The 117,360-nt window shown below is 45.4% G+C and overlaps 7 protein-coding genes across 10 annotated transcripts; 5 read left to right on the top strand and 2 right to left on the bottom strand.

Moving 5' to 3' along the window:
* The first annotated feature begins 20,319 nt into the window (after positions 1–20,319).
* Positions 20,320–29,474, top strand: THUMPD3 (THUMP domain 3 tRNA guanosine methyltransferase). The gene is made up of 10 exons (XM_075183729.1): positions 20,320–20,431; positions 21,833–22,092; positions 22,861–22,938; positions 23,968–24,435; positions 25,073–25,203; positions 25,320–25,389; positions 25,709–25,824; positions 26,978–27,085; positions 27,349–27,472; positions 28,028–29,474. The coding sequence occupies exons 2-10, from the start codon at positions 21,859–21,861 to the stop codon at positions 28,223–28,225; spliced, it is 1,527 nt and encodes a 508-aa protein (XP_075039830.1). The 5' UTR covers positions 20,320–20,431; positions 21,833–21,858; the 3' UTR covers positions 28,226–29,474.
* A 3,678-nt stretch (positions 29,475–33,152) lies between these two features.
* Positions 33,153–39,135, top strand: VHL (von Hippel-Lindau tumor suppressor). Its single transcript, XM_075183728.1, has 4 exons — positions 33,153–33,431; positions 35,047–35,169; positions 35,891–36,135; positions 38,156–39,135. The coding sequence occupies exons 1-3, from the start codon at positions 33,239–33,241 to the stop codon at positions 36,088–36,090; spliced, it is 516 nt and encodes a 171-aa protein (XP_075039829.1). The 5' UTR covers positions 33,153–33,238; the 3' UTR covers positions 36,091–36,135; positions 38,156–39,135.
* A 6,163-nt stretch (positions 39,136–45,298) lies between these two features.
* IRAK2 (interleukin 1 receptor associated kinase 2) lies at positions 45,299–71,770 on the top strand. Its single transcript, XM_075184202.1, has 14 exons — positions 45,299–45,618; positions 46,244–46,394; positions 53,925–54,104; positions 54,231–54,341; positions 54,424–54,515; positions 55,384–55,572; positions 61,470–61,534; positions 62,507–62,618; positions 63,747–63,856; positions 65,002–65,194; positions 66,342–66,404; positions 66,669–66,878; positions 67,333–67,732; positions 70,831–71,770. The coding sequence occupies exons 2-14, from the start codon at positions 46,298–46,300 to the stop codon at positions 71,001–71,003; spliced, it is 1,995 nt and encodes a 664-aa protein (XP_075040303.1). The 5' UTR covers positions 45,299–45,618; positions 46,244–46,297; the 3' UTR covers positions 71,004–71,770.
* A 986-nt stretch (positions 71,771–72,756) lies between these two features.
* Positions 72,757–83,088, top strand: TATDN2 (TatD DNase domain containing 2). Of its 2 annotated transcripts, none has more exons than XM_075183727.1 (7): positions 72,757–72,875; positions 77,575–77,935; positions 78,712–79,134; positions 79,938–80,762; positions 81,090–81,217; positions 81,963–82,146; positions 82,725–83,088. In XM_075183727.1, the coding sequence occupies exons 2-7, from the start codon at positions 77,582–77,584 to the stop codon at positions 82,863–82,865; spliced, it is 2,055 nt and encodes a 684-aa protein (XP_075039828.1). In that variant the 5' UTR covers positions 72,757–72,875; positions 77,575–77,581; the 3' UTR covers positions 82,866–83,088. The 2 variants fall into 2 exon arrangements, with proteins under 2 accessions (XP_075039828.1, XP_075039827.1); XM_075183726.1 differs by lacking the exon at positions 72,757–72,875 and adding an exon at positions 73,821–74,413.
* A 1,430-nt stretch (positions 83,089–84,518) lies between these two features.
* GHRL (ghrelin and obestatin prepropeptide) lies at positions 84,519–93,886 on the bottom strand. 2 transcript variants are annotated; one of them, XM_075183725.1, is made up of 4 exons: positions 90,621–93,886; positions 85,996–86,109; positions 84,946–85,057; positions 84,519–84,649 (listed from the first exon to the last, which is right to left on the bottom strand). In XM_075183725.1, the coding sequence occupies exons 1-4, from the start codon at positions 90,732–90,734 to the stop codon at positions 84,630–84,632; spliced, it is 360 nt and encodes a 119-aa protein (XP_075039826.1). In that variant the 5' UTR covers positions 90,735–93,886; the 3' UTR covers positions 84,519–84,629. The 2 variants fall into 2 exon arrangements, with proteins under 2 accessions (XP_075039826.1, XP_075039825.1); XM_075183724.1 differs by lacking the exon at positions 84,519–84,649 and having other exon boundaries at positions 84,730–85,057.
* Positions 93,887–94,562: 676 nt separating this feature from the next.
* Positions 94,563–100,241, bottom strand: SEC13 (SEC13 homolog, nuclear pore and COPII component). The gene is made up of 9 exons (XM_075183740.1): positions 100,092–100,241; positions 99,719–99,763; positions 99,036–99,151; positions 98,693–98,844; positions 98,093–98,226; positions 97,787–97,920; positions 97,317–97,437; positions 97,091–97,237; positions 94,563–95,385 (listed from the first exon to the last, which is right to left on the bottom strand). The coding sequence occupies exons 1-9, from the start codon at positions 100,092–100,094 to the stop codon at positions 95,275–95,277; spliced, it is 963 nt and encodes a 320-aa protein (XP_075039841.1). The 5' UTR covers positions 100,095–100,241; the 3' UTR covers positions 94,563–95,274.
* Positions 100,242–102,732: 2,491 nt separating this feature from the next.
* Positions 102,733–116,933, top strand: LOC142099826 (cullin-associated NEDD8-dissociated protein 1-like). 2 transcript variants are annotated; one of them, XM_075183722.1, is made up of 14 exons: positions 102,733–102,969; positions 105,923–106,066; positions 107,339–107,493; positions 107,694–107,817; positions 107,906–108,162; positions 108,818–109,060; positions 109,494–109,786; positions 110,691–110,832; positions 110,934–112,427; positions 113,554–113,649; positions 114,200–114,369; positions 114,608–114,772; positions 116,113–116,220; positions 116,386–116,933. In XM_075183722.1, exons 1-14 carry the CDS (start codon positions 102,902–102,904, stop codon positions 116,611–116,613), a joined length of 3,687 nt encoding a protein of 1,228 aa, XP_075039823.1. In that variant the 5' UTR covers positions 102,733–102,901; the 3' UTR covers positions 116,614–116,933. The 2 variants fall into 2 exon arrangements, with proteins under 2 accessions (XP_075039823.1, XP_075039824.1); XM_075183723.1 differs by lacking the exon at positions 116,113–116,220.
* Positions 116,934–117,360: the final 427 nt, after the last annotated feature.

Genomic DNA, 117,360 nt, shown 5'->3' with positions numbered 1-117,360 from the left:
AATACAATCTCATCCACACTCACTGTAGTCTCACTGCATCCTCCCCAGTCACTGCGATCTCATCCTCACTCACTGTAGTGTCACTGCATCCTCCCCATTCACTGCAATCTCGCCCTCGCTCACTGTTGTATCACTGCATCCTCCCCATTCACTGCAATCTCACCCTCACTCGCTGTTGTGTCACTGCATCCTGTCCATTCACTGCAATCTCATCCACACTCACTGTAGTCTCGCTGCATCCTCCCCAGTCACTGCGATCTCATCCTCACTCACTGTGGTGTCACTGCATCCTCCCCAGTCGCTGCAATCTCACCCTCGCTCACTGTTGTGTCACTGCGTCCTCTCCATTCACTGCAATTTCATCCTCATTCACTGTAGTGTCACTGCATCCTCCCCAGTTGCTGCAATCTCACCCTCGCTCGCTGTTGTGTCACTGCATCCTCCCCATTCACTGCGATCTCACCCTCACTCACTGTTGTGCCGCTGCATCCTCTCCATTCGCTGCAATCTCATCCTCGCTCACTGTTGTGTCACTGCATCCTCCCCAGTCACTGCAATCTCATCCTCACTCACTGTAGTGTCACTGCATACTCCCCAGTCACTGCAATCTCATCCTCACTCACTGTAGTGTCACTGCATCCTCCCCAGTCACTGCAATCTCATCCTCACTCACTGTAGTGTCACTGCATACTCCCCAGTCACTGCAATCTAATCCTCGCTCACTGTTGTGTCACTGCATCCTCCCCAGTCGCTGCAATCTCACCCTCGCTCGCTGTTGTGTCACTGCATCCTCCCCAGTCAATGCAATCTCACCCTCACTCACTGTTGCGTCACTGCATCCTCCCCATACACTGAAATCTCACCCTCACTCACTGTAGTGTCACTGCATCCTCCCCATTCACTGCGATCTCACCCTCGCTCACTGTTGTGCCGCTGCATCCTCTCCATTCGCTACAATCTCATCCTCGCTCACTGTTGTGCCGCTGCATCCTCCCCAGTCGCTGCAATCTCACCCTCGCTCGCTGTTGTGTCACTGCATCCTCCCCATTCACTGCGATCTCACCCTCACTCACTGTTGTGCCGCTGCATCCTCCCCATTCGCTACAATCTCATCCTCACTCACTGTAGTGTCACTGCATCCTCCCCAGTCACTGCAATCTAATCCTCGCTCACTGTTGTGTCACTGCATCCTCCCCATTCACTGCGATCTCACCCTCACTCACTGTTGTGCCGCTGCATCCTCCCCATTCACTGCAATCTCATCCTCGCTCACTGTTGTGCCGCTGCATCCTCCCCATTCGCTACAATCTCATCCTCGCTCACTGTAGTGTCACTGCATACTCCCCAGTCACTGCAATCTAATCCTCGCTCACTGTTGTGTCACTGCATCCTCCCCAGTCGCTGCAATCTCACCCTTGCTCGCTGTTGTGTCACTGCATCATCCCCAGTCAATGCAATCTCGCCCTCACTCACTGTTGCGTCACTGCATCCTCCCCATACACTGCAATCTCACCCTCACTCACTGTTGTGTCACTGCATCCTCCCCAGTCGCTGCAATCTCATTCACGCTCACTGTAAAGTCACTGCATTCTCCCCAGTCGCTGCAATCTTCTCCTCGCTCACTGTTGTGTCACTGCATCCTCTTCATTCACTGCAATCTCATCCACACTCACTGTAGTGTCACTGCATCCTCTCCATTCGCTGCAATCTCATCCTCGCTCACTGTAGTGTCACTGCATCCTCCCCATTCGCTACAATCTCATCCTCGCTCACTGTAGTGTCACTGCATCCTCCCCAGTCAATGCAATCTCGCCCTCACTCACTGTTGCGTCACTGCATCCTCCCCATACACTGCAATCTCACCCTCACTCACTGTTGTGTCACTGCATACTCCCCAGTCACTGCAATCTAATCCTCACTCGCTGTTGTGTCACTGCATCCTCCCCAGTCGCTGCAATCTTATCCTCGCTCACTGTAGTGTCACAGCATCCTCTGCAGCCACTGCAATCTCATCAACGCTCACTGTTGTGCCACTGCATCCTCCCCAGTCGCTGCAATCTCATCCTCACTCACTGTAGTATCACTGCATCCTCCCCAGTCGCTGCAATGTCATCCTCACTCACTGTATGTTCACTGAAATCTCATCCTCACTCACTGTAGTGTCACTGCAATCTCATCCTCACTCACTGTGATATCACTGCATCCTCTACAATCACTGCAATCTCATCAGCACTCGCTGTAGTGTCACTGCATCCTCCCCATTCACTGCAATCTCACCCTCACGCACTGTAGTGTCACTGCATCCTCCCCATTCACTGCAATCTCATCCTCACTCACTGTGTTATCACTGCATCCTCCCCAGCCGCTTCAATCTCATCCTCACTCGCTGCAGTGTCACTGCAACCTCATACTCACTCACTGTGGTATCACTGCATCATCCACATTCACTGCAATCTCACCCTCACTCACTGTAGTAACACTACATCCTCCCCAGTCACTGCAATCTCATCCGCACTCACTGTAGTCTCGCTGCATCCTCCTTAGTCACTGCAATCTCATCCTCACTCACTGTAGTGTCACTGCATCCCCCCAGTCACTGCGATCTCATACTCGCTCACTGTAGTGTCACTGCATCCTCCCCAGTCGCTGCAATCTCATCTACGCTCACTGTAAAGTCACTGCATCCTCCCCAGTCACTGCAATCTCATCCTCACTCACTGTAGTGTCACTACAATCTCATCCTCACTCACTGTAGTGTCACTGCATCCTCCCCAGTCGCTGCAATCTCATCCTCACTCACTGTAGCGTCACTGCATCCTCCCCAGTCAATACAATCTAATACACACTTAGTGCAGTGTCGCTGCATCCTCCCCAGTCACTGCAATCTCATCCACACTTAATGTAGTGTCACTACATCCTCCCTAGCCAATGCAATATCACCCTTACTCACTGTAGTGTCACTGCATCCTCCCCAGTCACTGCGATCTCATCCTCACTCGCTGTAGTGTCACTGCATCCTCCCCATTCGCTACAATCTCACCCTCACGCACTGTTGTTCCACTGCATCCTCCACATTCACTGCAATCTCATCCTCACTCGCTGTAGTGTCACTGCATCCTCCACATTCACTGCAATCTCACCCACACTCACTGTAGTGTTACTGCATCCTCCCCAGTCACTGCAGTCTCACCCTCACTCACTGTAGTGTCACTGCATCCTCTACACTCACTGCAATCTCATCAACACTCACTGTAGTGTCACTGCATCCTCCACATTCACTGCAATATCACCCTCACTGTAGTGTCACTGCATCCTCCCCAGTTACTGCAATCTAATCCTCACTCACTGTAGTGTCACTGCATCCTCCCCAGTCACTGCAATCTAATCCTCACTCACTGTAGTGTCACTGCATCCTCCCCATTCACAGCAATCTCATCCTCACTCACTGTAGTGTCACTGCATCCTCCCCATTCACTACAATCTCATCCTCACTCACTGTAGTGTCACTGCGATCTCATCCTCACTCACTGTAGTGTCACTGCGATCTCATCCTCACTGCACACGTCACACTATCATGTAGACTCACATTATCATCATGTACGCATCTTTTTTGTGCATATAATCAGCACTGTTGCACTGGGCATGTTCACAAACAATACTAAGCGCTAGACCTCTATGTACAGACACATCTTACAATTACGACTTACTGCGATTAGAGAGGAGAGCCGAGTACACTTAAATGCGGCTGTGTCTCACCTGGACGCAGACACATATGTGACTGTCAGGAGGCCAATAACTTGTGTCTGCTGTAGGGCTGGTGCAAAATACACTGGGTCCCGAAAACTCTGGTGTAAACAGCGATTTAAGTGCTGTGATATAACAGTTGCGTGACGCGTTTCTCGGCTTCATTAGCTAATCAAGCCGGCTAATCAAGCCGAGAAACGCGTCAAGCAACTGTTATATCACAGCACTTAAATCGCTGTTTACACCAGAGTTTTCGGGACCCAGTGATCAATTAGCGTGGACACAATTGGAAATTAACACACTCCAAACGGGCCGCTGAATCATTATACCCAGCATGATTGCTCCGTAAACAGGACGTGCGGAATGGTCAGGAGGCGATCTAACACTGGGCTTAAGTGGAGACTGGAACGCTATGCAGGTGACAATATGTTATAACTGGCTTTTACACGCTCTATGAATATAAGTCCACACTGCAGTGTGTTAAAAACGGATAAGTTATATGACTTATAAATAAGCCTGAACAGACTATAACCTGGATAGTTATAACCAGTAAGGATTTGCATAATTATCCATTTGCTCCACGGCCTGGAGACACCTACAGGTTCCAAGTGGAACCAACATTATTCGGGACAGTGATTGTTTTGATGCAAATAACAATATTGTTAACACAATAACGATATTGCAGATTGCTAACAAGATCTCTTATTATAAGAGTGTGATCACAAATAGCTATTTGATGATCTTGGAGTCCACAACTCTGTATATCCATTTGTATATGATTATGCATACACTATGCTATGAATTTTAATAACCATAACTTTGTACTAGTCAATAAATGTATTATCAAGCGCCCATTATTTTTCTTATACCAGTTTGCTTAATATAGATTGGATACCTATTTGGTGCAGCGGATATATACATATATGGTTTTATAATAATACACTGATATCAATATTAGCGCCTGATTTGTATTTGTTTTTATGCATTTATGCAAAATACACGTTAATGACGGCAACTTGAACCTGGCGCACTTGTATTTGATATAGACCTGGACACGTCCTCAGGCGCCTCGGAATAATGAGCAAAAGGCGTCTTTTTACGTTTTTGTACACAAATTGCGTGAAACGCTACATCATCCTTTGTATTCTCATCCACACTCCTCTTCTAAACCTTACACACTGCGTTCTCATCCTCGGTCACTGTATTCTAGACCTCCAACACTGTGGGCCGGAGTCATTAAGGAAAGTAAGGCAAAAAAAGGAGTAAATGTTCTCCGGGACAAACCATGTTACAATACAAGGGGTGAAAATTAGTTTATTATTTTGCACATAAGTTAAATACTGGCGGTTTTTTTGCATGTAACACACAAACACTTGATAGCTTATTTATACACTGAAATTTAATGTTGATCTAGGACATGTCCTACCCCAACTATAAATCTGTCCCAACATTGCGGATTTCCCTTCGCACCCCTTAGGGTTGCAAAAGGAAATCTGCGATGTTGCTGTGCCCTATTGGCACTTTACGTGTGCGGCCGCGCATAACCGCGATCTGCCATCTTATTTGAATATGCCCCTCTGTGTGTGACACAGTTTTGTGTGTGGTCGGAATACAATCACTAGGCACTAGCATACCTCACCTTTGTCCAATTTCTGGGACTGTCCTGTTGTTCCAAATTTCAGAACTTTTGTCCAATTTTGGTGACACTGAGTGATGCCCCTTCAATGTCGGGTGTACCAGTGGCAGGTCTGCATGGCACTGAAAGGCTGTTTTTTTAGAAAGGGAACAGGTGGCATCTGACTGCCTTCGAAGCATTGGACACTCCCCCTTGGGCACGCCCTCAACGTGACACCGCAACGCACCCTTCTAGCGTAGGTACGCCCCTTTTCTCTTGCGCAGGATTACTGGAATGGGGTGTGGTCAAAGTTAATTAGAGGCGTGGTGACAGACTGAGAGTAGGGCCAATTTGTGTCCTAAATGTAATTTCTTAATAGTTATGAGGTATCCTTCAGGCCCCCATGATGCCTCTAACCTCCCAGTGTATTGATGGACTGGATTCTTTTGACTATTGATCAAGTTAACAAAATGGCTGCCGCCACTCTGTGTAGTTGACACGTCCACTTTAAATACCTGTAGCCTGAAACTCTTAGTGAAACGGTTAATCTTAAGTGTCTGAAGTTATATGCAGCATTAATGAGCTCTGAACTGTCCGCCATTGATACAGGCGGGGAAGGGGTTTTGTGTTGCAGTATAGTATTTTTGCACCAATATATAGCACAGGACACCAGTGACCAGATCAGTGCTTGTATGTGTGTACAAGGGGAGGCCGGGCCGCCGTCCATGATATTCTTGTGTGGTTTCCAGGGCTTTGCAGTCGCCTAAAGTGTCTGAGAGGAAAACGGCATTACAGCTGTGCCCAGACCTGTTTATTTTGGAGCCTAAAACTGCACAAAATTTCTCTGGCACATGTTGCGCGTAAAACAGAGTTCAGAGTCGAGCCAGTGAACGGGAACAGCTCAGGCCAGAGAATCTGCAGATGTTTCCTGGGGTTTGGGAGTTTAGGAGACCAGGGTTGAATTCAAGTGAGCGAAACAGTACAATTGGCTGTGTGCGGGCAACATTTACAAGGGCACAATAAAATGGTGGCACAATTCTGCACGCTGGTTGGGTTCTGGGTTTGTCTGTGTAAAAATCTAAAAACAAATAACAATAACGTGATACAGTTTAATTGCTGAGCTTGTCTTTATACGTATCATGCACCTGCAGTTTTCATTTCAAGCTCCCCACATTAAATTGGATGGCTAGGTGAAGTATTTGTCTGTAGAAGGTTTTGCTTCTCGGGGATGAACATCCATCCTGGCAATCAAAACAGTGGCATCCATTTTGAGTGTAGTGGATATCCGTGGTAACAAGCAAATGGTGACTGCAAGCCAGCTGCTCTTCCGAGACCATAGACCAGAAACAAAAAGCACCTCACGCCTCAGTGATGTCGCTAGTTCCTAGTGAATTTATAATCTGCATTCTGATATTGGAACAAAATGGCTGCCTGCAGTGTGTGTAGGCGATGGTGTACGTAAAGGCCTTGCTCTGTATCCAAACACCTACAGGCTGTGCAGTCTTAGTTTTCTACCATTGTTAAATACTTCTGTCTTTCTGTGGAGACCTCAGACACTCAGCGTTTATACAATGTCACCGTGGGTACTGTCTTCTACTACTTGTGGAGGCTTCACAATGCGAACAGGCCCACGGTTAGAGATTCACGCTCGGAAAGCCTGTAAGATTTCTAAATTACAGTAATATGTTCCATATCAGAAAATGAGTCTTGATCGGCCATGGTTTTTCCTCATTCAAGTGCCATTAAAAGTATAATTGCGTGTTGCAAAAAACGAAATGCTCTTAATATCAAAACAGTGCTCATTCTGTTTATATGCTGTTAGTGAATCTGGCACTTTGCCCCCCCCCCCCCTTCTGCCATTCAATGCTTCAATCAGCCAGCGCTGCAGTAATAACTCAGTGAAGCGACAGAGAAGAGGCTTGGGGTGAATGCTGATTTAATGGTTCAGGAGAAAACGGATGAAGAATGGATAGTGGAAAATTTCCAGGAGTCGACGGATACTTTTGCCAGTGATTTTTTGCGGGACTTCCCAGAGTTTCCTCTTAAAAAACATTCTACCTCAGCCTCCTACAGGGTTTTGTAAGTAACACTTCATCCCGGGACACCCATTGTGAGAGCATTACGTAATCTGTTTGAGGGTCATAGACCCCAACACGGGGTCCGAAGCCAGCTCTCTCTTTTGTTTACCAACCTCCACATCAGCCCTTCTCCTTTTCTCCGTGAAGTTTCCTTTCATTAAAACCTTTCAGTAACTCGGAGGGATGAAATGTTTTTGTGGTGTCTGCGCCCATTGGAGAACAGCAGGATTGTTATGTTGGAAGAAGCAAAAAATATATAAGTTACAAACGAAAAACATATATTTAAATCACAATGATCTCCGGCTTCTCACCGTCTTCCAACTGGATATCCCAGAATAGTTCTAATTCCTAATTGAAGGTCTCTGCTTAAAAGGGTCAAAACCTTCTATATGTTATCTGATACTTGAGGAGAGGGAAGGAAATCTATAAAAAAAACAATACAGATTACTTCCATGAAAAGTATTAGTAATCCTCTGCAACATTTTTATTAAATGTCGATTTCTATAACTTTCTGATATCCATATTGGAGAAAAATAAACTCTTGTAGCTGTTTAAAAACAAAACTCGTTCTGTGATTGTATCTGCTTCATTAATTCCACGAAAAAAGTGTCAATTTTCGAAACTCTTTTCCAAAGTGCTGCAAGAGTTTTCAAATCCTCTGTGCACTTTTACTGCCGCAGTTATAAGTGCCCAGAGTTATAATGGGACGAAAAAGAATTGCATATTAAATTATCAACGTTTATTTGTAAGGAGCCACAAACTCTACAGGTCCAGATACAAATTGCAACCAGTTTATAAAAACAGAACCAGTACCTACGAGATTGATGAAGGTGGTGCAGGTGTGTGGCGTTGGGTAGAGAGGGCCCTGGTCGTGAGAGCTGACAATCTAGAGCTGACAGTGGGAGCTGACGGAACTTGGAGTGGGGATCAGACTGGAATATGTTGCATCGAGCACGGAATTATGTCTGTGCTAGTTTATACTGTGGAGATTTTTTCAGTGTATGTAAGTACCAGTGTATGATAATGTACCCGTGCCATGCCCAGTGAATTTGCCCCCTTCTCCTCATTGAGATGCCTCCAGGGCTGAATAGGAGCCTGGGAAGCTGTGACTGGGGAGCACACAGCGTCTCTATTGTCTGTGCAGCAGCAGTAATTCAGAGTGGGCTCCCCCCTCCCCTTATAACGGAACAGTCAGAGGAATCAGGGTCCCATTGGAGGGGAGGGGGATAGGCCTCTGGCTGAGGATTCATTCAAGTGTTAGAAATGATGGATCCTTCAAATCCTCTTATTTCAGCAGCTGAGAACGCTGTGCTGGGCGGGATCTAGAAGACTCAGTGTTTTGCACTAAGGTCCATTGCAATTAGGTGTAAAATTTGCACTGAACCACGGTAACCAATCAGCGATTCATTTTTATCTGTCTTGTGAAAGTTAGAGAATGGAAGCGAGTTCCAATAAGGTTTAGTGCAAAGTAGGGACCAAAATGTATTGTTAGCAAATGAGACCTACTGTGTCACTTTGTCAAAAGTGCCCTAAAGTGAGGAGCAATAAGAGTCATTTATGTAAAATGCACAAAAAGCAGCTTTTAGAAGATGTGCTCCTATGTTTGTGCAAATGTTCCCATCTGTATATATTTAAATGAACTTCAAGGGATAAAGATGTAATGGGCATTTGCTGGTCTGCTACTGAGTCTCCATCCCCGTGCAAAATGACTAAATTTATGGGAAGTGTCTGCAATGAGGAGTCCTTTATTTTCAATGGGACATTAAAGCTGGGTACACACTCCAGAATTTTGCACCAACTTTTTATGCCGATCGATTTTACATGCGATCGATGGTCCGATCGCTCGGTCCATGGACTGCATACACACTAGCCTTGTTTTAGACGATAAAGGGAAGAGCGGACGTCCCTTTAGCGACTTTTTACAGCCATGTTGTCGTGAGCAATGACTGTAATTTTGTACACACTGAAGCAACATCGGTCGGAAGTTTCTACGCACTACACAACGGAAACGAGATTGGAACGACCAACCAAATGAGGGGACAATCTTCCATTTGGACAGACTTTCGACCATCGTGTCACTGCACACATTGACCCGACTTTTGAACGAGCGGTCGTATGTCGGCTGGTTGAGCCGATTATTGGACGAAAACCCTGTAGTGTGTACCTAGCTTTATTCCCCAAATAGGTGCCTATATAGGCAGGTGTCCCTTCCGTCAGATTGGAAGCAAAGGTCGGTCCTAAGAGAATTTTATCAGGGTTGAGAAAGCAGCACTCCAGGTTCATGTCAAAATTAATAAATACATATATATATATATATATATACACACACAGTATATATCAGTGCTCAGTGTCTCACAGTATGGAAACTGTTTATCAGTACTTCAAATGATAAAAATAAACTCCAAATAGCAAAGGACGTTCCGGCACATTGAGCCTCCTAGAGACCGTCACAGCTGACCTATATAAATCATTTCCATATGTTACAGATATGACGTAAGTTTGGGCACTAGTAGACCTGCAGCTTCTGTGTAAGCAGTTGGGGGAGTAAGGAGACACCAATTACCAATCTAACCCAGGCACGAGCCTGAGATTACTACAGATTACCGCTGTATCCTCTTTTATACCCAAGATAAGTTCCCAAATAAAACCTGTTTCAGCTAAATTTCAGTGTCTGTCATATGTCACTTAACGTCTACAAAACAAGCAGCTTAGCAGGATATACTTGTACAGGTCAAGTCAACTTTTTAGCCACCGAAGAGGTTAATAAAAAAAGAACCTGTAATCCACAACATTAAGCTGGAGGCAGCGTTTCCTTTTATACTCACAAGATTAATATTTCACTGCACGCAGCGTAGCTGTGAGGGCAGCATTGTGCTCTCTAGGATTTGTCCATGAAAGGGAATAGCAGTCGCAGTCTTTAATAGAAAACTTGGGGCTAGTATGCTCTGGATCTTAGTCTATGGATGAGGCTCAGCAGCCTTCCCCAGGCTCAGCTTCAGGATCAGGTGGGTCGTCTGTAGAGACAAAAAAAAGGAACATATTCACAGTTCAGTGACAGCTAATAAACATGGAGCCCCTCGCGCCAGCTTAAGCGTGAATGTTTAAAATGTATGTGACAATCCTAAACCAGCTAAGGATTACCCTCGGTGGCTATAAATCAGCGCATGAAAGAGTTGGGCTGGGGGCCCTCTTGGCCCTATGGAAGGGCTGCCTAGTTTACCATCGCTCAGAAAGCCTGCTGGTTTAATAGATGGGGGCATTGTTCATCGTCCTTAGGGTGGTGTCAGAGATTCTAAATGCTGCCTTTTATGTGTTAAAAATCACTTACTTGACGAGGGAGCTAATGGGATAATTTATTAAACTTACACACTGCAGTGATACAATAAATGACATTATTGCCTTGGCAGCTGAGCAACACTCTAGTGAAAGCTTTGCAGAGTAATCCTGATCGCTCTGTCCTCCTGAGCGCCCCCAGGGACCCGCCACATGGACGGACCTTGGAGTCTGAGCTTCTACATCCATTGCGTTTACGAAAAATAAAAATAAATATGTTTTGTAATTATTAATTTTTATTTATTTATTATTTATTATTTTATTTTAAACCTGTGGATAATTGAGCAAAATATTATATCAGGTTTAGCTGAAATGTCATTAATGATCTGTCCAACATGACTTTACTAAAAGTTCATGGGGTATATTTACTAAACTGCGGGTTTGAAAAAGTGGAGATGTTGCCTATAGCAACCAATCAGATTCTAGTTATCATTTATTTAGTGCACTCTACAAAATGACAGCTAGAATCTGATTGGTTGCTATAGGCAACATCTCCACTTTTTCAAACCCACAGTTTAGTAAATATACCCCCCATGTGTTTAATGCGTTTGATTGGTCAAATTGAGAATTATAAGCAGCCTCACAAACCTGCTGTATACCCTCCAGCGGTCCTGTTTTATAGCTGCTAATGAGGTAGAGTCCTGGTTATTTAAGGAGAGGTCAAATGGCAAAGAGCAAAGTGAGTCCAGTCCAGCACCCACCCAAGGATGACCCATTGTCTTCAGCCTTTATCATGGGCATATGTCAAGATTAAAACCTTACTTCATTGTTCTTTCCTGTTTCTTTGGGGCGAAGGGGGGGGGGGGGGCGCCACAAAAATGTTGTGCCCCCCCCCCCCTTGTCCCAAAGATCTTGCACCCTAGGCTGTAGCCTGGTCAGCCTATTGGATAAACAGACCCTGAGCTGTACCTTACCAGGCATCTACCCAAATTTTTGCCAAGGGGCCCGGTGATTCACTGCTCCACCCCTGGAGTGATCTAGTGATTTGGGATTGGTTTACGGATCAGTGGCACGGCTTGGGCAGACTGCAGGCTGGTCTAACATGTGCCAATGTTGAGAGACATGTGGAAGCTAAATACAGGTCTGAGTGCCCGGCGTGAAGGCCACGGAGCCACAGAAACGCTGCACAGTTTAGTGGATTAAACACAGTAGTATGACTACAACACCTGATATACGAGCTGTGAACCTGACACTAACAACCAGCAGTTGTGATGAGAGGAAAACAGATATTCTCACACATTATAGTAATTGGACAGTGATAGCTCTTCTAGTAATGTTTCCTCACTAATATTCCTCATGTTTCTTATTTCAGTCCAAAATTGTCAAATCTTCTATCCGCCTTCTGCCACTTAAAATATTTATAGAGTGGGAGATTGTTGTCCCTGCAGCCGGAACATTTAGGCCGAAATTTTCAAGGAGACCCCAACCTATATTGGCTGTCATTGAAAAGCCTGCACACACCCCTCCTGTGTAATGCTGGAGGACTCAATGACCTGGACCCTCTGTCCACTGAGTGTACAGAGCAGAAATTCCTGTGGACTGGTCAGTACTTCCTGGGGACGGGGCAGCAATTCCTGGGGACTGGTCAGTACTTCCTGTGGATGGGGCAGCAATTCCTGGGGACTGGTCAGTACTTTCTGGGGACGGGGCAGCAATTCCCGGGGACTAAGGAGCAATTCCTGGGACTGGATAGCAATTCTTAGGGAATGAACAGCAATTCCTGGGGACTGGACAGCAATTCCTGGGGACTGGATAGCAATTCCTGGGGACTGACCAGCAATTCCTGGGACTGGATAGCAATTCCTGGGGACTGGTCAGTACTTACTGGGGACGGGGCAGCAATTCCTGGGGAATGGACAGCAATTCCTGGGACTGGATAGCAATTCCTGGGGAATGGACAGCAATTCCTGGGACTGGATAGTAATTCCTGGGGAAGGGACAGCAATTCCTGGGACTGGATAGCAATTCCTGGGGAATGGACAGCAATTCCTGGGACTGGATAGCAATTCCTGGGGAATGGACAGCAATTCCTGGGACTGGATAGCAATTCCTGGGGAATGGACAGCAATTCCTGGGGACTGGACAGTACTTCCTGGGGACTGGGCGGCAATTTCTGGGGATTGGTGATAGCAATTGGGCAGGATTTGACGAAATGTCCTGATCTGCCGGGGGTCCAGGGGACCTACCTGGAATTTAGGAGTCTCACAGAAAGTACGTTATAAACAGAATTGGTCACTATGACTGTGTCTGACCTAAATCGTGAAGCTCGACCCCCGGCAACATTACCGCACCCATTAAATTCCTCCCCCTCCCAGCCAGTTGCCCGTTCCCTGGTCACGACATCCACCAAATACATTTTGATTTACTTTTTTATCTATCTTTAAAAGAGCGGTGATAGAGTGATAATGATATCAAGAGAATTTATGCTGCCTCTGTTCTATTCATTGTTAATCATTTTATTATTTTAATATATATGTAAAAATCTCTGTTGGCTGCAGGGTTTAATAAGAGAAATGTTCATTGCTAACGTCTAGCACACAGCCAGGGCAGCCATTTTGTGTTCCGAACAAATCTCAGCCTGTCAATGTATTAGTATCTAATGACACTACTAAGGCACTTGATGAACAAATGTGCCCCCATGACGTACCTTGCACTGGCGTGACCACAATAAAGATGGCTGCTTCACACTTTTATGAATGGAAGCCGCAGCGTGGGCAGTCATTCTGTCAGCCAAACAAATATTCACTAGGAATATTTATTGAAGCCACTAAACATACCCATACCTACCAAAATGTAAAAATGATTCATACCTCCTATCATTGGTCTGCCGTAATTTGGGACAAGCAGTGACACACACGCAAAAGGGAGGGGGGGGGGGGGTGCATGGCTCCCAACCGACCTGATATTGTCGGAACATCTCGTTTCATAGCCTACAAAAAGGGTGGGGCTTAACTAACAGCTGGTGGTTTTATTTAAATTCCATTTGTAGGCGGAGTTTGGACTGAATAGGGGAGGGGCTTATTTTATCCCACTTTTGTGATTCTAAATGTTGGGAGATATGGAGGTGGACTTGCAGAGTTGGACCATGATCACATCATGAGGAGGTGTGTCATGTACACCAGGGGTGCGCCTAGCGTTTCAGAATCAGTCGGCCACCCCCATTGTGGATAATAGTATTGATTACTTATGAATTGATAGACTTCCAATACCTCATACTTACCAACTTTTGAAAGTTGGCTTCTGGGAGCCTGTCGGGGGAGGTGGGCGTGATGGGGGCGGGGATCCAAAAATCTGCGTCATTTTGGACGCAATGACGTATTTCACAGCAGGGGGCGGGACCTTATTCTGCCCACTTCACTAGGAAGTCCGTGAGACTTTCGTGAAATGCGGGAGTCTCCCGGACATTCCGGGAGAGTTGGCAAATATGCAATACTTCCAAGGAAGGCGATTCACCGGGAGAGCGCAAACCTGCCACAAAGTGGATGGAGACACAAGGCATCACCCCGCCCCTACCAGTCAGTCTTTTTGCTGGATGATGGAACCGCCCCACCCACTTCATGTGAATTGTGTCAACAAGCCCCGCCCACTACCTCTTTTCCTACTACGCCTCCCAGAGGCAATATAGCTAAAGTAGGCAGGTCTGCGTCCAATGTGTATACACAACAAATACACTTTAATCACACTTTTAATTAGGAAATAATCTCTATATTTTATTTCATACCTACAATGTTTTGTTGTTTTGTTTGTTTTGTGGGGAAAACAATAACAGTTTAGACAATGCACTAGGGCCCTGCAGTCCTCAGCTGAGGTCAGGGGTCAAGCAAAATGGAGGTCATCGGCAGCTTTAATAGTCTCTTATTACAGTATAATGGCACAGCTAAGACAACAATGACAGTGGGAGAAAATACACATGATTTATAGTTAAGTCTAACATAGTTTTGGGGGAAATATTCCCTTTATCATAGTCTGCTTATAATGGGGGGATTGTATCTGACACTACACACTGGGAAGAACATCGAGTCCTTTAGTACTTATAACATTCTTTCCATAATCTGTGTCTCTTTACTCCCTGATGACGAGTGTGATCTTCTCGCTGTGACAAGCAGGATAATAGCGGCATTGTGGGTCCTGCTCATTACCACATTCCAGCTGGGTGGGCGGTTTTCCGTGACTCTGAACACAGCACGGGCCCCTGTCGTCCTACACATATGTCCGCCGTGCTCTTTATGTTACACGAGGGGGTAATTCACACCTTCTGGGTAATGACATTACCGTGGCTTCTAAACAGGTCACCATAAAGATATTACCACCCAGGGACGGAACAAGTGGTCCCAATAAACACACACTATTTATAAGTACACTGTGATACAAGCGCATTGTATTTCCTCCTATAACTGTTCATGGATTCCGGTGGTTTCCCCAGACGGGGCCCCTGGGGTATAATTCAGAACCCGCAAAGTGACTTCAGTCGCCATTTTAAATTGGCGGCAAATGGGGGGGGTGGGTGAGAGGAAGGACCAATCAGAAACCACAATCTCTGGGTTGATCAAGAGCTCTTTAATATTTCCAACATTGAAATGAACAGTAATGCCCAGTAATGTAAAACTCCACTGTACATATTAGTGTCACTGTGAGGAGCTCTGCAGTACATGTTCTCGCACTTGTAGGGCTGTCGGGATCTATGGAACAATGTTGTGATTTTCAGATACACGTTTTCATGGCATTGTTCTATATTTTCTTTTATTAATACTTAATAACTTTAATAGCTTTGATCATACTCGCTTGTTGTCAAACACACCGCGCGTGTTTCAGCTACGGGAAAGAAAAGCTAAACAGAATTATTTTTTTGGGCGGTACGGCAGCTTTAAACGGCTATCCCAATGCGGCTTCAGCGATCTGTTACCGCATCCTCCAATATCAGAATTTGAGACAGGGTCCTAAATTGTTAGGATACAACTGTGCCCCTCTATTTAGGTCACGTTAGCGCAGGTTCCTGCAGCCGCACATTTAATCTGTGGATCTTTTTGTGTCATCTGTGGTTTCTCCGTAGCTCACAAGACGTTATGACCTCTGCCTAAGGCATGTTTGGTGCAGCAATTATATGTTACTGTCATGGTAACACAGAGATGCTTCACAGACTAACAAACATGTCAGATCTCACCTGTTACTAACCTATACTGCCTTCAGTGTCTGTGCTTCCTAATGCATCTGTTCTCTCTAACTGAACAGACTACAGGGGCTGCATAAGAGCTGTTAGGGGTCCCCCAAATATAAGGAATAGTGAGTGAATAAAGGAAGGAGAACTTTCACAGCATTGACATAGGTGTCCTTACTTTAATACCATGCAACATTTTTTTTTAAAGGGACCACTAAATGGTAAATTAAGATATTTCCATCTTATTACTTTTGAAAGCACAATGCGCGATCTCTCCCTGCGCCCAGCGCAAAAGGTGCAAAGCTCCGAGGGTCTGGGTGTTCAGATCTCCCTCACTCCCTGAAGAGTCTGGCATTCTCCCTGATGCTGAGCCAGTACAAGACGTGATTGGCTTCGCCATCTGTGGCGTGATGACACAGTTCAGAAATTGTGTCCTATCTCCATGTATTGATGCCTATGGAGGTGGCCATTTTCATGGAGACCAAGATTTAATCAAAGACTGACAGGTAAGACAACATGACTTCAGTAATGGAGACAGAAATGTAAAAGACACTTCAGTCTCTAGAGATTCATTAGCTGCTTTTCTTTAACGCATAGTTGCCTACTCTCCCGGAATGTCCGGAAGACTCACGCATTTCTGGGAGACCTCCCGGGCTCCCGAGAGAGCAGGGCAACCTCCCGGTTCTCGTCCCCGCAATAGATAAGTGGCGGGGCGGGGCTTAATCACGCAAATATTCCACCATTTTAGCTCCGCCCCTGCTGTTATTGTCCAAAATTGTGACAATCGTTTAGGGGGTGGGGCCAAAATGATGTGATTAGCCAAGCCCCACCCCTGCATGCCCACCTCCCCCGGGATCCCCCTGAAGCCAACGAGGAAAAGTTGGCAAGTATGACCTATCTCTGTGGCAGTGGCGGATCCAGGGGGGGGGGACGATCACCCCCCCTAGCAGACACTTGCTGCCGATTGGCTGCACAGTATGTGCAGGTCCGTCCGGCCGTGACAGGCAGGGACAGTGTGCTGCCCGGCTGCTCTGACTGTGTTTAAAACACAATCAGAGCAGCCGGGCAGCACACTGTCCCTGCCTGTCACGGCTGGACGGACCTGCACATAGTGTGCAGCCGTCGGCAGCCTAAGATGTTAGAAAGGGGCGGGGCCTAAATCCCCCCCCCCCCCCTAAATCGCCCCGGGTACAGTAGTTTTCAAGATCCGCCCCTGCTCTGTGGTGGGAATAATGATGATAATTGACTCACTTCCTGCAGTGTATTACGTTGGGGCACAGACAGAAGTAATCAATGACCCATCCAGGCTGCTTTTCAATTGTAGTGTGAAGTGAAAATAACAGAGATATAAAGAGGACATTTATGAAAACTGCTCTACAGGTAACTGCAGACCTCATCAACGTTAGAATATATGAAATTGGGACACTCTGGTAGGAGGGCGTGGCCCACACAGTGATCCGCAGTGGGCGGGACCCTACAGTCCAGGCCAATCAGATGTTTGCTTTCATTTTGCACCACAATATCACACAGATCACGTTAAGTGAAAAGAGAAAATAAGTCTCTTTATTTTCACTGAATCTCCTCTCCTGCCTCTATGAGGGGCCTCGGACAGTATGTTTCCAGGAAATATTGACAGTACACAAATAACAGACTTCTCAGCAGAGCAATGGCAGCGCAGATCTGTACTCGGCGTGAAGGTCTTTTTTTTGCCAACATGGCTGCAACATGTTTCACAGCAGTGTTTCCAAAACACAATTGTGATTATTCCGAGCAGAACTAACCCAGACCCCAGATATCAGACACTCACAGAGGAGGTTTTTATCAGCTGAAACCACAAGAATGCAGCTCATTGTTAAAATCGGTTATTTGTATAGCGCCACCATATAACACAGCGATGTACAGAGGAAATTGGATCATTCACCTCAGTCCTTGCACCATTGGAGCTTACAATCTAAATTCTCTACTACACATACGGGTCCTGTGTGTCAGAACCCTGCCAGTATGTCTTTGGACTATTTTGGACGAAACCCAGGTAAATACAGTCAGAAAGTGCGACTCCACACAGATAGCGCCCTGGTCGGACTTGAACTCCTGTCCCCGGCGATGCGAGACAGCAATGCTGACCACTGTGCCACCATGATTACTAGCTGGCCAGGACGCAGTGGCATCATAAATAGCGTCTTCAGATGACAAAATGGCCATTTTTGTGTATAGCTGAGGTAGTTTTACTTTTTTTATGGGTTTAATAACCTAAAAATAACAGTAAACGTTTATCAATTAACATAATTAAATAAAATAATTTCTCACCATAGCCGCACCACAGTTTATACCGGCTCCCCGATCATGTGACCAGGACGGTGTGCGCCCACCTGATCACAACAGCCAATCAGCTCAGACCAGGACATCACTCTGCGTTTCCAGAAAGATCTTTGCTCTGCGCTGCTTCTGGCCTGAGAGCCCGATGACCGACAGGTGAGGAGGGGGCGGGGGAGGAGCTGGGAAAAATCCTCATGGGAGGAGCTTCAGTGATGTCACCGGGTCCTAGTGAACTGGATGGCTGCGTATGTTCAGGATACAAAATGACTTTAGCAAAGGAGGCGACGCTGTAATAATCTGTCATTATGCCCTTCTGCAAACTTCCCAAAATGTATCCAGAACAAAGTGGGACAAAATAAGCCCCGCCCCGACCTGTGCACACCACACCCCCAAATCTGCCCGCTTTCTGACATCTTGGAGGTATGCATTCCGCGTTTGAACAACCCATGCTTCCCGATTCTGTATTTCCCAGTGGTGCTGACTGCTGAGCACAAATCTTTTTCTTATATATAAAAAAAGGAGTCGGGTACATTTAGGGAGTAGATGTATCAAACCTTCTAAAAAGGAAAAGTGGAGGTATTGCATAGGCAAACCGAGGGGGGGGGGGGTTCCTAGTGCCTGGAAACCCCCCTCCAAGCCTGGGCCACTGTATAATTGAGGTGGCTGGTCCCTGCCCCCGCTTCACACAGCTCTGCTTGAAAAGGGAGAGCTGTGTGCACCTAACAGTAGTGCACGCAGCATTGCCCATGTATATTATGGGGATAGGAAGAGATGGAGAGCAGCCAAGCACTGTCTAATATTATAGCCACGCCCCCATGCATGCTGGTCACGCCCACTGGCGGTGTGGTGTGGAAACCCCCCTCTACAAATTCTGCGTTTGCCCCTGTGTTGCCCATAGCAACCAATCAGATTATGACAGTCTAGAAAATGAGAGCAAGAATCTGATTGGTTGCTATAGGCAACACCTCCTCTTTTCCATTTTAGGTTTGATAAATCTCTCCCTTAATCTTAATATCAACTAAAATCATGTCACAATCCTGTATGCAAAGATCTTTTAAATTCAGGGCTCTGTTTATAATTGTTGGTCGGGCCTGTGCCTAACACAGCGTTACATTTTCACACTAAGGGCATATTTGAAACTTTTTTTTTTATAAGATGATAATACAAACTTGTCAACTTTTTCTCATTGGCTTCAGGGGGATCCCGGGAGAGGTGGGCGTGTGCAGGGGCGGGACTTGATGAATCACATCATTTTTAGACCCGCCCCTAAACTATTGACACCAAGGGCTAAGATTCTGCGATATTTGTGTCATTAAGCCCCCCCGGTCACTTATCTATTGCGGGGGCGAGAGCCGGGAGGTTGCCCTGCTCTCCCAGGAGGTCTCACAGAAATGCGGGAGTCTCCCGGACATTCCGGGAGAGTAGGCAACTATGCGTTAAAGAAAAGCAGCTAATGAACCTCTAGAGACTGAAGTGTCTTTTACAATTCTGTCTCCATTACTGAAGTCATGTTGTCTTACCTGTCAGTCTTTGATTAAATCTTGGTCTCCATGAAAATGGCCACCTCCATAGGCATCAATACATGGACATAGGACACAATTTCTGAACTGTGTCATCATGTCACAGATGGCGAAGCCAACCTCGTCTTGTACTGGCTCAGCATCAGGGAGAATGCCAGACTCTTCAGGGGGTGAGGGAGATCACCCCTATTTCAGGGAGTCTCCCTGACATTCAGGGAGAGTTGGCAAGTATGGTATAGCTGCAAAAAGCAAAGCTTTGTCATATGCATAGTTTCGCAGTCCCCATATTAATATATAGAGGCTGCATTCAGAAACGTTAAAAGGGTTATGGCAGTAGAAATCTCTGATTTCTCCTGCGCTGAACCCTTAGTAAATAAGGCGATGGGCTCATCGCACCTTTGTAAATAGACCCCCTCTGTCTACTAGCTTATATCCACTTCCAGCAAAAACTCTTAACTAACTGTCACACAGAGACACCTAGCGGCCGCCCTGCGTCAGAGCAGGCGGCAAGTATAGGAATTCTGGGGAGCACGCAGCGCCATCTAGTGTTCACACATCGATAGTATCAGCGTTACAGATACCCAGCCCTAAAGCGGATCGCAGAATCATCGATGAGTGTCATGTCTGCCCCCTGGTGCGCACGCTGACTGACCAGCGCAATCCGCTCCTGGTAGGGAAATAACATTGTATTTCAGTCATATGAACTATCATTATATAGGATGTGAAGTTATCATGGGGAGGAGAGTGACTATAGTGTCATTACATGGTGTATGGGAGACATCTGCCAATGTGGCAGGAACAGTCTCAGGTTTTAGAACGTTGTCCCAGTTTTCTAATACTGACGTAACTGCACATTAACTAGTCCTCAGTGTCTGCGTGTTCTGTGCAGTGCTCACCATGCATTTCTTATTGTATTGGTTTTATAAATTAATATTGAGATGGGTGGATTTAAAATGCAAAAAAGTATAATGTTATTCAGTAACTTTGGTTGGATGGGGATTGTAGTGCTCCAGGGTCAGGTGATGGCTGGGCTTGGGGGTATCACTGGTCCATTAGAGGGATAGATTGAGCCGGTCATTGGGATAACTGTATTTTTTTGCCACTCTTAAAATGTTCCTCATAAACTGCGGAGCCTGGTCTCACTCCCCTCCCGAGCTAAAATGAGTGGTAAAATAATTGGTTCTTCCATTCATCATCATCATTTATTTATATAGCGCCACTAATTCCGCAGCGTGGTATACAGATAACTCGCTCACATCAGTCCCTGCCCCATTGGAGCTTACAGTCTAAATTCCCTAATATAGACACACACACACAGACAGAGATTAGGGTCAATTTTGATAGCAGCCAATTAACCTACTAGTATGTTTTTGGAGTGTGGGAGGAAACCGGAGCACCCGGAGGAAACCCACGCAAACACGTGGAGAACATACAAACTCCACAGATTTGCTTGATCGGTGCCTTTGATAATTCCTAAGTACTGGAAGTGGTTTGAAAGCAATGGCGGAACTACCATTGGTGCATCGGGGCCCATGGCGATAATGGGGTTCGTTGCACAGGGAATTAGCTCCCTGCATCGGGCCCATAGCTCGCTGGTTCCGCCTCTGTTTGAAAGGAAAATAAGAAAAGTAATTCATAGTAAAACAATTCTTTTTTTAAGTCTGTGACCATCCAGGGAGAGGAGCCCGTATTATTAATAGCTCCCAACATCACCTACTGCAGATTTCTCTGTCCACTTAGCCTTCCTTTGACAATCATCTCCATGAACCAGTTTTCGGTGCCTTCTCCTGTTTTATTGTCAGATTTGTTATAGCTTGTAACACTTGTTTAGCATGCCTGCTAATATGTTACTACAGACAGGTGTCTCTTTCTTTGATTAAATTATTTGTTTTACCTTATTACTGAGAGTAAGGCTACTGTGTGGCCCTTTTGAAGGTTAGAGGGCCACCCATGCGGTCCTTGGTCTAGAACCTGCTGATGAATATAACGTAGGAATATCGGTGCCAGACTTTCTGTCACTGTTCTTCATATGATATGTGTCCTCCATTTTATATTTGGTATTCTCATACAGATTAATTTAGCCTCTACGCTGCCAACATGTCTGAGATTGACGTGGTGGCAGACATCTTAACAGAGGCCACGCTGGATGACCATGTGCCCGGCGATGAGACGCCCTCTAAAAGTCCCCTGGTGACCATAGGAGCCACCGTGCCGACAGGGTTTGAATTCACAGCAGCAGCAGAAGTGGAGGAGAAGCTGGGATGTGGCTGCAAAATCAGCAAAGACCGGGGCAAAATCTACTTTGACATCAATGAGAATATCCTGGCAGAGGTGAGCGTAGGAAGGGGAACCCCGAACATGTTCTAAATGACAACTGAAATAAAAAAAAGTTTAATGTGTGAGAGTCAGCCATAGCATAACGTTCTCATAAAGCTGTGTTTAGATGTGAAGTGTGATGGAGTATTTCAGTCCTGCTCTGTCGGCAGCCATGAGGTTGGTGGGATAACAAGTTATTCACATTCAGATTTCTGGCCACGCCCATGTGGATGAGTCTTCCAATCCGTAGAGTAAACCTAAAAGTCTGCCAGCCAATAACTGATTTGTAGGTGTTCTGTAGTTTTTAAATTATCTCCTTCCCTTACCGCTATGGATTTTCGTGTTGGTTGGCTCTTATAACCGGGTGTGAAAAAAATTAATCCCAGTTTATTCCCAGGCATCCGCCAGGAAGGCTGCCAAGTACCATTAGTAGCACACGGAAGGGTGAAGAGAGGGGTCATTACCAGGATTCGGTATAAAACTTCTTTAATTGTTTAAATTTCGCCATTTCAGTCCCAATATCGGTGATGTCTGAGAATCGCCGCCATGTTTCACAGTTGCTTTAGTGAAGGGGATGGGACAGGTAACATCCTGGACAGACTTAGTTAATTCTAAACGCTTCAGTTTTATCAGATATTTATCTAATCTATATACAGACATTGATACAGTTTAATACTGTGTCGGTGATGTGGGAATCGGAGTCAGACCTCCGGGGATACAGCGAAGCTGGGTTTAGATGTGTCGGATTGTGATTAACATTAAATCCCTTTGTGTTTTACCCAGGTTCACCGTCTGAGGTCAGTGGATAATCTGTTTGTTGTGGTTCAAGAGTTCACAGACTTCCCATTTAAAGAAACAAAGGTCAGTCTGTGGAAGCGCGTCACATTCTGCCATCTTTACATATTCCTCTGACCTGCACCTTGTCTCATCTCTGGTAACCACATCTCACTCCTGCCTACAAGACTTCTCCCGTGCTGCTCCCCACTTACGGAATTCCCTACCACACTCAGTCAGACTTTCCCACAGCCTTCAAATCTTTAGATGCCCTTTGAAAACCCATCTCTTTTTTTAGAGGTGACCTTATCCCTGATAACACTATTCACACTAATGCACCCTCACAACTATCCCAATCTCCACTCTGAGCCACACTCGCTCCTCTTGTTTCAGCTGTGCCCTCTTCCACTTAGAACATAAGCTCTCTAATGAGCAGGGTCCTCCTTGTATGTCACTGTTTTATGTATGTCCTGTTTTATGTATGTCCCTGTCCTGTTTTCCCTGCTGTACGGCGCTGCGGAGCACTGTGGCGTCTTACAAATCTACGATAATAATAATAATAGCAGGCTTGCATCTGAATGAAAGCTTATGAACAGGGAGCCCTAGGGCACACACATACTTTGACCCTCAAGCTTTAACTTAATTAAGATGCCAGTTAAAACAAACCATGTTGTTGACAACCCGTAAGTCAAATACTGTAATAAAAAAAAATATGGTGCTTACTCCTAAAGTTCTGGGCTTGGAAGTCCCCAGGAAAATCTATATATGTACCCATATAAGATCAGGAGCAGATATGTTTATATCTACAGACTGAATTATACCTCTATTGCGCCACCATTTATTTCCTACACAATGGGCTCATTCTAACATCCAGTAACAGAGCATGAATTTTAGAACGAACCAGAATAGAATTTTCAGAGTTGACGGAATTTTGAATATGGAACCAACAGACACTAAATTACATCTGATGTCACCTAGGCCCCTCCCACTGATTATATGGAGATTGGGGGAGGGGTTGAGTGATTTCAGACAGGTATTATGGCTGTAATACATCCACACTATAAGTAAAGTACAATGTTGCTCCTATAAACTGATACCGCTCTCTGGTTTCTGTAGGAAGCTGCGCTCCAGGATTTCCAGGAGCTTGCTGCTAAGCTGTCCTGGGATAAAGCCCTGAGGATCTGGGAGCTAAACACCAACCTGAAGAAGAAGAAGAACAGGAGGAAGAAAGCCGGCAAGGAGAGGAAACAGCCGGTGGCATCTCCTGGTGCTGAGATACCGGAGGAGGACAGCGAGCAGCCGTTGGCGTCCCCTCCAGGCCAGGCGGAATCTGGGAGCGCAGAGAACCAGGCAGACGATAGACCAGAAATTTTATCGGTTCCATCACCTGACGCTGCGCCAGCCGCTGTCAGTGACGCAGAGAGTAGCGTCACTGATGCCGGTAACGTCTTGAGGTTCCGCGTCACCTGCAACCGCGCTGGGGACAAACACAGCTTCACATCCAATGACGCAGCCAGGGATTTCGGAGGAGCCGTTCAGGACCACTTCCAGTGGAAGGCCGATATGACTAACTTTGACGTTGAGGTATGTAAGAGCGGCCAGCCGCATAGTATACAGTCCTGTAAACTGAATACAGAGAAGCAAAACTCCATAGAATACATGTCTGCATTTATACACCTGGTAGATGTGTATTCTCTTGCCACCAGAGCTTGCGATCAGATATGAGGAGAACAGGTGAGATAACTTCACAGATCCTGGTAATATGAATCAGTTTAGCTTCCACAGTTAATGTTTACTCAAGATAAAGGGACGGACATCTCCATGACCTTTATAATGTAGCTACTAAACAAGGGCGCACAAAGTGATTCAGAAATCAGGAGTCGGACAATTCTTGCAGCCAGTGAGAAAGTTGAAAGGGAAATTATAAATTATTTTCAAGATTGGCCCAACCCTGTTCAACCATTTTTCTCTCACCGCTCATGTAAACCAATGTCTGAGCTGTCTGGCTCCGGCGTCTGAGACTTTTGCACCAATCCAGCCTCTTGCGGATTTGACTAACTCGGGAAGCTGGGACAGGATAGTCATGTGATCCAGAGATGCGTCACATGACTTCCTGCTTCAGTAAGGTCATTAGTTCCTACAAAATGGCTGCCGTACCGCATGCCACAATGACGTCCCCCCTCTTGTGCCTCGTCTTACTCTTGCCCTAATGTGTGCCCAGGTTCTCCTGAACATCAGTTTCAATGAAATGTTGGTGGGAATTGCGCTGACCGAGGAAAGTCTGCACCGCAGGAATATCACGCATTTCGGGCCCACGACTCTCCGGTCCACTTTGGCTTATGGGATGCTCAGGTGAGCTCAGTACCCCTCCTGTGGGTCTCTGTACCCCTTTAGTGAGTTTAATTTGCCTATTTTATCTGGTGGTGTCGTTATTCTGTTACCGCAGCCTTATCTTCTCTGTTCTCCAGGCTCTGCGACCTGGAGCCATCAGATGTTGTCATTGATCCAATGTGTGGAACCGGAGCCATCCCCATAGAGGTAACGTGGAGCTCAATCACCCTTTGCTAAATGAAATAACTGTTGTAAGAAAAACTGAGGAGAGTAGTAAACTATACACTACACACAGTGAGGGCCAGCATTGTGTAGCCTGAGTCCTGTCTATTCACGTAGAGCTAGATGAGATCATTCCAGTGATGTCACAAGTTCCTGGCGAAATGATTGGCTACGTTCTCAGGAATATTGATTCAGCTCACAAAATGGCGGCCTCCGCTGTGTGTGGGCAACAGGTCTCTAAAACCAAAACAAAAGCCACCCAGTTGGACTGAAGTAATACGGCCCTGTGTACTGTATCTTGCAGGGTGTGTCCGAGTGGACCCGCTGTTTCTTCATCGCTGGCGACAATAACATCAACGCCGTGAATAGAACCGCCAGCAACATCTCCTCCTTACTGAGGAAGCAGCAGAGCGCGGAGAGGTGACTGAGGAACGTTATCTGTTGTACGGAGAGCAGAATACCGGAGAGGAGGAGGTTGCTGTAGTCTAGGGGATTGGTAAAGCAGAGGGCAGAGTCCAGTATGACACCGAGGCAGCGGGTCTGGGAGATGGAGATTTGAGGGGAGGTGGTGGCTCCGAGATAGGGGGGGGGGTGAGCTCTGCTCTGGACATGTTGAGATTCAGGTAGTGTTGGGACATCTGTGTAGTTACATGAGAAGATAGTAGATAATGAGAGAGAGGTAGATTTAGGTGTCACCAGCATAGAGGTTGTACCTCAGGCCGAACGAGTGAAAGTTCACAAAGGGATCAGAGCCTTGTGCGAGTGGAGGGGAGGATGTGTCAGAGGTAGAGACACTGAAAAAGCAGTTTGATAGGTGGGAAATAAACCAGGAGATAATTGTTTCATTAAGGCCAATGGGGTGAAGAGGAAGAGGGTGAATAACAGTGTCAAAAGCAGCAGAGAGGTCCAGGAGGAGAAATGACCATTAGACTTTACAGTAAATAGATCACTGATCACTTCTGTCTGAGCAGTTTCAGTGGAATGTTGGGGGCAGAAGTCTGACTGCAGAGAGTGACGAATGGAGCGAGAGGAGAGAAAGTGAGACGGGTGTTTGTACAGTAATCGCTCAGGTAGTTTGGAGGTAAAGGGGAGGAGAGAAATAGGGCGGTAGTTGGAGAACGGCTGGATCGGGAGATGGTTCCTTTAGAATAGGTGAGATCAGCGCATGTTTAAAGGAGGATGGAAATGTACCAGTGGAGAGAGACAGGTTGAGGTTTGAGATAGATAGAAAGATAGATGGATATATTCTGAAATATTTTAAGAAATCTTGAAAGGCAAGAAAAACCTGTATTAGACCTTCCATTTCATCAGAGTGATACGATCATTTTACTTACAATATATCTGCCTCCTGTGTCAGTGGTTGGTGCACTTTCAGCGATTGTACTAAATATTCATCCTTTTCTTCTTTAAAGGTGCAAATCTGGGCTAAAAACATAGCGACCAATCAGCAATTGACTTTTATCTGTCTAGTGTAAGTTAGACAATGGATTTAGCGCAAGTTTGCACCTTTGAGCAGTTTTAGTAAATAAAACTCGGTGCTAGAATTGACTTTTCTCTTTCTACCTCTATACAGCGCCCACCAGGGGCTTCCGATAGATGCTGCACACTGGGACATATCTAGCCTGCCTTTGAGGAGTGGAAGTGTGGATGTTATAATTACAGACATGCCATTTGGGAAGAGGTGAGAGAGACAGGAGTTGTGCGTAGATAGAAGCACAGATCAAGGGGTAAATGTATCAAGCTGAGAGTTTTCCAGCGGGTTTGAAAAGTGGAGATGTTGCCTATAGCAACCAATCAGATTCTAGCTGTCATTTTTTAGAACTAAAATAAATGACAGCTAGAATCTGATTGGTTTTTCAAACCCAATGGAAAACTCTCAGCTTGATACATTTACCCCCTTCTCCATTCAGCTACCTCATCAACCGCTTTCTCTATTCCGCACAGAATTGGGTCAAGGAAGAAGAATTGGGACTTGTACCCGGCCTGCCTGCGAGAGATGAGCCGCGTGTGCCGAGCCAGTACGGGGAGAGCTGTTCTCCTCACTCATGATAGAAAATGCTTCATCAAGGTAAATTATTGGAATATTCTGTACAATATATTTATCTCTCTGCTCTAGAAAAGTATTTAACGCTGTTGGGTTCTATGTTATTTAATTAACTTGATTGTAATGTGAAACAATATTCCCCTCCCTCTGCCTGGTAGAGTTTTTAGCCGTTAGAGTGGCTAACATGCTAATGAGCGGCTAACATGCAAATTTCTCTATTGGGCTGAGCTTTGTCTCTGTCTCCTATCGGAGCTCCAGATCAATGAGGAGCTGTGACAGTGCTGAGGGTGAGTGTTTGGGAAAAATTGATAAACAGAGCACAGCCCCATTGGGTAATTAGCATACTGGGCATAATATATATTTTTCTCAGTTTCCAAAATACACCCCTCGAAGGGAGGGGTGTATTTTGGGAACTGGGCTGTTCGTGACAGCCTCCAGGTTCCTGTACCGTATCCAGCCCCTTTGTTCGGTGATGCACAACAGGACGGAAGGGTATTCTTCAAGGAATCCTCTGGTATATATTGCTAGTCTTGCAGATATGGAAATTTCCCAGCCAAACCTTGTATTATGTACTTCCAGGCCTTGGCGAAAGCTGGTCACCTGTGGAGAAAAATGCACACGGTCTGGGTGAATATAGGAGGACTTCATGCCGGCGTTTACCTGCTGAAACGAACCGCTCACGACTCGTCCAATGGCTCCGGGGAGAGGTTGGTGGAAAATCAGCCTGTGAGTCCTAGTTCACCGGTGAGTCCTAGTTCACCGGCCAAAGAAGCATAAGTTGGTCCCGATGGTCCTTCAACGAGAACCCTGGTTCAGCACTGAGATATCTCCAGATACTACTGTTACATGTTATAGAATGTTGGGTATTTAACCAAGAGACGGACAATCTTTAGCACTCAATCCCCCATGGTATAGGCTACTGTACGTGTCTGTAGTACAGGTATTAGGGTGGAAATGATAATTACATCTCATCATAATGGGCATTGGAAAATGGGTCCAGCACAATAGAAAGTATATGCTAGACGTAGACTTCTCTTTGTGTTCTGGCTGTGAGCAAACTTACAAAGTTTTGTATTGTTCCTCATTGCCTGTTTTCTGTCATTGTCCTGTTTCTCCAACATGGTCACACCCCTGTCGTCATACCCCACCGCTAACTGCCGTCACACCCCACCGCTGACCGCCGTCACACCCCACCGCTGACCGCCGTCACACCCCACCGCTGGCCGCCAGTCACACCCCACCGCTGGCCGCCAGTCACACCCCACCGCTGGCCGCCAGTCACACCCCACCGCTGGCCGCCAGTCACACCCCACCGCTGACCGCCAGTCACACCCCACCGCTGACCGCCAGTCACACCCCACCGCTGACCGCCAGTCACACCCCACCGCTGACCGCCGTCACACCCCACCGCTGACCGCCGTCACACCCCACCGCTGACCGCCGTCACACCCCACCGCTGACCGCCGGTCACACCCCACCGCTGACCGCCGTCACACCCCACCGCTGGCCGCCAGTCACACCCCACCGCTGGCCGCCAGTCACACCCCACCGCTAACTGCCGTCATACCCCACCGCTAACAGCCGTCACACCCCACCGCTGACCGCCGTCACACCCCACCGCTGACCGCCGTCACACCCCACCGCTGACCGCCGGTCACACCCCACCGCTGACCGCCGGTCACACCCCACCGCTGACCGCCGGTCACACCCCACCGCTGACCGCCGACATATCCCGTCCCCTAACTGTAAAATGTGATACCATAGAGGTTTGAGTGCCAAAGATTGTCCACCCTCTATATATTTCTGATATTGTGGGTACCGATCACTCGGACACCCCGTTTCTTTCTGACTATTGTGCACCTCAGTTTGTTATAAGAGTTTAATGGAAAGTTGTTTTATTTATGTTTAAACAGCCTATATATAGTGTAATTATATGTTTCTATAATCTACACGGCTGATTGCTTGAAATTATATATTCCTATTGTTTCTTACTTGGAATAAAGTTTCCCATGTGGTACAGTTTGAATTTTTTCTTCTTCACATCCTCCTTTACCAAGTGGTGCTATAAAGTCCTAAATTAAGTCTTATATTGCAGGATGATCACTGTCTACTGGCTACATATAGTTCTGGGTGGAGTTAGACAACAGAGGTGTCGGTGCCCCTCCCCATTGAACCTCCCACTTGCCTTGAGACAAGTCATACAGTAATATGGACAGAAGTGAGGATTGGGACCGTTAGTCATAGGGGACCCTGACGGATCTAGGGGAATCCACATTAAGTTAAAAAAAAATATGTTTTAATATATATAAACTCAATAAACTCCACCCAAACCTAAAAAGGTAAATTAATGATTTAATATGTCATACATGATGGATATCTGGGACAAAACCAGCAGGACAGGGGCACAGACCTTGGAATTGTGACTTTGTAAGACATATCAGCGCTTTACTGAATAAATGATAACCACAGCCAGGGGGAGGAAAATGGTGGTTACAAATGAATAAACGTGGATATAACCCAGTGGTGGATCCAGGTGGGGGGGGGGCATCGGGGCAGTTGCTCCCCCTAGCAGCACAAGTCCTTTAAATTTGGATCCAAGACGCCAATCAAAACGGGTGGAGAGGGTGGGGGCCAATCGCAGGTGGTGGGCGGGTTTTCCGGGGTCAGCCAATCAGAATGAAGGAGGGGCATCTAGGTCCGCCCCTGGTATTACGTTTAATGTACCAAAATAGTTATTAAACAATATGTGTGCTTTAACATTGGCTGCATCCGGAACATTTATATTGTGAACGGTACAGCCCAGGTCATAGGCCGCGCAGGTTCAGCTCACAATGGCCGCGTCTTATCGCCACCAGGGTCACTTGAAGCCGGGTTTGGGAGAATGACTATACCAAGCTTCCAGCACTTATTTCCACGTTCCTCCGCTCCTCTCCGGTTCACACCTACTGCCTGTAACGTAAAATATCTGGTGATTTACGGTCCCAGATGCTGTATCCCAGAGTATGGATGATAACCTGTCTGACAGCAGCCGATAAGCCTCCTTCATCCTCACCAGTAGGCGCCATTGATACCGCTGACTTGTGATATTTCCGCTACTTGCTCTGTTGGGCCATTCTGCTCCTGCTCTGTGGTGGATCCATGTTTTTGTGAGCTGCTTCTGGGATCTCTCCATTGAGTGCAAGTTACATGAAGGTGCAGTGGAAAGTGAAGACTCAGCATTGACTAAGATATAACTAAGTGACCGCTCCGATCAGGAATTCTGTCATAATTCATGTAACAACAACATGGCAGCCAGAAAAAGCATTCACGATAAACATCTGAGTAATAGATTATATAAGTAGGAGGAATAAGGATAGCAGCGAAGTTACAGGAAGACTGATGAGCAGCTGATCACATCAGGAACGGTGTGTGTATTCTTTAGAGATTATAGATACTGAGATAGCAGCGTTGGTTCTGGTAACTAAAACCGGGCAAGAGGACTCTTTTCTTAAAGATCACTCGCACTAAAACACAAGTTGCTGTATATCAAAGAGCTGCGATAACATTCACAAATATATTTAAGAATTTCAGAAGATTATCACAATTGAAGATTTTTTAGTAAGTGTTGGATTGGGGAGGAGGAGGGGGGTTCGATTTCCTCAGAGACACCCATCGGTTATCTTCCTATTTCTGCTGAGACTGCGGAATTATTCTGATGTTTGGAAGCATTCAAATGGTAGTAGACAGCTGCAGAGCGAACGAGGAATCTGATTGGATGCCAACAAAACTTGTCCAATCAGGAGAAGCCTTCACGACACTCCTACCTTCTGCTTTTGCTGTCTGGAAGTTGATACGATGATGTCTGTCAATGTGGACTGCGTTACACTTTATATATAGGGCTCCCAAAATTTTCATCTGAAAAACTGGGACACCCATGCAACCTGAAGTATGCACAGGCCGTAAAATCCACCACTTGCCTCCTTTTTGGTTCCAAATAAGGTATAACTGTTATAAGAATCTATTGCCACTTATCCCGTTAATCTGGGTTAACTAGGAATCTGAATTATGGGAAAATAAATTGCGTGAGTTAATGATTTTGGGTGTATAAAGGGAACTGTCGCTAAATATTATATGCTAATAATAAAATAAGTTTTTAACAGAATGTATTTAGCTTTTTTTTAAATTATATATAAATAGTTGGAGAAAATAACAATCTGCAAAAGTTTATGAATAAAAATCAGTTTCTTGAATTGTAGAATTGATTTTCAGGGAAATTTAACGTTGAAGTGAGCAACTTAATCCTGAATACTAGTTATTTTCTGGGTAAACAGATGTTCAAGGAAAGGTAAAAACTAGTGAAGTTTACTTTCCTCTACAACATAATAAAATATTACATTCCATTTTAGCCTCACCTTTCTAATTAAAACATTTTGTGTTTGAATAAACATATAATACAGTTGATTCGCTCTGAGACAGTGTTAAAATCGTAGCTATAAGTAACGATTGCCCAACAGATCAAGCAAACTCGTAATTAAGGAATATAGAATACATGTACGCTTCTAATGGTAGCACAAACATAAAATATTGCAAATCATGTTACACCACTACAATTAATGTCAGAAGTATTCTTTAAACAAGATAATGAGTCATTCCAGCAATGAAAATATGCCAACAGTCATTAACGGGGTATAATTAGAATTTAAACAAGAATCTGTGTTTGTAGATTGTAACTACTACAGATATAACCTCACAAACACATTCTGCGCCCCTCTAAACCTCATGTTTGGAGTCACTACACATTGGTTAATGATCTCTGATCCAGTAGCGTTATTTAAGGTGTTCCTATCGCCTACAAACAGTGGAGGTAACGGTTTTCTGGTTTGGACAAATATTCAAATTATCAGTTCACTAAAAACAAGTGACATCGCTGCGGCATGAGGTGCCTGGTGCCTCAGTGATGTGTATGGTGTCTAGTGCCTCAGCGATGTGTATGGTGCCTGGTGCCTCAGTCATGTGTATGGTGTCTAGTGCCTCAGTCATGTGTATGGTGTCTAGTGCCTCAGCGATGTGTATGGTGCCTGGTGCCTCAGCGATGTGTATGGTGCCTGGTGCCTCAGCGATGTGTATGGTGAATTGGTTGGCTGCATTCTTATAAATATTAAGCCCACAGTATGGCTACAATATGGTGACAGGTGACTGGAGGTCGGTGGTCTGTGTAAGTCGGGGAGAGGGGAAGAGGATGTAGCTAATTATTGTATCTTTATTTATTTAATCATCATCATAATGCACTGTGATTGCTGTGTTGTACAGTGTTTTAGTTATAGAATAAAACTTCCCTGTCAGGACCATAGAAGGTCTTTATAATGGTCCCTTAGTCTTCAATAAAGACACAATGAGGTCAGTGACCACACTAAGTGCTCTGCTGTCCCTGTAGTAATATGTCAGACACCATTACTCCTGACTGCACCAGGCCTAAATATCCCCAAGTGTTGTACTACAAGTTCCAGGATGCCCAGTGCATGCTGGGAGTTGTAGTGTGTGCTGTGACTCGCAGTGCATGCTGGGAGTTGTAGTGTGTGCTGTGACTCGCAGTGCATGCTGGGAGTGGTAGTGTCTGCTGTGACTCGCAGTGCATGCTGGGAGTGGTAGTGTCTGCTGTGACTCGCAGTGCATGCTGGGACTCGCAGTTAAGCAGTGATTCAGGCCTGAGCCCTTTCTCTGACGTCACACGCTGCGTGCGTGACGTGCTGTCATGGCGGCGGTTGCCTTGGTGACACGTCGGGGCCTAGTTCCCCCCAGCCAAGCCTCGGGATGCCGCAGGAGATTTCCCCGGCCAGCTCCGTCCCTCAGCTCCGATCCTTCAACAGCCGCCAGCCGGCCCACGCCGTGTTCTGTAACCGGAGCCCCCGCACCGTGCAGCCCATCTGGGTCAACTTCCAGGGGGCCCCGCAGCCTTACCCGGCCCTGCCCCCGGGCACCGGCCGCAGGATGACCACCTACCTGGGTGCGTGCTGCCTGGGAGGAGAGGGGTCATAGGAGGCCTTATTGTTTGTATTATGTTGTTATACGATTATGTACTACATACAGGAGCTATAATAACGTGTATTGTATGTGGTGTTTGTCTGTAACATGTATGTTGTATGCACCTGGGTGTCTCACTGTATGTAACATGTTGGTACGTACCTAGGTGTCTGTATGTAACATGTATGTACCTAGGTGTCTGTATGTAACATGTATGTACCTAGGTATCTGTATGTAACATGTATGTACCTAGGTATCTGTATGTAACATGTATGTACCTAGGTATCTGTATGTAACATGTATGTACCTAGGTGTCTGTATGTAACATGTATGTACCTAGGTGTCTGTATGTAACATGTATGTACCTAGGTGTCTGTATGTAACATGTATGTACCTAGGTGTCTGTATGTAACATGTATGTACCTAGGTGTCTGTATGTAACATGTATGTACCTAGGTGTCTGTATGTAACATGTATGTACCTAGGTGTCTGTATGTAACATGTATGTACCTAGGTGTTTGACTGTATGTAACATATGTTGTATGTACCTAGGTGTCTGTGTGTAACATGTATGTTGTATGTACCTAGGTGTCTGTAACTTGTATGTTGTATGTAACGTGTTTGTCTGTACCTAGGTGTCTGTAACATGTATGTTGTATGCACCTGGTTGTCTCACTGTGTGTAACATGTTGATACGTACCTAGGTGTCTGTATGTAACATGTATGCTGTATGCACCTGGGTGTCTTGCTGTTTGTAACATGTTTGTACGTACCTAGGTGTCTATGTAACATGTATGCTGTATGCACCTGGGTGTCTCGCTGTTTGTAACATGTTTGTACGTACCTAGGTGTCTGTATGTAGCATGTATGTTTCAGGATGTTTGACTGTATGTAATGTATGTTGTATGTACCTAGGTGTCTGTGTGTAACATGTATGTTGTATGTATATTGTTGTCTGACTGTGTGTAACGTATGTTGTATAATCCTGAGCTCCACCATTTATTTACTACTGTATTTATTTTGTTTGAATTTTTCAATTGGTGTTTCAGCTATTGCTATGCAGCCATGTAACATGTTAGCAGCGTGTGTCTGGAGTTACATGGCTGATATGTCGGTGACATGTTGCATTTGTCTGCTCATGTTGAATATTATATTTCTGGTCCCCCATGCAGTAGGTCTTGAGCAAGATCAGTATTAATTGTCTTAGAAATAGACATCTTACATGATAAAAATAAACATATTAAAAGAATCCAGAAGCTAAGTATTGGGTATTATGGATGCACATCTACATTCATTTTATCCAATGCTCAGCTCTCTTTTCTGCAGTCTGGTAATCTTTAATAGGTTTATTTTTATCATGTGGTTTTTATTCTGCAAATGTAAAGTGCTACAGGGAGAAAACTACATATATAGTGTTATATTTTTTTACATTTCATATACACGTTACATAACATACACATTGCTTACTACACAAATGGATGTATATTTTAATTATTTTCTGTGGCATTTCTAGTAACATGTTGCCTAAGATTTGAAAATGTGAAGGCTCCCCCGGTACTAAACTAGACTAAATAGGTTCATTTTGTTCTACCATGCAGGTCATATTTGGTTGTTTCGGGAAGTGGAGACCGATGTGGCTCTGACAGTAAACAAGAAGGAGATATATGTGCCTTCCCCTAATGAGAATGGGCAGCCAGCCCTTGTAAACATCTCTCTGCCAGGTACAGTTGTATTTACATTTGTACACAAAATGCTGCACGTCAGAGATTGAGTTGTGTGTCACCGGCCCTTGTCTTACAGAGGTACTGCACCTTCAGACGACTTTCATTCCCTGGTCTGTACACTCCTTTAACTTTTAATAAGTGCATTCCTTTATATTTTCATCGGTTTTCTGAGTGTTTCAGCCATGTCTCTATGTGAGCCGGGAGAAATTTGTATTTCCATTTCCTGTGATACAATACAGCTTTACCGGGGTTTCTGCATTGAATACAATTGTAGGGACATAAAAATAAACAGCTGTAATATCTGATAGTGATAAAACGCTGTAACCCTCATAGATTACCTACTTCCAGCTAAAATACCAAATGATCTGCTTGACCGCTGCTAAATATTAGGATCATATGAGATTCTAATACCTGGTGCTTAATGTATCTTCTGTTGGTTTTCTAAAATTGGCGATTTTTATTTATTTATTTATTTTATTTCTATTTATTTGTTTTATTTTAGCGGTTTTTTGTTTTTTTTGCCGGCAGGATTTAAAACAGCAATTTTATTAAAGACAAAACCCCAACGACAAAATCACAATAATATCCCCAAATGTGAGATACGCTATATATAAACATGTTCTTGATTCTTCATCAGGCTCATGTGACCCATTGGAGTTTAACAAAGTGAAATGTAATTTTTGTAATTAAACATAAAAAAAAAATGTCTCCTCAACAGTCTTCACCCTGAAAGATCGGTGCCTCCAGGTGATCAGGAGTCTCGTAAAGCCAGAAGATTACCGAAAACTGGAAATTGTGGCATCTCTGTACGAAGACCTTGAGAACCGACCAAACATTGCGAAAGACTTGCGCCGACTGGCGGTTGGTTTCTGGGAACAGACCAGAGCAGAAAACTCGGACGATGGACTGCGGAACTGAATACCGTGTAGCTTGGGGAAACTTCTTGAAGCCACAGATGTTTGAGTTGGTGGATTCTTATTCTTTATAGGTTATACTATCCCTGTTTCATCTCTAAAGGGCCAAGGGATAGTCTTGTGAATATCCACCCTTCAGCCCCAAATAGAATTTGAGGGTGTCAGATGGCAGAGAGACATTTGATATACGTCAATGGTAGCTTTTAAAGCATAGAGTTGGCATTCACACAAGAGCCTCATTGACTCTGAAAGGCGGACAGTAAAGCTGAGATAACGGAGGGTGGAGGAAAGTCTTAAAAAGGGGGTTAGGAGAGAAAAATAATATGTTTTTGTCTTTTAAAATTTTCATTGTTTGGTATCATCCAGTACTTGTATACAATAGTAAATGTAGTTATTCTGCTCTGTGTACTCTGCTAGTATTCACCAGCTCATATGATTTTTTATTTTTTTTTAATGAGTTCCGTGACACAATTCATTAGGAACGCCATTAGATATTGTAGCCGCGTCCTTATCCCTTGTTGATCTGTGGCTTCGCTAAGTTTAAATAAAGTTGTGGCGACTACATTAATAAATCATGGAATTGTGCTGCTCCTGTAAGCTGTACTGAAGCTTGTGCCCCCTTCTGCTCTTGGGTAGAATTATTTCTATTAATTTGAATGGCCATCCAATGTAGTTTAAGGCGTTTTAATGGTTTATACATTCTATCCTGCAACTTTTGCTTAAAAAAAAAAAAAACAGGAAGCCACAGACGGATAGTTATATAGTGGAAGGAGCAGGGCCCCCAGCAGCACAGAGTTTATCAGGAGATGAGTGATGTGTTAGTAAGGACAGGGCTACATGTGACAGAGACAGTGACATATGTGAGGAGGGGAATGGAGGCAGCAGGAAGCCACAGACTGAGAGTTATATAGTGGAAGGAGCAGGGTCCCCCAGCAGCACAGAGTTTATCAGGAGATGAGTGATGTGTTAGTAAGGACAGGGCTACATGTGACAGAGACAGTGACATATGTGAGGAGGGGAATGGAGGCAGCAGGAAGCCACAGACTGAGAGTTATATAGTGGAAGGAGCAGGGTCCCCCAGCAGCACAGTATATATCAGGAGATGAGTGATGTGTTAGTGAGGACAGGGCTGCATGTGACAGGGGCAGTGACATGATGTGAGGAGGGGAATGGAGGCAGCAGGAAGCCACAGGCTGAGAGTTATATAGTGGAAGGAGCAGGGTCCCCAGCAGCACAGAGTATATCAGGAGATGAGTGACGTGTTAGTGAGGACAGGGGTGCATGTGACAGGGGCAGTGAGATGATGTGAGGAGGGGAATGGAGGCAGCAGGAAGTCACAGCCTGAGCGTTATATAGTGGAAGGAGCAGGGTCCTCCAGCAGCACAGAGTAGTGAGGCAACTGTCAAAATGGTGCAGAAAGATTGAAATGCACCTTAGAGCATTTTAGTGTTGTATCCACAAAGCAAAACAAATAAACAGTTCTACTTTGAAAATACTAAGACTTTGGTGAAAAATAAATATTAACACAAGCCGACCAAGGGCTAAAACTGTTTTAAAATGGAAGTATATATCAGTTGTATGCATATAACAGATTACTGTCCATGTAAACGAAGAGGAACATTTCTAAGAATTAGTAACGGAGAATAGTAACCTACAGTCATCTGTTTAGTGTTATGGATGATTTGGACTTGGGACCCTGAATCAGGAACCAGGAGAGTTATGTAACCAGCAGATATAATTTGGTCGCTGCTTCCCCCATCCAGGAAAATAACATTTGGAACACACATACCTTCCCTGCACAGTGTTGTAGGAAATGGTTACTACAACGTAAAGCTATTGTAATATTTCACTGTAAATACCCCCCAAAAAACTCAGAAATTTGTATAGATATAGTGACAGAGCAAAATTATATAGATATATATATAGATTAGGTATATACCAATAACTTGACAAATGCAGCACCCAGGGGATATGCTATAGTAGCAATGTATAGTAAGGTCCATTTATAGAACATTTTCTTTTAAAAAGTTTTTTTTTTTTTTTTATTTGTTTTTTTTTCTTTATTTCAGTAACAATCCTGAGACATTTTCTCTTTCTCTGATCGAACGTCTATGACAAGTACTCAAACACTGATGACCCAAGGTCTCCTTTACCGTCATTTTAGTTAGGTGCAATATTTGCATTAAACCACTGCAAAGTGTAAGATAGACAATAAAAGTAAATATTCGATTGGTTGCTATGGTTTAATTTAAATGTACAGAGCTGTTGCTGCAGAAATTGAATCCACATACACCCAAAATGTCACACCCCTCTGAGATACAAAGTGTCCATCTGGAAGCCTGTCGTCAAAGTGCCGCTTCAAGGCCTGAGCTTGACTGTCGCCCAATGACACATATTTGTATCGTGTTTAGCTGCTGTAGATAATGTATGACTTGATGTATGATCAATTATGAATATGACATATTTTGAGACAAAAACTAAATATGTTTATTTCTGGCTTATTTCAACAGCAAATAACACTTCTTGTACCTTACTTGTACATGATTATGTTAGCAGCAGCCATCACTATATATCTGGGCCAATCGTTCTCTTATAGGGATCAGAGATAATCACTGCAAGCCCCAGGCCATGGTAGAAAGACAAGAAGAAAGGATTCACTTAAGTGTCACCCTTACCTTAGAGGTGACATTACCCCGATCCACTGGTCCCCCCCAAAAGAAAACTTGGTCAGTAATATTGTGAAGAACTGTGTCATATAAAAGTGAGCACTTTAAAAGGACGACGGCCAACATTTGTTTATCCTTTCCTATTTTGTAATGCTATATTTAGTTATTTCATGTAACACAAACATGGATATAGGGAGAAAAGAAAAAACTTATAACTGATATGTATTGTATAATTTGCACATGTTATATTTGTGTAAAAATGATATATGTCTAGGGCACAAAAATGTTTTAATATATTGTTTTACACTGAAGGGCTTCTGTGTCCAGTGTTACTGTATCTGTATATAACTTACAACTGTTTATATTAAAAACCTGATGCTGTTCGTTGTGCTTCCTGTGTCTTCCTTATACATAGAAGTGAACTGTTAATCTTTGTAATGATGCACAGCAATAAACGCTGATTTGCTGTATCCAACGGGAACCAATCAGAATCTCATTTTTATTTTCCTGGCACAGTTTAGAAAATGAAAGCAAGCCTCTAATTGGTGGTTAGAAGACAATGGGCACGTAGCCCTTGTTATGAAACAATCCTTCAGTTGTTCTTGGCAGCCTGTGATATTACGCAATAATCTCTGTTGTCGAGCTCACACTGGTGTGTTACACAAGTCTGCCTCCGTTTGCCTGTCGCACACACGGGTGGGAAATCTTTATGCTAACCACGGAATTTCCAGCGTCTGACATCACTTTACACATCCTGAGAAACCGTATTATGTGAGCATTCCAACAGCAGAAAGTTTAACTGAGGATACCGAGTCCACTAAAATTATGAAACCGGAAACGTGTGTAGTGCAGCACAACATGTCCAAACATATAGACATCCTAAATACCCAGCAGGTAGTACAGGTCTATAACGAGGCGGTCGTATTGGCAAGATTTAGCGGACCGAAACATTAAGGACATGGACTTACAAAATGACAATGTCTAACTTCGTGGTGTTTACCTTGCTGGGAGATCTAATAATGCGGCATATTTATTGATTAACGGGATTTTGTGGCCCCATTTATTGAAAGCCCGGGAACAGTGCTTTTGTGCCCTAATAAACGGAAAAAAGTGCGAAACGCAAAAAACGTGTACTAGGGTGCGGTTCTTGGCCCTCCTCAAAAAAAAAGGATAGGCCCTAGTCCCCGACCCCCGGATCCTAATGGACCCTTAGGGGGCAAGGGTCTTCAGACCCCATTCACCGAATGGCTAGGGAGGTCCCTTTCAGCCCTGGGATCCACCGAGGCTTCACCCAGGGTTTGACAACTGTCTCACCCCCGGAAGGATGAGCAAACAATGGGGTTCAGGGGGGCAGGAACCAAAAGGCCGCACAGCCCCCCCTAGATCTTAGGGGACACAGAGCCCAAAAGAAACTACCCCCACCCCTAAAAATCCGTGAAGCAATCAATGTGAAAGTGACAAACAAGAAGTGTCATAAATAAAAAAGTGGCGAGGGCTTACGGCCCCAGTCTCATGGCTGGGCTATTATAAAAAATTTCTCGCCCAGCCATAAGGCCGGGGGCAAAGAATAAAAGGCGGTGCGTATATTGAAAGTGGTATAACGTGCTTGGTGCCAACATAATCACATTATATCTATTTCAAGGTGCTGCTGACCTGTGCTTTTTTTGGCACCCCCGGATCGCCACTCCGGGGGCACATTAGTCCCGGGCTTTCAACGCAGCTCACCCGGCCCCTTGGCCCAGAGGACCAAGTGCAGCTCTGCCACAACTGCACTTGATCTTAGCCAAAAGGCCGAGACCTCTCCGGTCTCTATGGCAAAGTTGCTTTGCACACGCATGACCCTAGATCACACAATCGCAGAGACATACTTGCGATAGTGACCAGAGGGGACAGCAGGTTAGCTGTGGTGAGAGATCCAAAAGTCCTTCTACTGCAATGCTCTTCTAATAGGCTTCACTGGCTAATGCCATCTTCAGCTGCCGTTGGCTATTGCGGACAAGTTTAATTTGTTAAATCACACACAACCACAGTCCCCATAGAAACCTATGAGGACTAGTTTTGCATATGAGGTCAGTGGGAATGCAGCAGATAGATCCTTTAGTTATAAATAACTTTGAAACTTTGTTTTGCAGATTTTAGGCTAAAAATACTTTGTTAAATAGCCCCCAATGCTTCAAAATGACAATAGTTGTCTTTAAAGTGCCCACATCTTATTGAAAATGTATCTATAAGGAATGACAGTGTTTTTGTTTTGAACTCAGGTTCCCTAGTTTCAGTTTTAATAGCTTCCTTTACAGATACTATTCAACATTAAATACTCAAATTGACAAATGGGTGTCTTATGCTCAGTCTTAGTTGACTGGTGCTTTGGACAGTGCTGTTCAAGCTTTTAAAAAGTGAGATCCATAAACCGCTTAAGAAGGTATAAGAAACATTTCTTGTGAAATACTAGCAGCGCGGTTTTGTGCTAGATGTGTACAGAAATATGGCAGCCTGCAGTAATCGGCATCTGAATAATTTCCTAGTTTGCTACAGAAAGAAAAATCTGGACAACACAGATCACGCCCGTTACATAGTATCCAAGGACATCAAACACGAGTTTTCTGGGAATCTATGACCTGCAAACTTGATTTGTTCTAAAGAAATAGGATTGCCAGCTGACAACAGTTAGCCAGGGAGCCTCCCTCTACACGATGAAGGCACAGAGTCGACAGCATGCATGTTCCTGCCCGTGATCTGTTTACGGATGGCAATAGAGAAGGGAAAACCCAGGTTTGATAAAAATAAGTGGTAAACCCTTGTGCAGGAAAGAAGACATGCCACATAATATAACGTATGAAGATGCAAGGTAAATAATGATTATCGAAAACAATAAATGCAATAATAGCTGATGGACAGTAATGTTTCACAAAAGTCCGAGGACCAGCGGGCAGCATGCATAATTGCATGCTCGTTGCTGCCACCTCAGTAGAAGCTGCACCCGTAGTGAGTGACCCCTGGATTGGTTAGTATCAATACCAGCTTCCCTCATAGTGGTGACAGTCCAGGCCCTAATAGAGGAGGATCGCACAGGCTGGAAGTGTTTCCTACAGGTCCGAAACAACTGAGACTTCCTCCCCCACAGGAGCTGGACGGGCAAGGTGGACTGACGAGGCACCACACGCAGACTGGGCTTAGTATGCCACAATGGGCCAACTGGAAGAGTTTAGGGTGCCCTTGCAAGATGACATAGACTCCCCCTGAAGTCTGTATGCACCTCTAGCTGCAAGGGGCAAAGCTAATAGGCTAATTTATGTCATAGTTAAAGATATTAGATCTTGTCTCCACTGAGGCCAACGAAGCCAAGAATGGGTTGATGTCCCATGTGATGGAATATCTAAAATAGGTCGTGAGAGGTAGATACCGACCAGCAGGTGAAGATCCAGCTTGTTATCTGTTGAGAACTACTGGGGGAAGCGAGAATCCTTATAATTTAATCCTAGAAGATGCCAACCATGTCTTGTTTTTAGTAGCAAAGATTCTAGGGATAAATGTAGAAAGGGACGAGATGTGATTGGAGTTCTAGCCTTAGAATGGGGCTCACAGAAGCGTTAATCAAAGCCCTTGTTGGTGATGCTAACGCTAAATCTGTTACTAACCTATGTTGCCATCAGGCAACATAGGCATTGAGTAGTATCCTGGATCCACAGGGGTTTTGTGCAGCTGACCGATCAGGGGAAGCTCTGGCTGGTCAAGCAGAGAATACCAGATCTATTTGGGTTATCTGCTCAATCCTGATTTTGTGCAGGACCTTCAACAACAGGGCTGGTGGGGGAAAGGCCTAGGGATGCCTCAGATCCACTCATGAGATATCACATCCCTCTTCCACAATTCCTTCGTCCATACTTTGTAATCAAAGCGAGGGGTCTGTGCATGTAGGAAAGGATCGTGATAAGGTCCATCTTTGAACAAAGGTACCAACTATATTGTGAAAGATGGTGTTGGCGAGATAATTAATCTGCTAATTCGTTGAATATGTTGCAATCCCAGATCTCCAGTGCTTCCTTGCGTAGAGATATTGAACAAGTGCCCCCCATCCTGTGGATGTATGAACAGCTGAATGGAGACCTTGACCCCCCCTTGAACCTGCTAAAGCCTTTTTAAGTGCCCACAGATTTATTTCTGAGCTGATTCCTTGGCTGTCCAAATGCTTCTTACTGCTTCTTTCTTCATAGACACCTCCATAACCTACTAGAGACCCATCTACTGTTATGCTCATATAAGGAGGACCAAGGAACAGAGGATGTGGTGGAGGTCAGGGAAGACTAAGACAGTTCCTATCTTACCCATTGTGTCAGAGATATATTGTCTTGCCAAATATATCGGACTCAAATCAAAGACCCTAGGAGACTCTGGAGCAAAGCGTGCTGGGAAATTTGGTAGCCCTGTATGACTAATTGGTGAGGTTGTCTTACCCGATTAAGCCACCATAGCCATTAGAATCTCAGTATCACCTTAATAAGATGAGGCAGAAGTTCTCGTTACCTCCACAGACTGCCAGTCTACGGTGGATGGATATTCCTCCCCACAGGCCCATGACACGGGTCCCTTCATGGTGCCAGATTCGGGCAGAATAATTATGGGCAAGACTGGTATGTCTGGATAGGCTGCCGGCTATGGGCAATGCCAGGGGAAGTGGTAAATGAGCAGAGAGAAGATCAAGGTGGTGTGTAGACTTGATCTTTTACCACAGTTGGCCTTCGGGTGACCCTGAGCCGCCCGCTCTGTGCTCGCCAGCTCCCCCTGCCTCCAGCGTGTAGCTATCCGGGGGCTTGATACCTATCTCACCATCTGGGTGGCAAGCTGTCTGAGGAACAAAACAAATGTATTTGTGTTTAGTGCTAGTTTATTCCAGTTATATTTACCCATTTCTAATAGGTTTCATAGAAAAGGGGCGATTGCAATATTTTCAATAAGCAGAGTCTCTAGACTTAAAAAAAATAGATATGGGAACAGAATAATGCCAATAACTCTGGGACACCTCTGTACAGCAGGGCATACATTCATCCTTCATTGGTACTCACAAGTATCATTTATTCCCCACATCAACTCTATATCTAAATCATGTTACATACGTCTAAAGAACATTTCCAGAATACGCACATATCTCACACAAGACACAGCAAAAACATTAATTCATGCACTCATCATCTCCCGCATCAACTATTGCAATTCCCTCCTTACTGGTCTTCCCAAAATCAGACTTGAACCCCTACAATCTATTTTGCATGCAGCAGCTAGATTGATTTTCCTTGCAAATCGTTCTTCCTCTGCTGAGCCACTCTGTCAGTCTCTACATTGGCTGCCTGTATTTCAACGAATCCAATATAAAATTCTTCTACTAACATACAAGGCCATCAACAAATTTGCACCGCCATACATCTCCTCACTTGTCTCAAAATATCTCCCTGCTCGACACCTCTGTTCTGCACAAGATCTGCATCTCTCTTCCACTCTCATCACATCCTCCCATTCCTGGTTACAGGACTTTTTTCGGGCTGCACCCACTTTGTGGAATTCCCTCCCTCGCACAGTAAGACTTTCCTCTAGTCTTCAAGCCTTCAAGCGTTCTCTAAAAACCCACCTCTTCAGGCAAGCTTATAATATTCCTGAACCAGAATCTTAATCTCTCTAGATACCACCCTCTACACAGCTAACACAAGACAACAACCCTCTGACCAACATTGCAACACACACAGCCCACTAAATACTTTTACCTTTGCATTCTTGCTGGTCCATTGTGCAATATGATGTAGCACATACCCTTGTGTATCAAACTCCCATTGTTCCATAGATTGTAAGCTTGCAAGCAGGGTCCTCTTACCTCTCTGTCTGTATGTATTACCCAGTATTGTTTTATTAATGTTTGTTCCCAATTGTAAAGCGCTACGGAATTTGCTGGCGCTATATAAATAAATGATGATGATGATTGGTACAGTATACACGGTGATACTGTGTGGTTGTCGGTAATAGATTATGACAAGTACACCCTGCAAATAGAAGAAAAGAAGTGGTACTGTGCAGCTGTCAGATACTAAGACTCCCATCTAGAATACAGAGCAGGAACAGTAGTACTGTGCACTTGTCTATACAAACAGAACAGATAATAAGAGCTGCATAGGAATTGAATAGAAGTGGTACTGTGCAGCTGGCAGATACTAAGACTCCCATCTAGCATACAGAGCAGGAACGTAGTACTGTGCGTTTGTCTATAATAGATAATGACAGCTGCTTAAGGATTGTAGAGAAGTGGTACTGTGCAGAATCAGATGCTAAGCAGCATGCAGAGAACAGTAGAGGCATTATGTCATTTCAAAAACAACAAATATTTTCCAGAATAAATCTTCAGCTTTGCTTACAATGCGACAAGGACACAGGTCTAAGTTAACTTCTTCCTTCCCCAAGAGACCTGGGTGTATGCAGCTAGTTACTAATGCCCACGCTTAGCTGAGAATAACTGCATTGCTCTAGGTTACCTGTGCTGATATCACTGAGTATTTCCTGTATAACTGGTTGTGTGACACTCAGGTTGCTCCAGAAAAGGACGTAACAGCTTCTCCGCCTATGTCTGTACCCGTAGATTGCCAGCTCTTACGGGAAGCAGCTGGGGGGGGATCCCCGAGTGATCTGTGGCTGCAGGAACGACCCTAAAAAAAGTGATGCAAATCCTGTTACATAAACCTGGAACAGAGACGCAGCAGAGCGTTCCCCCAATCACTGGGAGCTGTGTGAGTGACAGGCTCAGGTTACACCCAGACATTCATCTTCCAGCTTTCAGTTCTCTCACACACAGTTCACCCAGCTAACAATCACACAGCAGCAGGAAGGTAACGTATTGTTGTAGTTCAGAGACTTGTGTCATTGTTCTGTGTAATGTTTGCTGCATATTGTGGAAGTGTGTCTAAGTCTATATATATATATATATATATATATATATATATATATATATATACATTAAGTGTATAATAACTTGTTCTTCACAGAGAACCATATTCATCTGTACTTATTTCTATCAAAGAGGAAATACGGAAAATAATACATTGTATTGTTTTGCTTAGTAAGCAGAGGGAGCAGAAGGGAATTATTACGTATTAGTAATTAAGAAATACAGTTTTTTTCACCATAAGGTCCAGCATCTTGGTTTAATCATTCTCTTTTTATTCCTAATATTATCCTTTATTTGTAAACAACCAATATATTATGCAGCGTTATACATCGAGGTGATCATGATATAAGTTACATAGAATGACATGAAACGATAGGGAAAGATGGCCCTAGCCCTATGAGCTTACAATCTAAAAGGTGCGGGGAACGCTAGACACATTAGGTAGCCGTGATACAATTGTAGCTGATGGGTTAAGTGGGTGTGGCTACTGTAAGCAGCGTTATCAGCCACCAATCATGAAGCAGCCATTGGCGACTGGCGTTTATCATTTATAATTCACTTCGCAGAATAACGGAGACCTGCAACCGTATCTGTGGCCGTAGATCCAGAAGAAGCCAAACATGACGAGTCCTCTGATCACTGACATCTCTCCCAGGGTGCTGGATGACTTCTGTCGCTGCGTTGACTCTCTGAACGACGTGGAGTGGCTGCGGTTTGGTGAGTTCTTTTCTTCCTTAACCGGTTTCTCACAATAAAACACATCCACTTCCAGTGTGAGGATTTGTTATTAGAAGCTTTGGTTCCTAACAATGTTGTTTTATTATTGGGGCTAATGGCACAGTTCTAATTCTGCATTTTGGGTGTAATTCTTAGTATATGGTTATATTTAGAAAACTCCATAGTGTCACGTCTATATGCCAGTATGCTCGGTAAGTATTGTGGTTACACAGTACTCCTTCTCTTGTGTTGTATTCTTGATGTATTTTTCACTATCTCATTGTGTTTTGGGTGTATGAATAGCACAGTTCCACTTCTTGATGCAATTCTCAGTATCTGTAGGATTGCTTAGGATCCAAACATTTTGAAACAAGTGCATAATACAGATTCACTGTTACATTAAAAGTGTCTCCTCTGATCTTTTCATGTTACCTATTACAATTATATTGAATACAGATTCCAGGCAAACAACAAATTGGATCCAGGAAAGTTTCATAAAACAAACAAGGGTGACGGGGAAGCACAGAGGGGAAAGGGAAGCACAGATGGACGGGGAAGTACAGAGAGATGGGTGAAGCACAGAGGGCTAGAGGAAGCACAGAGGGACGGGGGAAGCACAGAGGGACGGGGGAAGCACAGAGGGACGAGGGAAGCACAGAGGGACGAGGGAAGCACAGAGGGACGGGGGGAGCACAGAGGGAGGGGGGAAGCACAGAGGGACGGGGAAGCACAGAGGGACGGGGGAAGCACAGAGTGACGAGGGAAGCACAGAGGGACGGGGGGAGCACAGAGGGACGAGGGAAGCACAGAGGGACGGGGGGAGCACAGAGGGACGGCCGAAGCACAGAGGGACGGGGGAAGCACAGAGGGACGGGGGAAGCACAGAGGGACGAGGGAAGCACAGAGGGACGGGGGGAGCACAGAGGGACGGGGGAAGCACAGAGGGACGGGGGAAGCACAGAGGGACGAGGGAAGCACAGAGGGACGGGGGGAGCACAGAGGGACGAGGGAAGCACAGAGGGACGGGGGGAGCACAGAGGGACGGGGGAAGCACAGAGTGACAGGGGAAGCACAGAGGGACGGGGGAAGCACAGAGGGACGGGGGGAGCACAGAGGGACGGGGGAAGCACAGAGGGACGGGGGAAGCACAGAGGGACGGGGGAAGCACAGAGGGATGGGGGAAGCACAGAGGGACGGGGAAGTACAGAGAGATGGGTGAAGCACAGAGGGGTAGAGGAAGCACAGAGGGGTGAGGGAAGCACTGAGGAACGGGGGAAGTACAGAGGGACGAGGGAAGCACAGAGGGACGGGGGAAGCACAGAGGGACGGGGGGAGCACAGAAGAACGGGGGGAGCACAGAGGAACGAAGGAGCACAGAGGAACGGGGGGAGCACAGAGGAACGAGGGGAGCACAGAGGAACGGGGGGAGCACAGAGGGGCGAGGGAAACACAAAGGGATTGTGGAAGCACAGAGGGACGGGGGAAGCACAGAGGGACGGGGGAAGCACAGAGGGACGGGGGGAGCACAGAGTGGTGAGGGAAGCACAGAGGAAAGGGGGAAGCACAGAGGAAAGGGGGAAGCACAGAGGAAAGGGGGAAGCACAGAGGGACAGGTGAAGCACAGAATGATTGGGGGAGCACAGAGGAACGGGGGGAGCACAGAGGGGTGGGGGAAGCACAGAGGGGCGGGGGGAGCACAGAGGGGCGGGGGGAAGCACAGAGGGATGGGGGGAAGCACAGAGGGATGGGGGAGCACAGAGGGGTGAGGGAAGCACAGAGGGACAGGTGAAGCACAGAATGATTGGGGGAGCACAGAGGAATGGGGGGAGCACAGAGGGGCGGGGGAAGCACAGAGGAATGGGGGGAGCACAGAGGGACGGGGGAAGCACAGAGGGACGAGGGAAGCACAGAGGGACGGGGGGAGCACAGAGGGACGGGGGAAGCACAGAGGGACGGGGGAAGCACAGAGGGACGGGGGAAGCACAGAGGGAGGGGGGAAGCACAGAGGGACGGGGAAGCACAGAGGGACTGGGGAAGCACAGAGGGACGAGGGAAGCACAGAGGGACGGGGGGAGCACAGAGGGACGGGGGAAGCACAGAGGGACGGGGGAAGCACAGAGGGACGGGGGAGCACAGAGGGACGGGGGAAGCACAGAGGGATGGGGGAAGCACAGAGGGACGGGGAAGTACAGAGAGATGGGTGAAGCACAGAGGGGTAGAGGAAGCACAGAGGGGCGAGGGAAGCACTGAGGAATGGGGGAAGTACAGAGGGACGAGGGAAGCACAGAGGGACGGGGGAAGCACAGAGGGACGGGGGGAGCACAGAAGAACGGGGGGAGCACAGAGGAACGAAGGAGCACAGAGGAACGGGGGGAGCACAGAGGAACGAGGGGAGCACAGAGGAACGGGGGGAGCACAGAGGGGCGAGGGAAACACAAAGGGATTGTGGAAGCACAGAGGGACGGGGGAAGCACAGAGGGACGGGGGAAGCACAGAGGGACGGGGGGAGCACAGAGTGGTGAGGGAAGCACAGAGGAAAGGGGGAAGCACAGAGGAAAGGGGGAAGCACAGAGGGACAGGTGAAGCACAGAATGATTGGGGGAGCACAGAGGAACGGGGGGAGCACAGAGGGGCGAGGGAAGCACAGAGGGGCGGGGGGAGCACAGAGGGGCGGGGGGAAGCACAGAGGGATGGGGGGAAGCACAGAGGGGTGAGGGAAGCACAGAGGGACAGGTGAAGCACAGAATGATTGGGGGAGCACAGAGGAATGGGGGGAGCACAGAGGGGCGGGGAAAGCACAGAAGGACGGGGGAAGTACAGAGAGATGGGTGAAGCACAGAGGGATAGAGGAAGCACAGAGGGGCGAGGGAAGCACTGAGGAATGGGGGAAGTACAGAGGGACGAGGGAAGCACAGAGGGACGGGGGAAGCACAGAGGAACGGGGGGAGCACAGAGGAACGGGGGGAGCACAGAGGAACGAGGGGAGCACAGAGGAACGGGGGGAGCACAGAGGGGCGAGGGAAACACAAAGGGATGGGGGAAGCACAGAGGGATGGGGGAAGCACAGAGGGACGGGGGGAGCACAGAATGGTGAGGGAAGCACAGAGGAAAGGGGGAAGCACAGAGGGACAGGTGAAGCACAGAATGATTGGGGGAGCACAGAGGGGCAGGGGGAGCACAGAGGGGCGGGGGAAGCACAGAGGGGCGGGGGGAGCACAGAGGGGCGGGGGGAGCACATAGGGGCGGTGGGGAGCACAGAGGGATGGGGGAGCACAGAGGGGTGAGGGAAGCACAGAGGGACAGGTGAAGCACAGAATGATTGGGGGAGCACAGAGGAACGGGGGGAGCACAGAGGGGCGGGGGAAGCACAGAAGGACGGGGGAAGTACAGAGAGATGGGTGATGCACAGAGGGATAGAGGAAGCACAGAGGGGCGAGGGAAGCACTGAGGAATGGGGGAAGTACAGAGGGACGAGGGAAGCACAGAGGGACGGGGGAAGCACAGAGGAACGGGGGGAGCACAGAGGAACGGGGGGAGCACAGAGGGGCGAGGGAAACACAAAAGGATGGGGGAAGCACAGAGGGACGGGGGAAGCACAGAGGGACGGGGGAAGCACAGAGTGGTGAGGGAAGCACAGAGGGAGGGGGGGAGCACAGAGGAAAGGGGGAAGCACAGAGGAAAGGGGGAAGCACAGAGGGACAGGTAAAGCACAGAATGATTGGGGGAGCACAGAGGAACGGGTGGAGCACAGAGGGGCGGGGGAAGCACAGAGGGGCGGGGGAAGCACAGAGGGGCGAGGGAAGCACAGAGGGGCGGGGGAAGCACAGAGGGGCGGGGGAGCACAGAGGGGTGAGGGGAGCACAGAGGGGTGAGGGAAGCACAGAGGGACGGGGGAAGCACAGAGGGATGGGGGAGCACAGAGGGGTGAGGGAAGCACAGAGGGACAGGTGAAGCACAGAATGATTGGGGGAGCACAGAGGAACGGGGGAAGCACAGAGGGGTGAGTGAAGCACAGAGGGAGGGGGGGAGCACAGAGGGACAGGTGAAACACAGAATGATTGGGGGAGCACAGAGGACTGGGGGAAGCACAGAGGGATGGGGGAGCACAGAGGGGTGAGGGAAGCACAGAGGGACGAGGGAAGCAGTGAGGAATGGGGGGAGCACAGAGGGACGGGGGGAGCACAGAGGGACGAGGGAAGCAGTGAGGAATGGGGGGAGCACAGAGGGATGGGTGAAGCACAGAGGGGTGGGGGAAGCACAGAGGGGCGAGAGAAGCACAGAGGGATGGGGCAGCACAGAGGGGTGAGGGAAGCACAGAGGGAGGGGGGGGAGCACAGAGGAAAGGGGGAAGCACAGAATGATTGGGGGAGCACATAGGAACGGGGAAAGCACAGAGGGATGGGGGAGCACAGAGGGACGGGGGAGCACAGAGGGACGGGGGAGCACAGAGGGACGGGGAGCACAGAGGGGTGAGGGAAGCACAGAGGAACGGGGGAAGCACAGAGGGGTGAGGGAAGCACAGAGCAACGGGGGAAGCACAGAGGAACGGGGGAAGCACAGAGGGACGGGGGAAGCACAGAGGGACGGGGGAGCACAGAGGGGCGAGGGAAGCACAGAGGGGCGAGGGAAGCACAGAGGGATGGGGGAAGCACAGAGGGACGGGGGGAGCACAGAGGGACGAGAGAAGGACAGAGGGATGGAGGAAGCACATAGGGACGGGGGGAGCACAGAGGGACGGGGGGAGCACAGAGGGACGAGAGAAGCACAGAGGGGCGGGGAAAGCACAGAGGGGCGGGGAAAGCACAGAGGGACGGGGAGAGCACAGAGGGACGGGGGGAGCACAGAGGGACGGGGGAGCACAGAGGGACAGGTGAAGCACAGAATGATTGGGAGAGCACAGAGGGACGGGAGAGCACAATGGGGCGAGGGAAGCACAGAGGGGCGGGGGAAGCACAGAGGGATGGGGGGAGCACAAAGGGGCGGGAAAGCACAGAGGTTCGGGGGAAGCACAGAGGGACGGGGGAAGCACAGAGGGACGGGGGAAGCACAGAGGGACGGGGGGAGCACAGAGGGACGAGGGAAGCAGTGAGGAATGGGTGAAGCACAGAGTGGTGGGGGAATCTGGGTCTCTACTTTTGGGAAGGCCTCACCTGTGTCAAATCATCCCTACAAACGACTAACATGCTGGTAGCTTTGTTTTATGGCTGTAATTAGTCAATGTATATGGGAACATAGACTTCCAGCATCTATAAACATCATTAAGCCTTAGGCAAAGAGGAAGGAGTGCTAGATTACCTGCTTATTCAGTTTATTTTATACCTATTCCCAGGACTCTCTCCCCCCACCTGTCCCCCCTGTCCCCCCTCTCTATCATGGGTGATTCATGTTACACTAGGAGCGGCTGCATCTCAGAGCCAACAGTTACCTTTTTTTCCGGATGATGACGTTCATGTTGGTGAATTCGCTGGAAGCTGTATGTTCAGATTCTTCACTTCTTTAGATAAAATGCACAGGGCTATAATTACAGTAATCTTGTGCCCTAGGCATCAATGATGCTGATTTATTGTTAGGAGAAACTCCAGCTACTGGGCACAGAACTGCAACTGGGAAAACATTTTGTGTTTAGAGGGATACAAAACGCATAACTCAGTTTACCCAAACCCAGTCCTCAGGTCCCCTAACAGGCCATGTTTTCCATATCTCCTTGCTGGAGCACAGGTGTAGTCATTACTGACTGATACAATGTAACAGATCCACAGGTGGTAGAATTATGCCACTGATCACCTAGAAAACCTGCCCCGTTAGGACATCCAACACATGTATGTACATGTACATTCTGCCTGAAAAATCCTAACAGTCGGGATTATCAATCTCTATGGTAAACTCAGTGTCGGTACATATTCAGCTCAGACGAGATACAGTAAATAACAGAAATTGTGATAATGACTTAGTGTAACAATTGCTTATTTTAAGTAATAACTGATTATTCCTCAAGATCACATTGCTGATGACTGATAATAAGTGATTATATCTGTATTCCTGTATTGTAAACAAGAGGTAGATTGTTGTTAGCCTCTGGGTCCAATAAATTTGCTTGTCCATTAGGACACCTGTCTCCTAGCCCAGACATCACATCATATGGACAAACTGTAATTTAAAGGTATTAAGGCAAGAAGTGCATGAATTCCAAAGTAACATGGTTTATTATTAATTTATATTACATTGCGGATTCTAAGTGTTCCTCCCACCGCCAACCGAGCGGCCGTTTTATGATGGCGTACTTAACCATTTGCCCGCTTAGGTGACAGTGCAGCTTTAAATAGATTTTAGGTCACATTAATACAAGGTTGTTGTAAAGGGTTAAAGTATATTATTAATAGACATAATAGACCCATAGGGTAAATTTTGTTAATAAAGGTCATTGCCTGTTTTTATTCTTTGTTAGATACACCATCTAGAATGTATCTAACGCTAAATAGATCTCTGCACACAATTGGATGTATAGTGGTATATGGGTGCTTTGCAGCTTAACCCCTATAATATTTTGTCTGATCATTTCCGAAACCATCATTCATTTTTTTTTATATTCTTTATTGAAACATTTTTCACAGATATAAACAAAAGCCAGAGAGTAATAGTTTCAATTCACAATGGATCCATAAACAATATACACGAAACACACCTCAAAAATTTGTTTCTATAATCTGTGCAATAAGTTTACAACATTCACCTGCAGGTTAAACATCGGTCTTAGTACGTTGGGTTTGGGATTAGAATATTGGCCATAACTGCAACGAATTGTTATATACAACTGGGGGTAGCACCAAGATGTTTGTGGAAGCAGCGCATGAAACGCGTAGGGTAAGCAGGGCAGACTGGGACTTGCAGTTCCACAACAGCTGACGAACTACTGTTTCCCTAAAACTACAAAAAAAATTCTGGTAGAAAACATGATTATAACATTTTTATATGGTTTCATTCAATGGGTAATAATTGATATAGTCTACACACTATGTGAAAATTATAACCCAGGTACAATTAATGTAATCATTGCTGTCACACAAGGTTTGCTACATTGTTGTACATGGTTAGACAAATGCCAGGATCCAACTAACCAATGTGGTTAAATAAACTACTGCTGGCCCCTATATTTTGGGAGTCTGTTAATAAAAACTGATACACGATCTTCCAAGTTCCTTAAAATATGCTGCTTGTTTCTGAAGTTGTGTAACTGGTTCCTGCATTCTACACTGTTTTGTCCGCCGCTACCTGGGTGTACTTTATACAGGCTATAATAATAGGTAAAACAATGTGGGCAAATGACAGCAGCACAAATAAAGTTGTATCTGCTTGTATAAATCTTATGTATCCTTCTGTGTTTGGATGCTTTATTGACTTCTGTACTAGATATAACTTATTAATGCACATGGTTAAAGCAGAAATATGTCAAAGTATTTTTTTTTTCATACCTTTACTCGATTGATTGATTGATTTTGCCTTTCTTATATGAATCATTTGTTTTTAATTTAGCATCTTTTGTCATCAATGACCAAACGACTATACAGAGGTTCTGGATGAAGCGCAGAGTGGGGGACAGTGTGACCCGGGACGTACTGTGGAGTTGGGGACAGAAATTGGCCACGGTACAAGATTTGGAAGTGATCCTTAAGGACCTGGAGCTTTTTCGGGCTTTGGATATCCTCAGCCAGTGTAAGTGGACTCTTTGGGGATTTGACCCCCAAATGTTTACTTGTGTCATTACCGTATCAAATTTCTCTAAGGTCGGTGACTTAATACTTAATGAGGTGTGATACAGTTTGGGTGTTTCTCCTATAGGTTCCTATAGTTCTGGGAAGATCTCTCCGGCTGAAGAGAGGAGAGCGGCGAAATGCGCTGGGTCGGATGAGAAACAAAGAAATTGTCGCAATGCGACTGCAAAAATTTCAGGTAATACGTTTGTGATGGGATCTTACTGTATTGTGAATCAGCGGCGGCAGTGGTGGCTTTACCGTTAGTTTATTTATTGCAGCAACGGTGGTCGTGTCACTCCCATCACCTCCCCCTCCCCCAGCAGAACTACTGGAGTCCTTGCAGATAGATTCGGTGTCCAGCACAGACAAGGTAAATATGATTCCTTATGTTCTCCCTTTCAGCTGGTCTTGATTTCCAGTCCCCATTTTTTTGTTAATGATTCTGGAATTTTGTTCTTCGGCATTATCCCACTTTTCTCAATCCATAAATAAAGGTACTATCTGATTTTTTCTATCTTGCGTCACTTTAAATGTAGGATTCATCATCATCATCACCATTTATTTATATAGCGCCACTGATTCCGCAGCGCTGTACAGAGAACTCATTCACATCAGTCCCTGCCCCATTGGAGCTTACAGTCTAAATTGCCTAAAATACACAGAGAGAGAAAGAGACTATGGTCAGTTTTGATAGCAGTCAATTAACCTTCTAGTATATTTTTGGAGTGTGGGAGGAAACCAGAGCACCCGGAGGAAACCCACGCAAACACGGGGAGAACATACAAACTCCACACAGATAAGGCCATGGTCGGGAATTTAACTCATGACCCCAGTGCTGTAAGACAGAAGTGCTAACCACTGAGCCACCGTGCTGCCGATTTTATTATCCTATTATTTCCAGTATCGTACATTAATATAAAACAAATTAAAAACAGTAGTCATGTTTATATAATGTTATAATACACAAGTGATGCTAATATCTGTATACACAGTGACTTATGAAAACGTATATATTATAAGGAATATTGCGGATATTAGAATCAGCCTCAGACTTTTTGGCCTATGTTATATGGTCACAAAGCTCCTTGGTGACTTTTAATATCGTTATCCGTTACAGTAGGGAGTGCGCACACATTTTATAGCAGTTTTTGTTGCTGTAATAAATTATTATTATTATTATGAAAATAAAATGATAGACATCACAGATCAGATGCTAAATAAATTGTGTACGATAAAAGGTGCTGAGCATCCCGCAGCAGGAGATCAGCCTGACGCCGGGGGCGTCGTGTCAGCAATGGACGCCACAGCAACTGGACACAGCAACGGACAACTTCAGCGCTGACAGGAAAATACATAGCGGTCAGTTTGCTGACGTCTTCCTGGGGCGGAGAGCAGACAAAATATACGCAATAAAGCGGCTAAAGGGGGTAAATTGTTATTTTCACATTTTATTTGTGCATCCCCCAGCACTAGAGGCAGAGAGAGAGTCTGGTGGAGAGAGGTAGTGACGTACAGAGGTGAGGGGCAGCACTAGAGGCAGAGAGAGAGTCTGGTGGAGAGTGGTAGTGAGGTACAGAGGTGAGGGGCAGCACTAGAGGCAGAGAGAGAGTCTGGTGGAGAGTGGTAGTGAGGTACAGAGGTGAGGGGCAGCACTAGAGACAGAGAGAGAGTCTGGTGGAGAGAGGTAGTGAGGTACAGAGGTGAGGGGCAGCACTAGAGGCAGAGAGAGAGTCTGGTGGAGAGTGGTGGTGAGGGGCAGCACTGGAGACAGAGAGAGAGTCTGGTGGAGAGTGGTAGTGAGGTACAGAGGTGAGGGGCAGCTCTAGAGACAGAGAGTCTGGTGGAGAGTGGTAGTGAGGTACAGAGGTGAGGGGCAGCACTGGAGACAGAGAGAGAGTCTGGTGGAGAGAGGTAGTGACGTACAGAGGTGAGGGGCAGCACTAGAGGCAGAGAGAGAGTCTGGTGGAGAGTGGTAGTGAGGTACAGAGGTGAGGGGCAGCACTAGAGACAGAGAGAGAGTCTGGTGGAGAGAGGTAGTGACGTACAGAGGTGAGGGGCAGCACTAGAGACAGGGAGAGAGTCTGGTGGAGAGTGGTAGTGAGGTACAGAGGTGAGGGGCAGCACTAGAGACAGAGAGAGAGTCTGGTGGAGAGTGGTAGTGAGGTACAGAGGTGAGGGGCAGCACTAGAGACAGAGAGAGAGTCTGGTGGAGAGTGGTAATGAGGTACAGAGGTGAGGGGCAGCACTAGAGGCAGAGAGAGAGTCTGGTGGAGAGTGGTAGTGAGGTACAGAGGTGAGGGGCAGCACTAGAGACAGAGAGAGAGTCTGGTGGAGAGTGGTAGTGACGTACAGAGGTGAGGGGCAGCACTAGAGGCAGAGAGAGAGTCTGGTGGAGAGTGGTAGTGACGTACAGAGGTGAGGGGCAGCACTAGAGGCAGAGAGAGAGTCTGGTGGAGAGTGGTAGTGACGTACAGAGGTGAGGGGCAGCACTAGAGGCAGAGAGAGAGTCTGGTGGAGAGTGGTAGTGAGGTACAGAGGTGAGGGGCAGCACTAGAGACAGAGAGAGAGTCTGGTGGAGAGTGGTAGTGAGGTACAGAGGTGAGGGGCAGCTCTAGAGACAGAGAGTCTGGTGGAGAGTGGTAGTGAGGTACAGAGGTGAGGGGCAGCACTAGAGACAGAGAGAGAGTCTGGTGGAGAGTGGTAGTGAGGTACAGAGGTGAGGGGCAGCACTGGAGACAGAGAGAGAGTCTGGTGGAGAGAGGTAGTGAGGTACAGAGGTGAGGGGCAGCACTGGAGACAGAGAGAGAGTCTGGTGGAGAGTGGTGGTGAGGTACAGAGGTGAGGGGCAGCTCTAGAGACAGAGAGAGAGTCTGGTGGAGAGTGGTGGTGAGGTACAGAGGTGAGGGGCAGCACTGGAGACAGAGAGAGAGTCTGGTGGAGAGTGGTAGTGAGGTACAGAGGTGAGGGGCAGCTCTAGAGACAGAGAGTCTGGTGGAGAGTGGTAGTGAGGTACAGAGGTGAGGGGCAGCACTAGAGACAGAGAGAGAGTCTGATGGAGAGTGGTAGTGAGGTACAGAGGTGAGGGGCAGCTCTAGAGACAGAGAGAGAGTCTGGTGGAGAGTGGTAGTGAGGTACAGAGGTGAGGGGCAGCACTGGAGACAGACAGAGAGAGTCTGGTGGAGAGTGGTAGTGAGGTACAGAGGTGAGGGGCAGCACTAGAGGCAGAGAGAGAGTCTGGTGGAGAGAGGTAGTGAGGTACAGAGGTGAGGGGCAGCACTAGAGACAGAGAGAGAGTCTGGTGGAGAGTGGTAGTGACGTACAGAGGTGAGGGGCAGCACTAGAGGCAGAGAGAGAGTCTGGTGGAGAGTGGTAGTGAGGTACAGAGGTGAGGGGCAGCACTAGAGACAGAGAGAGAGTCTGGTGGAGAGTGGTAGTGAGGTACAGAGGTGAGGGGCAGCTCTAGAGACAGAGAGTCTGGTGGAGAGTGGTAGTGAGGTACAGAGGTGAGGGGCAGCACTAGAGACAGAGAGAGAGTCTGGTGGAGAGTGGTAGTGAGGTACAGAGGTGAGGGGCAGCACTGGAGACAGAGAGAGAGTCTGGTGGAGAGAGGTAGTGAGGTACAGAGGTGAGGGGCAGCACTGGAGACAGAGAGAGAGTCTGGTGGAGAGTGGTGGTGAGGTACAGAGGTGAGGGGCAGCTCTAGAGACAGAGAGAGAGTCTGGTGGAGAGTGGTAGTGAGGTACAGAGGTGAGGGGCAGCACTGGAGACAGAGAGAGAGTCTGGTGGAGAGTGGTAGTGAGGTACAGAGGTGAGGGGCAGCTCTAGAGACAGAGAGTCTGGTGGAGAGTGGTAGTGAGGTACAGAGGTGAGGGGCAGCACTAGAGACAGAGAGAGAGTCTGATGGAGAGTGGTAGTGACGTACAGAGGTGAGGGGCAGCTCTAGAGACAGAGAGAGAGTCTGGTGGAGAGTGGTAGTGAGGTACAGAGGTGAGGGGCAGCACTGGAGACAGACAGAGAGAGTCTGGTGGAGAGTGGTAGTGAGGTACAGAGGTGAGGGGCAGCACTAGAGGCAGAGAGAGAGTCTGGTGGAGAGAGGTAGTGAGGTACAGAGGTGAGGGGCAGCTCTAGAGACAGAGAGAGAGTCTGGTGGAGAGTGGTAGTGAGGTACAGAGGTGAGGGGCAGCTCTAGAGACAGAGAGAGAGTCTGGTGGAGAGTGGTAGTGAGGTACAGAGGTGAGGGGCAGCTCTAGAGACAGAGAGAGAGTCTGGTGGAGAGTGGTAGTGAGGTACAGAGGTGAGGGGCAGCACTGGAGACAGACAGAGAGAGTCTGGTGGAGAGTGGTAGTGAGGTACAGAGGTGAGGGGCAGCACTAGAGGCAGAGAGAGAGTCTGGTGGAGAGAGGTAGTGAGGTACAGAGGTGAGGGGCAGCACTAGAGACAGAGAGAGAGTCTGGTGGAGAGTAGTAGTGAGGTACAGAGGTGAGGGGCAGCACTAGAGACAGAGAGAGAGTCTGGTGGAGAGAGGTAGTGAGGTACAGAGGTGAGGGGCAGCACTAGAGACAGGGAGAGAGTCTGGTGGAGAACGGTAGTGAGGTACAGAGGTGAGGGGCAGCACTAGAGGCAGAGAGAGAGTCTGGTGGAGAGAGGTAGTGAGGTACAGAGGTGAGGGGCAGCACTAGAGGCAGAGAGAGAGTCTGGTGGAGAGTGGTAGTGAGGTACAGAGGTGAGGGGCAGCACTAGAGGCAGAGAGAGAGTCTGGTGGAGAGTGGTAGTGAGGTACAGAGGTGAGGGGCAGCACTAGAGGCAGAGAGAGAGTCTGGTGGAGAGTGGTAATGAGGTACAGAGGTGAGGGGCAGCTCTAGAGATAGAGAGAGAGTCTGGTGGAGAGTGGTAGTGAGGTACAGAGGTGAGGGGCAGCACTAGAGGCAGAGAGAGAGTCTGGTGGAGAGTGGTAGTGAGGTACAGAGGTGAGGGGCAGCTCTAGAGACAGAGAGAGAGTCTGGTGGAGAGAGGTAGTGACGTACAGAGGTGAGGGGCAGCACTGGAGACAGAGAGAGAGTCTGGTGGAGAGAGGTAGTGAGGTACAGAGGTGAGGGGCAGCTCTAGAGACAGAGAGAGAGTCTGGTGGAGAGAGGTAGTGAGGTACAGAGGTGAGGGGCAGCACTAGAGGCAGAGAGAGAGTCTGGTGGAGAGAGGTAGTGAGGTACAGAGGTGAGAGGCAGCACTAGAGACAGAGAGAGAGTCTGGTGGAGAGTGGTAGTGAGGTACAGAGGTGAGAGGCAGCACTAGAGACAGAGAGAGAGTCTGGTGGAGAGAGGTAGTGAGGTACAGAGGTGAGGGGCAGCACTAGAGACAGAGAGAGAGTCTGGTGGAGAGTGGTAGTGAGGTACAGAGGTGAGGGGCAGCACTAGAGACAGAGAGAGAGTCTGGTGGAGAGTGGTAATGAGGTACAGAGGTGAGGGGCAGCACTAGAGGCAGAGAGAGATTCTGGTGGAGAGAGGTAGTGAGGTACAGAGGTGAGGGGCAGCACTAGAGGCAGAGAGAGAGTCTGGTGGAGAGTGGTAATGAGGTACAGAGGTGAGGGGCAGCACTAGAGGCAGAGAGAGAGTCTGGTGGAGAGTGGTAGTGAGGTACAGAGGTGAGGGGCAGCACTAGAGACAGAGAGAGAGTCTGGTGGAGAGTGGTAGTGAGGTACAGAGGTGAGGGGCAGCACTGGAGACAGAGAGAGTCTGGTGGAGAGTGGTAGTGAGGTACAGAGGTGAGGGGCAGCACTGGAGACAGAGAGAGAGTCTGGTGGAGAGAGGTAGTGAGGTACAGAGGTGAGGGGCAGCTCTAGAGACAGAGAGAGAGTCTGGTGGAGAGAGGTAGTGAGGTACAGAGGTGAGGGGCAGCACTAGAGGCAGAGAGAGAGTCTGGTGGAGAGAGGTAGTGAGGTACAGAGGTGAGGGGCAGCACTAGAGACAGAGAGAGAGTCTGGTGGAGAGTGGTAGTGAGGTACAGAGGTGAGGGGCAGCACTAGAGACAGAGAGAGAGTCTGGTGGAGAGTGGTAGTGAGGTACAGAGGTGAGGGGCAGCACTAGAGACAGAGAGAGAGTCTGGTGGAGAGTGGTAATGAGGTACAGAGGTGAGGGGCAGCACTAGAGGCAGAGAGAGAGTCTGGTGGAGAGAGGTAGTGAGGTACAGAGGTGAGGGGCAGCACTAGAGGCAGAGAGAGAGTCTGGTGGAGAGTGGTAATGAGGTACAGAGGTGAGGGGCAGCACTGGAGGCAGAGAGAGAGTCTGGTGGAGAGTGGTAGTGAGGTACAGAGGTGAGGGGCAGCACTAGAGACAGAGAGAGAGTCTGGTGGAGAGTGGTAGTGAGGTACAGAGGTGAGGGGCAGCACTAGAGACAGAGAGAGAGTCTGGTGGAGAGTGGTAGTGAGGTACAGAGGTGAGGGGCAGCACTGGAGACAGAGAGAGTCTGGTGGAGAGTGGTAGTGAGGTACAGAGGTGAGGGGCAGCACTGGAGACAGAGAGAGTCTGGTGGAGAGTGGTAGTGAGGTACAGAGGTGAGGGGCAGCACTAGAGGCAGAGAGAGAGTCTGGTGGAGAGAGGTAGTGAGGTACAGAGGTGAGGGGCAGCACTAGAGACAGAGAGAGTGTCTGGTGGAGAGTGGTAGTGAGGTACAGAGGTGAGGGGCAGCACTAGAGACAGAGAGAGTGTCTGGTGGAGAGTGGTAGTGAGGTACAGAGGTGAGGGGCAGCACTAGAGACAGAGAGAGTGTCTGGTGGAGAGTGGTAGTGAGGTACAGAGGTGAGGGGCAGCACTGGAGACAGAGAGAGAGTCTGGTGGAGAGTGGTAGTGAGGTACAGATGTGAGGGGCAGCACTAGAGGCAGAGAGAGAGTCTGGTGGAGAGTGGTAGTGAGGTACAGAGGTGAGGGGCAGCACTGGAGACAGACAGAGAGTCTGGTGGAGAGAGGTAGTGAGGTACAGAGGTGAGGGGCAGCTCTAGAGACAGAGAGTCTGGTGGAGAGTGGTAGTGAGGTACAGAGGTGAGGGGCAGCACTGGAGACAGAGAGAGAGTCTGGTGGAGAGTGGTAGTGAGGTACAGAGGTGAGGGGCAGCACTAGAGACAGAGAGAGAGTCTGGTGGAGAGTGGTGGTGAGGTACAGAGGTGAGGGGCAGCACTAGAGGCAGAGAGAGAGTCTGGTGGAGAGTGGTAGTGAGGTACAGAGGACAGAGGGGCAGCACAGGAGACAATTAGAGAGTTTGACGAGTGTGTCTCTTGGACACACGTCAGGAGATTATGCTTAGCACTCAGAAATATTTGTGTTTTTCCCTTCAGATGGAGAGCGACCCGGCGGATAGGTTACATTCCTTCTTTCAAACAGAAGCACAAATAAGTTTTCGGTAAGAGCAGAAACTCATACATACCATAGGCCAGAATGTCACCTGCCTCTAATAGTTGTCAACTTGTTATCTGTGTTACTATTTAAACCATTGGTATGTTCAAATGTTTAAAGACATGTGATCCTGAAATACTACTTGTTGCTAAACATAGAAAACATTACTTATTTTGAAACCTGACGATACCAAAGGCTACCGACCATGTCAGACTCTAGACTTATTATACTCAGAGCGTTCTTTTGGGTTTAACAATTGGTTAATCTCATGGGGATATAGGTGTGTGACAGCCCATCAGTCTACGTGGACAATATTACAGAGGAGCTATTTGCTTATGAAGTAGTCCATTTCATTTAGCGGCAAAAGAAATATTACATTTTATGTGTGTTAGGCTCTTTTATACATATTTTTGTAGATTTACATACCCCTCCCGCCAACAGATGTTTTTTTTGTCAGGACAGTCCTGGTTTCCTAAAAACAAAACGGTCATGACATATCGGGTGGGTGAATTTGGGGTGTCCTAGGCACGGATATTTTGTCCTTGTTTTTTATTTAGCAATTTTAAGAGGTATAATTTTACACCAAGGGGTAAATGTATCAATCTGCGGGTTCTTCAACACCCGCGTGTTCAGCATCTTCTGCGATTAAATTTCAAGCGGCGCTGCATTGTAAAGGGAAGTTAACCCTTTACAATGCAGCGCCGCTTGAAATTTAATCGCGGAAGATGCTGAACACGCGGGTGTTGAAGAACCCGCATATTGATACATTTACCCCCAAGTTGTGTCTGTTTTTGTTGCATAAAACAATGCATGCTTTATTTAAATATAGTAATATGGTAAAGCCAATTATGGAGTCTGTTACTTTAGCGATATATATTTCTATGTGTAACAGACAGGACTAGAACCTCTCTGTAGTTTTTGACAGTATCTGTTTAATAGCAGGAGCCTTATAGCGAATGTCTTCCCATTTATGTTGCAGTTGTAACCACCCCAATCTTCTGCACCTGTTGGGATTCTGCGTGGAGAACGACCACTACTGCCTCATTAACCAATTCATGAAGAATGGAACTCTAGAGATTGCTTTACAGGAAGTAAGTTCACCCTTTGTCACAGCTTCATCATGAAGAGCAGGCTCCCCAAATAAAATTTGAGTGTAATTATTACCTTTTGCAAAGCAAGTACTTAAAGCTATGGGTAGGTACTTAGTACTGTCAATGGACTCTCCTCTTATCTACCCACCTGACCTGGATTCATCTCCAAGCGTAACAGCCCAGAGATTGTATGTAGATTCTGGTCAGTGGAAGGTTCTTTGAACGGACAGCTGCCAATATATCCAATCATGCATAGGTAATGCTACCGGTAATTGAATTAAGGATTGTTCATTCATAGAAAAAAATAAATTGTGAGTTGGCAGCTTGATGATTCACCGCTGGTCAGATTGTTGCCAGGTCAGAGAGTTATGTAAGTGATCTACCTATGGCATATTGTGGAAAATCTGACTTGTTCAGCATGAATGCAACACACGCAGTTGACCAAATTGCACCAATCCGGTAGCTCTCTGGCAGAACAATTGGATCATTAGATTATAATGTTTGGCATTTCCGCACTTCCAAGTAGAAGAATCGCCCCAGACGGGGTTTCTGAATCTGATCCAGTAGAATCAGATTTTTATTGTGTACAGCAATTGTTCTGGAGCCAATTACAGATACAGAATGATGGTTCGGTTCGGAAAACCACCTAAATTAACGAACCAAAATCATGTAGTGTGTGACCAGCTTTTGTATCCTGTTTCGGCAAATGTTTCCTAGCTTGGCATGCACTGTGCTTAGAACATAGCCAACATCGGGTGTCAGAGGGTGGATCGGTTTATCTCTGGTGTGTTGTTTTTTTATTTTATTTTTCCTTAAGTTTTTTGGGAGGGTATTGTCTAACAGTGGAGGACACCGAAAGAAGAGCTAAATTGTTCTCAAAATACTGAAGAATGAGCTCCATGTTCTGTAAAAATACTATACTCGTCCTTAAATTAAAAATAAATTAGGACATGTCCCCAATTTATTAAAGGTGTAGTAATTTTTTTACCTTGATGTGCGTTGGGCGAACCCTCTATGCGCTTCGGTGCAAAACTATTGCATTATAACTTATAAATAAGACACACTATAATTTATTCTGCTTATCCTTTAAAGAGCCATTTCCCATGTACTATGTTGTGTATTTTACAGGCTGCATCTGACATACTGAGCTGGGACAAGAGGCTCTCCATCGCTACAGGGCTCCTCCAAGCCGTTCATCACTTGCATGAAGCTGGGATATTTCATGGAAATATTAGGAGGTGTGAGACACTTAGCTAAACAAACATTTTCTTCTTCCCATATTATAGTATCACTGAGTCACCAAATAACCGCAGGTATCTGTATAACACGTCTAGAGACTTCCCTAACTCCAGTACATACAAACAAGCACGCGTCTGCTTTTCTAGCGGATGTTATTTCTGGTTTCAGTGTTCCTACATGTCGTATATTGGTTCCTCTTTCAGTTTTCCTGCAGCTTTCAACCCTTTGAGTGCCGAAGGATTGAGAAAGATTTTAAGGCAAATAAGTTTAAGGCTCATTCCTGTGAACGCGTTTCGCTTTGCACAGGGGATGACAGAGTAATTGCAACAACACCGTCCCCCTCTCTTGCTGGTAATCTGGGAGCATGAGGGAAAGTTTTACTTTTAAAAGACCACCATAGAATATAAGCTGAGAGTTTGTGGCCATTTAAAGCATAGCATAGTGAAAGCAACTAACAAGAACCTTTTTAGGAATATAGAAGAGCATGATCAATCTGTCCACTGTTCTTAAGTATGTCAGCTCACCCAGCCTGTTGCTTATTGCGGTGGGAATTTCCAGGTACTTGAAACCATTATACCCGGCTTATAATGACTCATTCTTCTGTGCAGCTTACACTTAACAAACAGAAGAGGTAAAGTCACTGTACCGTGTACAGATATTTATGTTATGTATACAGATCGCATTCACCTGTTCTCTTTTCTGCTTCACTGAACTGTGGAGTCTAAACACTCAATATTAAGTTTATAATCTCAAAGTGGAGAACCGCTCTGACATTTTTCAGAGGTCAAATCAACTTATTTCCACTACAGATCTGCGGATTTACAGTACACGGGTTGTGTACAGTAACGGTTGACGCGTGACAATGTGTGTTCACGGGGAGCCACAGGATAACTTACTAATAAATAAGAGATGTGTTTTTGTGGCTTGTTCCCGTGTGATCTCACATAAGGCGATGCTGGATTTACAAATTCAGGGAAAGTAAGGGGTACAAAGAGGGTGAGTCTAGAACATTTTCAATGGCAGAATCAGCAGGGGCTGGCTGGCAAATTTTAGCCCAGGGGTGGGGGGGCGTGTTATTACCGAACTGGGGGTAAATGAACCTTAGGAGACCTGTGGCTCATCCCTTATTCTCTTTTCCTTACAGTTCCAATGTGTTGCTGGACGAGGATTTCACTCCAAAGCTGGGACATTCTCGGCTTTGTTTGCGCTCAGACAGACCAGCGAGTTACACACAGATGAAAACCTACGATTTGCAGAGATACCAGCCCTACCTGTCAGACAGCTTCCTGCGCAGCGGTCAGCTGACCGCGCAGACCGACATCTTCTCTTCAGGCGTAGTGAGTAGGGGAGACGATGTCACTTTACAAAACATAGAAGTGTTTCCTAGATCAGACAAACACAGGAAGTGGGGACAGTGTGCCCATCACTGACACACAGCGGAGGCGGCCATTTTCTGGTCAGATATTCACGACTACGCAGCCAATGAACTCACTAGGACATGGCTGAGGCATTGGCAATGTTTTCTTGTCAATTGATGGTCTGAAAGCCCACAAAACCGCTGCCTCCACCTTCACTTTAACTCAGCGTCTTCTTAAATTGTAACCGTAGCCTAGGAACAGTGGTGGCAGCCATTTTGTGCACTCAGATGAGAAGGGAGCATATCTAATCACTAGGAACATGTGACATCACTGATAGGAGGAACAAACTGGTTTAGGCCACAAAATGGCTGCCTCCGCAGGACATATGAGTAAAAGTCATTTTTTATTGAATAAATGTGATGTAATCTATATTTACGACAAACTTAATCAATTAAAAGTCTTAATGCTCCACCTTAAAAAAGTTAAAAAATGTTTGAGGAACATAGAAAACTATGAAAAAGTTTATTTTTAAAAATACACATCAGCGTAAAAACTTTTATTTTTTTAAACAAAGAACAAAAGGGCTATTTTACATCCTTATCATTTTTTTATTAAACACGGTGTACACTTGTCATAGTCATTCTATCAGAGACATTTTAAACTTTTATCAAATACTCTGTATCAGATTAAATTTAATTACATATTTTAGCAGAATATATTTAAATAAAACGTTATCAGTTCTTGTAAAAGTCTACACTTCATATTATATCACCACATTTCACCTGGGAGACTTTCTCACGGACTTAACCATAGTTAAATGCCTGTTTTATATGAATTAATTAACAGTTAAGTTAATTCAGTCATAAAGTCCGTTCTAAATTCAGGAGCAGAAAAATATCTCCCAGGTCAGATTGACGTCTCTGCACACCGTACATAATTGCTGATATCATGGTTTATCTATAGATCCAAGTCATTAACTTAGGATGTGAAAGAGACTCACGCAGAAATATGGCACTGAACAGTTACCAACTTGTGTTTTATTTTTCCACAAAATTATTTTTAGTGCAGTTTGTTTCTGTCATACAATGCTAGATGAAACATGTCTGAAATTTACTTCGTTTCTTAGGTTCTAGCAGAAATCATGACAGGGCTGAAATCTTGTGACAAGAGCAGAGAACCAGCGTACCTGGTAAGAGCCCTGGGGCTAGATTTATTAAACTGCGGGTTTGAAATAGTGGAGATGTTACCTATAGCAACCAATCAGATTCCAGCTGTCATTTATTTAGTACATTCTACAAAACGAAAGCTAGAATCTGATTGGTTGCTCTAGGCAACATCTCCACTTTTTCAAACCCGCAGTTTAGTAAATATACCCCCTGGTCACAGTCTCCATTGTACATATTTTCCTTTTCTTGCGCACAAGACCTAACGTAAGTTTGTGTCTTCTATCCAGAAAGATATCATTCTGTTAGAGATGGAGCAGGCAAAAATCTGCAAGGAGTCGGAATGCAACAAGATGGTGACTGCGGAGTTTCTGTGTGCAAAGGAGATTAGCCTAAAACACGTTGATACAAAGCCTGGGAGACTGCCGAGAAACGCTGCATTTTATCTGGCTTCTGCCGTCTGCTTGTGTCTAACCAAAAAGAAGATTTTGTTATCAGAGGTAAAGCAGCTTCAACATACGTACTAGAAGGCATATTATACATATATTGCAGAGTATATTTACACTGTGAGACTTTTGGTCATAACTAAATCTTGTCATCCAATTGTCGAGAGGTATCTTCTGCAAACATTGCAGCAAAAGGTCTTTCTCTAGAAGTTGGCGATAGGGGGCACTGTAGGTGTTGCTATTAACCTCTGATTTATACCAGTGCTGCACAACTGGGACTCCAAGTTCAATGTGTCATTGTTTTGAGACCCCCCCAATGAAGTTGGTTACCAGTGGAAGGTATATCAGATTCTGGGGCCCCACTTGGGCTCCCGACTCACAGCTTGCCCACCTCTCCATATATAGTGGAAGAAGCCATTTTACGGGCTAAGAACGCGGCCTATGAATTCGCTAGGAACTAGTGTCATTGCCGATTCATGAAGATTAATACTTTAATATTCCACAACAGGTCTTAGCCACGATGGAGAACGCAGAGGATGCACTCAGAATTCCTATTAAAGAGCCCCAAGTGGAGATGAGCAGCCTGAATATTCCAGAGGAAAGTGATGAATCCTTATCTATTGGTAATACAGAAGGTGACGCTGTAGAGCTGCCTAGTAGCTCCTCTAAAGCCCGGCGTTCACTCGGCTGCAGCCCGATTCCCCGGCCATCGTATTGTGCCGCAGTTAATGAAGTCCCGAAAAGGAGCCCATGTGAACTAGATGAGTCTGGTAACTACCTGTTGTCCCCTGGAGGTGTTTGGTACGATCAAGGAACCGAGCCAACGTCTTCTCAGGCCTCATCGTCAACGGCTGGACATCAAGCGGGCTCGTGTATCACCCAGTTGCCAGTACAGAACAATGACTGTGGTAATTGCAGAGGGCTATGTAGAACACCTGGGGGTATATTTACTAAACTGCGGGTTTGAAAAAGTGGAGATGTTGCGTATAGCAACCAATCAGATTCTAGTTATCATTTATTTAGTACAGTCTACAAAATGACAGCTAGAATCTGATTGGTTGCTATAGGCAACATCTCCACTTTTTTTTCAAACCCGACAGCTTAGTAAATATACCCCCTGGTGTTCTGAATGATGGAGCAAAGTCACTTAATGGGCCGGTCTGTGCCAATGTTCAACTCATGGTTGTCAACAGACAGTAAATTTACTGACGCACAGTACAAAATGCACATTCTTCACTCGTTAATAAGGAGAACAGACAAAAATACATCACAGAAGTGTAAACACCAATGATTGTGTATGGCTATTAATCCCTTATTTACAGTCCCCCTGTTGTCGTATATTCTGCTTCTACTTTCAGCTCTAGACAGATTTTCACACAGTGTGATCATTATCATCATTCATTTATATAATGTATCAAGTTTTTATTTTAGCTGTTAGTATGGTCAAAATATTTTCAACATTTTTCAGTCTTTACATACATGGTAAACCGCTGTGGTGTGATTCACCAATCAAACGTTATGAACGAATATGTAACTTTTATATTTTATATTATACAGCCTGTAGGTGTCTGTTTTCATGGCTGCATTGCACAGGTCTAACTGTTGATTAAGTGCTTAATATAGACAGTGTCAGCAGTAGTAACATCAGCATTAAAAATCATACTAAGAAGTAGAACTGTGAAAATAAAAACAAATATATCTATATTTTCTACATACATTGAAAAATTCACTTATATTTTATACAACATAATTTTTAAAACAATTTCATGCAGTTTTCACCCATCAATATTTTGGGGTCAGATGAAAGTTTAGCTAAATAATAATAATAATCAGAATTAAAATATAATTTAAATAGCCACATTACTGCATTTGAAACTTCAATTCTCAGAATCAAAATTTATTTTTCTTCATCTGTAAAGTGGTCCCAGCTATGTAATCCAATGATTTTTGAGTAGATAGTAATATGGCCATCTGTATTTAAAAGACTACCAAATGAGCAGCTGTCATGATTGACTCTTTCTGTGTCTCCCTCTCTCTGTCTCTTTCACTTTTGATCTCTCTAAATGGAATCCCCTTCCCATCAGTTTCTGTTTGTTTCATTTACTGTATGGGAGGTTTATCCCATTGCCTCAGTTTAGTTCACTTTTTTGGTATGGTTTTTAACAATGTGTAAATTATGTATGCTCTACAGGAGTAATCAAACATCAACTTCATTATTTTTTTTCTCCACTATGAAACAGAGTACCCGGCTGATTTTTTTTTGTGGTAGTAATTTATCTCTTTTTTAAACACCCCCAAAAATGGGATCCCTAATATCAATTGAATCTAGTGTTAATTATATTAGTAAAATGTGCGTTTTTTGCCGTAACAAAAAACATGAGGCAGATTGTCACGAACAGCACTCACCCGAGTCTGCGTGACGCTTATGTGACACAGGGTTAACCAAACAACAACCACCTGGTCTGTCTAAAATGATTAAATCCTTCCCTATCTATGCCACACACTAGCTTTGCGATACTAATTACCACCACCAAGGTTTTTCGGACAAGAGCTGACACTCTTATTTAGGAAGCCTTTGGTTCTCCCTAGCATTAATCTAGCACTTTAATTTACTTTAATCAGAGTTCACATAAACCACAAGGTTTGCACAGTTTCAATTAGGTAGCGTCTGGACCAAACTGTCGCGTGAATTCGTAAGAACACAGAGACTAGAACTTATTAAGTGTAATTTAATATGGAAAATACATCCACAATGCTTAAGATAAAAAGATAATAAAAGACAGACAAATATAGTGCAATTGTTTCTTATAAAATAAAAAGGCTAAAACACAGAATTGATACCTCACTTAGAATCAAGGTTCTGTTGCTGGGAGAAGCAGGAAAAATGGGACCTCTTCAATATCGAATTGACTCCCTCAGAGTGAACCACAAGTTACATTTTCAATACAGTTTTAAAACCAAGCTACAGGGCCCACAGCCCCCCCCCCCTTCATGTGACCTTATTCAGCTTGAATCTGTCATTACCATACAACCCTGTCTCTGCAGTCGGCATGTCTGGGGGCCTCCCAAACATGTGTTAGATTTCATTGTCTTGCAAGAGATATCCTCAAAGGCTTTCACCTTTGCGTCCTGCCATAAATGGTATAAGGTGCTACTCTTATCTACCAGCCCCCTCTGGGTGGTTTAACATACACAAAACCCCTTGATCTAACAGCTTCTAAAAGAACCATGTCACACTAACTTATCAATGGATTCATTTGATACAACCTATTTACACTGCAGTTATGAATTATCACTTATAAATAACTGCAAGCTCTCTATGTTCATGACACAGATAAAGTAATTTGGGGCCTGATTCATTAAGAATCTTAACTTGAGAAACTTCTTATTTCAGTCTCCTGGACAAAACCATGTTACAATGCAAGGGGTGTAAATTAGCTACATGAAAAAACAGTCAGTATTTAACTTATGTGCAAAACAGAATACTAATTTGCACCCCTTGCATTGTAACATGGTAGCCGCGACTAGTAAATTATTTAATAAATTTAAAAAACAATATTTAATCAACTAATTGTCAGACAGTCGAGATATTTAGCATAAATAGTTGTTTTGAGATCCTCTCTTAACTAAAAAAAAGTAGTAGTTTCACAACACCTGGAGTGTCACAGGTTAGCCAACATTGGTATAGTATATGATATTAACGCTGGTAGGTGGAAATAAGTATTTAGTGCTTTGTTAAGGTGCAATAAAGCATTTTACGTGCACCGGCACCTGACACTCAGTGTGTGCAGCCATTTTGTGGGCTGAACCAGACCACGCAGTGGCGCTTCATGTATGCCGCCCTGTGCGTTTCAGTAATGTCCCTGGTTCCTAGTGACCGGATAGGCTGCATTCTCCCACAAAATGGCCGCCTCCACTGTGTGTGGGTGACCGATGTACTTTAACTTGGTTGGGTTCTACTACATTAGCTATTTTTTTGCGTCCAATATAACTTGGTGAGGATTAGTCTTTATGTTCCATTTGGTCCAATCTTATAGTAACTTATCTTTTTGTCTGACAGAAATCCGTGATCCATCTTGGGGAATAAAAGTTAACAAACCAAAAATGAAGTTGATGGAGGACATTGAGCTGTACGAGGAGGAGAAGGTGGACAGCTCCGTTTTCTTCAACTCTGATTGAGTTTAACCTGTCTATACACAGCGTAGGCAGCCATCTTGTGGGATGAACCAGTATTCAAGATTCGAGAGGCTCGGACAGTCCGCATATCGATTGTCGTATCGGTTTCATGAACCAGAACGAAAATTTGTTGGAATTTCTCAAAATGGCCAAACTTCAAACACAGAAGAGACCAAAGTTCGATTGTAAAAAAATAAATAAATACAAATAATTTTCCGTTAAACAATATTATTTAAAAAAATTACGAACCACAAATTCTGATTGGGATGTATTTAAATTTGAGGAAACCTATTTATGACCGTTGAATCGGTGAAATTAGACAATGTCAACTTGGTTCTAAATTATCGAGCAACACTACTCTCTTCTCTCTGGAAACTAGTGCCTCAAGCCTCACTAGATCCTGGGGAACTGATCCCTCACAAAATGGCTGCCTCCACTATGAGTAGGCGATTATTATACCATTAAATATTGACATTTTCTGGGAGCCCTCTTCCACTACCTCTGCAGACACTACCTCTAAGGAAATCAGCCAAGTCACTGGAACAGGTTGCTATATGTTCATTATACCTGAGGACTTCTCTTATTGTACCTGAACCACAAGCGGTGGGACAAGCTCCGCCATCAGTGCCATTTCCATCTCTGCCTCCACAGTGCACGGTTATATCTCTTGGACTTTCAACAGTAACTTTTTTTTTACTCTGACATAAATATTGGTTTTATAAATCATGTAATAATAAAATATAGTACAATGTGTACAAAGCTGTCCTTTATCTGCCTTGCCGTTTTGTAAATATGGTGGTGATATGCAACACACATGGGTGTTATGGAAGGGGCTCCTATCATTTTGAAATTATTATTTTTTGGGGGTGGGTGGCATTTGCTATATGAGGGGAAGGGTTGGCCACCCCTTTGATAGGACACAATCCCATAGAATAGCAACAAAGACAACTGTACTATACACACATTAAGTAAAATTGTCATCCCTGTCCATAGTGAGAGCTCCCCAGTGACATCCCGTAGACTTAATGAACAATGAACCAGTATTGCTCCAAGGAGAATGCTGCAGGGTGGTTAGTAAATATGGTGCAAAAGAAGTAATGTCTAAATGGCAACTTCCAGCTATTCTGACACCTCTATAAATGTACCTCAAAATATCAGTGACCTGTCCCCAGTAACACATCACCTACTGCGGGTACCCCTAACCCTCTGCACCCCTGGCTGCATGCACCCCGTCTCTCTGCACATCTGGCTGCCTGCACCTCTGCACCCCTTGTGTCTCTGCACATCTGAATCTCTGCACCAGTTATCTCTCTGACTCCTTGCACCTCTGCACCCCTTATCTCTTTGCACATGTGACTACCTGTCCTGTGCCCCTGGTTCCCTGCACCCCTTTTCTCTCTGTACACCTGACTCCATGCATCCCCTGTCTCTCTGCACATCTGTCTCTCTGCACACCTGACTCCCTGGTCTCTCTGTACACCTGACTCCATGCATCCCCTGTCTCTCTGCACATCTGTCTCTCTGCACACCTGACTCCCTGGTCTCTCTGTACACCTGACTCCATGCATCCCCTGTCTCTCTGCACATCTGTCTCTCTGCACATCTGTCTCTCTGCACCCTGCCAGGTGTCACCTGACCCACACTCTACCTAGGAACGTCCCACGTGATCTTCACTCTACGTCACCTGTATTACTAGCCAGTCAGAGCGCGGCGCCTCATCGACCAATAGAAGGACGAGGGAAGACGAAGACCCGCCCTCTCTCCAGTCAGCGCGCGGCACTGGGAGGTCCAGGTCCGGGATCCAGCCAATCAGAGCGGCCCGTGCTGGGGTACGGAAGCAGCGGCGGGAGAGCCCGGGAGCTGATGAGATCGGCAGTAAGTGCGGGGGGACCCGTCACCTCACCTCCCCAGGACCCTGGGATCTGTCCCTGCAGCACTGGGAGCCCCCCATGTGACCTGATCCCCTGCTGCCCCCATGTGACCTCTTATTGCCCCCCAGGTGCCCTCCTATTACCCCCCCAGGTCCCCTCTTATTACCCCTCCAGGTCCCCTCTTATTGCCCCCCAGGTCCCCTCCTATTACCCCCCCAGGTGCCCTCTTATTGCCCCCCAGGTGGCCTCTTATTACCCCCCCCAGGTACCCTCTTATTGCCCCCCCAGGTGCCCTCTTATTGCCCCCCAGGTGGCCTCTTATTACCCCCCCAGGTACCCTCTTATTACCCCCCCAGGTGCCCTCTTATTACCCCCCCAGGTGGCCTCTTATTGCCCCCCAGGTGGCCTCTTATTGCCCCCCAGGTGGCCTCTTATTGCCCCCCAGGTGGCCTCTTATTGCCCCCCAGGTGGCCTCTTATTGCCCCCCCCCCAGGTCCCCTCCTATTGCCCCCCAGGTCCCCTCCTATTGCCCCCCAGGTCCCCTCCTATTGCCCCCCAGGTCCCCTCCTATTACCCCACCCAGGTCCCCTCTTCCTGCCCCCCCTCCAGGTGCCCTCCTATTACCCCCCCTCCAGGTGCCCTCCTATTACCCCCCCCAGGTGCCTTCCTATTACCCCCCCAGGTCCCCTCCCATTACCCCCCCCCCCCCCCAGGTCCCCTCTTATTGCCCGGGTGCAGCATCTGGTGCATGAAATGAGGTTAAAGTTGATTTGACCATTAATACAAGAAGTGAGGCTGCTGCATGTGACCTGTATATTAATTATCACTTCTAGATTCAACACATGGAGAAACCTTCACCAAAACAGACAGTAAATCTCTGTACACTATTATTATTATTATTATTATTATTATTATTATTATCATTATCATTATCATCATCTATAACTCCAGACAGTGGGGGAAACAGGGACATGAAGCAGACAAGATAAATGCAGACATGGAAACAAAGGTTATGGAGGACCCTGCTCATTCTAAGTGGGAGCTAATACTATTAAGCCAGAAGTCATGTTAAAGGATAATTTAGGTGGAATATGTACAATAGGTTACTATACAGAGTACTCACCTGGAGCAGTGTTGGCAAAACCAGTGACTGACTCCTAGTTCCACCCAAAACAGCATTTGTACATTTAGGGGCCATTATTCTTTAAAGCTGCATTACCACCTATGTAGGATTTTTAGGTGGCCCCTGGGGCTCTCTGCATGCTTCTATTTTTCTTGATGCTCTTCTGGTTCTGCAACACGGATCTGGGATTTAAACCAACTTAAAATGGCGGAGATGGTAATGTGACGTCTGCTCAATCTCAGGCTGCAATCTCTTGATTGTGATTGGTCACTCCCCTCCCTCTCCGGTTTTACGGCTGGAGCTGAGAGAGAAATGTCACCCACACACAGTTGCGTCGGACATTTTTGAGGATGGGGCCCTATATTGGCAATGCAGCCTATCCGTTCACTGGAAACCAGTAGTGAGGACGCTGATTCCAAGTAAATTTATAGGCTAAATATTGTTTCAGCTCACAAAATAGCTGCTTCTGTAGTATTACTATTATTATTATAGTATATATAGCTCCAGTCAGCCACCGGAAATCACGGTGGCTCAGTGGGTAGCACTTCTGCCTCACAGCACTGGGGTCATGAGTTCAATTTCCGACCATGCCCTTATCTGTGAGGAGTTTGTATGTTCTCCCCGTGTTTGCGTGGGTTTCCTCTGGGTGCTCCGGTTTCCTCCCACACTCCAAAAACATACTGGTAAGTTAATTGGCTGCTAGCAAATTGACCCTAGTCTGTGTGTGTGTTCGGGAATTTAGACTGTAAGCCCCAATGGGGCAGGGACTGATGTGAATGAGTTCTCTGTACAGCGCTGCGGAATTAGTGGCGCTATATAAATAAATGGTATTAATAATAATATTACACAGTGCTGTACAGAGAATATGTAGCAGATGTCTTTATTTACAGACCGATTTTCTTAAGTGTCCTCCGTTTGCACTAAGACCACCTTTATTGTAGATTCTGCAGTGATGTTTACACTGCGGTTTAAACAATGATTTTTCTGAGTACACACAGTTGTTTCAGCAGTCGCAAGACATTATGACCCACACAGCCATTGCAGCTTATTAAAATTAAATTTGGCAACTGTCGCTTCAGCATTGAGGAGATGAGTAAGAATTTCAGGAACATATTTCTGTGCTATTTAGGGCTCATTCTCACGAGTTACTCTTTTCAGCTTCCCTGTATTCACCATAAGGACCTGGCAGGGATATGGTATATAGTCATTATTCACGTAGGTTTGTGTGATGCCTTTCTTAGGTGTGTGCTTTTCTGGCCCACCAAATTTAAATGTACAGGTTGGCTTATAGAAAAGAGCTGCTAATAGCATTCATTTATCATCATCATTTATTTATATAGCGCCACTAATTCCGCAGCGCTGTACAGAGAACTCACTCACATCAGTCCCTGCCCAATTGGAGCTTACAGTCTAAATTCCCCTAACACACACACAGACACTCGCACACAGACACAGAGGGAGACAGAGACTAGGGTAATTTTGATAGCAGCCAATTAACCTACCAGTATGTTTTTGGAGTGTGGGAGGAAACTGGAGCACCTGGAGAAAACCCATGCAAACACAGGGAGACCATGCAAACTCCACACAGATAAGGCCATGGTCGGGAATAAAACTCATGACCCCAGTGCTGTGAGGCAGAAGTGCTAACCACTGAGCCACTGTGCTGCCCATTTATATGTATATTCAAGTTTTAGGAATTTTTTAAACCTAAGATGTTTGGTATAAAGTTGTGGTTGTTGAGGTAGATTATTTCCTATAAGTAATCCCATTGATGGACACTGTGGCCTGTTAATTTAGCCACCATTTGCAGGAATTGCACACGACTGTACTGGAAATGCAAATATAATATCAAACATCATTACGGTAGGGAAACTTTTACATATGTTTGCAAAAGTTATTAATAGCTCTTTCTATCTACAGAGATTTATAGTTTATGTTTAGTGGTCCTTTAAGAATCAATTATCCTTAGGGGGGTATTCAATTGTTAGCATTAACGGGAAAAAACGAGCGCTCAAAAAAAATTAGCGTTAATACGGTAATTACTCGCGAAATTTCAGCTCGCAGCCCCTTGAGTGGCGAGCTGAAATTCCGCGAGTAAACTACCGTATTAATGCTTTTCGAGCGCAATATTACCGTATAAACGGTAATAATTTTTGAGCGCTCGTTTTTTCCCATTAACGCTAACAATTGAATACCCCCCTTAGAGTCTGACCCCACTTAGTAAAGGTTGTTTATAAAAGTATAAAGCACGCACCTCTAGTAGTGTTTATGCCATTTGTGCAAATTCCTCTGTTTACACATTGAGGTGCATAGATTTGTGGGCTCGTGTGGCAGTTTCTGCAAAGTTGCAAAATATTGCATCTTCTGATTGGATGGATCAGAGCACCCCTGGCTGTGCGTGGGCTAGGGGCGGGAATTTGTCTAGTTAATCACCTATCTATTCGAAAAATGAGATTTTTTTTTATTTTTTTTGCATGTTGTGATTATTTAAATGAGAATAAAGAGATGGAAAAGGTGTATTTAAGGGACGTCAAAATGACCGTCAGTGTTCTCCCCAGAAAATTTTGCCAGGTGGGGGCAGTTGTAATACTTTGTAATAATAATGAAAAATGTTGGCGGTTATTGCCCCTACCTGCCAGGACCGGTCAGACTGGTGGACAGTGGTCTAACACACACTGCTGGCTGCAGTGCTCACATAGTGCCTTGGGGACCAAGAGCCGGGTGAGCACCTGGGGAAAAAGGTGCTGGGGAGGACACTGACCTTAATTTATTTTATCTTGAAAAGCTAAATAGCAATGAGCCGACCTGCAGTCTATGTATTTTTGCATCAGAAAATTACAATTTAGCCTTGACCAAAGCACAACTCCAACATGTGTTCAGATGCATTTATTTGGCAGGGAACAGACACAGTACCTGCTGAAGGTGTTTTTATGTGCAGTGCCTTGTAGGAAGCCAAAATAATTTGGGTATAGCTGGTCCTTGAAATATGGTGAAACTACATAACCTTCTAATAGGCCATCCTGGAGGAACAAGGGATGTCCGTCTCCTACTCCTGGGTATCACTAAGATAATAAGTCCATACGATTATATCCAAGAAAAACATCTCTGAGTCTTTTGAGAATACTTCTCGGGAGGCATAGGCTGCAATGCAGCAAGATACACTCACTTCTTAGAGAATTAAGGGGTATATTTACTAAACTGCGGGTTTGAAAAAGTGGAGATGTTGCCTATAGCAACCAATCAGATTCTAGTTATAATTTATTTAGTACATTCTACACAATGACAGCTAGAATTTGATTGGTTGCTATAGGCAACATCTCCACTTTTTCAAACCCGCAGTTTAGTAAATATACCCCCTAAATGTTTGCTGGAAAGGAAATATTTTTTGGGGTATTAGAAATTCTTCTATATATTTTTTATTAATAACCACTTTCATGAATAGAGGGAAAGTGAGACCTGTTAAGTCAGTCCTGATCTAGATGTTTCCTCACGGCATAAGTTTCTATATACCTGTATTATTTTTCAGTCTATGTAAATCCATAACTCGCCATGTGTGATTTTATCTTATTTTTTCCTTCAGCGCCACCATGGCTGACCGGCGTGGGAGTAGTTCTCGGAAACATAAATGGTTGAGCCCAGCAGAAATGTCTCCAAACAAATACTTGAAAAGCAATGAGTCCAAACTGCCTCGAAGAGTCAGTCAGAGCAGAGATTATGACTCGGAGAGTCCCAGCCCACCGCGGGAGAGGCACGTGACACTATATCCTTATGAGAGTACCCCAAAACACAAGTCTGATCTCCATGCTGCTGACCGTTCCTCTGGGAGGACCAGAAGCAGAGGTAGGGACAGACCGCGGGTGCGGAGCCTCGACTCCCACGAGAGTTCCCGAGGGGTGTCGTCTGCAGATGTGGTGCCTGGAAAGTCTGCGGCATTAGGAGAGGTATAATTATCCGCTGATAAATTGGACATTATACAGTATAGACGATGAACGGACATTTATGAAAGATGCTGTAACATGTAGGAACCAATCAGATCCTTTCATTTTTCTGGTACGTTACATAACAAAGAAAACATCTTGGTATAGATTATAGCACCTTTTTGTGCAGTTTCCTGTGCAGCGTTCATAGGCGGCCAGTTTGTTTTCTCTATTCTTTTTGAAGGGGTAAATCAAACAAAATAAAAGGCGCACGTGTAATTCTAACTGAACGTTGAAACGTTAGACTAAAACAACATTTACATGATTCATCTTCATGATATTTGGGGTCCCGAATGTTAGGTTGGTGAGACCACAGCAGTCTAGGGAAGGCAGCAGCCAAATGCTCTGTAATCTTATGGAGAAAACCCTTAGAGAATGGGCCTAGGTTCCTATTTTTCATTTATTACAAATGTTTTATTTGTAAGTGAGATGTTCTCATTTGTTCCAGAGTCCCTTTTTGTAGAAACGTTCAGAGTTCGGAGTGAATTTGGAGCTGACGTCAGTAGGGATTGCAGTCTTGCCATCTTTTTATTTATTTATTTTTTCCTTAAGCCGTTATCTTTTCAGTAGAGAAGGTAACTTCAAGCAGAGTATCCGTTAATGGCTTTTGTTGCAAAAGTGCTTAATTGATAAAGGTATAAAAGTATATTGGCGCTGTTTACGGCGCGTTCGCATATTAATGTGGCCCATGTACAGATTTCTCAAATTGTTTCATAGATGACGTTGGAAATTATTTTCAGGACTATCCCCTGCAGAGAAATGACGATAGCAAAAAATGTAAGGATACGCCCAAATTACGGAGACGCGAAAGCCGCCCGCCGTGCGCCTTGTTCCAGAGAGCGGTCAGTGACATACTTGGCACTTCCTCCAGGGCCAGAAGGTCGCTGAACAGTGAAACGACGAGTCCGCAGGATGTAGAAGACAGGAAGGAGACGAGTCCACCGCGCCCGGAAGAGGCGGAACGATCATTCCCAAAATTCAAGCCGCATAGCTCTGAGAAAGACTCTCCGGGACAGAGGTCATCAGAGGAAAGAGATGATCACTTGGGGAGATCACCTCCTTCTAGACCAACGTTTACAGAGCTGCCGCCTGAGCAAGGACCTGATGTCCAATCCACCCAGCGTCTTGTGTTTTTATATGAAGATGATAAAGACTCGGACACAGTAAGTACCAGGATATAGATTGTTTAAAATTTATGTACAGTATATGTGGGAAAGAAAACGAAAACCCTTGTTTATTGATGGAGAGATCTTCTCGTTGTGTTTGCAAATCTTTGGGCAGATTTGATACCTGCATCTGTTAGTTTGTTTTTTTCATCTAGGAGAGGTACTAGTGAAGCTCATCCATTAGTTTTTAATATAGTGCAACATTTATGAGCATGTCTTGGTAGGCATATTCTTTACAGCCAATCGTATACAGTACAGACAGTCAATGAAAAATGTACCCCTTAATTGCATTGACTGCAGAGAAACTAATCCAAATATAACTGTTCTCCAGGGTGAAAACATAACAGAGGGCACAAATCTGCTCCACTTAGCACCAAGTCCTCGCTCTACTCTAATCATCTGCTTCACAAGTCGTCGTACTACTCTAATCTGCTTCACAAGTTATCGCACACTACTCTAATCTGCTCCACAAATTGTCATACTACTCTAATCTGCTCCATATTGCATCGCACACTACTGTAATCTGTTCCACAAGTCATCGCGTTACTCTAACATTGATCTAACCCATTAACCCGGCCAGCTTTGTACATCTGAGGTTTCTAGGGGATGAAGTTCCTTAATATAGTTTGGGGAAGAGAGGATTTAGGAATGGAGGACTCTCCTTTAGTAATAGGTAGACAATTGCATTATTCTTGATGTTTTGCTGCTGATATGTGCACCACGGAAGAGGAGTAAACGTCCTACATCATTTTCCCGTTTACTGTCAGGTGTGTAACCTCTTTGTCTTCCTGTTTGTGCAGGCAGATGTTCTGGAGAAGGATCCCTCTATTGGTAGCGACTTCTCTGACCTAGAAGACGTGGGGCCACTGGCCAGGTTTTCCCAGGACGATGTGGTGGAGCCTTGCTGCTCCGTTGAAGACCACCGTGGACCTTCGCCATCCAGTTATGTCATGTACCCGCGTCACTTGTACGGAAGTCCATGGCGTCATTACACAGATCTTTGGCCCGGGAGCCCCATGTACAGGCCGTCTGCGGAACAGGACACATGGCGGCAGGCAGCCTGCGACTCCAGCTTCATGTCTGAGCGTTCTGTAAATATATTGGACAACAGCAACCTGAACGCGTCCGGTGACGGCGAATGTGCCGTAGAGAAGACTCTCGAACAACCAGGTTCTCTTGACTCGCCATTGATCTCTGACCGTACAACCAAACCTTTAAGAAGGACGTTGCAGGTTATACCTTCTACTGACCCTCCCAAGTTCTCGGGCGACGGCTTTATAGACACACATTGCCATCTGGACATGCTCTTTTCAAGGCTGTCCCACAAAAGTTCCTTTGCAGAGCTTCGAAGACAATACACCACGACCTTCCCCAGGGAGTTTCAGGGCTGCATTACAGATTACTGTGACCCCCGGACATTGAGAACGCTTCCATGGCAGCAAGTTCTGAACGAGGACATGGTTTGGGGGGCATTTGGTTGTCACCCCCATTTTGCACAATATTATACGGACCAATTGCTTGAAGAAATGTTGAAGGCTCTGAGACACCCAAAAGCCATTGCCTTTGGAGAAATGGGTCTGGATTATTCCCATAAATGTTCCACTAAAATCCCAGATCAGCACATGGTGAGGAGAGACGCGAAGTATAGTGACAATATTTATTATTATTATTACGTGTGATCCATATTAACCAATCAGATTTCTGCTTTTGTTTTCTGTACTGAACAATGACAGAATCTGATTGGTTGCTATGGTCTCTAGTTGTTCTATATATGAGACGTAAACTGTTAAAACCAGTTAAACTGTTACCGATGATAATTGTAACCTAGTAAATGTGTTCTGTTGGACGAGGGGTTCCATTCACAAAAATGTTAGTTGAATCAGGGGTATGTTGGCCTTTAAACAGCAGAAGTATTGGGTACATTTTTATCGGATTTTATTTTTTTACGACAGGTTTTTGAGAAGCAGCTGAAGGTGGCGGTGGCTTTGGGGAAGCCTCTAGTGATTCACTGTCGGGATGCGGACGATGACTTGTTCGAGATCATGAAGAGATGGGTTCCCCGGGACTATAAGATACATCGGTGAGCAATGTGCAGTGTCTTCTCTTCTGCCTCCAATGTCATTGGGAATAGACTTCCTTCTTCCGTCCTGTCCTATGGAGATGTACCAGCAAAAGTGACCCAATCATTGGCCGGTGTGGGTTTAGAATTGCAGGTACTCTTGTGATAGATACATTGTGACAAGTTATAACTCTGTTGGAACCCGCTGATGGTCAGGTGACCTTGACCAGGAACTGTCGTCTAACTATAGAAGGTCACGGGTGAAATAACAGCGGATGAAGCCGCTAATCCGAATGTAGGGCCCAAATTCCAAGTGACTAGATCTGTGTCCAATTTGTATACAGACTTAATGCCCAAGTTGTACGGATCTGGTTGCTTGGGGGTCAGTCCAAATGGCCAGATGGCAAGAGCAATGCTTCTCCTATCAATCGCACTGACCAGATATTCCTTTCTCAATAAATATATATCACATTTTGATTGGTCAAGATGGTCACTTTGGTTAAACACCCTTAGTGGGGTGTCTGTGGATGTGGTGTGTGCTGTAGTTGAGTGGGGAGGTTTAGTAGACGATGATTTTGTCTTCAAAGTCTCTGACGTGAGTTGTGTTGTGTGCAGATAGTTTCCCCGTCTCTCTGGCCGTGGATTAGTTACTATCGCGTTTTACTTGCTGGTGATCTGTAGCTTATTTGTATTGGCGCTCAGACAATCCCAACACTTTTGTCTATATGGTTATAGATCTCTATTGACGTGTTTTGCCTCTTCTCAGACACTGCTTTACCGGCAGCTACGAAGAAATAGAACCATCTCTTAATGAGTTTCCAAACATGGCTGTGGGGTTCACTGCCGTCTTGACGTACACTTCCGCCGGGAAGGCGCGGGACGCCGTGACCCGGATCCCCTTGGAGAGGCTGATTGTAGAGACGGACGCCCCGTTTTTTGTGCCTAGACAGGTAATGAATAAAAAGAGATCACCTGCCAGACTGGATGCTTTGTTTGTCTATCAGCTCATACGTTATTTATTGTGTGATTATACAGTGTTCATGCAGACGTCACCCGATGGCGTTACACTCTTATCGGATTTTTTTTTAGGATGGTGTTACAGTATATACACAAATGTAGTGTAGCCCATAGCAACCAATCAACTGTTTCTTTTCATTGTCTGAACCACACATGGAAACTGACAAAATCTGATTGGCTGTTGTTGATTACCGCACAGATCACCATGTTTTTAGGCCTTCAAAAAGAACGTATGTAAGTATTGTAGATATAAGATTTATCACAGAACAGCAGCGATTTTTCCCTTTTTTTTTTTTCTTATGTTTGTTTTTTTCAGAATTTTCTTTCCAAATAAATAATCCCATATACATAGTTTCGTCAAAGTCAGCTTAATGCGGAGCTCTCGGAATTGTTTTGTTGTAGCAGGTTCCGTATGAAACGTATAGAATACACCGACCGATCCGGAATACAGACACATTACCGGCTTATTGTAATTGTAAATTTAGATATCTCTTCTTTTTCTTTTCTCCAGGTTCCTAGAAGTATCTGTAAGTTCGCCCACCCCGGTCTTGCCTTACACACCGTTCAGGAGATTGCCCGGCTGAGGAACTTACCCGTCAAAACCGTCTTGTCAAAGTTACGTGAAAACACCCACAGGATCTACAGTATATAAACGCCTGCTCACCCGACCGTCTTTATGTTTGTTTTATGTAATGTTTTCAGGTTGAGAAAAACTGAATTGTTGCCTTATTTTAATTAAAATGTCTTAATTTTCTCTGTGAACAGTCTGGGGTTTAGAACCACAGCAATCAGTGTTAATGTTTCCGTTTCTTAAAATCCACTTGTTTTAAATGTGTGTCTCGTCTATTAAAAGAAAAAATATTTTTGTTTTTAAATAGGTTTGATTAGTTTTTATTATACTGTATAAAAGTTATTGCTGCTTACAATTATTTACCACTACAGGGCGATGGTAACTGTGCTTTACAGTAGATTGTGCTCATGCTGTGGTCATTGTAAGTTGCAGATAGCATTGTATGGACTCCTTCAGTCTTACCACCTTGTGTATGTCTGCAATGCTGTAAAAGTAGGTGCAGATTGATTTTTCTGGAGGCAGTTCCAGAACCCGTGAGGCAGGCGTACGTCTATTAATGCACTAAGACCGTGTTTCCCAAACCCAGTCCTTGGGGCCCCCTAACAGTGCAGGTTTTCCAGGTGACCAGTGACATAATTCTACCACCTGTGGATCTGTTACATTGTATCAGTCAGTAATGATTACACCTGTGCTCCAGGAAGGAGATATGGAAAACATGCCCTGTTAGGCGTCCCTGAGGACTGGGTTTGGGTAACACTGCACTGAGAAGACTAATAGGCTCATTTTACAAACAGAACTGTTCTGTAACTCAGCGCGTTTGCTGGACACTTGTAAATACCCAAAGGCAGAGAAGATACAGAAGCTGTTTTAATTGCATAATGTTTGAAGACTGTTGGCGATTCCGCCTGATCCTCCTTCAATTACTGTCATTCTGTCGGAACACTCGGTATCTTGGCCGTAGGGAGGATTGTGACAGGATGGGCTTGTCCTGCCCCCATGTCTGTCAGTACGTATGAAGGTTCACTATCAGCTAGAAACCCATTGTCACCATTAGTTCTGCGTGGCCGTCCCCAGCTACTATCAGACTCTGGGGGTCAGCTACACTCCAGCATGGTGGTCCAGTTGTGTGGGAGTGTGACTACCGCTACCTGGAACCCCTTAAGCATCTGGGAAGTGTGTATAGCTGCTGCAGCACCTCTTTGCAGATTACTCTTCATTTTAAATACACCCACATGAACATGTACAGCACAGAACGCTGATCGCACAGTACAGTACATGTGCTCCTTCTTGAAACACATTAAAACAATTCTTGAAAAGGGATCCCATCCTCTGGTCCAATATGTCTTCTAATAGACCAGTGTTTCTCAGCTCCCGTCCTCAGGACCCCTAACAGTGCAGGCTTTCCAGGTGACAAGGGAAATAATTAGGATCACCTGTGGATCTGTTACAATGTATCAGTCAGTAATGAATACACCTGGGCTACAGCAAGGAGATATGGAAAACATGCACTGTTAGGCGTCCCTGAGGACTGGATTTGAGAAACACTTATAGACTGTCCCAGGGGTTTTCCACTTCTCTGTGGTGCATAGTGATGTAAAGCAGCTTTTTTGGGAGGGGGGAGGGGGGGTTCCTTGTTCTGCTAAAATATAATTGACATGGAGTTTTTTTTCTGTGACTAATTTACAAACTAACATGTTTACTCCTCAGATACCAGAAGATACAGTTTCTTGCTTGTAAACATTATTTTATTTCACAGTGATCTATGTAGGCGCAGAGACTGGCGGTACAGGGGGAAAGCGGCACCGGGGGGAGGGGCAGATTGTCGGCTTCATCTGTACTTTGTAGCTATTCAGCATTCTCAATATCTGGAAAGAGAAAAAGAGACGACGACATCTGAACCTGTCACCAAATCCTTTCTTCAGAGAGTATTAGAGCAGAAGTCACTTATTACATAGCTTTGGTTTGTTCTCTTTTATCTGCTACATTGGTAGTAAAATTACATATGTTGTTTCTTATATTATAATGGTATTATCTTCGCTTAGTAATAGAGGCCGTGCTGGACAATTGTCCTATCTAGGCTGTATCCTCTGCAGAAGACCTGGTGGGATAATGAAGAGTCGCACACAAACACATTCAGTTCTCCAGTGAATCATTGTTTTACCTTGAGATGATCCGAGAGAGAGGAATCCGATCACGGCGTCCTGGATGGCGGCTCTCTGCTCCTCGAATTGTTCCCGCGTCATTTTCAAATTAATGTCCAGGGGGATTTTAAACTGAAATGTAGAACATTTTAGCCACTTTTGTGGATTCAGTTAAGCTGGTTATACACAGGGAAGACGAGTTGACAGGTTGGTTGTTTTTGACTACATTGTCCTAACTTGTTCCTAATTTTGGAGCCAGAATGACAACGGTATAGCAGGTCATCTGATAACTGCAGTGGGTTTGTATTGTCAGCGGCTCTTTGTGATTCTGTTCAACCCGATAATCAGACAACTGGCTCTGTGCAGAGCAATGTGTGTAACCAAACTGGTGAAAAAATCAGGCTCTTGGACAGTGGTGCTGAATGGCTGAGACAATGCAATGACTACAGTCATTGTATTGTCCTAGAGTGCTGCAATACAGTCATTGCATTGTCCTGGTTAGAATGCTGTAGTACAGTCATTGCATTGTCCTGGTTAGAATGCTGCAGTACAGTCATTGCATTGTCCTAGTTAGAATGCTGCAGTACAGTCATTGTATTGTCCTAGTTAGAATGCTGCAGTACAATCAGTGCATTGTCCTAGTTAGAATGCTGCAGTACAGTCAGTGCATTGTCCTAGTTAGAATGCTGCAGTACAGTCATTGCATTGTCCTAGTTAGAATGCTGCAGTACAGTCATTGCATTGTCCTAGTTAGAATGCTGCAGTACAGTCATTGCATTGTCCTAGTTAGAATGCTGCAGTACAGTCATTGTATTGTCCTAGTTAGAATGCTGCAGTACAGTCATTGCATTGTTCTAGCTAGAGTGCTGCAGTACAGTCATTGCATTGTCCTAGTTAGAGTGCTATAGTACAGTCATTGCATTGTCCTAGTTAGAGTGCTGCAGTACAGTTATTGTATTGTCCTAGTTAGAATGCTGCAGTATAGTCATTGCATTGTTCTAGCTAGAGTGCTGCTGTAGTCATTGCATCCTGACATACAGGATATACTGAACATAACACAATATACAGACCCCAATCTCTCTCTGGTCTTCAGACAGCTCATCCGCTAGACTCTCCCAGGGGTCCTCTCCTACCTCTCTGCGGTTCATATTGTTGTAAAGCAGCTTTTTTGAGGGTTTCTTGCCCTGTTTAAATAGAACACATTAATATTTTTGTTTTGAGAGCAAATGTCATTTACAAAAAAATGTCAGAATTGCCTATAATTTATCTCTGTGCTTTAATATATTAAATGATCTATTTCCAATATATACCGATGTACAAACAATTCTACAATTTTATTGTTGAGGTAACTGTCCGAGGTTCAGAGAGCTGCGATACATCGTTGTCACTCGTCTCTGTGCTATAAGCCGGGGACTATCCAACAAGATAGGAGGCTCTCATGGATTTACTGCAAAAGTAGAACATTCATTCATTGAAGACAACACATGACATGAACTCACAAGTGATTGCTCTTTGTCTTGTGAATGACAAATATTTTCTGAATATTTACGTAATAAAGTTTTCAATGAAATTTTTTTTTTTTTTACATTGTTGCAAGATATACAGCAATTATTGTGTGTACGGACCTGTAGGGTTATTGCATGAAATTCCATCAGAATGAAAACTATTCATGTAAAAAAAAAATTAAACTATGTCTACTCTGTACTGAAAATAGAAAATGTATATTTATATGTTTTAAAAGAGACCTATCATGCAGCTTTGAAAAAAATATCTACCATTAACATTACAATGTACAGTTTATAACACAAACGCCATTATTGAGAAAAATCAGCTATAAAACTGCCCCCCCCCCCCCTCTACGTATACTTGCTGCTAGTGTAAGCGGAGATTCCTGTGACACGGAGCTCATGTGATCGTACACAGCCAATGTGCTGTAAGCTGGCAGCTGGATGATGTCAGGATGTTTCTCAGATGTGCACTGAGCATGCTCCTGCCAGTACATGGGAGGGTCACACTCTCAATAATACTCATGAATATTCATAGCTAGCTTCATGCAGACATGTAAAATAACTTCTATAGAAGAAACCATACAGATGTAACGTGTTGTCTGTGTCATGTGCAATTGTGTCCACTTATCTTACTGCCTTCATTCTAAAACTATCAAATTGAATTCACTTACATTGTCCAGACCGTCACTTCTAAATTTCCACGTCCACCACTGAATATTAGCAAATGCACTATTTCAGATGACTTACAGGCAGGTAAGCAATATAACAAATCAATGAGGAAGGCAAGTCAGATACTTGGTTACATAGGGAGAGGAATCAGTAGCAGAAAGAAAGAAGTAATAATGTCACTGTATAGGACATTGGTACGGCCTCATCTAGATACTGTGTTCAGTTCCGGAGGCCGTATCTCCAGAAGGATATAAATACATTAGAGACTGTACAAAGAAGGGCAACTAAAATGGTGCATGGTCAACAGCACAAAACTTACCTGGAGAGACTAAAAGATCTTAATATGTATAGTTTGGAGCAGAGAAGGGAACAGGGGACATGATAGAAACTTTCATATATATCAAGGGTTATAACAAGGTGCAGGAGGGGAACGTTCTACAAAGGAAGAGAAGTATTAGGACACGAGGACATGCACTGACACTGGGGGGAAGAGAAGTATTAGAACACAAGGACATGTACTGACACTGGGGGGAAGAGAAGTATTAGAACACAAGGACATGCACTGACACTGGGGGGAAGAGAAGTATTAGAACACGAGGACATGTACTGACACTGGGGGGGGAAGAGAAGTATTAGAACATGAGGACATGTACTGACACTGGGGGGAAGAGAAGTATTAGAACACGAGGACATGTACTGACACTGGGGGGAAGAGAAGTATTAGAACACGAGGACATGTACTGACACTGGGGGGGAAGAGAAGTATTAGAACACGAGGACATGTACTGACACTGGAGGTAAGAGAAGTATTAGGACACGAGGACATGCACTGACACTGGGGGGGAAGAGAAGTATTAGAACACAAGGACATGTACTGACACTGGGGGGAAGAGAAGTATTAGAACACGAGGACATGTACTGACACTGGGGGGGAAGAGAAGTATTAGAACATAAGGACATGTACTGACACTGGGGGGAAGAGAAGTATTAGAACACGAGGACATGCACTGACACTGGGGGGAAGAGAAGTATTAGAACACGAGGACATGTACTGACACTGGGGGAAGAGAAGTATTAGGACACGAGGACATGTACTGACACTGGGGGGAAGAGAAGTATTAGAACATGAGGACATGTACTGACACTGGAGGGAAGAGAAGTATTAGAACACAAGGACATGCACTGACACTGGGGGGAAGAGAAGTATTAGAACACGAGGACATGTACTGACACTGGGGGAAGAGAAGTATTAGGACACGAGGACATGTACTGACACTGGGGGGAAGAGAAGTATTAGGACACGAGGACATGTACTGACACTGGGGGAAGAGAAGTATTAGGACACGAGGACATGTACTGACACTGGGAGGAAGAGAAGTATTAGGACACGAGGACATGTACTGACACTGGGGGGGAAGAGAAGTATTAGGACACGAGGACATGTACTGACACTGGGGGAAGAGAAGTATTAGGACACGAGGACATGTACTGACACTGGGGGGAAGAGAAGTATTAGAACACGAGGACATGTACTGACACTGGGGGAAGAGAAGTATTAGGACACGAGGACATGTACTGACACTGGGGGGAAGAGAAGTATTAGGACACGAGGACATGTACTGACACTGGGGGAAGAGAAGTATTAGGACACGAGGACATGTACTGACACTGGGAGGAAGAGAAGTATTAGGACACGAGGACATGTACTGACACTGGGGGGGAAGAGAAGTATTAGGACACGAGGACATGTACTGACACTGGGGGGAAGAGAAGTATTAGAACACGAGGACATGTACTGACACTGGGGGGGAAGAGAAGTATTAGAACACGAGGACATGTACTGACACTGGGGGGAAGAGAAGTATTAGAACACGAGGACATGTACTGACACTGGGGGGAAGAGAAGTATTAGAACACGAGGACATGTACTGACACTGGGGGGAAGAAAAGTATTAGAACACGAGGACATGTACTGACACAGGGGGGAAGAGAAGTATTAGAACACGAGGACATGTACTGACACTGGGGGGAAGAGAAGTATTAGAACATGAGGACATGCACTGACACTGGGGGGAAGAGAAGTATTAGAACACGAGGACATGTACTGACACTGGGGGGAAGAGAAGTATTAGAACATGAGGACATGTACTGACACTGGGGGGAAGAGAAGTATTAGAACATGAGGACATGTACTGACACTGGGGGGAAGAGAAGTATTAGAACATGAGGACATGCACTGACACTGGGGGGAAGAGAAGTATTAGAACACGAGGACATGTACTGACACTGGGGGGAAGAGAAGTATTAGAACACGAGGACATGTACTGACACTGGGGGGAAGAGAAGTATTAGAACACGAGGACATGTACTGACACTGGGGGGAAGAGAAGTATTAGAACATGAGGACATGCACTGACACTGGGGGGAAGAGAAGTATTAGAACACGAGGACATGTACTGACACTGGGGGGAAGAGAAGTATTAGAACACGAGGACATGCACTGACACTGGGGGGGAGAGAAGTATTAGATCACGAGGACATGTACTGACACTGGGGGGAAGAGAAGTATTAGAACACGAGGACATGTACTGACACTGGGGGGAAGAGAAGTATTAGAACACGAGGACATGTACTGACACTGGGGGGGGGAAGAGAAGTATTAGAACACGAGGACATGTACTGACACTGGGGGGGAGAGAAGTATTAGAACACGAGGACATGCACTGACACTGGGGGGAAGAGAAGTATTAGAACACGAGGACATGTACTGACACTGGGGGGAAGAGAAGTATTAGAACACGAGGACATGTACTGACACTGGGGGGAAGAGAAGTATTAGAACATGAGGACATGTACTGACACTGGGGGGAAGAGAAGTATTAGAACATGAGGACATGTACTGACACTGGGGGGAAGAGAAGTATTAGAACACGAGGACATGTACTGACACTGGGGGGAAGAGATGTATTAGAACACGAGGACATGTACTGACACTGGGGGAAGAGAAGTATTAGGACACGAGGACATGTACTGACACTGGGGGGAAGAGAAGTATTAGGACACAAGGACATGTACTGACACTGGGGGGAAGAGAAGTATTAGAACACGAGGACATGTACTGACACTGGGGGGAAGAGAAGTATTAGAACATGAGGACATGTACTGACACTGGGGGGAAGAGAAGTATTAGAACATGAGGACATGTACTGACACTGGGGGGAAGAGAAGTATTAGAACATGAGGACATGTACTGACACTGGGGGGAAGAAGGGTCAGAGGAAATGTGAGGAAAAACTACTTCACAGAAAGGGTAGTGGATAAGTAGAATATTCTCCATCAGAGGTGGTAGAGGCTGATACAGTAGAGCAGTTTAAACATGCTTGGGATAGACATAAGGATCAAATAGTGTTGAAGTTACCATAGGTTAATAAAACAACGAGCAGACTAGATGGGCCAAGTGGTTCGTATCTGCCGTCAAAATCTGTTTCAAATAGATACGATGGTGTGTGTCCTCTTACCGCGTTTTTCTGCATATCAGCCGGACTCAGAAAGCTCGATCCGGCCTCCGCACCCTCCGACCACAGAAGACAGAACAGGACGACCCCACAGACGGCGACTTTACCCCACAGCATCGTTCAGATTCCCTGAGGATCCAATGTAGGTCTGTGAAATGGAGAAGTGTGTCACTCATCAGTTAGGGTCGTAGTGAGCGGACCTGATCCAGCCCCAGATCGCCCTCCGGAGAGGATCAGTGACTTACATTGAGCAACTAATAAGGAACAGATAATCTCTGTCCGGCTCCTACATATTTATAGGAACGCTGAATGCGTCTAAATCAGATTTATTTGGAATGTCACATAAGGCGTCACCGTTTTATCACCCAAGAAACGAAATCTGATGGAAATCCAATACAAGACGAGAGTTCTAACACGGCGCAGTGTTGTCTATGCACGTTGGAATGTAGTTTGTCTCGTCTGCGTCTTTTAGATGGAAATGTTTGTGGTCGACATTGGTGGCCCAAGAGACAGAGGAGCCTTTACTTTGCGGTCGTTACTCTGTTTGCATTTGTAAGATAACGCTTGCAGGATAAGGGCTAATATTCAGGACTCCTTCCTCTATCGATCTCTTTTGTTTGCAATGTCTTATACTTGACCGATAAGAGATCAGTTTCTGGGGAGTACGTGGTATGTTTACACAGTTGGGAGACGTAGAGTGAACGTGTCATGATATTTATTTCCACAGTTACACACCTGTCATTCTCTGGCCTGAAACACTATTTGTAGGAATGTATCTTATCAATGCAGACTGCACGGGTGAGATCCAGGGTCCATTGTGATATTCGAGCCGGTATTGAGATATTGGCTTAGCCCACAAATCAGCTGCTTCAGTCGTGGGCTTCATGGATGTCAATAGTTCACATCGAATTGACAAGTTGTATTAGAAGATTGGTTCGGTCCATTATAAAGTAACTCAGTGATTGCACTGGACACCATACTTGAGAGAAAGCAACAAAGCAGAGGTCTATAAAGGACACTAGAAGTTCAAACTGAATAACAAACAATAATAAAGTAGAATTTTATCGCAGCCCCTCAACCCTCAGACTCCTGACTCTCATCATTATAACAAAATACTCTGTCACGCCTATAATAAATATTTAGACATAACATAATAATTAGTTGTTAGTTAGAGGATACCCTCTAAGGAAGGTTGCTCAACCAGATAAGTTATGAGCTCAGAACTGAACATAGTAATTAAAATTACCCACAAAGTCCCGGATGCAGATGGTGGGGGGACCTAATGGTGGAACGCGTGACGAATTGAATCGGACCAGGCGGTAATGTCAGGAGGGGAGCAGAGAAAACCAAAGGTTTATGTTATTACATTATGTTATGTACATGGGCCTAGATAATTGTGGGCATCCGACACATAGTGAGACGACATCACCGAAGGCACCTAATATACAGGACAGGAAGCGTCGTCGACGATGGAAGTTTCCCCAGAAACCAGAGGAATGACTTCAGATTCTGCAACTTCTAAATGCATCAGTAAAATCTACGTTATGCTGACAAGATTTTGGATCTATGAAGACTACTCCAATCACGGGTGTTTCCTCTCCCGCTTTCTTCTGAGCTTTTAGAAGACTGGAGTAATAATGTATTGTTTTATTTTACTGAGGGTTGGTCGACTTGGTGGATATTACGGATTTAAAGTAGGATTGCTTGATGGAAGAGGGGGCAGTATAGTAAGAAAACAGGATAAATTTGTAATGGAGGAAGATGTTTCCAATTTGCACTCAGCAGTGCAGGAGCAATTTTGCAGGTGGCGAGTCCGTTTCGTGCCAGGGTTAGGATCGTTAGAGACCATGTTAGCGGGAGCTGTATTTTCTAGGACTGAGTGTTGTAGAAGAAGAGAGAGAAGAGTGAGGCTGAGAAGAGGATTGGGTCAATGCCATTTATCTGTTGCTGGTTGCAGATTGATTTGGCTCCGGGTAGGGGGGGTACATCTGGCAAAGTGAGGTAGAAGGTGAAGGGTTGTGGTCAGAGAGGAGGAATAGAACATTTGAGAAGTTGGACGTAGCGAGGAGATGGGAGAACACAATGTCCTAAGAGTGTCCAATATGATGGTTGGAAGAGTAGGTCTACAAATTAGGATTGTTGACGATCATGTTGAAATCCCACAGAATGAGTGGGTAGGTTCAGTGGAAAGGAAGGAAGAGAGGCGGTGGTTATGGAACTTAGAAATGGACCGAGGGGTCGATAGATAGATATCTGCAATGCAGAGGTTGAGTGAAGAGGCGTTTGGTATAGACTTAAAAGGAGAGGAAGGGTTCCGGGGAAGAATGACATGAAAGGATCAGCTAGGAGACAGTAGGAAGCCTATTCCAACACTTGATCAACTGGTGGAGGATTATGAGTGAAGGGAAGACCCCCTTCCCTATAAGAGAGGGCTTTAGAGGAAGCAGTGTCAGAGAGATGGATCCAGGTGTCATTAATAGTAGCAGACTGAAGGAGTGAGAGGAAGAGACTTTATATGCTGCAAAGCTGGCGTTCCAGAGTGCACAGGAAAAGGTCCAACAGCAGAGATGGTAATGAGGCTGGAGTTTGTTTTTGGGAAATACTGTGGTACTTGCACATATATTGGGGATTGTGTGGGGTCCAGCAGGATGAGGGAGCTGTATGGGTGAGAGGGTAGTACCAGTGAGTGTAGGCTAGGGGCCAATGACGATGCAGGGAGCAGATTGTGGTTTGTGGCCGCTGTGTTCGCAGTACAATTTACCAAAAACCTAAACTGGAGGTAGAAGTGATGATGATAAATTGGTGATGATAGTTGTGTTCTGAGCCGCTCAAATGTGTGGAGCTCAGCGGATCGTTATTACACTATTTGTTCTCTGGTTTTCCTGTGTTATGTTCTGATTGTAAAGAACATGTTCAAGAAACAACCGATAGATAAACCCTGAATGTAACAATGACGGTACATAATTACTATAATGCTCCTATAGTACCATTTACTCAGTACAGCTCCGCAGAAGATTCTATTTTCATAAATCAAAGATGTAATTATTCCCAGGAAAATCTATTCTGTATCTCAAGTCACTTGTTGGATTAATACGAAAACAAAATAGAACAACTAGCAGCAATGTGTGACCTGTTAACATCACGTTTAAAAAAAAAGAAAGAAACGGTTTCATTTTCTTGTGCTCATCTTATAGGAGCATCAAAACCATCATGGCCACGAGGACAACAAAGGCTGATGGATGAATAGATCCCTGTTCACATTCTCAGGTTTGGTGCTATATACCTCAGCCTAACACTTGACATCTACTTGGATTTTTACAAGACAGACGTGGTAGCACGGTGGCTCAGTGGTTAGCACTTCTGCCTCACAGCACTGGGGTCATGAGTTCAATTTCCAACCATGGCCTTATCTGTGTGGAGTTTGTATGTTCTCCCTGTGTTTGCATGGGTTTCCTCCCACACTCCAAAAACATACTGGTAGGTTAATTGGCTGCTATCAAAATTGACGTGTGTGTGTCTGTGTGTGTGTTAGGGGAATTTAGACTGTAAGCTCCAATGGGGCAGGGACTGATGTAAATGAGTTCTCTGTACAGCGCTGCGGAATCAGTGACACTATATAAATAAATGATGAAGTAGAATTTACGATACATAAACTAAATAAAAAATAGAATCTTCAAAATAGGATTTAAAAATTGTTGTGTACATTCAAACGTAGTTACATTTCACTAGTATGTATCTAACGGGAAAATATGGCATACATTTTATTACCTCTTGTTTGGTTCTGAATCCAATTTTTAATGCAGTGCAGTACCCTCTCTTACCCTACAGGGGGCACATTTGTACTTCAGCTAAATCTCTAGAACGTAGGTAAAAGTCGCACCTGACCAGGAAAATCACAAAAGGTCACACGTACATCTGTCATTTTCAAGCCACCAACACTGGTAGTATTATAATAACTTTATATTTTATTCCAACAAGTTTTTCCCCTCCAATAATTAAACAAAAAATTGCTGAGGCACAAACAGGGTAAACTGCTAAAATGGTCATCATTAGTAATATCGGTGAGGGATGTACTTTGTACATCGTTGTGAACTGGAGTCTAATCTGCACTGGAACGTCCCCATAGATTGCAGGAAAGCCGCGTCCTGGGATTACCAAATGTTATTTTCATTTACTAGTAATGGCAGAACATGTATAAAATCATATTGGTGTAAACTATGAATTAGGTCATCATATACCCATTACTAGAGCTAGGAAACACCTCAAAAAATTCAGCCTGCAAAATGGCGGCTTCCGCTAAGTCTCCGGGCGCACTATACACCTTATAGTTACATTATCTCAGAGATAGGGACATTTAAAGCAATAAGCTCCTTTAAGATTCGTTATGTTTGCATATAACCAGTTAATCAAATAACCACTAACTTTATGTATAAACGATTTAACTTTTAATTTCCCAAGAAGCTGCTCCGTTTGTCACAATGATTAGGAACAAAACAGCAAACTGCTCAGAAATCATAAAATCCCACATTTCTGGTGTCAGAGCGCTGTGTCGCAGGGGGAGGAGTTAGTAACGATCATGTGCAAACTGTCCTGGTGGGAAGGGCCCCTCTGCTGACCGCTCGTAGGACGTTCATCGTCTGGAGTCACCAGAGAGAGGTCACTGCTCGTTCTGTTGTCCGTCTGTCACCGCCGACACAGCGCCTTGTCCCTTGTTTACATCGCTGATCAACGCCCACTGTCCGTCCACCGACTCCTTCCACAGGGTCACCTGCAGGCAGGACAAGAAGGTCTTAAAACAGCAGAGGGAAAAGGCCAGGTTGACCGTACACAGCGGAGGCGGCCATATTATAGGCTGAGACAATAAACAACAATCACATCTGACTGCAGGTTACAGCGGCACCATGGAGGTACAGGCTGAATACAATTCAATTTGGGCCTCAGTCACGTCACTGGTTCTTAGTGAACTGAAGGTCGAATTCTCATGAATCTTGGCTTCTGCCTCCACGGGGTGTAATTAAACAGCCGCGTTTGAAGGGATCAACCCAACAGAACATATCACACGCTTCCTACCCACTGATGTCACCAAAACGCTCATCCGTTCTCCGATAATCTCCCGTCTTGGTTACTGCAACCTCCTCCGTCTCATTCCTCTTCAGTCCATACTCCATGCCGCAGCCCGACTAATCTTCCTCTCCCGACGGCCTACATCTGCCTCCCCTCTCTATCAAGCAAGCACTGGATCCCCCTTTGTTACAGAATCCTCTTCCAGCTCCTCACCTTCCCCTACAAAGCCCTCTCTAACTCCTCTGTTGTCCGCTCTTGCTCATCTCTCCCTTCTGATTTCTAGTCCCCTTACTCTGACTCCCCTCTTTGTGTTTCCTACCCCTTCTCATTAGATTGTAAGCTCCCGCGAGCAGGGCTCTCTAATCCACGTATCCTTCTCTTCCTGTGACCTCTGCCTTCAGCTCCCCAGCCTCACTTTCCCCCCACTGGACTTGGTTCCTGTCCTTGGTTCTCCTCTTCGCCCTGGCCTTCCCATCACCATCACTCCCTCTCATCCTGTTAGTCCGCCCACACAGCTGTGCACAGGCTCAGCTTTAACTCACTCCCCACCTCTCCTTCTTCCCTTCTAAGTGTTCTAGAATCCACCGATACCTCTTTGCCCTGCGCACCTGTCCTCAGCCGAGTAGTTTTATTTGCACTGTGTGTTTATACTGCCCTGTATGTTCTGTCTTGTCCTATGCTCTACGTACGGTGCTACAGACCCTTTGTGGCACCATATAAATAAAAGATATAGATATTATATCCCGATCTTAGAAGCCTGTCCTTTATTTAATATACTTTCCGAATATACCAATAGTCAAATGTCCTAGATTCAACAAGACAACCAAATATAATCCATAGCAATTCAAAAAGGGTGTAAGTGCAGACGTGTCCCACCAAAAAAAAAGAAAAAAGGAGATTACAGCATTATAACTTTACATCCTTGTACCCACTTCATGTATATGTTCTACCTTTTCTATATTCTGATAAATACACATAAAAGTAAAACATATAGTCAAAGAAAATGTACCCAGATTGTGCACCTTGTCTAAGCCACCTTCATGCGCTGCTTCCTGTACTAAATGGATAATGATGGCTGAATAAAGACTAGAAGGAGGAATAGTTGTAATAGACTAGACGCTGCAATTCTGGGACGATCGAACATGTAGCTCTGGGCTGATGATCTAGTCCAGTGTTGGCTCACCTGTGACACTCCAGGTGTTGTGAAACTACAAGTCCCAGCATACCCGTCCAGAAATAAGCTGCTATATATTGGCAAAGCATGCTGGGACTTGTAGTTTCATAAACACCTGGAGAGTCACAGGTTAGCCAACACTGATCTAGTCGGAACACACAACATTCCCTATAATAGAGAACACTGTATGAGGATGACGATGGCAGCAGGACGCCGCGGTAAGCAGGACACGCACCTTGTTATCGCCCCCAGACACCGCCAGGATGTTCGCCGTGATGGACCAGCTGACGTGCCAGACGACATCATTAAATTTGTGCAGAAGTTTCGGGTTCCAGTTGTTACTGGCCGGATCATCACACGTCCAGATGTAAACTCTGCCGTCCTGTAAGAACACGTCGGTGGGTTATACCTGCGACGCTATATGGCGGTGACGACTTGACTCATCGCCTGTCTGTGTGTACCTGAGAGCAGCTGGCGATGGTGCTTGTAGGGAGACCAATAGAGGGCGCCCAAGCCACATCCCGCACCCAGTCACTGTGTGCCTCCAGCTTCTGATCTTCTTTCCACTGTCCGTCGTCCTCCCTGTAACCACAGCCAGCGGATTCATCAACATTCTTGTTTTACACTACTGCTAAAATATAAACGTAACACCATCTGAATCAATCATGTTACTATAATTATATTAAACATGTTAGCCGGTAGATTTCAGTCCTTGAAGAGGTTATCAGGCCACTGGTTGAGATCTGAACAGACATCACAAAAGCAGAATCTCAATACTCAATATATTTACACACCGGAGGCTCTTGCATGACAGATATAATTTTGTTTGACAGGGAGGAAGATAAATTCAGCATCACCCACAGCCCACTGGTCAGGATCCCAGGTAGATGTCGTAGGAGTTAGATATTGCTGGGACAGCTCTCGGACTTACCTCCAGATTTTTACAAGGTTGTCACAGCCGCCGGAGACGAATCTCTTGATGTAGTTGGGCCTCTGCCCAGAAGGCTGATCCACCAGACTGCCGGGGACCACGGAAGGAGCCCAGCTGACAGCATTACACCCGATCTAAGTGTATCAAGAATAAACGGAGAAACAAAATTACCAACCGGAACCCACAAGATGAGATTCCCCGCAATAATGTATCTCCTGTATATGCGTACTTATGGTCGCAATAATTTACTTAACAAGAGTGGCTGAAAACCTCCCAGATCCCCTAGACAGGCGTTTCTGGGCTCACCGTGTGCGCGTTGCTGATCTTTTTAACATCCCAGGGACCATCTCCCGTGTATGTGAGCAGAGATATGGCTCCATCTGAGCTGCCACACGCCAACATCAGTCCAAAGTCATGGGGGGCCCAGCACACGGAGTTCACTGCAACAGAGAACAGGCAGTGTATGGGGCTGCATTCAATCATCATTAAACTATTTTATCACAAGTAACCTCTCTCAGAAGCAAAGTTTTAAAGTGGGTATCAACTGCATCTATTCACTGCTGGTCTTCAAATGGGCAAATGAAACTGCTGAGGATGGTAGGTGTGTACTGACTGCAGCTCCTTATTGGACAGGTCCCGAGTCCATCCACCTAGGTGTCACATTAATCACACCCCTCCTACCTTACCAGCTTGATTGCTTAGGGGAGGAGAAAGTGCTTCAGTGAACAAGGTTACAGCTCCTCCCTCTAATCATTGGCTCAGTGTTGGCTAGAATAAGATAACAATGGAGGTTCTGGGCAGTTTCCTACTCTAGCAGTGATGCTAATAGATACGGATACAGTCCTTGATGTAAATGTTGGGCTCTCACACAGATGTTGTTGCTGGTAGTCAGACAAGGCCCATTACCTGAAGAGTCATGGCCGGTGTATTCGTATGTCTTCTCCCAAGTCCCATTTTCTTCTTTCCAGATGATAACTTTCCTGTCATAAGAGCAAGATGCCAGAACATTGCCATACATAGGGTGCGCCCAGGCCACCTGCCAAACGGGTCCCTCATGTCTGAAACATAAAGTCATATATTAAGAATATGGACGTATTCTGTAATGCAGTTTCTGGGGCTCCTATGTTGTGAGTGATGCCAGCAACGTAGGGTCTACATGGAAGCAGCATTTGTTTTGGGGTAATTTACAATAGACTGTTCTTTGCTAAACCATGACTTATGGAAACGAGTCACACACACACACACTTACCCCCGCAGATCAGCTATCAGCATCTGTCCTCCGTTCTTTACGTCAAAGATCTTCACCGATCTGTCAGAGGAGCATGTGGCAAGACGTGTGCCATAATAATCCATCTGAGCGTCATGCTAGGGACAACAGACAGTAATTATAGACAGAAGAAAAAGCCCTGATCTTATCTACATGCAACGCGCCCCCAAACCTACAACACCGGTTTCTAATAACTTCACAAACATGTAAACATATAGATACTGTATATGTGTATTATGTATATATATATTTATGATAAAGAGAAGATCTGTGGACTCCCTGTCAAAAAGCCTATTGAAGAACACAGCAGAAAGAAAAACATCAAGTGTACATAGAAAGACATCAAGTGTACATATAAAGCAGCGAGCCCCCTAACCGCCGTCACTGACTACACTGCGCAAGTCCCTCTGGTACACCGAACATCAGCGACAAGAAACCGAATGATCTTTAAAAGGGTGTCATCATACAGTACAGACTATGCATGCTGGCATTTGTAGTCCCCCCCCACCAAAGTACCTACTGCATGCCAGGTTTGTTAAATATGCAAGAGAGACATAATGATTCTTAGTAATATTTAAGCACTAATAAAAAAAAACAACTCTCTAAGAGCAACAGAGTTATGTAGAGAAATGAGAACAGATAAAAGTGTCAGTTTTACTACTTACAATCATGTCCTCGTGTGAGGTGTCCACGGTGTTTATTACAGATACCTGTGATATAGACAGAAAAGTCACATAGGTTGCACTCAGTAATAGCAAAAATAAAAATGAATAAAGTACATTCTGGTCAGACTTAGCCTTAAAGGTCTGATTATAGCCTGCTTCTCCTACTTATCCTGTTGGTGCATTAAACTGCACATAGCTATATATATATATATATATATATATATATATATATATATAGATAATTATTATTATAGCACAGGACAGGAAGACAACAACAACAACGCCCATCATGGTCCCTGCCCCCAGGTAGATGAGGCTGGGGCTCTGCACAGGGCTCTGGGGAAGGAGATGATGGCGGACCCGGAGCACTGACCATGGCGGCTGTTCCTGGGGGTCTCTCCGCCGTGTAGCTCGGTCTGGGCCCCGCTCAGACGCTTCTCTCTCTCCCGCAGACAGACGTGGCAGCTCCCGGCGGCTCCTGTAGAGTCAGACAACCAGCACTTCCGGTGGAGCAGCGCTGCTTCCGCCCCGGGGGGAACAGAAGATCGGCGACAAAGGTTCCGTCTACATGACAGGTTATACCAAATATTTCCCCTTCCCTCCTATTCCCTCCTATTCTCTTCATGTCATTATTATATATATTAACATCATAAACACATAGATGGGGACTATATACTGTATGGACAAGGCGAAGGAAAGTCAGGGACATCATGGAAGCATTTATCATATCAAATCCATAAATATACAGTATTATATATCCATGCATTACACAATTTGACAGACATAGTTTTGTGTGGATGAGGCAAGCATAGCCCAATCTGATGGCCAATATACAAAGCACGCACAATCTGACGGCTAGTACACAAAGCACAACTCAATCTGATGGTTAGTTAGTATAATAAGTACATCCTAATTTAGTAGCTAGTATACAAAGCACACCCCAATCTGATGGCTAGCACACAAAGCACACCATAATCTGATGGCTAGTATAAAATGCACACTTCAATCTGGTGGCTAGTATATAAAGCACACCCCAATCTAGTGGCTAGTATACAAAGCACACCCCGATCTGATGGCTGGTATACAAAGCACACCCCAATCTAGTGGCTAGTATACAAAGCACACCCCAATCTAGTGGCTAGTATACAAAGCACACCCCAATCTAGTGGCTAGTATACAAAGCACACCCCAATCTAGTGGCTAGTATACAAAGCACACTGCAATCTAGTGGCTAGTATACAAAGCACACTGCAATCTAGTGGCTAGTATACAAAGCACACCCTAATCTAGTGGCTAGTATACAAAGCACACCCCAATCTAGTGGCTAGTATACAAAGCACACCCCAATCTAGTGGCTAGTATACAAAGCACACCCCAATCTAGTGGCTAGTATACAAAGCACACTGCAATCTAGTGGCTAGTATACAAAGCACACCCTAATCTAGTGGCTAGTATACAAAGCACACCCCAATCTAGTGGCTAGTATACAAAGCACACCCCAATCTAGTGGCTAGTATACAAAGCACACCCCAATCTAGTGGCTAGTATACAAAGCACACCCCCAATCTAGTGGCTAGTATACAAAGCACACTGCAATCTAGTGGCTAGTATACAAAGCACACCCCAATCTAGTGGCTAGTATACAAAGCACACCCTAATCTAGTGGCTAGTATACAAAGCACCCCTCAATCTGATGGCTGGTATACAAAGCACACCCCAATCTAGTGGCTAGTATGCAAAGTACACCCCAGTCTAGTGGCTAGTATGCAATGCACGTCCTAATCTGATAGCTAGTATACAATACAAACTCCAATCTGATGGCTAATACAGACAGCAGATCCCAGTCTTGGTGGACTACTATTCCTAGTAGCTTCTATAAAAACAGGCTAAATATCATGGTGGCTGGTATACAGAACATATAGCAATTCTGGTGGCTAGTGTAAGGAGTAGACCTGTCATTTACATGCCTGGAAAGTAAACAATTCGATTCCTGCAGTGTAAACCAGTCTGTTATCTGATAACTGTACAAAGTCGAGTAGGATAGAAAAAAGATAAACTTCTCTACAGATGTCACCCTGACAAGTCCCAGAGAGGCCACCGTTCACCCCAGCAATGGGCTCACTTCTAACGTCTGCAGCGTCTCTCACCGGTCCCTGGCTCTATCACTGGGCTACAAGGTGCAGATCTGACTCATCGGGGTATATTTACTAAACTGCAAGGTTTGAAAAAGTGGAGATGTTGCCTATAGCAACCAATCAGATTCTAGCTGTCATTTGGTAGAATGCAATAACTAAATGAAAGCTAGAATCTGATTGGTTGCTATAGGCAACATTTCCATTTTTTCAAGCCCGTAGGTTAGTAAATATACCCCCATTGTAGCAGTCTTGAAATAAAGATGGCTTATGCCCAAGGGGTGAATTCATGGAAACAGCATAGAAGAAAGTGTGTATGGCCAGAGTGATTATAGAGAATAAAAATAATATATATCTGGATAAAAGACTATGCTTTATCTGCATAACGTCCTCAGATTGTAAAGTTTCAGCAAGCAGCCCCCTCACGTCTTTTGTCCCATTGCTTGTTACTGTCTTGTTATTTATGATATGTTCAAATTGTTCTCTCTCATTGTACAGCGCTGCAGAATATGTGGTCGCTATAAAGGACAATAATAAGCAAAAGAGCATTTGTTTGGTAGCCAGTGGCCCTTCAGCTGTTCTGTTGTGGAACTACACCTGTCAGCCTATACCTCTAGCTAGCAGGCCTGCTGGAACTTGTAGTTCTGCAGCGACTAGAGAGCCCAAGCTTCCTGCTTCTGTGTGAGACCATCCATCCTTTTGAAAATCTAACGCTCTTTGTTTTTACATTTCTACGTTTTCTCCTTATGGCATTCTGTAATATGTCTGTAAAGCTCCCACTGCATATATTTGAATATATATTTACACTGCAATCTGCCATTGTATTACAGGCTGGCGACCAGCAGAGGTCTTTCCTGGGACACTCATTGTCTATTTATATCCAGTGCAGTGTCAGGTTTTCCAGCGACTTCTAAAGAGGGAGACCCCCACCCTCTTGGATGTCACTGCTTTCGCCATAGTCTCCCTGTCTGGGGGTCACAAGGAGCAGCTAATCTCTTCCTTACAGCCCGTTTTCTCTCCTACACAGAGTGGCTGCAGGACTGCTGACAAAATGAGCAACGTCACCTATCATATCTCCAGTCTGCTGGAGAAGATGACGTCCAATGACAAGGACTTCAGGTGAGAGGGGGGACATTTGGAGTTACAGGAACAGGTGTGGGACACGGGGTCACTGCTCCCTCTTAGCTGAGCCATCTGGAAATGAAACGGTTAATAGCGTATTGTAACGAGAACTCCACCCTGAGGACTGAATTAAGAATTTGCTATTTAGGGACACGTCAGATGGGAGATCTCTGCCACAGCCATTAAACGTCGTCTTTAGCACTGGTGCATAGTAACCATTGGAATTTCAGCAGTAGTATAACCTCTGGAAAGACTGGATATGGAGTTTACATAGAGTTTTGACACACTAGTTTATTAAATCCCTTCCTATGTGTTCGGAGTTTTTTTTTAACAAGTGTGTGTAAAACTGCAGCGTTCAAAAGAGTATATATACAGGGACGCTGGGAGGGAGGATGGCGGCCCCTGGGCCCAGACTTGCTGGGGATCCCTGGCTGCTTGTGTAGTGGAAGGTGATCCCCCGCCTCTTTTAGTGGCTATGGAAGAGACCCAAAGAAGTTGCTGTACCGGGACCCAAATATTTCTCTTGGTGGCCCTGTATATGCACACTAGGGCGGAACTATTTATCACCGTGCCCTTAGCAAAATTTAGGTAAGGGTCCCTCGATGCCGCTTTAGTCTCCCGTCCCCTGCTCTGCTATCAAATGAACAGAGCGAGGGACTTCTCTGTGCATGCGCGGGTCCGGCGCAGATCTAAGTACACTGAGTATTCTGATATTTTTTGGGGCCAGACTAACACGCCTGCTCCTCCGCGGGTCCCTTATAAAATAAAAAGTAATGCTTGAAAAAATACAAGCTCAGCAAAGCCGCTACACGCACAGCAGCCCCCCCATTTACCCATGTGCACGCACTTACAACTGCACCAACTTTTAATTTGTGCAAATTCACCTATTTATCCTCATTTCAAGGTGTTGGCCCCCTTTTTGGTCCTAGGAAATGCCCACTTAAAAGGGGGATGCGCCAATTTTTAAGAGTTTGCAGATTCAGAAAATGTGCATGTTGGAAACTGTGCGAATGTCACTTGAAAGTCCCGCCCATGAACACTTTAGCCCCACCCCCTTTGTTAATTTAAACTTTTTCAACATTTTTGTCCTAAAATACTGCCATGTTTTGCTTCATTTATTCCTTAAATGAGTTATGAGAGGGAGTAGACGTCAGGACTGTCTTTATTCGTACCTCCCAAATGCCCCAGCTGGAGGGTTGTGTCCCGCCATCCCGATCGGGACAATTTTGTGTGGTGGGTCGGAAATTTGGGAGGTATGTCTCATTCACTGCTGGTCCTGCATGGTGCCACACGCACTGCAATGCTGATTTGTAGGGGAGGAGAGTTCTGGGCAGCCTAGCGCTTCAAAGCGCTAGAAACTCCCCTTGGGTCTGGTCACGCCCCCATTATGATGTGGCCACGCCCCCTGTCCCGATGCTGGTTATTCAGATGTTGGGAGGTACGCTTTATTACTTGTTTCACTTTGTGCATTTGAACATTTTTATTAAATTGTTCAAAATGTGCTTGTAAATGTGCTTTGCTGTATGACGTGAACCTGTACAAAATGCTTTAGATGGAAAGTCCAGGATCGTGGCCACCTCAGAGAATGTGGAAAATTAAGTCCTTTTGCAAGGAGATAAATACTGTACACACCCCCGGTATCCAGGCAACATCCTAGTAAATTCACCTTTTTCTTTGTGCATGCAATGGATACACTTTAAAGTCTTCCAATACTGAGCAGGTAAAGGTCATCTCTTCTGTTACACATATTAATCATTAATATAAGTGTGCAGGGCTCCCTTATAAAGGCAGCACATCTCATACTCTGTTGTGTTCCTCGCCCTGTAACTATCCGCACCTGTTCCATTCTGACCCAGTCACTGGGATGGTTTCCCAGCCGGGATCCATCCGTGTAAAGTTACATAAACTGCATTGTTTGCATTACTCAAGCTCAGAACAGCTTGAAATATGTTGTCGCAGGGGCAACCACTGCCCCCTTTCTTTTAAAATGGTAATTACGCTGCTTAGTCTCCAGAAGCCAAGTATCTTACGTAGCATAAGTGGCTGTTGTATGTTGTCATAATCTTATCGACTTAACCAAAATGCAGATGTTGTTTTGTGTATGTCCACCTGGGTTTCTTTGCATTACAGTTTTGCATATAGCAACTTCTGCTGTAAATATGTAAATATATTTCCTATTTTGTAGATTTACTGAGTACTCCCTTTACTTTTTACACTTATTATTGCTCCCAGGGTCAATTGCTACTGCAGAAAAATGACATTTTGTGGGTCTAGATGTTCTGATAATCTTCCATGTATAGAGCCTACATGTATTTGAACATGTTCCTAAGTTAACGAGAGTCTGCAGAGATTTTAGGCGTGCAAAACAGCTGTGTTTGTACCCCACATCGGTGGTAGTGATCAGCGGTGCTCTGACATTACATTTATTAATCCTTTTGCTCAGTCTAAGTGCATCTTGCAGAGGGGTCTCTCCATTGCATAGTTATCAACATATGAAAATATTTCCCAGGTGCATTTTGTTGCTGGATCGATGCATCAATGCAGGTTCAGCGCGATACTGTCTAGACCAGTGGTGCCCAAGTAGCCGATGACGTTCTACCAGTCGATGGAGGGACAGTGAAAGGAAGATCTCCCCCGTGAGACCACCACAGTGGTTAGAGGAACCGCAGCATAAGGCTAAAAAATATAGTATAATTAGTTTAGTACCCACTTAGGAGATCTGCAGAGAGTACCCCTGTCCCAGATCCATTTTACAAGATAAACGTGAATTTTACATTATGTTGTTTCAGCTTAATATTTAGCACAAATCTAATGTACAACTCGTTTGTTATTGCAATCTGTATATAATGTTCTGCAGGGGAGTACAGGCCTATATTACCAGGTAAACATCTTAGTATCCTGTTGTACAGATGAAATGGGTTTATCGTGTGTTCTTCTTCTCATGTGAAAGGTTCATGGCCACCAACGATCTAATGGTGGAGCTGCAGAAGGACTCCATCAAGCTGGATGAGGACAGTGAGAGGAGAGTGGTGAAGATGCTTCTAAAACTGCTGGAGGACAGGAACGGAGAGGTGCAGAACTTGGCGGTAAAGTGGTGAGAGAGGTGGTGGGGTCCAGCGGCTTCCACTGTTCATTTGTTCCATCCAGCAACAAATCAGGATTTATATCTTTCCACAGCTCTACTCTTCAATCCTCCATTAATGTTTCAACACTACCTGTAGCTTACTGCCCAGTTCCCATTGCACATTCACTGTTGACCTCCCTCCACTCAGATCTTCTTCACCCATCAACAGTTCACCACCGTCCATTCACCTGTCACCTCCATGCATCCACATCTTCACTGCCACCTGTTCACACCTGAACTCCATCCATATATCTTTGACTATCACCTATTCACAGTTGACCCTCCATCAAGTTGACTACCACCTATTCACAGTTGACCTCCATCCAGTTGACCACCACCTATTCACAGCTGACCTCCATTCATCCAGTTGACCACCACCTAGTCACAGATGACCTCCACCCAGTTGACAACCACCTATTCACAGTTGACCTCCATTCATCCAGTTGACCACCACCTATTCACAGTTGACCTCCATCCAGTTGACCACCACCTATTCACAGTTGACCTCCATCCAGTTGACCACCACCCATTCACAGTTGACCTCCATCCAGTTGACCACCAGCCATTCACAGTTGACCTCCATTCTTCCAGTTGACCACCACCCAGTCACAGTTTACCTCCATCCAGATGACCATCTTCTATAGACAAGTGATCTCCATGTATACACAGTTCACCAGTGCCCAGTTTTATCCTACCGCCTTCTTTTCGTAGTTCACCGCTATCCATTAAGGGATTGATCCATTGTTTACAACAACTCATTCATAGCTCACCAATAAAGAGTTCAGTGCATCCATTCACTAGTGACCATGGTTCACTACTAACTATTCATAGCTGAGCTTCATTTATTTACATTTGACAACCACCCAGCCACGGTTTGCCATCATCAGTTCTTTGTTGACCTCTATCTGTTCACACTTTGACACTGAGCTGAGCTCCATCTATCCACTCTTCCTATCAAACCTCCTTCTATCAGTAGTTCACAGTTTCCTATTCAAGGCTGAGTTACATCCTTCCATAGCTCCCAATAAGCCATTCATAGTTTAGCTTTTCCACCAATCCACAGTTTATCATTTCAGATATTCAAATGAAGGCGGAGGGCAACAAAAAACTCTTTGTGGGCCCACTGTGAGTTGCCGGATGGACAATTCTAAAGCTGTGTTTTATAACCCCTTATTGCTCCACTACATATGTAGAGTCCTTTATCACTGGATCTGAACCTTGGTTCCTTCTCTCTTATTCCAGCTTGGGCCCTCTAGTGGGGAAGGTGAAGGACCATCAGGTGGAGACTATTGTGGACACTCTGTGCAGTAACATGTTATCAGAGAAGGAACAGCTGAGAGATATCTGTAGCATTGGGCTAAAGACTGTTATATCCGAACTTCCTGTGGCAAGCTCAGGTAGACATCTGAAACGGGGTCAAGTGTGGTGAAGTTGGACATGACTATAAGGGGGTCTACTGATAAATCACAACTTCCGTTTTAAACCGTATGGGACAGTTATTTTTATGATTAACACCACAGTCAATGACATGATCATTCAATACAGATTTTAGATAAATAAATTTCTTTTTAATATACAACAATTCCTTTCCGTCCAGGCTCCGCGTTGGCTGCCAATGTTTGCAGAAAAATCACAGGACAGCTGACCGGTGCTATCGGGAAGCAGGACGATGCAGCCGTACAATTGGAGGCACTGGATATATTGTCCGACATGTTAGGAAGGTGAGATTATACTCTGTAGCCGGCTGGTGTTTATATATGTTATGGTGTCGCCGTTGCTCAATGTAGCAGCTGTTTTATTTCTTCACAGATTAGGAGGGGCGCTCTTCTCTTTCCACCCCTCCATCTTCAGCTGCCTCCTGCCCCAGCTCACCAGCCCCCGGCTTGCTGTGAGGAAGAGAGCGGTCTTGGCCCTGGGACTTCTGGTACAGACTTGCAACGGGAACCTTTTCACTGAACTTGTTGAGCATCTTGTGGGGGAACTGAAGAAGAACGAATCGACGTCTACCACTAGGACCTACATCCAGTGTCTGGCTGCCGTCAGCTGGCAAGCAGGGCACAGACTGGGTAAGGAGACCTCGCCTTTCATGTAGTCTTCATATACTACAATTACAAGGTGCTCCTCAGTCCAGACAGAAGATAGGTGATCCACAAACACCTTGAGATGGTGACACAACAGTGACAGTCCATCACACGTTTTTGTTTGTTGATCATATCTCACAATGTCGTGGAGCATTCCAGTGTTTGCTGGCCGATTGTCTAGTGACGCACTGGTCTTCACAGCAGCGGAGGACCAGATGCAGCAGTCTCCAATGTATAGCTACATGTGTCTCTCTTTGTAAACATTCTTATCCAGTCTAATATTAACTGTTCTAATAGGTTAATGGTCTGGCTTGGATTTCTGGAAGGGCCAGAACTAGGTTGGCAGAATTTCAGCTGCTCAAAAACTTCTCAACAATTGTAATTTTTTAATTGCTCTCTTAGTCCATTTAATGACTGTTTCTTTTATACAGATGGGTCATGGTGATGGTTGGTTCTAGACCGTAGGCTTTGTGGTAATGGAATGGAGATATTGGGGGCAGTAATAGAGTCTTGAGGGACAAATGGAATTCAGTCATATCAGTAGATGTGTTATTGTTGGGACAAAGTCTCCCATGGTTATCGAGCCTCAATATTCTAGTCCTAACCCCCCACAAATCTTCACCTCTTCTCCTCTCTCCAGGTCCTCACCTGGAGATCATTCTGCCCCTGGTGTTGGGGTTCTGTAAGGTGGAAGACGATGAGTTGCAGGAACAATGTTTCCAAGCTTTGGATTCCTTCATCAGACGTTGCCCCAAGGAGATCTCACCACACGTCTCCGTCATTACCGAGCTGTGCCTGAAGTACATTGCCTACGATCCTAACTACAACTATGACAGCGAGGAAGAAGATGAGATGATGGAGACAGAAAGTGAGGAAGAACAAGGTCAGTGTAATATACAAGTCACACCTTCTATGTAAGTGGATAATCTCTTTTAGGAGGTTTTCTGTCCACCCCAATACACCAGTATAGATCCATCACTCCCCCCCCCTGCAGAATCTGAGACGATTATATAAATAACAGCCAACTTCTGATAGGCTGAATGTGACCTCCGACCATTTATGGAAGTGCTCTGTGGAAAAGGTGCTCAACCCCAGTCAGGTCATGTTTTCAGGATTTCTTTAATCATGAACAGGTGAGTTAATCTATTTTGCTGGGTCAGTAGTTAGCCCACCTGTTTCTAGATACAGAAATCCTGAAAACAGGATGGGGGGACCGGAGTTGAACACCCCATCTATGGGCTGTTTGCATAGCTTTTCTACAATCGCAGCTCGTACAATTATTATTGGGATCCCGATTGACTGTTTGGTCTCCACAGAGAGTGAAGAGGAGTACAGCGACGACGATGACATGAGCTGGAAAGTCAGGCGCTCTGCGGCCAAGTGCCTGGAGACCCTGATCTCTGCCCGGCCAGACCTCCTCTCCGAGTTTTACAGAACCGCAGCTCCTGCCATCATTTTACGCTTTAAAGAGCGGGAAGAGAACGTTAAAGTGGACATCTTCTCCGCTTACATAGCTCTGCTGAGACAGACGCGGTGCTCCCTGAACTGGCGGCAGGGCGCGGACACCACGGGTAAAGGAGACGCTTCACTCAATGCTCTGCAGAAACAGGTGAGAGAGGGTGCACCCAGAGGTAGGTCTATAGTGAGGCGGCTGATCCAACGTCTGGGGGCAGCAAAATATCTGCCGTTAGTTTAGGAAATGTGAATTTTCTTACTGCTAAGTTCCAAATGACTTTTTAATCTCATTAGTATTTAATGATGAGCATGATTAAAATAACATTTTTTGTCTCTTCTACTATAAACTGTGAATGATTATGTTAAGTTATTTTAATGATTTTTAATTATTAAGTGGCCATTGTAGCTAGGACAATCTGAACCAGACAACTATCTTGTCCAATCTAAATCTGATCCAATCAGATCCTATTGGACGATGACACAGATAGCGGGAAAGAATGTCATCATTTGTTAACCTGAACAAGGAAGTTCCAATCTACCACATCAGCCTGAAATGACCAAAGTATGGGCGCTCCTAAAGTGCATATATATTGGGCAATCTTGCTGCTCAATCCAATGGTCGAGCAACAATCATCCTTTATAATTTCCACACTCTTGGGGGAACCAAATGGGAAGAGATCCCGTCATTCAGATCTGGGGCTGAGCAGCTTGATCACGTCCAGCTTCACTGTAACCTATTAATGTGATAGTGATTATCTTCTGACCAAATTTTTCCCCATAACCGATAATTATCTGACATCATAGCCGCTTTGGATCCACACATGTAAAACATCAGACCGATTGTCCAATATTGGCTGCGATATCACAATCAGTGGCTAGCTTATGTTTGTGTAGGCGTTGAGAAGGGCACTAGTTGGCAGAGGAATGGCCAGCTCCAATCATCCGAAATCTACACCCACTGATGACTACACATTGTCCCACTGTTTCCTTTTTGGCTATATGACAATTTGGTGTTTCTCTTCTTGTTGACAGTCTTTTTTCCGTTACTGTACTCACAGGTCCCTTCCGTAATGAAGTCCCTCCACAAACTCCTACGAGACAAGAGTGCAAAGTCGCGGCAGGGCTGCTTTGCGGTACTCACAGAGTTAACCAGCGCACTTCCAGGCTGCCTCTCCCAACACATACCTGCGCTGGTCCCAGGTACGAGTTCTGCTTTCCAATAAATACAATAGAAATTCTTATTGGGGGAAATTAAATCCTCAACCAAATATTTTATTAATGGATTTTGTCTTCACCGATAGGTCTTGTTTTCTCGCTGACTGATAAATCCAGCAGCTCCAATATGCGCTTGGACACTCTGACCTTCTTGCACGTTATCCTCAGCAGTCATCTTCCTGAGTGCTTCCAGCCCCACCTACCAGCCCTCTTGCTCCCTGTGGTCACCTGCATTTCTGATCCCTTCTACAAGATCACCTCGGAGGCTCTGCTGGTAGGACAACAGCTGGTCAAAGTCATTTGCCTGCTAGACCAGACTCAAGCTTCTCACTCCTTATCCTACACCAGAGAGCTGTTCGCTGCCACGCTGAAGAGGCTGCAGGCAACAGATATAGATCAGGAGGTGAAGGAGAGGGCTTTGTCCTGCATGGGACATTTAATCAGTCACCTTGGGAACCATCTGGGCAGTGACCTGGCACCCACTCTCCAGCTCATCCTAGAACGCCTCCGCAACGAGATTACTCGACTCACTGCAGTCAAAGTTCTCACTCTCATTGCAGGATCTCCTCTCAAGATTGACTTGCGTCCGGTGTTGAAGGACGCGTTGCCCATTTTGGCTTCCTTCCTACGTAAAAACCAGAGAGCCCTCAGGCTCGGGACAGTATCTGCCCTGGGGGTGCTAGTGAAGAATTACAGTGATTGTTTAAAGCCACCCATGTTGGATCCTCTGTTGGGAGAACTTCCATCCCTCCTAGCTGAATCGGACATGCATGTGGCTCAAGTGACTGTGGATTTTCTGACCACCCTGGTGTCTGCACATCCTGCGTCTCTCTCCAAACTTAGCAGCCGCATCCTCCCTCAACTTTTCCAGCTAGTGCACTCCCCTCTGCTCCAAGGAGGTGCTCTGGCGTCCATTCTTTCCTTCTTGCGAGCACTAGTTACAAGCCACACTTCTCACCTTGGCTATGCAGATCTCCTCAAACAACTCACAGGGCCAGTCTACTCAGGTGGACCCGTACTTCATAAACAAGCCTTCCACTCCGTGGCTAAGTGTGTAGCCACTCTGGCGAGCGCTTGCCCCAAGGAATCCAACGCATCCATCACCCAGTTCATACAAGACGCCAAAAGTGCCCGCGTTGGAGACTCTGTGAAGGTTCTAGCCTTCTTGACGTTGGCAGAGGTTGGACGCGAGAGGAGCCTGGGAAGCCAGCAGAAGGAGTTGAAGAGCGTGATCCTTGAGGCGTTTGCATCCCCCAGCGAGGAGGTGAAGTCCGCGGCCTCCTATGCTCTAGGAAACGCCTGTGTGGGAAGTCCGGCAGATTTCCTGCCCTTCCTGCTGCATGAGATCGGTGGCCAGCTTCGAAGACAATATCTCCTGCTACACTCACTGAAGGAAGCACTCACGTCCCTGCCCAGCGAGGAGCTGAGACCGTACCAGGAAGACGTCTGGAAACTGTTGCTTGAGCACTGTGAATCTGCAGAAGAAGGCACCAGGAATGTGGTAGCGGAATGTCTGGGGAAGCTGACTCTAGTGAACCCTACACAGCTCCTGCCAAGACTGTGCAAACAGATGAAGTCAGGTAATCTCCTGACACCACATGTGTTGTGTGAGGGGCCTTCTGAGGAAGTAGATGTAACAGTAGTAACATTGGTCAGAAACCCTTGATCTGAGGTGTATGATTGAAGTAGTAGGGGTATAAGGGGGTATGTCATACCGTCACTTCTCCTACTGCCTTCATTGTAACACTATCACATTCCAGTCACTTCTCCTACTACTACATTGTATCACTATCACATTACAGTCACCTACATTATATATATATATATATATATATATATATATGTGCAGTGATCATTGGTGGAAGTGGGGGGTATACGGGATATGTCACACCACCACTTCTAAACTTGCACTTCGATCACTGAGTGGAATAGCGCAGGCCTTTACTAGTTTATTGGACTGAACATGACGAGATATAGGACCCAGGGGGTACAGGACAAAACCAGCAAGCAACTGAAGCAATGTGGGGGGGAGGGGGGTGGCGGGAAAACATGGAGGATGAGACAGAGCCTGGTGGGAAATATTCAGATTCTGGTGGACACGAGAAGAAAATAAAGGACACTACATGCTAAATTATTACTGAATGTACCACGTATTGAAGGCTGAACTCACTACCACTGACGTTGTATAGTGAGGTACAGCCAGCATTCTAAAATAGAACGCTGGGGAGTCAGGAATATACATTGGTGGTGGAAGGAGAGTGAGTGAGGAGGGGACTTGCAGGTAAAGAAACCAGTATAAGGTGAAGCACAGGAGAGTGAACAGGAATATATGGGATACAGGCACATTCTTGGGGACGCAGACACTTAATAAGTGAATAGATTATAAGGTGAAGTATAATACAGATAATGTTGTAACACAGTGAATCCACAATTGCATCTTGTCACAAAGAGTTTGATACCTTATGTATATCCGCAAAAATCTATTCTTACATACTGACGTGGAGGCATGAGGAAGGCAGAGGGTATTAGGAGGGGGATCCGGAGGGGTATTCAGGGCTCTGGACCTACCCAATTGCAGTCTAGTTAACAGATCCTGAAACAACACCTTGAATTTTCTTGTACTGTGTTGTTCTGTCTGCTAGATGAATGACCCTTTGTTACATTATAGCAGATTCGTATCCTCTGATCCTCCTTCCTCCTCTACAGGTTCCCCCCATACCCGCAGCACAGTCGTTACTGCCATCAAGTTTACTATATCAGACCAGCCTGCTGCCATTGACTCCCTCCTGAAGAATTGCATAGGTAAGTGAGGGGAGCAGACACGAGACTGACCTCTAGTGGCCACTCTATGGAAACTGCAATTAACTAATTATCCCATAAAAAACTCAAAAACATTATAGGATTTGTGTTGTTGACTTGATTGTTAATAATTATTGTTTTATAGCTCTTGCAGAGCTGCAGCTATCATTCACTACCCTTCTTTCCTTTTTTTTTGTTATTTATTTTGTCATTATATTTTTATGTCAGATAATAGATTAAAAAAAATTAGCTCAATAGTTTTCCATCAATTTATACTGGGATAGACCATGAGTTACGGTGGTAAATGAGTCTAAAATGGTTAAAAGTGACTTTATAATCCTCTAATATTGCACGTTCATTAAATAAGTCCATTTTGTAGATTATTGTGTATTCATTACATAAAATGGGTTTACTGTGTAAAATGCTATTTGTAATTCTATAGTTGACCCTTGTAATTGCATTTACTAAAGGACCCTGCGTGCTTCAGTCGGACACTAAAGGGGACGCTAATCTTAAAATGTTTCTGTGTATTTCTTCTCCGCCCCGTACCCAGGAGACTTCTTAAAACCCCTCCAGGACCCAGACCCCAACGTGCGGCGGGTGGCGTTGGTCATGTTTAATTCAGCGGCACATAACAAACCGTCTCTGGTCAGGAAGTTGCTGAGCACCGTTCTTCCCCCTATGTACAACGAGACGAAGGTCCGGAGAGAGCTTATCCGAGAGGTGAGGAGACCATAACACCCAATGTGCCATTATGTGGTTATTATTAAGTGCCACCATGTTGGATTGCTACTGATATGGTCTTAATGTTGGCCGGTAGGTAAGGGAGACCCAATTATGGGGCAAATTAACTAATTCAAACTGTTAAAGAATTTATTTATTTTTGAATCTCTCCTGTACATGTAAGCAATGTATGTAATCTTCGTACCGTTATGACTAGTTACTTGTGTTCTGTTGTCAGGTGGAGATGGGCCCCTTTAAACACACAGTAGATGACGGACTAGACGTCCGGAAAGCAGCGTTCGAGTGTATGTACACGTTGCTGGAGAGCTGTCTGGACCAGCTGGACATCTACGAGTATCTGAACCACGTGGAGGACGGCTTGAGAGATCACTACGACATCAGGGTACTTGTCAGGGTCACTTGCAGGCATAGGCAAGCCGAGGGGGGGTCCTAGTGCCTGGAACCCCCTCTCCAAGCCTGGGGCACTGTATAATTGAGGTGGCTGGACCCTGCTCCCGCTTCACACAGCTCTGCTTGAAAAGGGAGAGCTGGGTGCACCTAACAGTAGTGCACGCGGCATTGCCCATGTATATTATGGGGATAGGAAGAGTTGGAGAGCAGCCAAGCACTGTCTAATATTATAGCCACACCCCCATGCATGCTGGTCACGCCCACTGGCTGTGTGGAAACCCCCCTCTACAAATCCTGTGTTTGCCCCTGTGCAGGGATGGGTAGAGGCGTTACAGCTCTGGTGACCTTGTATACGTGTGTAGAAGTGTTTATCCGCAACTTGCAGTCATCAAACATTTTCCAATATCATTTCACTCTACGGCTGCTGTAAACAGCTTCTGGGAAGCAGTAAATGGTCATCGGGATAAGCCTGTGTCCAGACCATTCACTTTCAATTTTTAAAATTGCTATCGGTTTTGTTTCCCCGTCATCGTATCCAGGGAATCCAGATATTCCTTGTTTCCATGTCCGTATGTAGTGTTTTCTAAAGGAGTTTATGAGCATTTTCCTTTATATTTCCAATTGTGTGAATGGATACATCTTAAAAGTGTTACGAAGCATTAATGTGATTGAAATACGCTAAAAACAAAAATAAAATGCCAGTCCGTGGGGCAGCATGTATACGAGTCGGGCAACGTGGGTGTTGCACAGTTGAAGACGCTGAAGCTCAGACACCGACAGTCTCATGAAACGTATTAATGCAAAGGGGCCTCAGGAGCTACCAACAGGTCATGTTTTCAGCATTTCTTTATTCATGCACAGGTGAGTTCACCTATTTGGATGGGTCAGTAATAATCTCATCTGTTCCTAGAGACAGAAATCCTGAAAACATGATCTGTTGATAGCTTGAGGACTGGGTTTGGCATCATCACCATTTATTTATATAGCGCCACTGATTCTGCAGCGCTGTACAGAGAACTCATTCACATCAGTCCCTGCCCCATTGGCGCTTACAGTCTAAATTCCCTAACACACACACACACACAGACAGAGAGAGAGACTAGGGTCAATTTTTGAGAGCAGCCAATTAACCTACCAGTATGTTTTTGGAGTGTGGGAGGAAACCGGAGCACCCAGAGGAAACCCACGCAAACACATGGAGAACATACAAACTCCACACAGATAAGGCCATGGTTGGGAATTGAACTCATGACCCCAGCACTGTGAGGCAGAAGTGCTAACCACTGAGCCACATAATATCCAATGTTTCCGATGTTCCCTTATCTCTTGCAGATGCTTAACTTCATTATCCTCACACGTCTGTGCACCTTGTGCCCCAGTGCGGTTCTCCAGCGCTTAGACCAGCTCATCGAGCCCCTCCGTGCCACTTGTACCACCAAAGTATGTATATGTCATCATACGTGCACAATCCCAGAGGAGGATTAATGCACGATGCAGCTGTGGGCAGACACGTCACAGTGGTCACCTCTGCTAGGTCATAGCTCTTATCATCATCAGGTGAAGTGTGTGGATAGAACAACCTGACGGCCACTTCTGTGTTCCTAGGTCAAAGCCGGCTCGGTGAAGCAGGAGTTTGAAAAGCAGGACGAGCTGAAGCGTTCGGCCATGAGAACCATCGCTGCTCTGCTGACCATCCCGGAGGTGGAGAAGAGCTGCCACATGGCCGAGTTCCTGACGCAGATTAGAGCCAACCCCGAACTCTCCTCCTTGTTTGACAACATCCAGAAAGACTCGGTAACGATGTGCAGTGCAGAGACCATGGACATCAGCTAAGAGACCGATATCACTGCCATCGTTTATTGCTACGAAGCCAAAGAGGAGACATTCGGTGGAAGTTACTGGGCGTAATCTGGAACTGCCGAAATGAACCAACTACCAAACATCGCCCGTTGTGAAGTGGGGCGATAAACACGTTCTCATTAAGATGTCCTTATAACGTTAAGCACCACTTATAAGATGTTGCATCGCTCTTTCGCCGCATAGCGGATACTTATTTAAATAGAGATAAAGAAACAGGAGTGCAGTCAAAGGCAGAGAGGAACCAGACCCATCTCTGTAGCTGCACTGGCTCTAAATAAATTAAGTTTGTGAAATCTGGGTGTTTATATCATTTCAGGGTGGCTGTAAAGAGATAACGTCAAACAGGTAACTTGGCTGTAAGAGGTATCACTTCTGAGATCAATATTTACACAGCAGCTGTTTATCCATCGGGCATTCATAGCATGAAACATAATCCCACATACAGAAAGCTGTTCCTTTATTAGGGCTCATCAGTATAGGATAGGGGTTTCTATTGAGCAAGTGAAGCAGAAGAGCAAAAGCCTGACCAATCTGTGGCCCTCCAGGTGTTTTGAAAGTACAAGTCCCAGCATGCTTTGCCAGTAGATAACTGGCAAGGTATGCTGGGATTTGTAGTTTCACAACACCCAGAGAGCCACAGATTGGCCAAGCCTGCAGTAGACTCAGACACATTACTTAGGTTCATACAAGGCTGCTCCACAGGTGTATGATCAATACTAC

Source organism: Mixophyes fleayi, chromosome 8 (genome assembly GCF_038048845.1).
Source record: "Mixophyes fleayi isolate aMixFle1 chromosome 8, aMixFle1.hap1, whole genome shotgun sequence".
Classification (NCBI taxonomy): Eukaryota; Metazoa; Chordata; class Amphibia; order Anura; family Limnodynastidae; genus Mixophyes; species Mixophyes fleayi.
The sequence above is the reverse complement of the archived record's forward strand: the minus strand, read 5'-3'. Positions and strand labels throughout refer to the sequence as shown.

Excerpts from the sequence above, each read along its gene's own strand:
- THUMPD3 (XM_075183729.1), top strand. The coding sequence starts at position 21,859 with ATGTCTGAGATTGACGTGGTGGCAGACATCTTAACAGAGGCCACGCTG. Across the intron at positions 25,825-26,977 it reads AAGCAGCAGAGCGCGGAGAG|CGCCCACCAGGGGCTTCCGA; the intron begins GTGACTGAGGAA and ends ACCTCTATACAG. Across the intron at positions 27,473-28,027 it reads ATAGAAAATGCTTCATCAAG|GCCTTGGCGAAAGCTGGTCA; the intron begins GTAAATTATTGG and ends ATGTACTTCCAG.
- VHL (XM_075183728.1), top strand. The coding sequence starts at position 33,239 with ATGCCGCAGGAGATTTCCCCGGCCAGCTCCGTCCCTCAGCTCCGATCC. Across the intron at positions 33,432-35,046 it reads CAGGATGACCACCTACCTGG|GTCATATTTGGTTGTTTCGG; the intron begins GTGCGTGCTGCC and ends TCTACCATGCAG. Across the intron at positions 35,170-35,890 it reads TGTAAACATCTCTCTGCCAG|TCTTCACCCTGAAAGATCGG; the intron begins GTACAGTTGTAT and ends TCTCCTCAACAG.
- IRAK2 (XM_075184202.1), top strand. The coding sequence starts at position 46,298 with ATGACGAGTCCTCTGATCACTGACATCTCTCCCAGGGTGCTGGATGAC. Across the intron at positions 62,619-63,746 it reads TAGAGATTGCTTTACAGGAA|GCTGCATCTGACATACTGAG; the intron begins GTAAGTTCACCC and ends TGTATTTTACAG. Across the intron at positions 67,733-70,830 it reads AGTACAGAACAATGACTGTG|TCTTTATGTTCCATTTGGTC; the intron begins GTAATTGCAGAG and ends GGTGAGGATTAG.
- TATDN2 (XM_075183726.1), top strand. The coding sequence starts at position 74,364 with ATGCAGCCTATCCGTTCACTGGAAACCAGTAGTGAGGACGCTGATTCC. Across the intron at positions 74,414-77,574 it reads AGTGAGGACGCTGATTCCAA|CGCCACCATGGCTGACCGGC; the intron begins GTAAATTTATAG and ends TTTTTCCTTCAG. Across the intron at positions 82,147-82,724 it reads CGTTTTTTGTGCCTAGACAG|GTTCCTAGAAGTATCTGTAA; the intron begins GTAATGAATAAA and ends TCTTTTCTCCAG.
- GHRL (XM_075183724.1), bottom strand. The coding sequence starts at position 90,734 with ATGCTGTGGGGTAAAGTCGCCGTCTGTGGGGTCGTCCTGTTCTGTCTT. Across the intron at positions 86,110-90,620 it reads CTGATATGCAGAAAAACGCG|GGCAAGAAACCCTCAAAAAA; the intron begins GTAAGAGGACAC and ends CTATTTAAACAG. Across the intron at positions 85,058-85,995 it reads AAGACCAGAGAGAGATTGGG|TTTAAAATCCCCCTGGACAT; the intron begins GTCTGTATATTG and ends TCTACATTTCAG.
- SEC13 (XM_075183740.1), bottom strand. Across the intron at positions 97,238-97,316 it reads CCATCGCCAGCTGCTCTCAG|GACGGCAGAGTTTACATCTG; the intron begins GTACACACAGAC and ends GTGTTCTTACAG. Across the intron at positions 95,386-97,090 it reads TGTCTGGGGGCGATAACAAG|GTGACCCTGTGGAAGGAGTC; the intron begins GTGCGTGTCCTG and ends TCCTGCCTGCAG.
- LOC142099826 (XM_075183722.1), top strand. The coding sequence starts at position 102,902 with ATGAGCAACGTCACCTATCATATCTCCAGTCTGCTGGAGAAGATGACG. Across the intron at positions 113,650-114,199 it reads CCTCCTGAAGAATTGCATAG|GAGACTTCTTAAAACCCCTC; the intron begins GTAAGTGAGGGG and ends CCCCGTACCCAG. Across the intron at positions 114,370-114,607 it reads GGAGAGAGCTTATCCGAGAG|GTGGAGATGGGCCCCTTTAA; the intron begins GTGAGGAGACCA and ends TTCTGTTGTCAG.